Genomic DNA, 115901 nt, shown 5'->3' on the forward strand with positions numbered 1-115901 from the left:
TTCACTCCCCAAAAGCATTTAACAGAACTTCAGAACTCAATCCAGGCTTCCCACGTGGGTGACAGGGACCCAACTATCTGAGCCATAACCTGTAGCTTCAGAGGGTCTCCATGAGCAGGAAGCTAGAATCTGGAGTGGAGCTGGGATTGGAACTCAGGTACTCCAACATGCACACAGGCATCTCAATAGCATCTCAACCACTAGGAAGGCCAGATGCCTGCCTCAGTTATTTTTTGCTTTAACAATATTCTATCATACTTAGCTCACAGAAAAGTACACGCCTAGCAAAAACATATTTTAGATTTTCTTTTTCTCTTCTCCATGGCTCTTAGTTGCCAATATTTTTCATATCCTTGTCCCTTTGCAACATTCCATATAAAATCTTTTTGCCTCTAACTCTCTCTTAAACTCTGTTAACTATTACATAGATTAGTCACAGAGTTCAACATTTATATATTTTTATTTCAGGTATTCCATTTTCTATTAGTCAGAGAACTTAGTTGACTAGGGAATTTTTTTTTTTTCCTTCACAGGATTTGTGCTCAAAGTAGAAGCCCCAGGTAGAGCTTTCCATCATTCCTACCTTTAATCTTCCCCCCTGATGTTGCAGCCAGAAATTGTCCTCAGGGCTCCTTCTCTGCTCACCTGCATTCCTGGCTCCCAGCTTCTATATGTGAGCTCCCTGCCAGGCTGCTTCCTCCCTGCTCTGATCCAACTCCTGTTGTGCAGGCTTCTGTATGCCAAGAGGACATGTGACTGAGGGTACAGTTGCTGTGGCTCTGACTGGTTTTCTAGAGCTTCCAATCATTTGTAAAACCAAAAGCATAAATCGCATGTCAGTTATGTAGTCACAAAAAGTAATTCAAAATTTCTTTCTTTCTCAAGGCATATTTTATTTAATAAGGAGGTGGTGGCAGGATATTTTAAAGGCTTTTATTTTCATAATTTTTCAAGAATTCTGTTCTATTATTGTTTTGAGGTTCTCTCTTTGTTACTCATTTTTAGTTTCTGTAGTGTTTTTATTAAAATTTCACCAGTGATTTTTGCCTGATGCTTTTACTAGGGTAATCAACATTTAAAAAAATAAGGAACAACATTATAGTATATTGTGAACATTATATTAGTAATGGATTTGATATTTTCTGTAGAAACTGTTTCATATGTAATAAATGTGTTTATTTCTCTTAATTTAGAAAAATGTCTGATCAGGAGGAGGAACAGTTTGATGCTCAGAAAACGGTTGATTTGGCAGATGAAAGCAATGATACCCTTGACACTGTAGACATTCCAGTTCCCTCCGGAGAGCTTGCAGAGTCAGCACAAACTGAAGAGCATGAACCTGAACTGAACCAACTCAATGAGGGCCATGAAATACCTAATGAGGGGCAAACTGACCACAGCGTTTCAAGTGTGGAATCAAGTGATGAAGAACAACCCATGGAAGAGGATCAGTCACCTGGACCAGCTCTACTTACTTCAAGACAGAGTCACAAACCAAGTGCAAATGATAATCTGGCATTTTTGGATAGAATAAAGGCCATAAAGGAGGTTTTGCAAACATCGGTGGTAGATTCTTCAGCAACAGGTAATATTACCTAGGAGAGACAGAATATTTCATTTCCTCATTGTGATGGATGGTTCCTTTTTCTTGGTTATTTATTTTTATTGGAAGACTTGTTTTACATTTAATATTGCTTTCCCTTTTCCTTAAACATTAGATGTCTACAGTTGCACTTGAATCTCTTAACTATATATGAATACCTCATTATCCTGCATGGTCTGTTCTTCCTCAATAGATGAGCATCATTAACTTTAAAATTGATAAATTTTCAAATAAAGTAGGTGTTAAAAATGTTTAGGGACCTTCAGAAATGTGGACAAATTCTTGAGTTTAATTGAAACTTCTTTGCATTCCAATTTAGAATTAATTGTGCATACCTAATAAGAGGTCGGATGAGAGAGCCTGACTCCAGATTTCCTGGTTTTGTATCCAGTGTTCATTCTATATATCATGTTGCTTTTACATATTTCTACAGTCTGCTTAGTGTGAACTTTTTTTTAGCTTCAGAAGAATTGCTGTCTCTCATTGTAGGCTAATTTTAAATTGATAGACAAAAGAATATTGATGTCATGTAGGAATTACCACATTCTTGGGGACAAAGCAGTGGGTGAAGAGCAATAATGCGGTTACAAAGAGACCTGTTCTACTTGGGCATTTTTAACTGCTGTTTTTCCCTCCATATTGGTGTGTTTTGAGAGAGATTCTATCCAAAGGGTGGAGTGTGTGGTCCATAATTTGATGATTATAACAACAACAGCTTAGTTTGGCTGGCAACATGTAGCTTTTGAATCCAGTGGGATACTTTCCCATAGTGTGGAGCGTCCACACACAAGGGAAGAATAAGAAGGAGGAAAGCAAAAAGACAAATTAAGATCAATCTCTCAATTTTATTATTCATTGGAAATTTGGCTTCCAATTTGGATGTTTCTGTCATTGCCTGAAAATATAACTTATAAGAAACACATGGTGATTTTTTAAAAAGTTGTTTGAGTACTGTACTTACTGAGCTTCAAAAATTCCTTAACATAGCTCCCCTTCCCAAAGTTTAAGAAGTCACTGCTATGAAAGTTTTAAAAATACTTTAATCTCGTGGCTTTGTGTAGCTTTCTGATAATATAGCATGTGTTTAAGCTGTGAAAGTATTCTCTTTGTGGTAGATAACTGGAGAAACAAACTTTAACATACTCAAAGAATCTTAACAATGCTGATGTCTGGTTAAGTTTTGTTATGGGATTATTGGTAAGTGTCTCATTTAGTTTTATGTTAAGTACATAAGTTGTCTAGAAATACATAAAAGTTTTTGGCCCACAGTGTGCATTCTCCACTTTATCTTACTTTATTTTCTCCGTTAAAATATAAATTCTATAGATATTAATAAAAAGTATACATTATTTTTAAAATGCTTTATTTCCTTCCTATATTCTATGAATAGGTAAACATTTTGCAATAATAGTTTTTATTTTTAAGATGGAAACCTCTTCATTTCCTGTTTTATAGAGTGGGGTATGAACTGTATAATGTCCATTTTTGTGAAAAGTAGTTGTAGCACCTTTCCAAGTTTTGGGACACCATTTCTGTCTCACTTTCCTGTAGTCACTACACAATAATGCTTAATTTTCTGAAATATTTCCTATGCTTATAGCTGAATACTATATACCAGGCATTGAAAAATGGATGCTAATTCTTGAGATTTTTGGGTTAATTTTCAAAGCAGAAGCTTGCAACTGAATGTTGGTGACTTCTTAAAAGTCATTGCACTGTGGTGGGGAAGCATGCAGAGGCAGGCTGCATTCTATATGATTAAAAATTGAATGTTAGTTTTGTATTTGTTTGGGGAACTCCAGGTTGCTGAATCTTTTTATGCTTGACTTCAATCCTTTCTTTTGTCTTTTTATCTACAGTAAAAGTTATTCTTAGCCCTGTGGGCCAGGAAGTTATAATTCCTTTTAAACTTGACAGCGTTTTTAAAAAACTCAAGGATCATTTTTCACGCTTATTAGATGTCCCACCTTACTTGCTGCAAGTAAAATATGCAGGTAAGTTTGGAGGCTAGTAAGTTGATCAAGGTTTCCTTAGTTTTAACATATAAGCAATCAAAATCTTTGATTTCTTATACTAAATATTTTGCTGTTTACTCTTTGGATATTGTGGTTATGCAATTATCTACTAAACACATTTTTTCAACTTTTATTTAATAAATACAAATTTCCAAAGTACAACTTTTGAATTATAGTGGCTTTTCCCCCCATAACCTCCCTCCCACCCACAACCATCCCATCTCTCACTCCCTCTCCCACCCCATTCTTCATCAAGATTCATTTTCAATTATCTTTATATACAGAAGATCATCTTAGTATATACTAAGTAGGGATTTCAACATATGGTACAGCAGTCTTGATGTGAGAAAGCAAAGGCTTTTTTTTTATCCTTTTTGTTTTGAAGAGGTACATAAGGCCTCTGACTTACAGGAATAATCTGGAATGTCTTTTGAGTTCACCTGTGAAGACTTAATAGGTAGAGATTTAATCTATACTAAGTAAAGATTTCAACAGACTGCACCCACACAGACACACAAAGTATAGAGTACTGTTTGAGTAGTAGTTTTACCGTTAATTCGCATAGTACAACACATTAAGGACAGAGATCCTACATGAGGAGCAGGTGCACAGTGACACCCATTGTTGATTTAACAGTTGACACTCTTATTTATGATGTCAGTAATCATCTGAGGCTCTTGTTATGAGCTGCCAAGGCTATGGATGCCTCTTAAATTCACCAACTCTGATCTTATTTAGACAAGGCCATAGTCAAACTGGAAGTTTTCTCCTCCCTTCAGAGAAAGATACCTCCTTCTTTGATAGCCCGTTCTTTCCTCTGGGATCTCACTCACAGAGATCTTTCATTTAGGTCTTTTTTTTTTTTTCCCTGCCAGAGTGTCTTGGCTTTCCATGCCTGAGAAACTCTCATGAGCTTTTTAGCTGGATCCGAATGCCTTAAGGGCTGATTCTGAGGACAGAGTGCTGTTTAGGGCTTTTGCCATTCTATGAGTTTGCTGTGTATCCTGCTTCCTATGTTAGATAATTCTCTCCTTTTTAATTCTATCAATTATTATTTACAGACACTAGTCTTATTTCTGTAATCCCTTTGACACTTAATCCTATCTTTTTGACCGATTATGAACTTAAACTGATCACATTAACAAGTAAGATGGCATTGGTACATGCCACCTTGATGGGATTGAATTGGAATCCCCTGGCACGTTTCTAGCTCTACCATTAGGAGTAAGTCCAAGTGAGCATGTGCCGAACTGTACATCTCCTCCCTCTCTTATTCCCAGTCTTATATTTAACAGAGATGACTTTTAAATTTAAATGACTAAGAATAATTGTGTGTTAATTAAAGAGTTCAACCAATGGTATTAAGTAGAACTAAAGAATACTAAAAGGAATAAAATAGTAAATTGTTCCTTGACAAGACAATGGCTAAACACATTTTTAATGAGGACATATGCTTTTCTACATACTTTGCTAAGAACTGAAGATAAAAAGAAGCATGAGACAAAATTACCAATCTCAATTTGTTTACAAACTAGTAAGGAAGAAGAAGTATGCAATTTTACCACATGACACAATGGAAATAGGCATGAAAAACTGTGGGAACAGGAGCAATGAAACTAGGAGATTCTAAACAGTTTAGATTAATGAAGTGATAACACTATGCCAGGTCCCAAAGAGAAGAGAATACCTGGAACTTGTGGAAAATTGTAAGAAGTTTTGAATGATTGGAAGTAGATTAAATATGGAGAATGGGCAGAGTAGAGATTGGAAAAATTTATAGTAATAGAGACTGTATAGGAAAAGATTGTACTATATAGTAAGGTCATTTCCATGAAGTCAAGAATATTTATATTTTGCGGACAATATTGAACTGCCCCCTGGAGTTATATTCCTTTGATTCATAATAGGAAGAGCTCTTTGAAATTAATGAGGCCAACATAACAAATATATGTTTGCATAGAATATGTCTGAAGCAGATTCTAGTATTTCATTTTCAAAGTTTAGTGCTGGGGTGGGCTTTTGGTGTTATAGTTAAAATGCTTCTTGGGAAGCCCACATCTCATTTGGAGTGCCAGAGTTCCAGTCCTGGCTCTTTTCCTGACTCCAGCTTCTTGCTAATGCAGACCCTGGGAGGCAGTAGGTGATGGCTCAAGTACTTGAGTTCCTGCCCCAACATGGGAAACCTGGACTGAATTCACATCTCCTGGCTTAAACTAGTTCACCCCCAGCTGCTGTGGATATTTGAGGAGTGAACCAGTGAATGGGAGGTCTCCGTCTTTCTGTCTCATTCTCTGCCTTTCAAATAAAGAAGAAAAGAAAAGCTTATGCTTAAAAAACTTTTTGGTTCTGACTTATAAAATACCACAAAAAGTTTCCAGAGAAAACCACTCAATTAAATTTCTTTTTTTTTTTTGGTAAACCATGAGGGTACTTTAAAACTTTGGTGGAAAATTGGAATTTTGGCATAAAAACTTTTGAAACCCATGTATAATTTTTTCATAATATGTATTCAGTGAACTTTTTTTTTTTTTTTTTTTTTTTGACAAGCAGAGTGGACAGTGAGAGAGAGACAGAGAGAAAGGTCTTCCTTTTGCCGTTGGTTCACCCTCCAATGGCAGCCGCGGTAGGCGCGCTGCGGCTGGCGCACTGCGCTGATCCGATGGCAGGAGCCAGGAGCTTATCCTGGTCTCCCATGGGATGCAGGGCCCAAGGACTTGGGCCATCCTCCACTGCACTCCCTGGCCACAGCAGAGAGCTGGCCTGGAAGAGGGGCAACCGGGACAGGATCGGTGCCCCGACCGGGACTAGAACCCGGTGTGCCGGCGCCGCAAGGCGGAGGATTAGCCTAGTGAGCCGCAGCGCCAGCCTTCAGTGAACTTTTAAAGTCTCATGTATGCATGGATTTCAAATTTTTTTTGCACCAGAATAAATAATCTTTTGAATCCATTTTCCATGAATGTTTTAAAGTACCCACATATTATAGGGAATGTACTCTGAAAGTAAAATGCTTGTATATTCAAACAACTAATTATTAAAGTCTGATTGGAGAAACAAGACTAAAATATAAATAATTATTAGTGATAATAGTGATAATGATAATGTTCATAATGGTTAATTTATTGAGCACTTGCTGTGTGTGAATATATCTAGAAGGTGTTTTGCCTGCATTATCATTTAATCCACACAACGATCCTTTGAAGTTTAGGCTTTTTTTTTTTTTTTTTTAAAATGAGAGGAGGAAACTAAAGCTGTATGAACTTGTGCAAAGTCACATGGCTGAAAAGTGACAATCTGAACTTGTTATGACTCCAAACATGAAATTTTAAATTGCTGAACATAAAGTTCAAAATTGAGGGAGAGAGAGCACTTTGAGACTGGGTAGCTGGCCAGTGGTACCTAAAGATCTCTCTGTTCTTTGTACTCCATGACTTTCCTTTTATTATATGTAAGTACCAGCTATCATCACTGAGTCAGATTTATGTCAGCAGCAATTGCAAGCAGCCTTGTTGTACTCCAACTGCTCTCTAAAACATGTGCTTTATTTGAAAGAGAGAGAGAGGGAGAGAGAGAAAGAGATCGAGAGGAAGAGAGAGATCTTCCAAATGCTGGTTCACTCTTCAAATGTCCACAACAATGTACCATGGGTCAGGCTGAAGCCAGGAGCCAGGAATTCCATTCATGTCTCCCATTTTGTGTGGCAGGAATCCAAGTACTTGGGCCATCATCAGCTGCCTCCTAGATACATTAGCAGGAAGCTGGATCAGAACCTTGGAATATCTGGGACTTGAACCAGGTACTCTGATATCAGATGCAGGCATCCCGAGGGGTTGTTTAACCCAATGTGCCACAATGCCTGCCCCAACAGGTGCTTTCATTTACTACTAAAACTGAAGCTCAAGTTTGGTGGGTGTATGCCCACTGTGGAAATGAATAGAGGAATGAAGAGCTCTGTGGGAACCTGTATTAGTTTTCTATGGCTTAAGGCAACACATACACTCTTCTTGCAGTTCTAGACGCCAGAAGTCCTAAATCATTTTCACTGAGATACAGTCAAGGTATTAGCAGGGTGAGAATCCACTTCCTGTCTTTCTAGTTTCTAGAGCTGCATTCCTTGCATTCATTAGCTCACTGGTCCCTTCTTCCATTTTCAAAGCAAATGTAGCGTGTTCAAGTCTCTTTTCAGTTCTGTCATGTAACTCACTCTGTAGTCAAATCCTTTTCTTTCCTTTTACAGGAGCACATGTGATTACATTTAGGAAATAACCAGATATCCAGGATAGTTTCTCCATCTCAAAATTCTTAATCTGATCTACAAAGTCACTTGTGCTATATAAAGTAACATTCATAGGTCCTGGAGATTAGGATCTAGACATATTTGGGGCCCTTATTCAACTTGTTATGAAGCCCAAACAACCATGTTAATTTTTTTCATGTTAACTTTTAAAAGAGTTAAATTCTTATTTATTTATTTATTCATTTATTTGAGACACACACACACACACTCACACTCACACTCACACACATGGAACTATCTAGCATCCACTGGTTCAATCCCCAGATGCTTACCTATACCACAATGGCTGGGGCTGGGCCAGGCTGAAGCTGAGAGCCAAAACTCTGTCGAGGTCTTCTACATGGGAGGAAGAGACCCAATTATTTGAGCCATTATCTGCTGTCTCCCAGGTTCTGCATTAGCAGGAAGCTGGAGTTGGGAACCAGACATGGAATTCAGGCATCCTAATTGCTAGACTAAACACCACCTCCTGAATATAGATTCTATTAATAAACTTTTTCTGACACAAAATGGCAGCCTTTAGCATTATTATAGATTTTGTACATCTTAAAATAGAGGAAGAAAATTAGTCAATTTAGTCAAAGCACCAAAGGCAAGGTGCATGAAAGATGGAGAAGGGAGGAAAAGTTGAAGTGATAAAAAATAACAGCATATCTACTTTTTAAACCCAAAACTGAATTTTAGCTCTACCTTGACATGAATTAATTTCTGTGAGCTTATTATTTTAGAAAGAAAGTAAAGAACGGATTCTTCGGAATTCTAAGTGTCTACCTTTCGGTACTAGGAGACTGGGATATTGAAATACTCATGATTTCCCTGCTATGGCTCGTGGTTGCATGTAACACATTGTGTTTTTTTCTTATAGCGTCGATGTTTAGAATATGATTCTGCTGCTATTGTAGAATGATTTGTTTTTAAATGTTAAGAATTTCATGGTTATTATGCACTTATTGCTGATGATTGAGAGTTGTAGTTTTATTTACAATGCTGAATTCCTGCTCAAGAAAGCCACTATAAGTTTTCCTAGTTTGGAGTTTTCTATACTAACGTTATAGCAAGAGGTGGAAATCATTATACTACATTTGATAACTAAATATGTGTTGCTACAAGTATGTTTGATGGTTTCCTTCCACTTAACATGAGTACATATAATTAACCATTTCCAGAAATCTATTGTATATCATGGTGTCTATAGTTAATACTTGAAAGTTACTAAGAGAGTAGATTTTAAGTGTTTTTATCACAAAAAATGATAAGGATGCAAGGTAATAGGTATACCAGTTAGCTTGGTTTAACTGTTTCACAATGTATATGTATATCAAAAGATTTTATTGTACACCATAAATATATATAATTTTTGTCATTTAAAAAGCAGCCAAAAGAAGATAGCCATTTTTACTGTTATAAAATATCTTAAAATTTTTCATTTTTTAGGACAAATTGTTAAAAATAATGAGACCCTAGTTCAATATGGAGTCAAGCCACAGGAAATTATACAAATGGAAATCTTTTCTACAAATCCAGATCTATATCCAATCAAAAGAGTAGATGGACTAAACAAAATCTCTCACATCATAACTGTCACCATAGAAACTGGTTAGTTATTTGATGTCCTGGATAAAGTATTTTACAGTCCCTTTGTAGTTGAAGTTTCATTTAATTTTGGTTTTATCTCTTCAGGCATTGATCAATACCAGGAGGTAGCTGTTGAGATTATCAAATGTGACTTTCACAAACCATTTCTTGGTGGATTCAGACACAAAATAACAGGAGTAGAATTTCATAATGCTGGAACACAAACTGTTCCTAAGAAGATTTCTGGAAAATCTAATGTATTTTGTAGGGATACACAGGTAGTATTTTTATTTTTCCATTTAGGTCTCTGAAGTTATAGGATGCATAATATATGATTCTCAATTCTTCTAAATAATTTTACAGAAATTAGAGTAATAAAAGTTAGTACATGGAAACATAATTCTCTTTGCACACTTATGTATGTATATATAGAGAAGATACTTACTTAAATTTCCCTTGTTTTTATTTTAGACAGTTTTTCAGAGAAAAAAGTTTCAACAAACTACAAATACAACATCTACACAAATGACTAAAATTGGTGTGTATGTTTCAAATATAACTGATAAATTGGTAAAACCAAGAGAATACTTTTCAGCTGAAGAATACCATGATCGAATATTACAGGCGGTAAGATAACTTGGTAGATGAATATTAAATATTAAAATTAGAGTGTTTAAGCTAATTACTTATTCTGTGTGTGTGTGTGCCTGTGTAAGTTTTTCTAAGCCATACCAGCTTTAGAAACAATCCACATGAATATGGGTCATATTTCATTGGTAATAAAAACAATCTTTATATCTAATATCCCTCCATGTGAAGGACCAAAATCTTAAATACTTCTAATTCCTCTCTTTTGCTTAGGGAAATTCGAGTGTCTTTTGTTGTTGTTGCCTTGGTCATTATTAGCCTTTTCAACACTTCTGTCCCAGGACCTTAACTCTTGTCACAGAAAAATCACGTAGGGCGCTTTCCAGACTAATTGAGACTGAATGTAATATTAATATCCACTTTCCCTGATATTATTATAACCGCTATAACCCTCTCATCTTATTGTTTGATGGCCTATCTTTTGTCATCCTTTTGCTTTCAACCAATATGTTCTTTCATGGAGCATATAGTTGGATCCATCTCCTACCATTATTTTAGCAATGTGTAAAACTGACCCGGAAGCAGTGATTTAAATGGCAGATTTTGGTTTTCTATTAACAAGAAATCTGGAGATTGTTGTTCTAGTTCGATTGACACTAAATCTTGAGAGATAAACTTGTGGTACCAAAACAATGAAGTCCACTGATTCATTGTCCCGAAGGAGACTACTCACCAGAGGATGCATAGGGCTAACATTGTAGCTGGGTGCCAGTTATTATACCAACCTGATGGATTTTCACTTTTTCAGTTTAAACTAATTTTTTACCAAGCAAAAGAAAGGATGAAGTTATTATTGAATTTTGAAGAAGAGTGAAGTTTAGGTAAAATTTAAGTGAAGTGGGATCTTGATAATGTTAATGCAAAGGAAGGCTGTGTATGAATGGATCAACATCAGATTTGGACTGTGAAGCAGGCCAAGGTCCTATTTATTCTCTTAGGAATGAAAAGATGTAGAATATTGTTTTTTTGAGCTTCTCAGAAATTCAATACCTTATTATAAACCGAAGCTGCTTCTCTTTGTCATTTACATCCTGTGGGCCAGAATGTGATATTTCATTCTTACTAGTCTAATAATTTCAACCAGCAAAGTCAATTTGTGCTTTTAGGGAACAGTTTCTCAGCTAGCAAGAAAATAGTATTCACTCAGAGACAGTTGTGACATTTTGTAACTGTGGTGTGTCCTTGGGAGAAACATTGTTTGCTATTAATTTTGTTGCTGACTGTTATTGGAACATGATGATCTTTAACTTTCTAACTAATACAATCTTACCTATTATAACTAATTTTTTACCTAACTAACTAATTTTTACTTTCTTACTGTGCTAGGCTTGGATGGGTCTCTGTGATGTTATTAGGAACTTTAGCTCCTTTTGTCTTTGCACTCCATTAATCTCATTGTGAGCTTGTTACTGTGCAATGATAAAATGGTTCACTCACCTTTACCATCTTATCTTCATTCTATGAAAGAAGAAAGGAAAGGCCAAGGCAGCATTTCTCATGTGTGCTGTCTTTAAGGCTTTCCCCGGAAAGCCTCACCTAAAGACCTCCACTTACATATCATTGGCCTGAACTGTGTCATGTGAACTCCCTCATGGCAGCAGTGATTAGTGCATTCTAAAAAACAGCATATTGTTCCTCAAGAAGCTTGAAGTTTTCTTAGTGTGAGGAAATAGATGAGACTGGAAATGAGGCAGGAAAATGGAATTGCTTATGCCATATTCCAAACTCCAAAAAAAAAAAATTAAATTTAGAGGAATAAAAACACAGGGACCAAGATTACATGAAAATAAAGGGTAAATTTCAGTTGATATTTTTGAAGGCATAAAACAGATTGAGAAGTGTTGACGTATTAGAATGGAGAAAGTGAAATCTAAATGTGTAACAATGAGGATGGCATCAGGACTCATTGATTTTGCCCCATGGAAACTTAGAAAGTGAACTGGAGGTTCTGTGTGGAGTGGAAATGAAGTGTGTGCTGTGAACAAAGGCATTAGATAAAAGCCAGCATAAGAAGTAAATTTATAATTTCTTCTTGTATCTTCATCTATTCCTTTCTGCCAGGTCATGTTTATTTTATTCTTTATAAATTAATTGCTTAGTATTTATTTTTGTCTTATATTAGGTAAGATTGTATTAGTAACTGTTGATGTTTTTGTCTTCATTCTATCTTTATTTACTAATTGTTTGTCTTTCCATTAATCTTTTCTTCAGTTTGTTGCTTTGATCAAAGGTGTTTATTTTTTGTCCTTTTATAATTTGGAAATAGGTACTTTACTTTTTTTTTTTAATAGTTCCTTGCAGCTCCTTTTTTAACATTCCTAAAATTTTTATACCAAATATATCTGTAATCAGGCTGTATTATATTCTGAAAAAATAAACAATCTTAATTAGTTCTTCTTTTCTTCATTTCTTCTACCTCATCTTTCATTCCTCGTATCCAGTGAGGATTTGATAGACAATTGGAATAAATTGAAGAAATTTATATCATTAGAGAGGCAAGCTAGAAAATGCAGAAGTGGTTCCAGAATTGTAAATCATATTCTCAAATGCATTCTTCAAAATTTCTTTTCCTTTGGCAGACCCCTTTAGTATGATCTGGTGCAGTGTCTTTATTGACCTCTGCTTTATGTAATCTTTCTGTAATTACTAATCATTAGGATGGGGAGAAGGGGTATGACAGTAAATATTATTTCCTCAGTCTTGATCCAGCCTCGCCACATTTTATTGATGAGTTTAGTAAATAAAATTATAAACTCCCCCAGTTATATTATTAAGTTTTTGAGAATCTTAGTAATATACCATATCTTCACATATATTTACATTTTATATATATTTAATAAATATTTGATTGCTTAAGTCTTTTATCCAACCTGCCCTTGGTGCTTTCCACACATACCTACCTGCTATATGTTTAGGGAATAAAAGTTTGCTTAAAAATGAATCTAAAGTAATAGAAATTAAGATAAACTAGAGATAATTCAAATTCACCACAGTAATAGTGTTTACTGAGGACTTGCGATATACAGATTGGGCTAAGCAATCTATATGTCACTATTTTACGTATGAGGGTACCAAAGCAGAGATGACACATAGCTTACCCTAAATCAAACAACTAGTGAGTAGCTAAGCAAGTTTCAGACTAAGGTTTACTCCTGAATCTGTGCTCTTAAGCATTGTATTGACAACCTACTATGAAAGTATATTTGCTAGATTTAGAGTCCAATAACAATGACAAACATTAGCTATGATTTTTATGCTAGTCTACATGAGAATGTCTTACAGAGAGCTACAACTGGACTCTCAAGTTTTTCTATTGTTTGAATTGGGATTTTATTATCTGATCAATAAGTTAATGATAGACACCTTTTAAATTTCTTTTTAATGTGAGTATAGGTGATCAGGATTCAGACATACTACAGGCAATGGCATGCTAAAGTCTTGGTGAAGAACTTAAACATGCAGAGAAAATTGAGACTGGAGTGGGAAGCAGAGGAAGAATTAAGGAAGAAGAAAGAAAAAGAAGAATGGATGCAACTGGACTATTACCGGAGGCATAATCCTAGAACAAATGAAGACTTTGAACTTCTTTATAATGCACTAGAATGTAAGTTTGACATTGACGATGCTTAAAATATCATTTGTTAAATTTTTCATTAGCAGAGAAAACAGTTTTGCTGAAGACAAAAAGAAGACCATTACTATTATGTAGATTTCTTGGGAATCTGGACTAGAGAATTTATAAAGATGAATCATATCTTACATTTGGGACACGAATTAAAGCTGGAATAAAATTGGAATTGCTTTTATATTAATAGTTAATTGATAAAATATGTATACTGCTTTGTAAATTTTTAAATTTTAGTATATTATTTAATAAGGCATTTCTGCCTGCAAGATAAAGAGAGAAGTTGTTGTCTCATCAGGTTTTATGTTGATTTGGGAGATTTGTGAACTTAGAGTTGAGCTGTTTTTAATCCCTCAATCTAGCATCCTATTTGATGTTGGTCTTTAGAGGAAGAGCTTGGCAATAGCTTTTTAATCCCAATCTATTTATAATAATATATAAATATAACCACATATTCTCTAAATACTGACTTTTTTCCAAATATGAAACTTTATTTTGAAGGTGATTTATGAAAATTCAACATGAGCAATAAATCTGCTCACATGTTATAGTTTAATACAAAACAATAGAAGTAAGCAAGTAAGCAAACATATAAACATAAAACCCAGGACTTAATAGGAAATTAACACCAGTGGTAATTGTGCAAAATGCTAAATCATTCTGTTTCATGGCCTGAATCCCTACAGTGTTGCCCATTTTTTTTTATTAATTCATTTATTTTTAAGGTGAACCTACTTCATGTATTTCACATATACAGATTTAGGAACATAGTGAAACTTTCCACCCTATCTTCTCTCCCATCCATACTCCCACCCTTCTTCCTTCCTCTTTTATTGTTTCTTTTACTAATTTTTACAATGATCTAATTTCAGCTTATATGATACTCAAAGATTAACCCTATACTAACTAAAGAATACAACAAATAGTAAGTAGAAAATAACACCATTCTTTAACAATAGAGACAAGGGCTGTAAACAGTCATTGAATCCCAAAATGTCAATTTTGCAATACACATTGCATTTCTTTTGTACTCTGTTAGTTACCACAAATCAGGGAAAACCTATGCTGTTGTCTTTTTGGGACTAGCTTATTTCACTAAGTATAATGGTTTCCACTTGCATCTATTTTGTTGCAAAAGACAGGATTTCTTTCTTTTTTATGGCTAAGGAGTATTCTATACTAAATATATAAGTTGTGATAGGTTGATTCCATATCTTAGCTATTGTGAATTGAGCTATAACAAACATGCAGGTACAGACAACGCTTTCATATGCTGATTTCATTTTGTTTGTATAAATTCTCAGGAGTGGGATGGCTGAGTCATATAGTAGATCAATTTTCAGCTTTCTGAGGTATCTCCATACTCTCTTCCTCAATGGCTGTACTAGTTTACATTTCCACCAATGGTGGATTAGGGCACCTTTTCCCTGCAATTAGGGCACCTTTTCCCCGCATCCTCACCAGCTTATACTGTGACTTTTATACCTTATTTTTCACACGTGCTAGTCATTAATAAATTGAAACTTCATTTGCTTGAATAAGCCAAAGCACTTTCTACTCAGAGTGGTAGGTACACTATTCCCTTTCTTGGAGCCCTTTCCCCACTGCCCATTTCTCAATCTCAAGTTAAATGTCACCTAGGAGAAGATTTTTTGGTGACTGACAATGTAACTTGTGTATCCTATCATCACATCATGGTCCTTCTGCACCCCCAAATTTTAATTCATATGACCACATCTTTTGCTAATATCTGTTCTACCACTGGGCTGCAGGTTCCATGAGGGAACTTATATTTTGAATTTGGCACTCTCTCTTTTTCTGGGCTTAGCTCACATACCCTACAAATGTTGTTAAAGTGAATGAATGAACACATGAATGAAGGGATATGGTCCTGCAACTCTCTTTAGCTTCTGCTCTGTTAGCTACAGTTGATGAAGTGAGATCACTGGAGCAGAAGAGTTATTACACTAAATGTTTGAGAGTCAAGAAATTGGGCTCTTATGAAAACACAGAAGAATTTTAAAAATTAAAAATCATCTTAAAAGATTTATTTATTTATTTGAAAGTGAGAGTTACAGAGAGAGAGGGAGAGAGAGAGAGAGATCGATCTTCCATCTACTGGTTCACTCTCCAGATGGTCACAATAGCAAGGGTTGGTGCAGGCACAAACCAGGATCCAGGAGCTTCATCCAGGTCTGCCACATGGGTAGCAGAGGCTCAAACACTTGGAGTCATCTTCCACTGCTTTTCTCAGGTGTTTTAGCAGGGAGCTGGATCTGAAGTGGAGCAGCTGGGACATCCATGAACTGGTGCCCACAAGGGATGTTGGCATTGTAGGTGGCAGCTTTACCTGCCATGCCACAATGCAGGACCCTCATTCTTTATAATTAAAAATGGTCCTTTTAGTTCAGGAATTGAGTCTGACTTCTCCATGATTTTCTTAACATAATTTTAAGCAAGCCTCCTTATATCGCTTTGTTTCTGTAAACAAACTACTTTTTGGTGACTATTATGTGTGGATACATTTTTAGGTTTTGGATTAGGGTCTGTTAAAATAACTATAAGGTAATATGCTGTAAACTTAAGATGATGCAGTTAAACACCAGATCTAACAGTACGTCTCTTTGCTAACATGAAATTGAGTGTCTTCAGTAATGTTTACAACTTCATGTTACAATGTTTGAGATGACTTTTAGCCTGCTTCCTAGATGTGTGCATACCTTTCCTCCTCTTTCAATTGTTGACCTCTGGAAATACTATTTGTTTTACTTTAAACCTCACTTGTATTTCCATTATTCTCTGTGACATGATAGAAGAGATTATTTCTAAGCGACAAGTAGTTCAATATAGAGCATTGTTAGCCAAGGATCTATGAATAAAACTGAAGTTATATTATAGCAGAGAACTATTTAAAATAATATCCAGCATTTATATATAAGCAAATTTACAAGTATAATTATAATTTTTGTTTGGTTGACAGGCAACTATAATATAGTAAAAAATATATTGAAGAAAGTTTTTCCTTTTTAAACTTATTAATGATTTTAACTAGGGAAAGTTACTAATTTTTTAAGATTCAGTTTCTGCATCTATGAAAAGGATTTAATAATTTATGGAACATCTACTTCAAAGAACTTAAAGTGAAAAATGCAAAATATTACATTTATAACATTACTTAAAAAGCATCATGTTCTAAACAGATGTAAGTTATTGTTACAAGGAAACAATTTTATGCAGAGCTTTCATGTTAAAGTTAGCAAGTATATTTTATATAAGTCCACACATGATTTGTGTGTAGGAAAAAGAAAATGAGATGACTGAAATTTCTTACATAAAAGAGACATCTCTGTTTTTGTCAGTGCTAAATTAAAACCTTTTGAATAACAATTTTTAAGTTTTTTTTGTTGTGGTTAAAATTTCTAGTTTCATAAGCTTAATAATTTATATTGCTCTCTTATTTAATAGTTTTCTTCATTCCTTATTTAAAACTCCAGTCTTTGTAATTGCTGCCCTCTTGTGGCTCATAGTGATAATCGTGCTTGAACTATAATTCATAATACAAAGTTAAGTTAACCTATCAATCAGTAATAAAAGAAAATGATATCAATTTATGAAAAATAATTTAAATACATTTTGAAATTTATATATATGTATATATATACAGGCAACAATGTTTTATTGCTATGTTTTGTTTCTTACAACAATATTTTGGTGTTGACTTTTATTGATCTGAGTTGACACTGGTGCTGAAAGTTGAAAAAAAAAAAAAACAAGTATTAAGCATTCCATATCCTAAAGAAAACCTGAATTATTGAGCTTGTTTTTCCTATTTTGAAATTTTATATTTATTGAATTATAAAGAATGATTTTTTAAAAATTTGGATTTTAGCCGGCGCCGTGGCTCAACAGGCTAATCCTCCGCCTTGCGGCGCCGGCACACCGGGTTCTAGTCCCGGTCAGGGCACCGATCCTGTCCCGGTTGCCCCTCTTCCAGGCCAGCTCTCTGCTGTGGCCAGGGAGTGCAGTGGAGGATGGCCCAAGTGCTTGGGCCCTGCACCCCATGGGAGACCAGGAGAAGCACCTGGCTCCTGCCACCGGAACAGCGCGGTGCGCCGGCCGCAGCGCGCTACCGCGGCGGCCATTGGAGGGTGAACCAACGGCAAAAGGAAGACCTTTCTCTCTGTCTCTCTCTCTCACTGTCCACTGTGCCTGTCAAAAAAAAAAATTTGGATTTTAAAATTCAATAGAGTCATAAGACTCATCCATTCTATTGCAAGTACTTGTGTTTATCTTCCTTTTTATATAGTGTGCCATTGCATGAATGTACCACAATTTATTTATTCGTTTCCTTGTTGGATTTGTTTTTTCTTCAGTCTTTGGTAAATATAAGGAATACTGTTACAACCATATTTTGGTGAATACACATAATGTATATGTGAACATATTTATATATCTTGTGTATAAACTTAGGAGTGGAATTTGAGGTTCATAATATATGCATATGTTCAATTTTAGAGGATCCTTTTAATTTTTCAGAGGTCCTCCTAGTTTATCCTCCTGCAGGACAGTGGGAGAGCTTTAACTTCTCCATCAGCCTTTCCAGCATTGGTCACCTCTGTCTTTCTTGTTTTAGCATTCTGCAGAGTGTACTTTACTATCATCCTGCCTCATTTTGATTGAGGCTCCAATGGGTGAGATATCAGGATGCTATAGTTTAGTGTGACAGCTTTACTTCCTCCTAAAGATTGTAGGTGAAATGAGGAAGGACCTGTTCCTTGGCTGACAGAGTACTCCGCAAGATCAAAGATATAAAAAAACAATAGGAAAGAGGATCTGAAGGGATAGAGAAAAGAGTTTTTGGAGGGAGTCATAGTGCTTTGGGGAGACAGTCAGGAGGTTGTGCTATTTCTAACTTCATGTCTGGTGAGGGGAACTTTATGAGACCTTTTTGGAGAGCTTTGAAATATGTTCCCTGTGATTGGTGGACACTGGTGCCTGTATTTTGCCCAGGTTGGAAGATTGGAGATGGACTCCAACCCAGAAAATTTAGACAGCTGGAGAAGAGCTGGCAAACCTTTTTTTTTTTTTTTAAGATTTAAAAAAATTATTTTCAATGCAGAATGACAGAGAAGGGAGAGACCTTCCACACATTCATTCACTCCTTAAGTAGCTGCAGCTGTCAAGTTTGGCTAGGCTGAAACCAGGAGCCAAGAATCCCAACTGAGTCACTCATGTGGGTGACAGGGGGCCAAATACTTGACTCATCATTAGTTACCTTCTCAGGTGCATTAGCAGGGATCTGGATTGGAAGTGGAGCAGCTGGGACTCAAATCAGCACTCTGATAAGGGATGCTGGTGTCACAAGCAGTGGTTCAACCCACTGTGTCAAACTTCGGGACTCTGACAAACTTCTTTGACACTAGATAGTGCTGCTGCATTGAGAGATATAGCATTCCAGGATTTAAAATTTTCTCATATTTATTTTAAACACAGAGAGATAATACAGAAGCAGAGAGAAATCTTCCAGTAACTGCTTCATTTCCCAAATACCTGCAACGGGCTGGGGTAGGCCAGGCTGAAGCCAGGAGCTCAGAATGCAGTCTGATTATCTCATGCAGGTGGCAGAAACCCAAGTGCTTGAGCCATCATCTTCTGGCCTCAGGTTATGCATCAGAGGGAGAAGGAGATTCAAACCCAGTCACTGCAAAATGGAATGTGTCAACCACTGTGCTAAATGTGCACCCTTCAGGATTTTTTTAAGCAGAGATATGTTTATTTTCTATCAAAGAAGAGAGTGTAAGTGAGCAACAAGGTGATTCAAAATCCTCCTAGGTTTTGTGAATTGGGATAAACTGGAGAAATGAGGAGATTTTGTCCTCCATAAATAGCTGTGTGGAATATAGGTGCATCTCTCTGGCTTCACAAAAGAGACAAGGAGAGAGATTCAGCTCCACGGCTCTGGATAGTGAATTTAAATCGTCTGTCAGGCCTGGAGAATAGGAATGTACCCAGTTAAGTAAGGACAGCACCTTCCTACTCACTTGTCTCTCAGACTGAATGGGGAGGAGAAACAGCAGCTAAGGATTAAAAGAGAACCTGAGATGTGAGAGTGAGTTCACAAGGATTTATCCTTTCCCTGCAACCTCTGTGGAAGGTTTCCATCCTTGCAATTTTCAGCTTGATTTTTCATTTTTTCAGTTTTCTCTTCTCAGAGCAAAACATTTTTATTTTGATGAAGTCCAGCGTATCATTTCATTCTTGTGTGGATCATGCTTTTGATGTTATATTTAAAAATCTATTGGCTGGCGCCGCAGCTCAATAGGTTAATCCTCTGCCTTGCGGTGCCGGCACACCGGGTTCTAGTCCCGGTTGGGGCACCAGATTCTGTCCTGGTTGCCCCTCTTCCAGGCCAGCTCTCTGCTGTGGCCTGGGAGTGCAGTGGAGGATGGCCCAAGTGCCTGGGCCCTGCACCCCATGGGAGAACAGGATAAGCACCTGGCTCCTGGCTTCGGATCAGCGCACTGGCCGTAGTGGCCATTGGAGGGTGAACCAATGGAAAAGGAAGACCTTTCTCTCTGTCTCTCTCTCTCTCACTGTCCACTCTGCCTGTCCAAAAAAAAAAAAAAAATCTATCACCAAATATAAGCCCTCCTCTCCCCATGTTTTCTTCTGGAAGTTTTATAGTTTTATGTTTTACATTTAGGTCTATAAATACAGTTTGAAATAATTTTGTATGGTGTGAGGTGTATTTTGAGGTGAGTTTTCATTTTTTTCTTATGTTCTATGGAACATTAATTGTTTCTTATGTTCTATGGAACATTAATTGTTCCATATCATTCCTTGAAAATACTGTGTTTTCTCCATTGAGTTGTCTTTGTATTTGTGTTAGTATTATAGTTGACTTGGTCTGCTCTAACAAAATACCCCAAACTGGGTAGTCTATAAACAACATAAATTTATTTCATAGAGTTTTGGTGTCTGCTGAGGGCTTTTTTTCCTGGTTCATAGTTTTGCCTTCTCTCCCTGGTTCATAGTTGAAACTCCCATCATGGAAGGGAGTAAAGAGCTCCCTTGGGCCTTTTTTTTTTTTTTTTTTTTTTTTTTTTACTTATTTGACAGGTATGGTCAGACAGTGAGAGAGAGAGAGAGAGACAGAGAGAAAGGTCTTCCTTCCATTGGTTCACCCCCCAAATGGCTGCCACAGCTGGCGCTGTTTGAAATCTTTTTTTTTTTTTTTTAAGCTTCAAATTCCATTGATCTGTTCTTACTATGTAGAAATACAGTTGATATCTCTATCAATGTTTACCTTGCATTCTCAGACTTGGCTAAACTCATTTTGTAGTTTCAGAACTAACTAAATTTTGGGAACTAATTAGGACTTTAATACAGTGCTTGATAGGAATGGTAAGAGAGCGTATCTTTCTTTACCTTGTTTCAATCATAGGAAGTCTAGATTTTCTTCTCATTTTTTTGAATATGAGTATTAAATTCTTTCAACACTTTTTGCTTTAGACATCAATTCTTCACTGAATTATTTTTTACTTCTATGGGAAATAAATTGCCAACATATTTGTGGGTCTATTTCTAGACTCTATATTCTGTCCCATTCTTCTATTTATCTTTACGTCAAAACCACACTGTCTTGGCTACAGTAGCTTTATAAATTTAAAATCAGGAAGTATTAGTCCCCTTACTTTGTTTTCCTGTCTCAGAATAGTTTTTGCTATACCAGATCTTTTGTATTTCCATTTTAAAAAATTTTAGAATGAATTTGTAGATTTTTACCAAAACACCTGTTGTGACTGAGTTGAATCTTGTTCAATTTAGGGAAAATTTATTTCTTATCAATACTGAGTCAACCAACTAATTTTAGGGTGAATGCATTCTGTTTTTCACCATAAATATCATGTTACCCATAGATTTCTTTGTTTCTTTTTTTTTTTTTTTTTGCTCATGTCCTTTATCAGACTGAGGAAATTTACTTTTTTTTTTTTTTTGACAGGCAGAGTGGATAGTGAGAGAGAGAGAGAGAGACAGAAAGGTCTTCCTTTTTGCCTTTGGTTCACCCTCCAATGGCCGCTGCGGCCGGTGCATCACGCTGATCCGAAGCCAGGAGCCAGGTTATTCTCCTGGTCTCCCATGTGGGTGCAGGGCCCAAAGACTTGGGCCATCCTCCACTGCCTTCCCGGGCCATAGCAGAGAGCTGGACTGGAAGAGGGGCAACCAGGACAGAATCCGGTGCCCCAACCAGGACTAGAACCCGGTGTGCCAGTGCCGCAAGGTGGAGGATTAGCCTAGTGAGCAGCGGCGCTGGCCAACCTGCAGATTTTTTTTTTTTAAGTTTGTGTTGGCTTATTTAGGTCTTTTGTTCTTCCATACGAATTTTTTAGCATTAGATTTTCTAGTTCTGTAAAGAATGTCATTGTTGGGGCTGGTGCTGTGGTGCATTGGGTTAAAGCCCTGGCCTGTGGCACTGGCATCCCCTATGGGTGCCGGTTTGAGTCCCCGCTGTTCCACTTCCAATCCAGCTCCCTACTGTTGTACCTGGGAAAGCAGTGGAAGATGGGCCAAGTGCTTGGGCTTCTGAACTTACATGGGAGATGCAGAGGAGGCTCCTGGCTCTTGGCTTTGAATCTGCTCAGCTCTGGCTTTGCGGCCATTTGGGGAGTGAACCAGCAGATAGAAGACCTCTCTCTCTCTCTCTCTTTCTCTGTAAGTTTGTCTTTCAAATAAATAAAATAAATTTTTACAAAAAAATAATGTCATTGTTATTTTGATGGAGATTGTGTTGAATCTATAAATTGTTTTGTGTAATATATATATTTTGCTGTAATACTAATCCTTCCCATCTATGAATATAGAAAGTCTTTCCATTTTTAAATATCTTCTTCAATTTATTCACGTGTTTTATAATTTTCTATGCAGAAATCTTTCATATCCTTGTTTAAATTTATCGCAAGTTTTTTTGATTTTTTTTAGTAGCTATTATGAGATAATTGATGCAAAACAAGTTACTAATTTTTGTGTGTTGAATTTTGAGCCTGCAACTTTACTGATTTTTTAATCAGTTCTAGTAGTTCTTTTTATTTCTTTCTTTCTTTTTTAAAAGATTTAATTATGTATTTGAAAGGTAGAGTCACAGACAGTGGAAAAGACACAGAGATAGGTCTTCCATCCACTTGTTCACTCCCCAAATGGCTGCAATGGCTAGAGCTGGTCTTCTTGGTCTCCCATGTAGGTGCAGGGGCCCACAGCATCAGGGCCATCTTCCACTGCTTTCCCAGGAACATTAGCAAAGAGCTGGATCAGAAGTGGAGCAGCAGCTAGGACCTGAACCAGCACCCACACGAAATGCCAGCATTGCAGACATTAGCTTTACTAGCTGTGCCACAGCAGCGTCCCCTATAGTTATCCATTTTTTTAAGTAGGATTTATTTATTTACTTGAAAAGGAGACAGAGAGGGAGAGGGAGAGGGGGAGAGGGAGAAGAGGGAGAGAGTGAGAGAGGGAGAGAGATCTTCTATCTGCTGATTTATTTCCCAAATGCCTGTAATAGCTGGGACTATACCAAGCTGAAGCCATGAGCAAGGAATTCCATCTGGGTCTTGGCCCACTATTCTCTCCCTCTTAGGTGCATTATCAAGAAGGTGTACTGGAACTGCGTAATATCTGGGACTCAAACCAAGCACTTGGACATGGGATGTGGGTGTCCTAAGCAGCTGGTTAACCCATTGTGCCACACTATTCTGCCTGCTATTTCTTTTAAAATGTAGATATCTACTGCTATAAAATTGCCTCTTAGTACTACATTTTCTGTAATCTCATAAATCTTGGTAAGTTGTAGGTCTATTTTTATTTGTTTTGAGAAATTTCTAAACTTGATTTTGGTATTTTCAGTGATCCATTGTTCGTTCAGTCCTGGGTTGTTTGGTGTACAAATTCTAAAGTTTCTTTTGTTTATGTTTTATTACATTGTGAAAGAAACATGGTATAATTTCTTTGAATTGATTGAGACTTGTTTTATGGCCTAATTTATGGTCTGTACTAAAGTGTTCTATGTGTTGCTGAAAAGATTGAATATTCTGCAATTGTTGGATGAAATGTTCTGTAAATGTCTTTTAGGTCCATTTGGTCATAATATAATTTCACTGTGATTTCTCTGTGTGTTTTCTTGTCTGATGATCTGTCCATTGATGTAAGTGAGGTATTTAATTTCCCCACTATTACTGTGTTGGATTTGATCTCTTCAGTTAGAACATAAACTTAAGTGCACTAGAATTAGGGGCACACATATTTCAATTGTTATGTCTTGTTGAAATTATCCCTTGATGATTTTATAGCAACCTGATTTTGTCTCTTTTCATATGTTTAGCTTTAAGTCTGTTTCGCCTTATGTAGGGATAGCTACACTTGCTCACTGTTAGTTTCTATTATTTGGAATACCTTCCTCTAGCTGTTCACTTGCAGTTTATGTCTGTCTTTGCTGGTAACCTGAGTTTCTTGTACACAGCATATCACTGAGTTTTGTTTTTCTATCAATTGAGCCATTCTGTAAGTTTTAATTTTGGAATTTAGTCCATTTCCATTCATGGTTATTATTGATAAGTAAAAGCTTACACCTGTCATTTTGTTAACTGTTTAGTTTTTAATTATCTGTTCTCTTGTTTCTCTCTTTTGATTCTTCTTGGTGGTTTGATAGATTAATGTATCAACATGATTTGATTTTTTTAAAATTTCTCTTTTGTGTGTCTGCTCTTCTAGTGGCTTTTATACTCTTAGGTGTGTCCATGATGATAGTTATCTCTCTTTTGCTTCTGGATGTAGGACTTCATTTACCATCTTTTGTAAGGCTGGTCTGGTGGTGATGAATTCCCTCAGTCTTTACTTGTCCTGCAAAGTCTTTTATTTCTTCTTCATTTCTGAAAGAAAGCTTTTTTGGGTATAGCATTTGTAGTTGGCATTTTTCTTTTTTCTTTTAGAACTTAGAATATGTCCTTCCATTCCCTCCTGGCATTTTAGAGTTCTGCTGAAATATCTGCTGTTAGTATAATCAGAGTTCCCTTAAAAGTGCTTTTCATTTTGCAGTTTTTAGAATTTTCTTTGTTTTATCCTTTTGCTAGATTGACTATAATATGACATGTAATGAATCATTTCTGGTCATGTGTGTTTGGAACTTTATTGGCTTCCTGTATCTGTATATCTATATCTTCCCCTGGATTGATGAGTTTTTAAGCTATTGTTTAATTGAATAAGTTTTCTATGCCTTTTTCTTTCTCTTTGCCTTCAGGGATACCCCCTCATTTTAATATTTGTTCACTTAATGAATTCACAAATGTCCTGGAAGCTAGCCTCATTTTAAAATTATTATTATTTTATTTTTGTCTCCTTGATATGTTTCAAAAGACCTTTCTTTAAGTTACTTTTTTCTGCTTATTCTATTCTGGTCTTTTAAATTTCTATATAGTATTTCATTGAATAATTATATGAAAATTTATCTATTTTCCAATTGGTAAATGTTATATGTGTTTTTTTGCTTTTATGAATGAAGTTGTGATTAATATTATTTGTATATGTCTTTTAGTGACTATGTGCACTCCATTAGATATTTTTACATATTAAATTTCAGGCTTATTAGCTGAAACTTTTGAAGTTTTTTAAAGATTTATTTATGCATTTGAAAGGCAGAGTGAGAGAGAAAGAGAGAGAGAAAGAAAGAGAAAAGAGATAATCTTCCATCCCCTGCTTTACTCCATGGCCAGGGCTGTTACAGGCTGAAGCCAGGAGCCAAGAACTCTTATCTAGGTCATCTGCCTGGATCCAGGGACCTAAGCATTTGGGCTATTCTCCACTATCTTCCAGACACATTAGCAGGGAGCTGGATCAGAAGCAGAGCAACAGGAACTCAAACTGCTGCTGCAATATGGGTTGCCAGCCTCACAAGTACCAGGTTCACCCACAGCACTGTAATGCTAGCCCCTTGTTTAGAATTCTTTTAAGGCTTGGGGTGAAGTTATTTTTCTCAGATAAGCCTCCAGCTGATCAAACCCCTTGGCCTGAGGATACTTTTTGGTACTGAAAGTAAACTCTTGAGTTCCTGAATCTGTGTGCATGGCTGAAGTGTGAGGGTCTCAGCTTCATTTTTTTTTTTTTTTTTTTTTTTTTTTACTTTTCTTAGTTCAAAGTCCTTTTTATCTCTTCATCTCTTCCATGAACTTCCTGGGTGCAGAGACTAATATATGTGCTGAGAGCTCTTGAAATTGTTAATACCCACTTACCACCACGGATTCTATTTTCACGACTTTTTCTTCTGACCCACAGAATTTTTCTACACCTTTTTTTTTGAGGGAAATTCTTCTTTTTTAAAGTGTTTATCATTTTTTAAGGTGGTTTATTCTACTGTTTAGTGATAGAGTTACTGGTGGTCATTGGCTTTCAATGTATTCCATACTATCTCTACAAAAAAATAACCTAGAAGGGCCTTCTAGTGAGTCCCGTGTGAAAAAAATCCCTAGATTCCTTAATCCAGGGATAAGTCCTGGAATGAAGCCCTTTACTGTGGAAGAAAGCAGTATACACTTGTAGAAGTATGTATAAATTTCATACCATCAGCATATAGTTATCTCAGCTTTACTGAAATTCAGCAAGATACTATAACTGAATGGGCATTTCTGCTGTTAACCTGATGACTTACTTTACTCTATCCACCACTTAGTAGAGCACATGGAAATGGTGGTTAAAAAAATACTAAATGCAAACAAATCTTATTTTGCCAGATATGAAAAATTCTTCGATAGTATGCTAATATCCTGTTAAGAGCAAGAAAAATTAATTACAACATATTTAAGACAAAATTGTCTTCTAAGTTTTTTATTAATTCTGGACTTTAGCTTTAAATAAAAACTTGCATATCACTTTGTAGAGTTCAAAATGTTCTGGTTTGAAGAGTAGAGCTCTCTGTTATGCCATTGTTTGACTTATGTAATTAGTCTTTGTAATTGGCCTTGTAATACTTTTGTCATCCTTGGGCAAGGTGACTCAGATCTTTTTAACTCACACTCTTAATCTTCTAATAACTCTTGATCAGGCTGAATGCAATAAATTGTAAGTTTGTTACCTGCTTGCAACTTTGAAACATCCTCAGAACAATATCAAATGCCAGGAGTGCTGATAGAGTAGATGTTTTTATGTATTCTTTATTTTCTACCTCCTGAAGAGTACAGTATAGTCTGAGGAGAATATAGAGCTAATTAAATGAGAGAATATACTAATGAATAGCAGTCTGGACAGTGATTATACTAATAAGTAATCAACATGGTTGTGCTAATTGTAAAATGGTCCGTGTTAAGTTTTACACAGTCTCTTCAGAGGTGGTTATCTTTGTCATTATGTTTCTCATTTAGTACATTTTTATTAACTCTATTACTATGTGCAAATTAACTGTGCTAGAAGGATCTGGGAAGGAAAGGAAAGTCATATTGGCAATGATTTTAAAACAATGTATAATGTGATAATTGCTTCATTAGAGAAATAAATATAGGCTAAATATGTAACAGAGTTAGGTACATGACTTCCATTTCAGAATATTATATTGTTAGTTAAAGCTTCAAGGAATTTGTAGGATTTTTGATTTGACTGAGAAGTCTTCCTAAAGACGGACCCACATTTAAGTTCCAGTGTATATGAAATCACAGAAAGGATTATTATTACTGTTGGAGATCTAGATCTGTATTTCATAGTCTACATGTAAATCTACCCTTGTTTCTGGTCTCAGGTGATTATTGGTGGGCCATTCTCTGACCAGAGGGATTTATCAAAAATGAAGATCTGATTTAAAATGCTTTAGTGGTTTTCTTCTCCTAAATGATCAGTGGTTTTCTTGACCTACATGGTCAAGTCCATGACTCTTTAGGAGATGGCTTCCTGTGACTTACTCACCTTCACTCAACAGCCTGTATGAGCCTCTGGTATACATCCTTGTATTTATCACACATGCTGTCTCCTTCAGATGGAAAGTCCTACCTTTCATCAAACAATGACTCTTATCTCAGACTTAGCACAGGGGCAATCATCTTCTAAAAATATCTCTTGATTGTATGAATTGAGCTCAGAGACTCTTTTTTTCCCTTAAAATTTTAAAAATTTATATAAGTTTCATGTGTTTCATACATATAGATTTAAGAGCACAATGATACTCCCCCCCATCCCTTCCTTTCACCCATGGTCCCACACTCGCTCCTCCTTTCTTCCTGTCTTATTTTTTCTTTTAATTTTTATAATAGCATACTTTCAGTTTATTTGATAATTGTAAGCTTAACCCCCCACTGAATAAAAAATTCGACAAATAAAAAAAAAAAACTGTCCCTCAAGGGTATAGACAAGGGCTGTAAACAATAATCAAATCTCAAACTGTCAGTATTACTCATATATATTGCACTTTTTAAAAATACTATATATACACTAATTACCAGAAATCAGAGAAAACGTATTATATTTGTCCTTCTGGGACTGGCTTATTGTCACTAAGCATAATGGTTTTCAGTTGCATCCATTTTGTTGCAAAAGGCAGGATTTCATTCTTTTTTTATATACACACTATTCCATAGTGTGTATATACCACATTTTCTTTATCTATTGATCAGTTGATGAACATTTTGGTTGATTCTATATCTTGGTTATTGTGAATTGAGCTGCAGTAAACATTGGGGTAAAGATAATTCTCTTACATGCTGATTTAAATTCCCAGTAGTGGGATGGCTGGGTCATATGGTCCATCTGCTTTCAGATTTCTGAGGAATCTCCGTACTGTCTTCCATAATGGTTGTACTAGTTTACATTCCCACCAACAGTGTGTTAGGGTACCTTTTCCCCTACATCCTCACCGTATTTATTGTTTTTATATTTTTGGATGATAACCTTTCTTACTGGAGTGAGGTGAAACTTCGTTGTGGTGTTTATTTGCATTTCCCTGATGGGTAGTGATCCTAAGCATTTTCCCATATGTCTGTTGGCCATTTGGATTCATCCTTTTTTTTTTTTTTTTGACAGGCAGAGTGGACAGTGAGAGAGAGACAGAGAGAAAGGTCTTCCTTTGCCGTTGGTTCACCCTCCAATGGCCGCCGCGGTAGCGCGCTGCGGCCGGCGCACCACGCTGTTCCGATGGCGGGAGCCAGGTGCTTCTCCTGGTCTCCCATGGGGTGCAGGGCCCAAGCACTTGGGCCATCCTCCACTGCACTCCCTGGCCACAGCAGAGAGCTGGCCTGGAAGAGGGGCAACCGGGACAGGATCGGTGCCCCGACCGGGACTAGAACCCGGTGTGCGGGCGCCGCAAGGTGGAGGATTAGCCTGTTGAGCCACGGCGCCGGCCTGGATTCATCCTTTGAAAAATGTTTGTTAATGTCCTTTTCCCATTTCTTTACTAGTTTATTTTGTTGTTGAGTTTCTTGAGTTCCTTTTATATTCTAGATATCAATCATTTGCCATTTGTATAGTTTGCAAATATTTTCTCTCATTATGTCAGTTGCCTCTTCACTTTGCTGAGTGTTTCCTTTACAGTGCAGAAGCTTCTCAGCTTGATGTAATCTCATTTGCCTATTTTTTGCTTTTTATTGCCTGGGTTTTTCTGGGGTCTTTTCCAAGAGGTCTTCACCTATGCCAATGTCTTACAGAGTTTCCCTGATGTTTTCCTCTAGTAATTTGATGATATCAGGTTTTAGATTTAGATCCTATCCATGGTGAGTTGAATTTTGTATAACGTATATAAGAGGTCTTGTTTCATATATCTGAATGCATAGGTCCAGTTTTCCCATCACCATTTGTCGAAGAGACTTTCCTTCCTTCAGGGATTAATTTTAACTCATTTGTCATAGATTAGTTGGTTGTAGATATGTGGATTGATTTCTGGAGTTTCTATTCTGTTCCATTGGTCAATATGTAATTTTGTACACTTATGTTATTGATTTTTTTTTGGTGTTGATTTTATATCCTGCAACTTTACCAAGCTCTCTTATGAGTTCCAATAGTTTCTTAGTGGAGTCTTTTGGTTCTCCTATATATAAAATCATGTCATTTGCAAACAGGAATAAATTGATTTTCTCTATTCCAATTTATATCCATTTGATTTCTTTGTCTTGCTTAATGGCTCTGGTTAAAACTTACAGAACTATATTGAATATAGTGGTGAAAGTGGGCATCTTGGTCTGGTTCTGGTTGTTAGTGGAAATGTTTCCTACTTTCCCCCATTAAATATGATGCTTAATATGGTAATGTAATGTATTGCCTTGATTGTGTTGAGGAATATTCCTTCTATACCCAGTATGTTTAAGATTTTTATACTGATGGATGTGTATTTTATCAAGTGAGTTCTCAATGTCTATTGAGATAAACATATGTTTTTATACTACAGTTTGTTAATGTGATGTATTACATTTATTGATTTGCCTATGTTGAATCATGTTTGTATACTAGGGATTAACCCCATTTGGTCTGGGTGAATGATCTTTTTGATTTGTTCTTGGATTTGATTAGCTAGTCCTTTGTTGAGGATTTTTCCATCTATGTTCATCAAGGATATTGGTCAGTAGTTCTTTTTCTTTGTTGTATCTTTTTCTGGTTTTGGAATTAAGGTGATGCTGCCCTCATAAAGACTTTTGGGAGGATTTTCTCCCTTTCAATTATTTGGAATATTTTGGGAAGAATTGGAATTAATTCTTTAAAAGTTTGGTAGAATTCAGAAATGAATCCATTTGTTGTGAGAGTTTATGTTATTGATTGATCTCTGTCTTGGTTATTGGTCTATTTAGGTTTTCTATGTCTTCATGACTCAACTTTGGTAGATTTTGTCCAGAAATCTACACATTTCTTCTAGATTTTCCAATTTGCTGGCATATGACAGTTTGCAGTTTACCAGTGTCATAGTTTGCAAATATTTTTTCCCATTTTGTTGGTTGTGTCTTCACTTTGTTGAATGTTTCCTTTGCAGTTCAAAAGCTTCTCAGCTTGGTGTAATGCCATTTTTCTATTTTAGCTTTGATTGCTTGTGTTTTTGGGGTCTTTCCCAAGAAGTCTTTGGCTATGTAAATATCTTGCAGAGTTTCCCCAATGTTCTTCTCTAGTAATTTGATGGTGTCAGGACATAAATTCATATCCTTGATCCACTTCTACTTGATTTTTATAGGGGTCTTGTTTCAAACTTCTACATGTCTACTTCCAGTTTTCCAAACAACATTTGTTGAAGAGACTGTCTTTTACTAGCGATTGATTTTAGCTCCCTAGTCAAAGTTTAATTGGTTGTAGATGTGTGAATTGATTTCTGGACCTTCTATTCTGTTTCATTGGTCAACATATCTATTTTAGTGCCAGTGGCTGTTTTGATTTTAACTGCCCTGTAGTATTTTTTAAAATCTGGTATTGTGATACCTCAGACTTTTTTTGGGGGGAGCAGTATAAGATTTCTTTAGCTATTTGGAGTCCCTTTTGGTTCTATATCAACTTTAACATCAGTTTTTCTATATCTGAGAAGAATATCCTTAGTATTTTGACTGAGATCATATTGAATCTGTAAATTGCTTTTGATAGTATGGACATTTTGATGATAATTCTTATAATCTACAATCATGGAAGATTTTATTTTTTTTGTGTCTTTCTCTATGTTTTCTTGCATGTTTTCTAATAGTCATTGTAGACATCTTTCCCACTTTTATTTAAATTGTTCCCTAGATGTAGGGTCTGATCTCGGAAGCTAAATTGATCCCTAGATGTTTAATTTTTTTTTCTGTAGCTAAAGTGAATGAGATTGATCTTTGTTCTTTCTCAGCTATAAGATTGTGTATACAAAGGCTCTTTTTAATTTTAACTTTTATTTAATGTATATAAATTTTCAAAGTACAACTTTTGGATTATAGTGGCTCTTTTTCCCCATAACCATCCTTCCACCCACAAACATCCCATCTCCTACTCCCTTTCCCTTTCCATTCTTCATCAAGATTCATTTTCAATTATCTTTATATACAGAAGATCAATTTAGTATATATTAAGTAAAGATTTCAACAGTTTGCACCCACACAGAAACACAATGTATAAAGTACTGTTTGAGTGCTAGTTATAGCATTAATTCACATTGTACAACACATTAAGGGCAGAGATCCTACATGGGGAATAAGTGCACAGTGACTCTTGTTGTTGATTTAACAATTGACACTCTTGTTTATGGTGTCAGTAATCACCTGAGGCTCTTTTCATGAGTTGCCAAGGCTATGGAAGCCTCTTGAGTTTGCCAACTCCATTCTTATTTAGACATGGCCATAGTCAAAGTGGAAGTTCTCTCCTCCCTTCAGAGAAAGGTGCCTCCTTCTTTGATGGCCCGCTCACAAAGGCTCTTGATTTTTGCCCGTTAATTTTATGTCCTGCCACTTTACCAAACTCTTATGAGTTCCAATACTCTCTTTTTTTTTTATTTTCCCCAAGAAACCTTTTATTTAAGCTATACAACTTCACACATTTCATAAGTGCAACTTTAGGAACATAGTGATAGTGATTCTTCCCATTGCACCCACCCTCCCACCCTACTTCCTCCTCCTTCTCCTATTCCCATTCTTATTTTTTAATAGGACCTATATTCAATTAACTTTATACACAGCAGATTAACTCTATACTAAGTAAAGAGTTCAGCAAACAGTATGATAAAAAAAACTCTTCCTCTACAGTTTTTTTATTTATCTTTTGATTTCTTTTATGACCCACTGTTCATTCAGGAGCATGTTATTCAGGCTCCATGTGTTTGTATATATTCTAGAGATTCTTGAGTTGTTAATTTCCAGCTCCATTCCACTGTGGTTAGAGAAGATGCATGGTATGATTTCAATTTTTTTTTGAATTTGGTGAGATTTGCTTTATGGCCTGGCCTGTGGTCTATGCTAGAGAAAGTTCCATGTACTGGTGAGAAGAATGTGTATTCTGCAACTGTAGGATGAAAAGTTCTGTAGATATCCATTAGGTCCATTTTGTCTATAGTGTTGATTAGCTCTGCTGTTTCCTTGCTGACTTTCTGTCTAGTTGATCTGTCCATTGCTGAAAGTGAAGTATTAAAGTCCCCCACTACTATTGTATGGGAATCTATGTCTTCCTTTAAATCCATTAACATTTCCTTTAGGTAGCCAGGTGCCCTTGGTTCCCCTACATATGAAATTATGTCATCTGCAGATACGGATAATTTGACTTCCTCCTTTCCAATTTGTATCTCTTTCTTTTTATTTATTTATTTTTGACAGGCAGAGTTAGATGGTGAGAGAGAGAGAGAGAGAAAGAGAGAGAAAGGTCTTCCTTTTCTGTTGGTTCACCCCCAAAATGGCCGCTACAGCCGGTGCGCTGTGCTGCTCTGAAGCCAGGAGCCAGATGCTTTTTCCTGGTCTCCCATGTGGGTGCAGGGCCCAAGGACTTGGGCCATCCTCCACTGCACTCCTGGGCCACAGCAGAGAGCTGGACTGGAAGAGGAGCAAGTGGGACTAGAACCTGGTGTGCTGGTGCTGCAGGTGGAGGATTAGCCAAGTGAGCCATGGTGCTGGCCTGTATCTCTTATTTCTTTCCAATTAATTTTTGTTTGTTTTTTTCTTATTTTTCTAGGTCCTTGAGATGCGTTGTTAGACTATTTATTTGATGCCTTTCCAATTTCTTGATGTAGGTGCTAATTGCTATAAACCTTCCTCTGAACACTACTTTTGGTGTATCCCATAAGTTTTGATACATTGTGTTTTCATCTTCATTCATTTCTAGGAATTTTTTAAATTTCTGACCCACTCTTCGTTCAGGAGCTGCTGTTGAGTTTCTGTGTGTTTTCATGTTTTCTAGAGTTTCTTAAGTTGTTAATTTCCTGCTTCATTTCACTATGGTCAGAAAATACATATGGTATGATTTCAATTTTTTTTTTAATTTTTTGAGACTTGCTTTATGGCCTAGCATATTCTCTACCCTAGAGAAAGTACCATGCACTAATGAAAGAATGTATATTCTGGAGTGAGTGCTGTGGCATAGTGGGTGAAGCTCCTGCCTGCGGTGCTGGCATCCCATATGGGTGCTGGTTCACGTCCTGGCTACTGCACTTCTGATCCAGCTCTCTGCTTTGGCCTGGGAAAGTGATAGAAGATGGGACAAATCCTTGGGCTCCTTCGCCTGAGTGGGAGACCAGGAACAAGCTCCTGGCTCCTTGCTTTGGATCAGTGCAGCTCTGGCAGTTGCGGATGGAAGACCTCTCTCTCTCTCTCTCTCTCTCTCTCTGCCTCTGCCTTTCTGTAACTCTGCCTTTCAAGTGAATAAATAATCTTTTAAAAAAAGAATGTATATTCTTCAGCTGTAGGATGAAATGTTCTGCAGATATCAATTAGGTCCATTTGGTCTGTAATGTAGATTAGCTGTGCTGCTTCTTTGTAAGCTTTTTTATATTGTTGATCTGTCCATTGATGAAGTGGGGTGTTGCAGCCCCCCCATTAATATTGTATTGGAATCTTTTTCTCTATTAATATTCATTAACATTTGTTTTAAATAGCCAGGAACTCTGGCATTGGGTGAATATACGTGTACTATAGTTGCATCTTCCTTTAGAACTGATCCCATCCCTTACTCATTACATAATCCCATTCTTTGTCTGTTTTAACAGTTTTTTTGTGTGTGTGAAAGTGTATTTGTTTGATATTAGGATGGCTGTTCTTGTTCTTTTTTTCTTTCTGTTAGAATGGAAAATCTTTATCCATCATTTTACTTTCATTCTGTGTATATCTTTGTTGGTACGATGTGTTACTTGTAGGCATCAAGTATATGAGCCTAGTTTTTTAATCCATTTGGCACATCTGTGTCTTCTTTTTTTTAAAATTTTTTATTAAACTTTTATTTAATGAATATAAATTTCCAAAGTACAGCTTATGGGTTACAATGGCTTCCCCCTCCCAAAATTTCCCTCCCACCCACAACCCTCCCCTTTCCCGCTCCCTCTCCCCTTCCAATCACATCATGATTCATTTTCAATTCTCTTTATATACAGAAGATTAGTTTAGTATATATTAGGTAACGATTTCAACAGTTTGCCCCCATATAGTAACACAAAGTGAAAAAAAAATACTATTGGAGTACTAGTTGTAGCATTAAATAAGAGTGTACAGCACATTAAAGACAGAGATCTTACATAATATATATTTTTTTAAAAATTAATTAATTTTCTATGCCATTTCCAATTTAACACCAGGTTTTTCCTTTTTTTCATTTCCAATTATCTTTATATACAGAAGATCGATTCAGTATATAATTAGTAAAGATCTCATCAGTTTGTACCCATGCAGAAACACAAAGTGTAAAAATACTGTTTCAGTACTAGTTATAGCATCACTGCACATTAGACAACACATTAGGGACAGATCCCACATGGGATGTAAGTACACAGTGACTCCTGTTGCTGACTTAACAATTTGACACTCCTGTTCATGGCGTCAGTAATCTCCCTAGGCTCTAGTCATGAGTTGCCAGGGCTATGGAAGCCTTTAGAGTTCGCTGACTTTGATCTTATTCCGATAGGGTCATAGTCAAAGTGGAAGTTCTCTCTTCCATTCAGAGAAAGGTACCTCCTTCTTTGATGGCCCTGTTCTTTCCACTGGGATCTCACTCGGAGAGATCTTTCATTTAGGTCTTCTTCTTTTTTTCTTTTCCATGGTTTCTTGGCTTTCCATGCCTACAATACACTCATGGGCTATTCAGCCAGATCCAAATGCCTTAAGGGCTGATTCTGAGGCCAGAGTGTTGTTTAGGACGTCTGCCATTCTATGAGTCTGCTGTGTATCCCACTTCCCATGTTGGATCTTTCTCTCCCTTTTTGATTCTATCAGTTAGTATTAGCAGATCTTGTCTTGTTTGTGTGATCCCTTTGACTCTTAGACCTATTAGAGCCATCGAATGTGAACTGAAATTGATCACTTGGACTAGTGAGATGGCATTGGTACATGCCACCTTGATGGGATTGTATTGGAATCCCCTGGCATTTTTAACTCCACCATTTGCAGCAAGTCTGATTGTGCATGTCCCAAATCGTACATCTCCTCCCTCTCTTTTTCCACTCTTAAATTTAACAGGGATCACCTTTCAGTTAAAATTTAAATACCTAAGAGTAATTGTGTGTTAATTACAGAGTTCAACCACTAGTACTAGAACAACAACAACAACAACAAATACTAAAAAGGATAAAGTATTACATTGTACATCTAGAGTCAGGACAAGAGCTGATCAGGTCATTGTTTCTTATAGTGTCCATTTCACTTCAACAGGTTTTCCCTTTGGTGCTCAGTTGTTGCCGATCAGGGAAAACAAATGATATTTGTCTCTTTGGGACTGGCTTAATTCACTCAGCATGATGTTTTCCAGATTCCTCCATCTTGTTGCAAATGACTGGGTTTCATTGTTTCTTACTGCTGTATAGTCTTCTATGGAGTACATGTCCCATAATTTCTTTATCCAGTCTACTGTTGATGGGCATTTGGGTTGGTTCCAGGTCTTAGCTATTGTGAATTGAGCTGCAATAAACATTAATGTGCAGATGGCTTTTTTATTAGCCAAATTAATTTCCTTTGGGTAAATTCCAAGGAGTGGGATGGCTGGGTTGTATGGTAGGGTTATGTTCAGGTTTCTGAGGAATCTCCAGACTGACTTCCATAGTGGCTTAACCAGTTTGCATTCCCACCAACAGTGGGTTAGTGTCCCTTTTTTCCACATCCTCTCCAGCATCTATTGTTGGTAGATTTCTGAATGTGAGCCATTCTAACCAGGTGAGGTGAAACCTCACTGTGGTTTTGATTTGCATTTCCCTGATTGCTAGAGATCCTGAACATTTTTTTCATGTGCCTGTCGTCCATTTGGATTTCCTCTTTTGAAAAATGTCTGTTGAAGTCCTTGGCCCATGTCTTAAATGGGTTGCTTGTTTTGTTGTTGTGGAGTTTCTTAATCTCTTTGTAGATTCTGGTTATTAATCCTTTATCTGTTGCATGGTTTGCAAATATTTTTTCCCATTCTGTCGATTGCCTTTTCACTTTCCTGACTGTTTCTTTTGAAGTACAGAAACTTCTCAATTTGATGCAATCCCAAATGTGAATTTTGGCTCTGACTGCCTGTGCCTCCGGGGTCTTTTCTAAGAAGTCTTTGCCTGTGCCTATATCTTGCAGGGTTTCTCTAATGCTCTCTAATAATTTGATGGTTTCGGGTCGTAGAATTAAGTCTTTAATCCATGTTGAGTGAATTTTTGTGTAAGGTTTAAGGTAGGGGTCTTGCTTCATGCTTCTGCACGTGGAAATCCAGTTTTCCCAGCACCATTTATTGAATAGACTGTCCTCACTTCAGGAATTGGTTTTAGATCCTTGATCAAATGTAAGTTGGCTGTAGATGTTTGGATTGATTTCTGGTGTTTCTATTCTGTTCCATTGGTCTATCCATCTGTTTCTGTACCAGTACCATGCTGGTTTGATTATAACTGCCCTGTAGTATGTCCTGAAATCTGGTATTGTGATGCCTCCGGCGTTGTTTTTGTTGCAAAAGATTGCTTTAGCTATTCGAGGTCTTCTGTGTCTCCATATGAATTTCAGCATCATTTTTTTTCCAGATCTCAGAAGAATGTCTTTAGTATTTTGATTGGTATCGCATTGAATGTATAAATTGCTTTTGGGAGGATAGACATTTTGATGATATTATTCTTCCAATCCATGAGAATGGAAGATTTTTCCCTTTTTTGGTATCCTCTTCTATTTCTTTCTTTAAGATTTTGTAATTTTCATCGTAGAGAACTTTAACGTTCTTGGTCAAGTTTATGCCAAGGTATTTGATTGTTTTTGTGGCTATTGTGAATGGGATTGATATTAGAAGTTTTTTCTCAGCTGTGGCATTGCCTGTGTATACAAAGGCTGTTGATTTTTGTGCATTGATTTTATATCCTGCTACTTTGCCAAAGTCTTCTGTGAGTTCCAATAGTCTCTTAGTAGACTTCTTTGGATCCCCTAAATAAAGAATCATATCATCTGCACAGAGGGATAGTTTGAGTTCTTCCTTCCCAATTTGTATCCCTTTAATTTCTTTTTCTTGCCTAATAGCTCTGGCTAAAACTTCCAGAACTATATTGAATAGCAGTGGTGAGAGAGGGCATCCCTGTCTGGTACCAGATCTCAGTGGAAATGCTTCCAACTTTTCCCCATTCAATAGGATGTTGGCCGTGGGTTTTTCATAAATTGCTTTGATTGTATTGAGGAATGTTCCTGCTATACCCAATTTCTTCAGGCACTCCGTGAGTTCTCCCACACACCCTCAGTTTTTTTTCACAGTCCCAGTTCATAAGCTCCACTCATTCACTAGCCCTGCAAGCCTGCTCCATCCATGGAGAGAGCCTTGGCATTCCCTGAGCCAGCTGCCTGTTGCTGTTGATCTAGACATTTTGATTACAGGCATCCATGACAGAGTGAGGGGATTGGAGTGCCTTACAAGCTTAAGTGGGTGCCCTGCATCCTATCAATGCTCTGGGCTATACTTAAAGTCAATGTGGACAGCAGGTTTATCACAGAGATAAAATCTGCTAGTTGCATGCATGTGTGCTGTGGCACTCTGTATTCATCTTTCTAAGATGGTGCTTCATTCCTACTAGTCACCCAGAGCCCTTGTTGAGGGGATGGGAAGCAGGCAGTGTGCTCTCCCTTCATGGGGTTAGGTGGCACCCTACCCACTGCTAGCATTCCAGGCTGAACTCAAAGTCAGTGTGTTTCGCGAGGTTCTCCCTTAAGCAATATCAGCAGTGGCATGGGTTGCTGCAGACTCTCCTCACTTCTCTCCATGGAGATGTTGTCTCCTCTTGGCCCTAATTCCGATGCTAGTAGGAGTTGAGCAGAGGCACACTGCCTGACTTTTCACTGCCATGTTTGGTGCTCTGCAGGAATTGTGGGGTGAAAAGGCAGTGTAACTTCCCTGCTCCAAGCCTGGAAGTTCCTCAGAGCCATCAGCTCCCCAGACTGAATTATAAGTAAGTGGGTGACTGTGGAATGCCCTCTAAGCTAAAACTGCGAGCAGCAGGGCAGGCAGCAGTTTCTACCTTGACGTGGTATGTGGCGGCTCATAGCCAGCAGATTACTCTGTCACATGGCTGGCTGGAATGGTGTCTTTGTCTTCTCTCTCCTTGTCTCGTGGTGTCCTTGTGTTATTTTCACGTCACTGAAAATTTCTGTCAGTCAGACCCATGGAAATGTGGTCCTTCCTTTATTCTTTTCACGTCCCAGAGCAGCCAAAGTTAATGTGGCTATACCCTATTCAACCATCTTGGATCTCCCAGAGACTCTTTCTCCATGACTTTTCTAAGTTCCTATCAACTGTTCAATTTTGAACCTAGTAGGTCCCTGATTATTAAGTCTGAAAAATATTTGTTGAATTGAATCTTCTAGTCCTTTGTCTTACTTTGACTTGTATAAATTATACTTACTTTGACCTGTATAAATTATATTTTCAAAATTTTCTCTTGTTACTACCTTTTGATCTCAGTGTACCTTAACTTCTAACTTCAGTAGATTTTCTGGGCTCAGTCATTGATGTACCCAACTGTAGGTCTTTAGTGCAAATCTTAGTTCTCTTCACCCAGGTGTTGAGTTTATGAGGAAAATTTTAAAATACAGGTAAACTTAATTTGCTAGTGGTAAAAAACATTGTATGTTTTCTAATTTCTTGTTTTGAAATTGTCAGTTTAGATTTCAGATATTTTAGAATGAGTATGGACTTTAGATACTAGTCCTATCCCTTACTTGATAGTTGAACTTAAGACACTGGAAATTATGATATTTGTCTAAGAAGATTAGGACACAAAATAAATTTATTCTTTCAAAGAACCAATTTGATATCTTTTGCTTAAAAATATTTGTGGTCGATAACATCTGGTATGGACTGAGATTGTGTCCAACTCTCCCACCCCCATATTCATGTTAAATTGTAACCCTCAGTAATTTACAGTGTGACTCTATTGGATATAGGACTTTTAACGAGAGAATTAAGAAAAAAAAAACTCATATGGCTGGTCCTTAATACAGCACAATTGTTTTACTTAGTTGAAGAAGAGATTAGGACATAGATATGTATAGAGGGAAAAACATATAAAGGTAAATGATATGGCCAGCTGAAGAGACAGGACCTCAGTGGAGAATAACCCTACCAACACCTTGATCTTGGGTTTCTAGCCTCCAGAACTGTTTGGAAATGCACTTGTGTTATTTAAGCTACCCAATCTATGCAACTTCCCTTTGGCAGCCATAGAAAACCAACATAGCATATAAATTTTTTTTAAAATTTGTTATTGTCATTACTAGGGAGCATATATTTTTATGAAAGGGAGAGAACTTTCTCTTGTTATCTTCATGCAAGGGCTTCTCTGTATGGTTCTGGAAACTGTGAGGTCAGATATAAAATCAGATTTGTTTGACTTTTTCTGTGTCTTGTGTTTTTCTATGTCTTGTTAGTAGTTAGGACATTCTATTTTACTGTCGACTGGTTCCATCCCTTACAATAGACTTATAGGGAGGCTATTTATCTAATGGAGAATTTTCTTAGAATTAAGTTCAATTAGCTTCACTTCTAATAAGCTAGGTTGAGTTGCTTCCTTTTAAAAAGTCACACTAATATTTTAAACAAAGAGGAAAGTCTGAATGTTTATGGATGTAAGTGAATTAGAATATACACTTAAATCTATATCTACTTAAGTATTAATATGGGTGAAAAGTATGTTGCTCTTTGAGGTTTCCAGAATAATTTCGATAATAACATGGTGTCCTAAGCATTTTACAGCTTCTAAAGATGTCTAATGTAAAACCAAAAAGTAAAATAGGTTTACTAATATCACTCAATTTTTATTTGCTTTTTGGGAACATCCAAATAATTATATGACATAAATATTCTCAAATAGTATTTTTACAAGCAAAGTTTTTCTCTTCATTCATACACTACTTTTTGGTATATGGATTCTGTCATATTTTTAAAAATTCCTTTGGTTGAGAAAGCTGTTCTTAAATAATAAACTCATCAATCATAGATTTCCTGGACTTTCATAATGTAATTTAGCTTTTAAATTTACAATCCTTTTGCTGAGCATAATTCATCTTTTAAATTTACTAATCTTCTTGCTGGACAGTCCAAGCTGCCAAGCTGTGCAGTGTCTGAATAATGTATTCCTATTAAAGGACACAGTGGATTCTTATGAAGAACATGACTGGCAAGTCTTTGACCTGATCAAGATGATTTCAAATTGAAATTTGAGGGGAGAAAGAGTATTCTGATCAAACTGCAAAATAAGATATCATGAAAGATAATGGTTATAACAAGAAGGTCAGAAAAAATACTTATGGCTTCAGATATTTATTTTCCAATTCACAGATACTAATGTTAAAGTAAACCAGAAATTTTAAATAGAAGGCTAATATAGTTTCTAATTATAAAATTACATATAAATGTAATGTATTCTGAAATAGTCCTGCAAGTTTATGAAGAAGTAAACATTTCTGGAATATAACAATATGAAGTCCATTTAACTTGATTGAATCATATCTAATAGAATTCAAGAGGAAGTAATCTTTTGTCAAGCAGATATCTACCTAAAGGAAGTCTTTAAATCTTGTGGTGAAAATGTTGGACTTTAGGATGATGAGCACTGGAAAGAAAAAACAGAAACTTTGGTTTTGTTGAGGGATTTTACAGTCCATCCAGCTACGAAGTGTCAAGGAAACATGGTGGTTCATTCAAGTGAGACTGTCTTTTCTCAATTTTGAGTACATTGTAGAACTATGCACAGTTCCTTCCACATAAGAAGTGACTAGAGCTCAAGAAATTCAGCAACAATGAAACAAGTAATCCAGTTAAGTGAGTAAAGGGTCTAAACAGAAATTTTTTCCTTAAGAAAAAGTTTATTTATTTATTTGAAAGGCACAGTGACAGAGGGAAAGGTAGAAACAAAAAGAGAAAGAGATCTTCCATTTGCTTTTTTACTTCCCAAATGGCTGCAATGGCCAGGGCTGTGTTAGGCTGAAGCCAGGAGCTTGGAACTCCATCCAGGTCTCATATATGAATGGCAGGGGCCTAAATACTTGGACAATCTTCCTTTGCTTTCTCAGGTGCATTAGTAGTGAGCTGGATAGGAAGTGGAGCAGCCAGAATTCAAGTCAACACTCAGATATTGGATGTTGGCATCATTGATTTTTTTCTGAACCCACTGCACCACAATGCCAGCCCCTAAATAGACATTTATTTTTTAGATTTTAAAAACTGTTTATTTAATAAAAGTTAAACATATAAAATTAAAATTAACATACTACCTAAAAATCATCTATTAGTTAGAAGATCTTTTTTATACATGTTTTTAGCTTAAATTCAACTCAAGATTAATGGTGATTTTCACTTACACCAACAAATGCTAGCAACTTAATCTAGTTAACAAAAATTACAAAGTCAGCTACAGAACATAATATACAGGGAAATTATGGCCAGATTAATGCAGTAGAAACACATAAAATTTTTAATGATGAAACATTCAGTATTCTTGTTCATTAATATAGCCTCAATTTTTTTAACAAAAAATAGTATCCATGCTATGTACAGAGCTATACATCAGCTTTTTGTTTTCCCATATAAACATTACACATCCAAAAAATGGTACTACCATCATAAGTGAAAAATCAACACAAGAAAAAAAGCCAACATACGAAAAAAAAAAAAAAAAGCCAAACAGCAAACCTTACAGCAGCTCATCCTAAACATGTTTGGTTTCTCCCATAAAATCAAAACTCCATGAATGAACATAAAATAGATCAGTTTTAGAGATGGCTTTACAGGCTTAGAAAAAGGTTATTGATGGAAAAACTCTAAACAAATGGCTATTTACAAATTAACTCATATTTAAGCTTAACTGGACAATAGCTAGGTTTTAAAATTGAAGACTTATATATATATATTTATATATTTTATACATTTATATACATTATTTATATTTTTATATATATTTTATATATATATAAAGATCTCTTTAGCAGGTTGGTGTTTTGCCCTGATACTTCTAAGAACTGCTAGGATATGTTAAGTTCAAAGCATATGAAAATTCCATTATGACTCATAATAAAAAGGATGTACTATCAGTTTAGTGGGGGCATGATATTAAGATCTTAGTAATTCATTTAGTGCTGTACTAACAGCACCTATCTAAAAAAGTTGCTTTATTCAACAAACTTTGAGGGAACTGTGATAGTAGTAATGAAAAAAGTTAAACAAATAGCAGTTCTCAAATGCAGTTTCTTCAAGTCTCATTACTGAAGCAAACAATGACATTGATATCTTCCTTACTCATCTAACAAATAATTTACCTTTAGAAAAATATAAGGATAAAAAGGTAAATGTAAAGCCCTGCAGAGATGAAATCCAACAGTTTTTCTGATTATTGAGGCATCAAATGCCTGACATTGTGTTTAGAGATATCTTGATATTGTGTCATGGGTTTATCAGCAATTTCATAAGTTCCTGCTTCATCTTTGCCAGTTGTACTCTCTGGTGAAGCAAAAATGCTCCACTTTACCAGGCTCTGTTGTTGAATTGTTGCATTTCACCTTCTGGTCCTCTGTTTCCTGTTCAAACTCTTATTCTCTGTGCTTTTTTTCCAAACCAATCTTCTTTTTATACTCATGTTACTGGACAATCATTTCTTTTTTTGACATGGATTTGTTGCCACTGTCCTCCTTTGCCTTCCTCCCTTCAACAGTGGTGTTACTTCAGCATTGCCATAACCAGCAAAGGTGATTGCAGCAATGCCGTTTTTTTAATGTATCTCCTCAATTTCTGGTTCGTAACTCTGTCCACCTTCACTCCAGATTGCCATACATTTGTCTCCTACTTTCTATAAAGGAGTGGGCTGAGTAGAAGCAAAACTCTCTGAAGGTTTCAGAGGGTTGAGTTGACAGAAGGTCTTTGGTTAGTTCTATGACTTCCATTAATTACTTTTCCTCCCCGCTGGGTCTGAGTTCTGAAACTGTTCCTTCAGTGACAGACAGATGGGCAGTGGTTACAGAATCAGCAATTCCAGGAAGCATCAGGTGTTGTGATCTACATATCAGCAGGTCAAAGTGGGTGTACTCAAGTACTCTACTGAAGGAAGGCATTTCAAGGATATGGAGAGCCACTTAATTATGCTCAGATAAACTATTTCAGAATACCAAATCTGGAACCCTTCTCAGATAAGTTAAATTTGTTTGAGTCCTAATATTCTTGTAAATTTTTCTACAATTTTAGCAAATCTTCATTTTCTCCATTTCCGAATAATGGAGCTTCAGCTTGCTGGAGTTGAGCTTTGTAGCTTGCCAGTTGCTTTGCTAGATCCTTGGACATCTTGTGTGGTGTGGTGGTGGGGCAGTGGGAAGGGAAAGGGGCAAATTAGCCCAGTGATGGTGGCAGTGGCAACAGGGGCAGCAGCAATAGGAAAAATATCCATGACGACAACAAGGCCAATAGGTGTGAAAAAGAAAAAACTCGGTCTGCAGAGCTAGACATTTTTCAAAAGGAGAACTACAAATAGCTAATGCATGAAAAATGCTCAGTATCACTATCCATAAAGGAAATGCAAATAAAATCACAATGAGTTATTATCTTACTCTAGTTAGAATGGCTTTAACCATAAGTTAAAAAAATTGCTGGCAAATATGTGTATAAAAGGGAATCCCGATATACTGTTGATCAGAATGCCAGTTAGTACAGTTATTATGGGAAGCAGTATGGTGATTACTGAAAAAACTAAATATAGATCTACCACAGGACCCAGCTCTCCCACTTTGGGAATATATCAAAAGGAAATGAAGTCAAGGTATAAAAGAGATACTTGCACTGTTGTATTTAAGGCATCTGAGTTCTTAAAATAGCAAATATATTGGATCAACCTAGAAGTTCATCAGTGGATGTCTGCGTAAAGAAAAGGTGGTATGTATACATGATGGAACATTACTTAGCCATATAAAGAATTAAAACCTGACATTTGCAACAAAATGGATGAAACTGGGGAACATTATTCCAAGTGAATTCAGACACAGAAAGACAAATTGCATATGGTTTCTTTCATATGTGGAAGTTTATATATAGGATATATAAAAATAAAAATATCTAAATTATAAAAGTGTGTGGATGCCATATTATTTAACATATAGATGTTTTCAGATTTGGTCTTCTTTGAATTATATCCCTTATATGATACTATACCCTTCTTTCTTCACTTTATGATCTTTGTCGTGAATCTGATGCTATATTATTTCCTAATTTTTAGAAAAATGATATGCATTTGAATAAACAATATATAAACTATAATTACTATCAGTATAATATTTACATATGAAGTGTACATGGCAAATGTTAAAAATTATTAAATCTTCTTGTGACCCTTGAATATTTTTATAATTTTCTGTATTTTTAAAATTTTTAAAAAATAGGCATAGTTTTAAAAGTATTTAAAACATTTATTTATTTATTTATTTGAAAGGTAAGGAGAGGGAGAAGCACAGAGATATATTTCTTCCTTCTGCTAGTTCACTATACAAATATCCACAATGGCTGGGGCTGGGCCAGGCTGGAGTCAGGAGCTTGAAACTTGATCTGGTCTCCCAAATGAGTGTCAAAGACCTATGGATTTGGGTCATCTGCTGCCTTCCCAGCAACATTAGTAGGTAGCTGGATCCGAAATGGAGCAGCTTGGACTCATACCAGCACTCATATGGGATATTGGCATTGCAGGTGGTAGCTTAACCTGCTTTGCCACAATGCCAGCCTCTGTTTGGAACATTTTAAAATAAAATAATAATAATAATAGAGATAGGGTTTTGGTAGTTATAGTAACCATATCAGAGAAAGAAGCCTTAATTCCTTTCATGAGACATTAAAACTTTATCATTTTGACAATATAATGATGAATTATCTCCATGTAAAAGAAAGGATTTACGTGGCTATTATTAATGATTAATTAAGTAAATGTCTGAGGCCAGTGCTGTGGTGCAGGGGGTTAACTTCCTGGTCTAAAGCACTGGCATCCCATGTGTCATTATCTTCCTCAGTAAGTTGAAATGTTCGGCATTCTTAAAGTGTTTCAAAGCCTCTCTTATAGCATGGTGAACTATCATGTGAAATGGAGCCATCGCCTAAAGTTTTCTCTAGCTCTGAGTCACTTAAACTGATATTTGCCATCTTCTGCTACAATGTCCATCTTCTGAGACCCAACAACAGTCTGGACTCAGTATTTGTGTACCTTTTTGGCCATGTCTTTCATTTATTCAATACTATCTGTACTATATTTTTTAGAACTTACTCAAGACTTTTACCATATGGACCCAATGCTCTTGAATTTCTTGTACTGATTCAAGACTTTCTTCTCCCTCCTTTCATATTTCTTGTATCATTTCAGTAGAGACCTGGGAGAAGGGAGGTAGCTGCTTGTGTAGGAGGCTTTGCCTTGATAGGAATTTTGTGTGCCATATTTTACAAGATACTGTGATTAAACTAGAGGAACTTTGGTTGTAAAGGAAGTGACATCAAATGGTCTGAAGTTTAAGAAATGGAAGTGTTTACATCTGCGGAAGAGAAGTGGGATGTAACAGCTATATTCAGATACTCAAAGAAATGTTATATAGTCAGAAAAAAATTAACTCTGTTGCCTCCCACACAATTACTAAGACTACAGTAGGCAAATAGAACCTGTCCAAACTGCTGGGAGGTTAAACAAGGGGCTGGATTTAATTTCTAAGAGTATTTGTGACCCCGTGCTTCAGATAGTGTGGATAAGATTGTTACATTTGAAATGTGGGCTAAAAAATAATTTTCTTCCCAAAATTGTTTATAAGAACTGAATGGAACACATGTTAAAATGCATATATCTGAGCTCAAAAAGTTTTATTCACTTAAGTTTGGAGTAAAATGTAGCAATCCATATTTTATGATACAGGTTAATTTTGAGAATATGATATGATGTTCTTTATATAGGGTGAATCTAATAAAAGTTTTTGACATTTTATGTTTTGTCTTCTGTATTGATAGCAATCAATACCTAAACATGTCAGAAACATTATAACAATTGAGCAAAGGTAAATATAGGGGCCAGAGACGGGGCATAGGGGGTTAAGCTGCTGCATGTGACACTGGCAACCCATATGAGCACCGGTTTGTGTCCTGGCTGCTCCACTTCCGATCCAGTTCCCTACTAATATGCCTGAGACAGCAGCAGATATGGCCCAAGTCCTTGGGCCCCTGCATCCATATGGGAGACCTAGATGAAGCTCCTGGTTCTTGGCTTTGGCCTGGCCCAGCCAGCTGCTATAGATGTTTGAGGAGTGAACCAGTGGATAGATCTCTTTTTGTCTGTCTGTCTGTCTCTCTTTCTGTAACTCTGCCTTTAAAATAAATAAATGTTTCTTTTTTAAAAAGAGAGTAAATGTAATTATATGTTTACTGCTTTAATGTAGGACTTTGTGAAGAAATGGAAAATGGTACATAATTGAAGGAAGGAAACAAAGTCAACAGTTCTATACAAAACTGTATCATTTGGGGTACACAAGGAAGGAGACAGCAAGGTAGAGTTAGACATGAAAGACAAGGGGTGAGGTAGCAGGTCTTCAGATTGGAAATATGTTTAAAACCTGTAGACCCTGAGAGAGGAAAGGAAAAAAGAATGGGGTCTGGCGAATCTCAAACTAATACAGCCTGATGAAATCTAAGCCATCTCATCAATCAGCACTTATGTGATTGATCACAGAAAACTATTTTGGGGCAGACACAAGGCAGGCCCTGATTCCCTCCTGGTTTGCTGTAATTGATTGAGAGCTTTGTGGGCAGAGTGTGGCCTTTGTTCTAACACTGCAGCAGATCCAAAGTATTGGAATTGTCAACTACAAGTACTCCTTGTGGCAGGTCCTCTCTTGAAGGGGAATCTGAGTACTACATGTTTATGGCTACCACAAAACCCAAGCCATATTTTTTTTTCAGTGCTGGTGAGTGTACATGTTGACTGGATGGCATAATTTGATGCTATCTGAACAGATTTCTTTTTGCTCATCTGCTTGACTTTATTTTTACTGCTTGCTTCATGTCTTTTAGCTTCTGTTTCATCCTATCTTGTCTCCACATATCAGGTATAGAGTATGGATGATTCTATCAATGTATATTGTTTGAAATGGTACAAAAATAAACTGTGATGGTAAAAATGCTCTGTAAAGATTTGGGATTTTTGAAACTCAAGAGTCTTTCATGTTATTCCTTTAGTGTGGAAGCAAAAAGAACTTAAACGCATTAACCAGTCTTTCATTGGAGCTGAAAGGAAAGCTGCTTTATGTGAACTGCTGGAAAAAGAGACCCAGTTAATTGCTTCCATTGGGAGACATAGATACGATGCTTCTATGACGAGCCAGGAAGCAGCAATACAAGCTTTTTTGGATAAGGTCAGTGAAATAAATACTATTTAAATATGAATGTGTCCTTAGTTTAAAAAGGTGGAACAATCATTAATCATAAGAATTTCCATGAATTTTGTTGCACATTTTGACAAACATTTCTTTAAATTCTCTTTCTTATTTTTTCATGTGAATACAATATGCTTTAGATTTTAACTGCAGCCTAGAATACAGATTGACAACTAACATAATTTGACATGTTCTTCACTAAAGAGATTTGACCATGAAGGAAAAGATGGAAACATTTTCGTGTGACTCAGTTCATTTTAGATTTAGGCTAGCAAAATAAATTAATTAGTTGCACCCTGATAGAAGTATGGAGTGTTAAAGTCACAAAATGTCCTGATGGTAAGCAACCTGGGGAAGTTAGCTGGAGACTAGTGTGTTTGCTTCGGCTTACTGCATCATAACCTGGCAGGAAATTTCTGCACAAAAGGATACATGATTATTGAAGACCACAAAAACAGGCAATTAAGGTAAAAAATAAAGTAATTACCCTTTTGTGGTCAACATGCCTATTTGATATTGAATAGCCTGTTTCCATAGTGACCAATTTCCTTTTATAAACCTGATCTTTCCAAGCAATTAGTAGTCAATCCAGCCATAAGAAGAAGAGGAATACAGTTCTTCAAGATATTAGCCAATATTGTTTCTTCTTTTTCTTCTTTTTAAAAGATTTCTTTTAATTTATTTGAAAGGCAGAGTTACAGGGAGGCAGGAGAGAGAGAGATTGGTTGAGAGAGAGAGAGAGATTGAGAGAGAGAAGTCTTTCATCTGCTGGTACACTCCCTAAGTGGCCACAGTGGCTGAAGCTGAGCTGATCTGAAGCCAGGAGCTAGGAGTTTCTTCCAGGTCTCCCACACACGTTCAGGGGCTCAAGGATTTTGGCCATATTCTACTGTTTTCTCAGGCCATAGCTCTCTCTGGATCAGAAGTGGAGCATCCAGGACTCAAACCAGTGCATGTATGGGATGCCACAACTGCAGACTGCTTTACCTGCCACTCTTCAGTGCTAGCCCCAGCCAGTATTGTTTCTAATCCATGATGATTATTAATTAACAACTGTTTATTTTTAATTTTCTAAATGCCTTTCTCCTAATTTGAATATTCTCCTAGTTGATGTATGTTTACTGGTGGTGTTAACGGCTACCTGTATCCTGTAACTCTTTACAGTTCCAGAGCTAGACTCTTTTAGGAGTTTCCAAATCATGTGTCCAATTGCCTACTGTCATTGCTCTACAAATATCTTAAAGAGTACACATTGACATGGATACCCTAAGTCTTCTCACCTTCCCTTGCCCCACTCACTCACAAGCTGATCCTATCCTGCAGCATACACGCAATCTATCTCTATGGATGCTTCCCCATCAACTATTTGCTTTAGACTGTATGTTATTTTTGATTTCCCCATCTACCAACAAACTATTCTATTACTGCTTTTTTTTTTTGGACTGGCAGAGTTAGTGACAGAGAGAGAGAGAGACAGAGAGAAAGGTTCACCCTGCGAGTGGCCACTGTGCCAATCCGAAGCCAGGAGCCAGGTGCTTCCTCCTAGTCTCCCATGCGGGTGCAGGGCCCAAGGGCTTGGGCCATCCTCCACTGCTCTCCTGGGCCACAGCAGAGAGCTGGACTGGAAGAGGAGCAACTGGGACAGAATCTGGTGCCCCAACTGGGACTAGAACCCAGGGTGTCAGCGCCACAGGCGGAGGATTAACCTAGTGAGCCGCGGTGCTGGCCTGTTCTATTACTGTTTACAGCTCCTTGAATCTTTACTGGAAATAGCTCTGCTATTGTGCCTTTGTGCCCTTGCATAGGGTTATTTAGGCAAAGACCAGCTAACGTGAGGCCTGTTGGAATGCCTTGTGATTTTCCTGGAGCATGAAAGGATGTGACTTCTGGGGAACTGCTTTGGGACAATTCCTCTCTGTCTCGCCTGGCATCCTCTTTGCCTTGCCTTGGCTTGTGTGTGTGTGAACTTGACACTGATTTAATTGAATCTGATTTTCCTTCTCATCTGGATTACTTTATATTTCCAAATTAGGTTATTGCTTATAGAGTCACTTAATTCACTTCTCTCACATCCATAAACAAAATTCTGATCCTTTTTTTTCCCTGTTGCCCTCAGAGAACAAGTATTTTTGTGATGTTGCCTCTGCACACCAAGCACATGACACTGTTGTCGCACTGTCATCTCTCAGTGCACATTCATACCCACACTTCACCAGCCATGATCAATTATCTGCTTGTGCCCAGAAATACTGTGTACCCTTGATGCTTTTGCAACTGATTTTCCCTCTACATGGAATCTTCTCTCCTTCCTTTCTCACCCTTTCAAACAAGCATAGATGGCTTCTTCCAGAAAGGAACTGATGTTCTGTCGTTAGCCTGTATTATACGCCCTCATTAGACTCTATCTCAACTCTGTCTTTGTTTTTAGTGGTCAACCCTTATTATATCTGTTTGAATGTCTGAATAATTCCTAGATTCTGAATTTCTTATGACTGAAGCTGACTTTTGTCTGCACCTCCTATTTTAGCACATTGCTTTTGACAGAATATCAATGAATGCTTGTGAAGGAAGGTACAGAAATAGAAGTGGTATAATTTTATATTCCAATTATCATCAATAAATTATATAATCTAGATACTATCATTTTAGATTATTGGATATCTTAACTCTAGGAAAGATGGGTCTACTTTATAGAAGCCATAACATTCATATTTCCCCAGTGTTATATTTCAAATTAAACATATTCTCTTAGCAAGTTGCTTTGTCTTGCTTCCAGCTTTGTCACTGGGAACAGTTACTTATATATCTGATTGTTAATGACATCAGATAGGATAGCCTTTTTCCAGAGTAACACACATGTTTGAAGGAACTGGGGAGACGATGGGGGGAACTTCTCTTTATTTGTGGCTTGACCTTCTGTAGATTTCTAACTTGTGCTGTCATTGCCACTTTCTGTTTCATGTAAGCTATTTTAAATTTAATCATTGCAAATACTTATATAATGTTTATTTTTTTTAAGCTCAGAACACCTCCCCGCCTAGTGCTGCTTGTCTAGCAATGTCTGTAAGCTTTTTTCCTCCTAAACTCTTATGGAGACAGCTCCTAAGTAGATCAAACCCCAACATATAAAAGTAACCCAAAAGTCTACTCTTGATTGTTACCCTTTCTCATGAAGTATTAGCACCCTCAGTGGACTTTATGTGAATCTTGCTCAAAGAAGGTTAGATAAAGAAATCTTGTTCACAAGAATTCCAGTGAGGAAGTTTTTGTTTTCATTGTTTGGAAAATACTTTGGTAAGTTGGTGGAGGTAGAACAGAGATGCAGAAGGATCTTGTGTACAGAAAGAGTTGTTCTGTGCTAGGAAGATGGTTTTTGGGTATTGCTTGTATTAATGTTTTACATTGCTATAATAAAATTCCTAAGGCTGGGTAACTTATAAGAAATAGGTTTGTTTAATTCATAATTTTGATGGCTGAAAGTCCAAAATTGCATGGGTGAGCAGTTTGGCCTCTAGGTAAAGTCCTATGGCAGATGACATCATAAAGGGAAACACATGCAAGAGTGGTAACATGGTAAATCAGAAGCCAGGAGAACTGAAGGCCAGTCTTTCCCTTTTATAAGAAATAATCTGAGTCCCATGAGAACCGTATAAATTTCTTCACATGGCAGTGTCCTTAATGATCCAATCACCTCCCCCCTGGGCTCTTCCACCTAAAAGTCTCACCAGCTCTTAGCATCACTAGACCAAGGCTAGTGATCCTGAGCATTTTTTCATGTGACTGTTGGCCATTTATATTTTGATCTTTGAAAAATGTGTGCTCGTGTCCTTAGCCCGTTTCTTATCTAGATTATTCTTTTGTTATTGTTGAGTTTCTTGAACTCATTATAGATTCTGGATATTGATCCTTTATCATTTACATAGTCTGCAAATATTTTCTCCCATTGTGTCTGTTGCCTCTTCACTTCGCTGAGTGTTTCCTTTGCGGTGCAGAAGCTTCTCAAAGCTTGATGTAATCCCATTTGTCTATTTTTGTTTTCATTGCTTGGGCTTCTAGAGTCTTTTACAAGAAGTCTTTTGCAATATCAACATCTTAGAGAGTTTCCCTGACATTTTCCTATAGTCATTTGATGGTACTGGGTTGTAGATTTATATCCCTATCCATTGTGAGTTGGTTTTTTGTATAATGTATGTGTAGATCCAATTTTCCCATCACCATTTGTTGAAGAGATTGTCCTTTCTTCAGGGATTGAGTTTAGCTGCTTTGTCAAAGTTTAGTTAGTTGTAGCTCCATGGATTAATTTCTGGGCTATCTATTCTGTTCCGTTAGTCAACATGTGTATTTTTGCGCAGGTACCAAACTGTTTTGTTTGTAACTACTCTGTAGTGTGTTTTAAAATTTGATATTGTGATGCTTCTGGCTTTGTTTTTGTTATTTAAGATTGTTTTAGCTATTTGGGATATCCTATGTTTCCATATGAATTTTAGCATTTTTTTCTTAATCTGAGAAGAATATCATTGGTATTTTGATAGGAATCAATTTAATCTGAAAATTGCTTTGAGTAGTATGAACATTTGATGATACTAATTCTTCTAATCAATGAAATAGAAATTTTTCCATTTTTTGTGTTTTCTTTTATTTCCTTCTTTTGTAATTTTCATTGTAGAGGTCTTTCACATCATTGATTAAATTTATTGCAAGGTATTTAAGCTTTTTTGGTAACTATTGTGAATGATATTGATCTTATAAGTTCTATCTCAGCCATGGCATTGTCTGTCTATAAATGGTTATTTTTTGTGTGTTGATTTTATATCCTGCAACTTTACCAAACTCTCTTATGAGTTCCAATAGTCTCTTAGTGGAGTCTTTTGGCTCCCCTGTATATAGGATCATGTCATCTACACACTGTGATAATTTGACTTCCTCCATCCAATTTGTATCCATTTGATTTCTTTGTCTTAGTTTGTGGCTCCGGCTAAAACTTGCAGTACTATATTGAACAGCAGTTATAAAGTGGGTATCCTTGTCTAGTTGGAAATACTTCCAGGTTTTCTCCACTCAATATGATGTTGTTTTATGGTTGCCATATTGCTTTCATTGTTTTGAGGAATATTCTTGTATACTGAATTTTCTTAATATTTTATTATTAAAGGATGTTGTATTTTATCAATCGAGTTCTCTGTGTCTATTGAGATAAGCATATGTACTTTATTCTTCAATGTGATGTATCACATTTATTGATTTGCATATATTGAACCATCCTGGCATGCCATGGGTGAATCCCACTTGGTCCTGGTGAATGATCTTTCTGATATGTTGGATTTGATTAGCTAATATTTTGTTGAGATTTTTGCATTCATGTTCATCAGGAATATCAGTCTATAGTTCTTTTTCTTTGTTGTATCTTTTCTGGTTTTGGAATTAAGGTGATGCTTCCCCTGAAGGAGTTTGGGAGGATCCCCCTCCATTTCAATTGTTTTTAATAATTTGAGAAGAATTTGAATTAGTTCTTTAAAAGACTGGTAGAAATCAGCAGTGAAGCCATCCGGCCCTAGCTTTTCTTTGCTGGGAGAGTCTTTATTACTGATTCAATCTCTGTCTCAGTTTTTGGTCTAATTAGAGTTCTGAGATATTAATGACTTGTTTTTAGCTGATTGTATATGTTGAGAAATCTACCCATTGCTTCTAGATTTTCTAATTTGTTGGCATATATCTGTTTGTTGTAATTCTTGATTGTTTTTTTATTTGTGTGGTATCCATTGTAACATCTCCCTTTTCATCTTTGGTTTTATTAATTTGTATATTCTCCCTTTTTTTAGTTAGTTGGGCCAATAGTGTATCAATTTTGTTTATTTTTTCAAAGAACAGCTCTTCATTCCACTGATCTTTTGTAATGTTTTGGTTTCAATTTTGTTTATTTTCTCTCTAATTTTTATTATTTCTTTCCTCCTATTAATTTTGGGTTGCTTTATTCTTATTTTTCCAGGTTCTTGAGATGCATTGTTGGATCATTTATTTGATGTTTTTCAAATTTCTTGATGTAGGTGCTAATTGCTATAAATTTCCTCTTAACACTGCTTTTGCTGTATCCCATAACTTTTGGTATGTGTTTTGTCATTTTCATTCATTTCTAGGATTTTTTTTTATTTCTTTGACCCACTGTTCATTCAGGAGCTGTTGTTCAGTATCCACGTGTTTGCATGTTTTCTAGAATTTCTTAAGTTGTTAATTTCCAGCTTCATTCTACTGTAGTCAGAAAAGACAATGGTATGATTTCACTGTTTTGGAATTTGTTGACACTTGCTTTATGGCCTAGCATATTCAGTATCCTAGAGAAAGTTCCATTCACTGATGAAAAGAATGTGTATTCTGCAGCTGTGGGATGAAATGTCCTGTAGATATCAATCAGGTTCATTTGAAAGGTCCATGATGTTGATTAGATCTATTATTTGTTAATATTTTTTTGTTTAGTTGAGCTGTCCATTGATGAAAGTGTTGGAGTCCCTCATTGTTTTTGTGTTGAGTCTAGGTCTTCTTAGATCCATTAATATTTCTTTTAAATAGCCAGGTGCCCTGTCACTGGGTGCATATATTTTACCACAGTCACTTCTTACTGTTGAATTGATCATTTAATCATTACATAATGCCCTTCTTTGTCTCTTTTAATATTTTTGTGTTAAAGTCTACTTGTCTGCTATTAGGAAGGCTACTCTTGCTCTTTTTTCTTTCTGTTAGCATGGAATATCTTTTTCTATCCTTTAACTTTCAGTCTGTTTCTTTTTTGGTGAGGTGTGTTTCTTGTAGCCAGCAAGTGTATGGGTCTTATTTTTTTAAATCTGTTCAGACAGTCTGTATCTTCTAATTGCAGAATTTAAGCCACTTACATTCAAAGTTATTATTGATAAGTAACAGCTTGGTCCTTCCATTTTTCAAAAAATATTCCTATTTGGTTTGTATTTCTTTTTTCCTCTTACTATGAGATTTTCTACCTTCACATTTTTTCATGATGATGACTATCTTTTTATGTTTCTGTGTGTAGCACATCCTTAAGTATCATTTGTAAGGCTGGATGAGTAGTGACAAATTCTTTCAATTTGGAAGGTCTTTATTTCACCTCTCTTTATAAATGAGAGATTTGCATATACAGTATTCTGGATTGGCAGTTTTTTTCCTTTGGGGAAAAACTATGTTTCCATTGTCTCCTAGCCTATGGAATTCTGATGAGAAATCTGGTGTCAGTCTAATTGGAGATCCTTTGAATGTAATCTGGCATTTCTCTTGTGCACATTTTAGAATCTTTCTTTTACTGTTGAAAGCTCGAGTATAATGTGTCATGGTGAGGATCTTTGCTGATAATTTCTATTGTGAGTTCTATGTGCTTCCTATACTTAGATGTCCCTATCTTGTCCATAGTAGGGGAATTTTTTGCTATTGTTTTACTAAATTGGTCTTCTAATCTATCCTGTCTTTCCACACCTTCAGGAACTCCTATTACATGTATATTAGATCATTTGATTGTATCTCATAAATCCTGAGCACTATTTTAGATTTTTCTAATTTTTTTTTCTTTTTTGTCTACTGAGATATTTCAAAAGATTTGTCTTGTAGCTCAGTTATTACTTGTTCTACCTCACTGAATTTTGTTATTAGTACTTTCCACTGTATTTTTATTTGACATATTGAATTATTAATTTCTAATATTTCAGTTTGATTTTTCTTCAGTATCTCTATTTCTTGGCAAACATTTTCATCCATGTTGTGTATAGATTTCTGTAACTTGTGTATTTGCTTCTCTGTTGTTTTGAGTGCTCTTAGAATCATTCTTTTGATGTCCTTTTCAGGTATTCCTTCAATCTCTTCATATTCACTTTCTAATATTAAAGTCTTGTTGTGTTCCTTTTGGGGAATCATATTGTCTTCCATGTTCATGTTTCTTGTATCTCTACATTTATTTTTAGGAATTTGTGAAAACACTTGTTGATTTTTTCCTGTGATGGCTTTTATTTTTGAACTATGCTTCTGTGGCTTAATGTAATATCTGCTTCTTTAGTGGATATCCAGTGGTATGTCCTGGTTGGGGCTAGGGAGAGTGTTCAGTGCTGAAGGGTGGGGCAAGAGTCTAGAGTCACACCCCAGTTGGGCAGAGTTGATCTCTTTCATTAGTATGGGGGAGGGTATGATCACTTTGGCTGGCATGATCATGGCCTCACCTCTTCTTTGCCTAGGGACCAATACCCACAGTGGCTACACACCCCACCCACACAGGTGCACAGATCACACAAAGTATCCTCATGGTCCTCAGTGTTGGCACAGAACCCTCTGCAATGGCCCATCCCAGTTAAACTCTGAGTCTCTGAAGCCAGATATGGCAACTGCCTAGAGACCCTACCGTACCCCAAGGCCTGTAGTGCAGTCATAGAAGTCCCAGTGACACAGAGCTCAGGGCTGTTGCAATCACAGAGAGCAGGTGCTCCATTGTCAGCCCAGTGAGTCTTCCTTGTCCATGGAGAGAACAAAGACTTTTCCCAAGCTAGCTGCCTGTCAATTTTTCTTCCTGGAAACTAGAAGTCCAGGCATCTGTGGTATAGCAAGGAGTTAGGAGCACTTTGCAAAACTAAATGTGCCCCTTGCTCCCTGCCAACCCTTCAAGCCAGACTCAACATCAGTGGGGACGACAAATGTATCCCTCTGAAAAAATCCCCAGTTGTGTGTGTTCTCATCAGCTTCTACTTGCCTTATTAACATGGCTCTGCCTTCCTGCTGGTTATCAGGTGAACTTGTTGGGGGGTAGGGAGATAGCAATGTGCTCTCCCTTCATGGGGTTAGCTGGGCACTGTGCTGCCTATTAGCACTCTAGGCCAGACTCAAAATCACTGGGATCTGCAAGGTTCTCCCTCAAGAAATATCACCAGTGGCACTGGCTATCGCAGACTCTCCTCACCTTGCTTCAAGTAGATGGCATCCCCCCAGAAGCCGTGGCTGTGGAGTTGCCAGTGGTGTCCAGGCTCACTGCTGTATGTTTGTTCTATCCACAGCCTTCCACGGTGTTTCTCTTCTTTCTTAGATCTTCCACTGCAAACTTGTCAACAACTCCCCCAGTGTCTGCACTTTCTCAGCTTTCCTTTCTTCCTGGGGTCAGAAATCAGCATTTATTTTCCCTATTCAGCCATCCTGGATCCATCAGAAAAAAGCATATTATAATTAATCCCTGAAATTAGAGTGTTTTCTGATGTCAAAGCAAACAACCAGAGCCATGATGCAAGCTATAAGTTCTTTTTTTTTTTTTTTTAAATTTTTTTGCCAGGCAAAGTTAGACAGTGAGAGAGAGAGAGAGAGAGACAGAGAGAGAGTTATAGACAGTGAGAGAGAGACAGAGAGAGAGAGGTCTTCCTTCCGTTGGTTCACTCCCCTAATGGCTGCCATGGCTGGCGCTGCGCCGATCCGAAGCCAGGAGCTGGGTACTTCCTCCTGGTCTCCCATGCGGGTGCAGGGACCCAAGCACTTGGGCCATCCTCCGCTGCCTCCTTGGGCCACAGCAGAGAGCTGGACTAGAAGAGGAGCTACCAGGACTAGTACCTGGCGTTCCAACTGGGACTAGAACCCGGGTTGCTGGCGCCACAGGCGGAGGATTAGCCTAGTGAGCCACAGTGCCGGCTGCAAATTATAAGTTCTAAATTGATCACTATAACGTTGACAGGGACCCAAGCACTGGGGCCATTCTCTGCTACCCTCCCAGTCACATTAGCAGGGAGCTGAATCAGAAGAGGAGCAACTGTGTCCATATGGGATGCCAGTTCTGTAGGTGGCGGCTTAATTTACTACACCACAACACTGGCCCCAAAATAGATATTTAAAGAGAAATAATTACTTTCCTATAATTTGGAAACAACTTTGTAGAATAAAATTTTATGTTTTGGCTTTAGCTTAATTTCATTCATTTTAAATACTATATAGCTTATTGAACAGGTATTTTGTTTATTTAAATGTTTAAAAGTTATTTAAAGAGCATCACAGGGAGAGGGTAGGAACACACACACACACACACACAAAGAGAGAGAGAGATAGAAAATGGAGATAAATAGAGAGAGTCTTTCATCCATTTGTTCACTCCCCAGGTGACTACAATAGCCAGGGCTGGGCCAGGCTGAAGTCAGGATCCAGGGAAACCATCCATATCTCCCACATGTGTGGCAGGGCCCCAAGCATTTGGGCCACCATTAGCTTCCTTTTCAGGAACGTTAGTGGGAAGCTGGAGTGGAAGCAAAGCAACTGGGACTGGAATTGTCTTTCTAATATTAGATGCAGTGGTCACAAATCCTGGCTTAATCTGCTGTGCCACAATGCTGGCCCCCAATACTTTATTTTTTGTTTTATTCTGAATTTATCTGAATAATTAATATGATTTTAAATTAGTCCAGTTAAGGAACTGAACTAATAAGTCATAATCGATTTTATGCTAAGTTCTTACTCTTAATAAAAGGTCTAATAAAAACTGACTCCAAAGATTTTTTGAATTATTAAATAATTTGTAATTTTAACACTTCAGGAAGTGACTTCCACAGATTATGACATGTTTAAAACTTGTAGAGATGTCAGAATCAGCCCTTAAGGCTTTCGGATCTGGCTAAAAGGCCTATGAGAGTTTCGCAAGCATGGAAAGCCAAGACACTGTGGCAAAAATGACCTGAATGAAAGATCTCTGTGAGTGAGATCCCAGAGGAAAGAATGGGCCATCAAAGAAGGAGGTACCTTTCTCTGAAGGGAGGAAGGAACTTGCACTTTGACTATGGCCTTGTCTAAATAAGACCAGAGTTGGTGAACTCAAGAGGCTTACATTGCCTTGGCAGCTCACGACGAGAGCCTCGGGTGATTACTGACACCATAAATAAAAGAGTGTCAATTGTTAAATCAGCAGCGGGAGTCACTGTGCACCTACTCCCCATGTAGGATCTCTGTCCTTAATGTGTTGTACTATGAGAATTAATGGTAAAACTACTACTTGAACAGTACTTTATACTTTGTGTGGCTATGTGGGTGCAGTCTGTTGAAATCTTTACTTAGTATATACTAAGTTGATCTTCTGTATATAAAGATAATTGAAAATGAATCTTGATGAAGAATGGAATGGGAGAGGGAGTGGGAGATGGGATGGTTGCAGGTGGGAGGGAGGTTATGGGGGGAAAAGCCGCAACAATTCAAAAGTTGTACTTTGTAAATTTATATTTATTAAATGAATTAAAAAAAACTTGTAGAGGTGTGTAGAAATTCAGGCAAAAATTTGAATGAAAGGTCATTAGCTGGTTTCTAATATATATATAGATAGATATATAGATATAGTAGATATAGATGTATATATAGATTTATTTGAAAGGCAGAGTTACAGATAGGGAGAAGGAGAGAGAGAGAGAGAAAGAGAGAGAGAGAGAGAGAGAGAGAGAGAGAGAGAGATCTTCCACCCGTTGGTTCACTTCCCTAGTGGCTGCAATGGCCAGAGCTGGGCCCATCCGATGCCAGGAGCCAGGAGCTTCTTCTAGGTGTCCCATATGGGAGCAGGGGCCCAAGTACTTGTGCCATCTTCCACTGCTTTCCCAGGTGCATTAATAGGAAGCTAAATCGGAAGTAGAGCAGCCAGGCCTCAAACCGGTGCCCATATGGGATGTATACATTGAAAGCAGTGGCTTTAACCCACTGCACCACAGTGCTTGCCCCTCTAATATATCTTCTGGGTGCTCTTTACCCAACTTGTGTGTTGTGAGACAATTTGAATTTCTGTAAGCTATTTTCCCCATAGTCAAGACCATTTCTTTCTTTTTTTTTTTTTTTACTTGAACATCAGTTCTGAATTGCAATTAAAACTTAAAGCTTAAAAAACTGCAATTTTTGTTAGCTGTGTAATTTAATGCTTTTTCTCCATACTCAGCTGGCCAACAGCTAATGGGATACAAAAATACAACCATCTTTTTCTGAGCACTACAGTAAAGAAGGGTATCACTATGGATGAACAAAAGGCCCTTTGCAGTGGAAACAGTGATCACTACCCAATAGCTTTAGAGGGGTTAAGGTTTCTCTTAATTTGTGCCCTTAGGGACTTGAAGACTAATTTAGTAGGAAGAAAAGACATATTTTCACAGTGCAGTCATTTCTTTTCTTTGTGGAAGGCTGCTCCTCTCGAGGTTTTTGTTATCCCTCCACCTTACCCTCACTGAAATGTGTCTTCCTGCTGTTCTTCTGTTTTTCTCCTTCAGAGTCTGTACTGTCTCATTTGTTGTCAGCTAAATGGAATTTATTATGCTGCTATTTTTTAAAGCTATTTGAAAACATGATTGTTGTACATCTCTTATTACAGCCAGTTCATTCAAAGAAATAAGGAAATGGAAAGAGAAATAAGCAAAGTTGACATTTTCCTGTCAGAATAAAAAAACACCTGAAAGCCTAAAATCAAAGAAGCTTAGACTTGAAGACTAAGTTATCACTGTTTGCAGAAATACATCCAAGTATAAAAATGGTTTTACTAAACAGATTTTGTCTATCTTCTTGGTATCAACTCTAGTGAACTTGAATTTCAAATCTAGGATTTTTTGATTATACCTCTCAATTCCCTTTAATCTGGCTATCTTTCGGTTATTCTTTAGGTTAAATTTTTTTTCTTTTTAGCAGTTAGGTGCTTCATAGCAACCTCTAGTTATCTATTTATCTGCAGTCATTACTCGTATCACCCCTTATTTTCCCATAGAGACTTCTTTATGGAAAATGAAGGATTTTAATTCAGAATTGAAGGACAGGAAGGATTTGTGGTAGAGTGTATTTAGAAAAGCCTAAGCTATTTCCATGGAATACTGTATTCCACAGGGCTTTAAAAACTTGGAAGGAATATAGAGTTATGTCAGTCCACCAACTGGAAAAAATACAGTGAAGTAGATAAAGTAGACATTTCATTAAAAGGTTATTACACTTGGATTACTACTAATAAAGTAAGTTACTGACCTGTAGAGCAAAAGGTACTGTTGGTATCTCTGGTTAAAACAAAATTATATATACATATATTTGTAAATGATTTATTTATTTGAAAGGCAGAGTGAGAGAGAGAGAGAGAGAGAGAGAGAGAGAGAGAGAGAGAAATCGAGAGAGAGATCTTCTATCTACTGGTTCACTCCCCAAATGTCTGCAATGGCCAGGTCTGGGCCAGGATGAAGTCAGGAGCCAGGAGCTTCTTCTGAATTTCTCATTGGATAGAAGGGCCCAAGCACTTGGGCCACCTTAAGCTGCTTTCCTAGGTGTATCAACAGGGATCTGAATCAAAGATGAGCAACTGGGGCAAGAACTGGGGCCTATACTGGGATGCTCCCATTGCAGGTGGAGGATTAATTAATGCCTCAATGCCAGCTCCAAAAGAAAATTATATTTAATAGAGCCAATCTGAGGAAAATTATGTGCAAAAGGATTAAGATGTTAGATAGACTTTAGAATACTGCAATATGACCGCCTTGCGGCGCCGGCACACCGGGTTCTAGTCCCGGTCGGGGCGCCGGTTCTGTCCCGCTGCCCCTCTTCCAGGCCAGCTCTCTGCTGTGGCCAGGGAATGCAGTGGAGGATGGCCCGAGTCCTTGGGCCCTGCACCCCATGGGAGACCAGGAGAAGCACCTGGCTCCTGCCATCTGATCAGCGCGGTGCACCGGCCACAGCGCGCCAACCGCGGCGGCCATCGGAGGGTGAACCAACGGCAAAGGAAGACCTTTCTCTCTGTCTCTCTCTCTCACTGTCCACTCTGCCTGTCAAAAAAAAAAAAAAAAGAATACTGCAATATGAGACTTAGCTTAAGATTACTTTCTAACCACTTTCTAAAGAAGCTTTGAAATAAGTATTAAAATTAATTATGAGGTCTGTCCAAAACAAGGCTATATTCATTTAAAATTTCTGTATTTCTAAGTACTCAAAATTAAGTGATAAACTACTTTATTATTAATGTTTTATTTAATATATTTATCAAATAACAAAATAAATTAATTATAGGACTGCAGCTTTGCCTTTACTGGATCAAAACTGAGAATTTAAATTTTTGGGTGAAATTTCCTAACTCTAAACAACACTCATTTTGGTTCTCATCAGGATATAATACCATTACTCTGAAAACATATCAGATATAGTTGTTTTTAAGAATTAGCCTTATGGTTACCAATGCAATCTTGCTAGTATAAAATGTAAAAATTGAAAGTAAATTGAAGTTAGAACTAAAAAAATTACTTATTATATTGTTATTTAAAATACAGCATTATATTATACCTGTATTTGGTTAGTCAACATTCCTGCTGTTTTATTCCAATACATAGAGCTTCTATTTAAGGTTCAAAATTATATCACATTTAAAGATTAAATAATTCAAAATAGGCATAAAGCAAGCTACATGGACTCTAAAGTGAACATCAAGTAATTTACAAAAGCATTTGACACTTGAACAGTTAAGAATTGGGATTAACAGAACTTTGTTTCTGAAAAATTATAATTAGGGAAAGAAATCTAGCAGCTCTATACTGGAAAGTGAAGAGAAACTATAGATAAGGTTTAACTGAAATAGCTGGTGATTATATTTTCTCTTAAAATCTCAGTAAGACGGAACTGAATTAGTGGTAGTCAGAAGTAACATGATTATAGATTATTCTTGTGTTGCTGAGTCTGTAGACTCATTCCATCAACAACTGCCTCTGATCTCTGAATTCTTAATGTGGGAGTCCTTAGATGAGCTTCAAAGAGAGTAAACTCCATCTGTTGCCCTCAATTCAGGAGGTGAGCGAGGTTGGGAGGTACCAATGCATATTGGGAAATAGGAAATGAGAATCTTAGGGAATATCAGAGAGGTAGGGACCACAGGACTCGTAAGGTAGCATAGCAAAATGATTTAGTCTTTCATATCCATGGAGGATAGGTTCCAGGACCATGGAGGATACCAAAGTCCATGGATTCTTAAGTACCTTACATAAAATGATGTAGTATTTGCCTATAACCTTTGCACACCCTCCTGTTTGCTTTAAATAATCTGTAGTTTACTTACTACCTAATACAATATAAATGCTATGTAAATAGGTGTTAATACTGTATTGTTTTGGAAATAATGACAAAAAGAAAAGGTCTATACATGTTCAGCACAGATGAAACCTTTTTTCCAAAATATTTTCCTTCTTTGGTTGATTGAATTCCAAGATGTGAAATACAAGGATACAGAGGATACAGAAGGCCAACTGTATAGCTGTTTCACTATGGATTTCTGCTTTGTGAAGGATTTTGAATTTGTTTAGGTTTATTTTTATGGGACACCAAAAAATAAACCTAAACACAATGCACAAAGTCCCCTTTTTAGTATGTTTTTAAATATAAATATATTGAAGATTGTCACAGTTGCTCCACAAAAAGTTGTCTTCAATTGGAAAGGCGTGATGAAGACACACTTACACAACCAATATAATTGAACCAAGCATATTTTTTTTGGTAACATTCTAAATAGCATGCTCCTCTACTCCCCCATGTGGTTAATGAATAATTTTATATACTTATCAAGCCATTCAACATACTAGTTAGTACAATTAGTAGCAAATCCTAATTCCTGTAGAAATGTTTTCATTTCTTCAGACTCAAGCTCTTTACTATCTTTAAAAAACTTTCACTTTTGCCTGGTTTATAAATTCTTCAATTCATTTTCTTAAGTTTTAATGATACTTTTATTCATAAATGATATTAAACTTTTAGTAGAAGGAAAGAATGGTTAGTTTTAGCCTTTAATTAACTGATAGTTGTAAGTATAATATTATTTTTAAGTGTTCAGCTCCAAAGACATGGAGAACACCTAATGGCTACATAATCAAGATGGATACACAGTTCACTATCAGAGCCAGAGAACTTCAAAACATCTACAAATGCATATTGCTGAAAAATCTCTCTCAAGATGAGAGGCTGGATGTACTCCTAACACTTAAGCACACTGTGAAGGTATGTTAACTTTCTGTTAGCTTCAGGGTGTGGGGGTCACGATCAATCAATCAAAAGTTGAATACTAAAAGAAGCAAATTATTTTTGCATTAAATAATTATAAAGATTATTAATATTTGTATATGAAATTTTATTATTTTATCAACAAATATATTGTTTAGGTATAATTTGGGGATGGGAAAGAAGGATGCACTTTTCTGTGAAGGGAGGAGAGAACTTGCACTTTGCTTATGGTCTTGTCAAAATATTGGAGGAGTTTGTGGATTCAAAAGGCTTCCATATGGCCGGCGCCGCGGCTCACTAGGCTAATCCTCTGCCTTGTGGCGCCGGCACACCAGGTTCTAGTCCCGGTCGGGGCGCTGGATTCTGTCCCGGTTGCCCCTCTTCCAGGCCAGCTCTCTGCTATGGCCCGGGAAGGCAGTGGAGGATGGCCCAAGTGCTTGGGCCCTGCACCCCATGGGAGACCAGGATAAACCCCTGGCTCCTGCCATCGGATCAGCGCGGTGCGCTGGCTGCAGTGCGCCGGCCGCGGCAGCCATTGGAGGGTGAACCAACGGCAGAGGAAGACCTTTCTCTCTGTCTCTCTCTCTCTCACTGTCCACTCTGCCTGTCAAAAAAAAAAAAAAGGCTTCCATAGCCTAGGCAGCTCATGTCAAGTGCCTCGGATAATCACTGACATCATACATAAGAGTGTTAATTGTTAAATTAACAACAGGAGTCACTGTGCATTAACTTCCCATGCAGGATCTCTGTCCTCAAAGACTTGTATTATGAGAGTTAATAGTAAAACTTGTTCTCAAAGATTTACTTCATTTTGGTGTATTAAGCGGAGGATAGTCTTATGTCTCAAAAGTTATATTTATGTCTGAGTGTTTGCAAAAGATGTATCATTCTTGGGTTCTTCTTTAAAGAAAATTAAGTTTCTCAAATAAATAATGCTAAAAAAAGTGAAATTAACTTTGAGATGCAATAACTTTGAAAAGCCCTTGTCTGGACTGTTGAAGAACAATTTTTTTTTCATTTTCTTTTTCTTTCTCACATGAAATGTTGAACTCTTTACCTAGAATAATCTTCTGTGTATAAAATTAATTGAAAATACATCTTAGTAAAAATAAGACTGGGAATATGAGAGAGAGGAGGAAGAGGAATGGGAGAGCATGTACAGTGGGAATAATTACTATGTCCCTAAAGTTGAATTTATGAAATGCATGCAAATAGATAAATAAATAAATTTTAAAAATAATTTGGGGATGGTTATGATTGATATATTAATATTTACCTAAGAATTCTCAAAAACATATTGTGGTACATTATGAATATAGAGTATGAGTATTCTAAATATAAATATACATTTATTCAATGGGTGCAAATATAGAGCATAAGATTAATACTTAGTTCAATAAAGCAATGTGTACATTTTTTTAGGCAGAAATACAAAGAGAATGAAATTATATATTATAATGAAATTAGAACCTATGTATTATTTTGTGCCTTGTTTATTGTACTCAAAATTAACGTAGAAGATTTGAGCTTGTTATTATTGATAATGACAGTGCATCCATTTCCATATATTATGTAATGCTCCATTGTATGATTAAGCTATAATTTTATTAAGCATTTACATTGGGATATTTGGTTCTAACTTTTAGCTACAGTGAACAATAGATCTATATGCATATTTCTCTGAAGCACTTAAAAATAGAATTTTTGAGTCATAGATTACGCAGCTCTTCAAATTTTATTATTAGATAATGCCATTTTTTAAAAAATTAGTTGTATCAGTTCATACTCTTGTCAGTAATATTTTATTTCTTCTGGAATGTGGAATTAGTTTGCTGGATATAAATTTTGAAAACAAACTCAGTGGTTTTTAAAATTTTGTACTGATATTTTTGTATTTTGTATAGGAACATGCATGTAAACTGACCCAGGAAATCCTAGAATTGATTGACAGAGAAGTTGACCTTATGATGAGAGGAGTCAAACCTCATAACCTTGAAGGGCTCAGAAAAAGAATTGCAACACTCTTTTTTCATTATATCAAAACACCTCTGTTTAATCCTGAAGTTGCAAGACACCTTAAGGTACTCCACTTTAGTCTCTGCATTCCTTTTTTAAAGTTTAGGATGTAATATAGCAAATTGAAGGATATTCAAATTTTGCCTACTGCTTTATTTGGAAATCATATGGAAGACCATCTTATTGGTGAGATTTTCTTTAAGTGATTTTCATCTTTATATTAATAAATTAAGCTTACTATTTTAACTTCTATGTCTGCATTTCTAGCCTTAAATTCTTGCCTAATTTTTGAACCAACTTTCAACTTAGTATTGCATTACATTGAATGTATTGTGATCTTTCACACCTGCATGCTTTTGCACACACAGTTGCTTATGCCTGGAATGCCATCCTCTAGCTCATCTTGCCAAACTCCTCCTCATTTTTAAACTCAGACTTCATGTCTTCTTAATGGGGGCTCTGAGGTAGTAAAACTATTCCTAGCTGAAATCCTACCTTCTAATTTGTTGGATTTTTTACTTTGGCAAACACATTATAAATAAATTATAAATCTATAAATATAGAATACATTGAATGTATAATATAATTATACATATAATTAATGAACATATAATCTATGTTTTGGCTACTGTGAATAGTGCTGCTATAAACATGGTGATGCAAGTATCTCTTTGATACAATGAATTAATGTCTTTTGGGTATATACCCTATAGCGAGATTGTGGGCTCATATGTGAAGTCTATTTCTAGTTTTTAAAGAAATCTCCATACTGTTTTCCACAGTGGCTACACTAATTTGTATACCTCAATAGTGTATAAGAGTTTCCTTTTCTCCACATCATCCATCTTCACCAGCATTTGTTGATCACTGTCTTTTGGATTTTAGCTATTCTGACAAAAGTGAAGTAATATTTTATTGTTCCTTTGATTTGGCTTTCCCTGATGGCTAGTAATTTGAGCATTTTTTCATATATTTGTTGGCCATTTGTATTGCACCCTTTGAGTATGGTCTGTTGAGGGTCTTTGCCCAATTTTTAACTGCATTGGTTGCTTTTATGTTTTTGAGTATTTAATTTAAAATGTATTTTTAAAAATTTCCCTTTTAATTGTTAGCTATTTTTTTTTTGACAGGCAGAGTTAGACAGTGAGAGAGAGTGAGAAAGAGAGAAAGGTCTTTCTTTTCCGTTGGTTCACCCCACAATGGTTGCTGCAGCTGGTGTGCTGTGGCTGGCGCACTGTGCTGATCTGAAGCCATGAGACAGGTGCTTCTCCTGGTCTCCCATGCAGGTGCATGGCCCAAGGACCTGGGCCATCCTCCACTGCACTCCCGGGCCACAGTAGAGAGCTGGACTGGAAGAGGAGCAACTGGGACAGAATCTGGTGCCCCAACCTGGACTAGAACCCAGCGTGCCAGCGCCACAGGCAGAGGATTAGCCTATTGAGCCAAGTGCTAAAAACAACAATCACACACCGGGTTCTAGTCCCGGTTGGGGCACCAGATTCTGTCCCGGTTGCCCCTCTTCCAGGCAAGCTCTCTGCTGTGGCCCGGGAGTGCAGTGGAGGATGACCCAAGTTCTTGGGCCCTGCACCCCATGGGAGACCAGGAGAAGCACCTGGCTCCTGCCATCGGATCAGCGCAGTGCGCCGGCCACAGTGCGCCAGCCGCGGCGGCCATTGGAGGGTGAACCAACGGCAAAAGGAAGACCTTTCTCTCTTTCTCTCTCTCTCAATCATCAACTGATGATTCCATCAATTAGCTATTGTGAATTGAGCAGAAATAATTAACTCTTTCATGTGCTGATTTAGGTTTGTTTGGGTAAATTCTCAGAAGTGGGAAGGCTGGGTCATATAGCAGATCTATTTTTAGATTTCTGAGGAATCCCCATACTGTCTGTAATGGGTTGTACTAGTTTATATTTCCACTGTCAGTGTGTTAGGATACCTTTTCCTCTACATCCTTGCCAACATTCATTGTTTTTTTGATTTTTGGATGACAGTCATTTTAACTGGGGTGAGGGGAAACCTCATTGTGGTTTTGATTTGCATTTCTCATTTGGCTATAGATTCTGAACATTTTTTCATATATCTGTTGACCACTTAAATTTCATCCTTTGAAAAACACCCATTCATGTCCTTTGTCCATTACTTAATTGTATTGTATGTTTTGTTGTTGAGTTTCTTGAGCTCTTTATAGACCCTGGATATTAATCCTTATTTTCTGTAGTTTGCTAATACACTCTCCCATTCTGTCAGTTACCTCTTCACTTTATTGAGTGCTTCCTTTGCTATGCAGAAGCTTCATAGCTTAATGTAATTTCATTTGTCTATTTTTGCTTTTATTGCTCGTGCTTTTAAAATCTTTTCCAAGAAGTCTTTGGCTATACCATTGTCTCACAGAGTCTCACCAATGTTTTCCTCTAGTAATTTGATGATACTGAAATATAGATTTGAATCCTTAGCTACTGTGAGTTGATTTTTCTAAAAGGAATGCTAAGGGTCTTATTTCATACTTTTTCAGTCATAGATCGGATTTTCTCAACACTATTTGTTGAAGAGACTGTCTGTTCTCCAGGAATGTTGCTAATATATTGTTTATCAATCCTTCGTTGAATAGGTAGCCCACAAATATTTTTTTCCATTCTATTGGATGTCAATAACTCTACTGATTGTTACTTTTGCTGTGCTAAAGTTTCTGAGCTTGATATAATTCATTTTTTTAGTTTTTCTTTTGTTGCCTATGCTTTGTAGGTCTTGTGCAAGAAGTCATCCACAATTCCAATGTGTAGAAGTCTTTTCCTTACGTTTTGTTACAGCAGCTTCATAGTCTCAGGTCTTAAATATAGGTCTTTGATCCATTTTGAATTAATCTTTGTATATGATGAAAGGAATGAATCTAATTTCATTCTACATATATACATTCAGTTTTGACAGCATCATTTGTTGAAGAGATTATCCTTACTCCACTGTTTGGTCTGACCAGTTTTATCAAAAATCAATTGGCTGTATGTATGTGGATTAATTTCTGGGCTTTCTATTCTGTTCCCTTGATCTATGTGTTGATGTTTATGCCAGTACCATGCTGTTTTAATTAATATAGCTTTGTAGCCTCCAGCTTGATTTTTCCCCTTTAGGATTATTTTGGCTATTCTTGCTCTTATGTGATTCTATATAAATTTTACGGTTACTTTTTCTAATCCTGTAAGGAATGTCATTAATATTTTGATAAGGGGTACATTGAACCTATAGATTGTTGTGTTAGTATAGATGTGTTAATGTTATTGATTCTTCCAATCCATGATCAAGGAATATCTTTCTACTTTCTTGTGTCCTTTATGATTTCTTTCATCAGTGTTTGATAATTTTCCTTGTAGAGATCTTTCACTTTATTGGTTAAATTTATTGTTAAATATTTGACTTTTTTGTGGCTGTTATGAATGGTATTTCCTTCTTGGTTTCTCTTTCAGTGACTTAATCAAAAGGGCTCCTGTTTTTTGTGTGTTTATTTTGTAGCATGCAACTTTACTGAATTAGTTTATTAATTCTAACAGCTTTTTGGTGGTGGATGTTTAGGTTTTTCATAAACAACATCTTGCCATCTGCAATCATGGGTATTTTGATTTCCAGTTTTCTAATTTTGATGTCCTTTATTTCTTTCTCTGCGCTAATTGTTCTTGCTAAAACTTCCTGTAGTGTATTGACTAGGAGTGGTGAAAACGGACATCCTTGTCTTGTTCCATATATTTGGAGAAATTATTTCAGCTTTTCCCCATTGAGAAAGATATTGACTATTGTTTTGTCATGTATAGCCTTTCTATTTTTGAGACATGTTCCTCTATATCTAATTTGTGAATTGTTTTTATCATGAAAGGGTATTGAATCTTATAAAATGTTTTCTCTGCGTCTTTTGAGATGACCATATGGCTTTTGTTCCTCATTCTGTTGATGTGATTTATGACATTTATTGATTTGCAAATGTTGAACCACCATTGTATTTCTTAAATAAATCCCACTTGGTCATGGTGTATGATCTTTTTGATGTGTCTTTGGATTCTATTTGCTAATATTTTGTTGAGATTCTTTGCATCTATGTTCCTTAAGAATATAAAGTCTGTAGTTCTTTTTATAAAAAAATATTTATTTTACTTGAAAGAGCTGCATAGAGACAGAGGCAGAGAGAGAGAAGTTTTCTATCAACTGATTTACTCCCCAAATGGCCACAATGACCAGAGCTACACTAATCCAAAGCCAGGAGCCAGGAGCTTCTTCCCAGTCTCTCAGACTGGTGCAGGGACCCAAGCACTTGGGCCATCTTATGCTGCTTTTCCATGCCATAGCAGAGAGCTGGACTGGAAGTGGAGCAGCCGGGACTCGAACTGGTGCCCATAGGTAGGCTGGCACTGCAGGTGGAGGCTTTACCTGCTATGCCTCAGCGTTAGCCCTCTGTAGTTTTATTTTTATATTGTATCTTTATTTGCTTTTGTTGTCATAGTGATGCAGGCCTCATAAAAAGAGCTTGGCAGAGTTTCATCCTGTTCATTAGTTTGGAATAGTTTGAAAAGTATTGGAATTAGTTGCTCTTTAAATGTTTCATATAATTCAGTAGTAAGCCATGAGATCTTGGATTTTTTGATGTTTTTGATGGAAAATTTTTGAATACTGTTTCAATCTCATTGCTTATGGGTCTGTTTTATATGGTCTATAGTTTTCTTGATTTAATCTTGATAGGTTTTATGTAATCAGAAGCTTATCCATTTCCTCAAGGCTTTCAAGTTTGTTAGCATGTAGTTTTTTATTTTTTATTTATTTATTTTTGACAGGCAGAGTGGACAGTGAGAGAGAGAGACAGAGAGAAAGGTCTTCCTTTGCCGTTGGTTCACCCTCCAATGGCCACTGCACCTGGTGCGCTGCGGCCAGCGCACCGCGCTGATCAGATGGCAGGAGCCAGGTGCTTCTCCTGGTCTCCCATGGGGTGCAGGGCCCAAGGACTTGGGCCATCCTCCACTGCACTCCCGGGCCATAGCAGAGAGCTGGCCTGGAAGAGGGGTAACCGGGACAGAATCCGGTGTCCTGACCGGGACTAGAACCTGGTGTGCCAGCGTCGCTAGGTGGAGGATTAGCCTGTTGAGCCACGGCTCCGGCCCAGCATGTAGTTTTTCATAGTAGTTTCTTATGATCATTTGTATTTTAGTGATGTCCATTGTTATGTCTAGTTTTTCATCTCTAATTGTATTTGAGTTTTTTCTCTTTTTTTCTTTGTCATTTTGTCTTGTGGTTAATCTATATTGTTTATCTTCACAAATACCAGCTTTTCTTTTGATTGAACATTTTTGTTTGTTTGTTTTTAGTTTCAATTTCATTTATTTATGCTCTGATCCTTGTTAAATTTTGCCTTCTGCTGATTTGGGGTTTGGTTTGTTATTGTTTTTCTAAGTCGATGAAATGTATCTTTAGATATTTTATTTCAGACATTTCTTTTTTTTTTAAATATAAATACTTAATACTACAAACGTCCCTCAATACTTCTTTTGCTGTACCTCACAGATTTTGATGTGTTGTGTTTTCATTTTCATTTATTTCAAGTAAGTTTTTAATTTCATTCTTAATTCTTCTATGACCCATTTATCATTCAGCAGCATGTGTCTAACTTCCATGTGTTTATGAATATTCTATTGTTCTTGTTAATTTCTAGTTTTATTCTTTTGTGTTCTGAGAAGATACATGTTATGATTTCAGTCTTTATAAATTTACTAAGACTTGATTTGTGGCCTAATATATGTTCTGCGTTTTAGAAAATATTTCACGCACTGATGAGAAGAATGTGTTTTCTGTAGCTGTTGGATGAATTGTCCTGTAAGTGTCTGTTAGGTCCGTTTGCTTGATAGTATGTTTCTACTCCAATGTATATTTATTGATTTTCTGTCTGGATGATGTGTCCATTGATGAGGGAGATTTTGAAGTGGCCCACTATTATTGTATTGGAGTCTATCTTTCCCTAATAGTCTAATAAGTCTAATAGTATTTTCTGTACATATCTGCTTAGTCTTGTGTTGTGTGCTTATATATTTATGGTTCTTCCAACTTCTTATTGAATCAAACATTTTGTCAAAATGTAATATCATTTTGTCAAAATGTAATATCATTTCCTGTCTCTTTTTGCAATTTTTAAAAGTATTTATTTGTTTATTTGAAAGGAAGAGTTAGAGAAAGAGATGGAGAGAGAGATCCTCCATCCACTGGTCCACTCCCCAAATGGCTGCAACGGCTAGAGCTGAGCCAATATAAAACCAGGAGCCAAGAACTTCATTTGGGTCTCCCATGAGGTTGCAGGTGCCCCAGGACTTGGGCCATCTTCTGCTGCCTCTCAAGGCACCTTAGAAGGGAGCTGGATCAGAAGAGGTACAGCTAGGACCCAAGTTGTTGCCCATATGGGATGCCAGCACTGCAGGAAGCACCTGAACAAGCTGTACCATAGTGCCAGCCCCTACAGTTTTTGTTTTAAAGTCTGTTTTATTTGTTATGAGGTTAGATATTGCTGCTAATTTTTAGTGTCCATTTGCCTGATATATCTTTTTGGATCCCTTCACTTTCAGTCGATGTGTGTCTTTCTTTTAGGCAGCATAAAGTGGGTCTTTAAGATTTAAGTCAAAAGACCTAAGTCTTTTGGCTGGAGAATTTAACCTGTTTACATTCAAGAACAGTATTGATGGATAAGAAATAACACCTTTCATTTTGTTGATTATTCATTATAACTTTTCAGTTGATGAATTTGGTGGTGTCATGTGTTTCATGATATTTCTTCTCAATGCAGAACTCCCTTCAGAATTTCTTGTAAGGCTGGTCTGGTAGTGGTAAATTCTGTTAGTTTTAACTTGTCTGGAAAATACCTTATTTTACTTTTGAAGGATAGCTTTGTGGGTTATCATGTTCTTGCGTTGGAAGATTTTTATATTTTACTTTTTACATTTTTTATTTTATTTCTATTTTTTGAAAGATTTATTTATTTGAAAGTCAGAGTTATAGAGTGGGAGGGAGAAACAGAGAGGTCATCTGCTGATTCACTCTCTTGATAGCCACAACAACCAGGGCTGGGCCAGGCTGAAGGCAAGAGCCAGGTGTTTCCTCCAGGTCTCTCACATGGATGGCAGATGCCTAAACACTTGGGTAATCTTTAGCTGTTTTTCCCAGACAATTAGAAGGAAGCTCAATTAAAAATGGAGCAGCTAGGTTTCGGGACCAGCACCTGTATGATATGCTGGATTTGCAGGCAGCAGATTTAACCAGTTTGCTACAGTGCCAGCCCTGGAAGTTTTTTTCTTTCTTTTTTTAAAGATTTATTTATTTATTTTAAAGAGTTACACAGAGAGAGTGAAAGCTAAGAAAGGGAGAGAGAGATATCAGAGAGATCTTCAGTCCTCTGATTCACTCCCCATGGCTAGGGCTGGGCCAGGCCAAAGCCAGAAGCCAGGTCCTACCTCTGGGTCTCCCAAATGGGTGGCATAGGCCCAAACACTTGGGCCATTCTTTGCTTCTTTTCCCAGGCCATTAGCAGGAAGTTGGATTGAAAGCAGAGTAGCTAGGACTTGAAGCAGCACCTACATGGGATGCCGGCATTGCAGACAGTGGCATAACCTGCTGACCCCAACTTTATTTATTTTTTTTTATTTTATTTTTTGACAGGCAGAGTGGACAGTGAGAGAGAGAGAGAGAGACAGAGAGAAAGGTCTTCCTTTGCCGTTGGTTCACCCTCCAATGGCTGCCGCACCTGGTGCGCTGCGGCCAGCGCACCGTGCTGATCCAAAGCCAGGAGCCAGGTTCTTCTCCTGGTCTCCCATGGGGTGCAGGGCCCAAGGACTTAGGCCATCCTCCACTGCACTCCTGGGCCACAGCAGAGAGCTGGCCTGGAAGAGGGCCAACCGGGACAGGATCCAGCACCCCGACCGGGACTAGAACCCGGTGTGCCGGCGCTGCTAGGTAGAGGATTAGCCTATTGAGCCACGGCGCTGGCCTATTATTATTATTATTATTTTATTTTTTATTTATTTATTTTTTTTGACAGGCAGAGTGGATAGTGAGAGAGAGAGACAGAGAGAAAGGTCTTCCTTTTTGCCGCTGGTTCACCCTCCAATGGCCGCTGCGACTGGCGCATCTCGCTGATCTGAAGCCAGGAGCCAGGTTCTTCCCCTGGTCTCCCATGCAGGTACAGGGCCCAACGACTTTGGCCATCCTCCACTGCCTTCCTGGGCCATAGCAGAGAGCTGGCCTGGAAGAGGGGCAACTGGGATAGAATCCGGCGCCCCGACCGGGACTAGTACCCGGTGTGCTGGCGCCGCAAGGCGGAGGATTAGCCTGTTAAGCCATGGCGCTGGCCATTATTATTTTTTAAGACCTTGAATATATCATCTCACTCTTTTATGGCTTGTTGTAGGGTTTCCACTAAGAAGTCTGCTGTTAGTCTAATTGGTTTTCCTTTAAATGTAACTTGATACTTTTCTCTTACCATTTTAGGATTTTCTCCTTTCCTTAACTTTTGACAGTTTGACTACAATATGTCTTGGAGCAGATCTACTTGGGAATTCTTTGAGTTTCTTATATCAGGATGTGCATGTCTTTTTCAAAACCTGGGAAATTTTGAAGTATAATTTCATTTATCCTCTTCTCAATGCATTTTCCTTCTCTTCTACTTCAGGAATAACTATACAAATAAATGAGCATTTAAAGGTATCCCATATTTTGCATAGACTTTCCTTATTTTCTTAAATTTATTTTTTTCTTTGTTGCCTGGGAGGGTTTTTTGAAAAGTCTTGTCCTTGAAATCAGAAAGTATTTCTGCCACTTAGTTTATTCTGCTGAGTTGAATCTCTCAATTGTATTTGTTTATTTCACTGTTGGAAATTTAATCTTCAAAATTTCTATTTGGTTCTTCTTTTCTCCTAATTGGCTTAATATAATTTAATTAGGACTTTACTTTTGGTGAGAGTCTTTTTTAAAAATTATTTGGTTCTTCTTACTGAGTTCTGTCTCCTTAGTAGTATTTTCATGTCACTCATTGATTTCCTCATTTCTTTTATAAATTTCCTCCTTTCTTTAATCTGTCTGTATTCTCTTGCATCTCATTTTGTTACCTTACAATCAATATTTGAATTCTATTTCTGCCATTTAATAGATTTCCATCAGTTCAGGATGTAATTCTTGAGGACTATTATTTCTTTTGTTAGAGTCATGCTACCTTCTTCTTCATGTCTCCTCTGTCCCTAAATTGATATCTATGTCTCTGGTGTAATTGTCCCTTCTTTATTTAGTAAGTTATATTGGAAAAGAGTTTATGGTTTAGCAGGAATGCTGGTATCACTTGGCTTATTGTTTTGGCTTTGGTTCTAGGTGAGCCCAGGGGTGTCATCCCTGGTGATTTCCTTTGTTTTAATCAACGTCAGTTGTATCTATAAGTGACACAGTGGTCTAGGCTGCTACAGTTCATAGAGATGGAAGTGTGGCTTTGAGATGAATGTGGGTTTCCTGGGGTGTGTATCTTCAGTCCACAGAGAGTTTAATGTCAGTCTCCTTGGTGACTGAGGGAGATAAAAATAACTGTCCCCTAGATCCACAGGCAAACATGAATGATGCTAGGGTTTGTGACACCAATTACTGTGGCTCTAGGATGTGTGATGTGGGTGGGCCTTATTTTAGGTCTTTCTTAGAAAGCCCAACTGGTACAGTGATTTATAACATCAACATCCCTGGGTTTGTGACTAGGGGATATGAACTGAACCCCTGCTATAGCCCTATAGGATGACTATAAGGTATTTAGGAGATTTTGCTCTGAGAGATAAGACTCAAAAGAGGTAGAATGCAGTTAGGTTGGTTCTTTCCTAGTTCCACCAGGTATATTCCAATGGGACTGAGGAAATTAGAACTAAGTGTTACAGTCCTGGTGTTTCAGGGTACAGTGAGATCATTACCCAGATCACCCATAATGGGAACCAGGTTTTTATGGGCTATTGCTGCCAGCCTCTAGAAGCTTAGGGGAACCACATGGCTCACATAAAGTCAGTGGGTGTAGCTCTGGGGCTAATGGTCCCAAACTCTCACAATTGCAAGATGCAGGGGATCTCCACAAGTTGTACTGACTCTGACTTCTATTCCTTCTAGTATTAGGGGATCAGAAGTCTGCTGTATGATTTTCACAGCCTAGTCTAACACTTTTTGTAGCTTAGGGAGTGGAGGAAGATAATGTGGCTCTCTTTCTCAGAACTTAGCAGTTGTTGAGACCCCTTGCAGCTCCCCAGGCTGGAGTAAAAGTCAGTGAGTGACTATAGAATTTTCTCTCAGCTAAGTTTGTGGGCGGCAGGGTATGCAGCAATTTCTTCCTACCTTGACTTGATAAGATGGCGGCTCAAAGCTGGCAGTTGGCTGCACAGGGTGCCAAATGTAGCAGTGTTTCTGTTCTCCCCCTTCTTGTCCCACAGAGTCTTTGCTGTTTTGTCTTTTCTCCAGTAAAAATTTCTGTCAGACTCATGGAAACGTGGTCCTTTCTGTATTTTTTTGATATCCCAGCATGGCTACACTCTATCCAGCCACCTTGGATCCTGTGTCTGTGTTCTTTATAATACCTATCACATGGCTGTAATTATTACTGAACATATCTGTAGAGATAATTTGAGAGAACTACAAATTTAACATGTATTTGAATTAATGTTCTCCAACTCCTGGATGCTCAGTATCTGTGGAGATTTTGTTCTTGGCCACCAAGATAAGTGCTTCCTTGCCTTTTATTGTTGCAGAACCGTCTAAAACACAGGAAGTAAATTTAGGGGCAGGAGGAGGGAAACTGATACGAAAGGATTATAAATAGTGTTTTATTTCAATTATTAGTTTTAGGGTTATACAATCATCCATTGGTATCCGCAAGGAATTGGTTTCTAGAACCCCTCTCAGATATAACAAGTTCCTTATATACATGCTGTAGTATTACATGTAACCTATACACATTTTCCCATATACTTTAAATCATCTGTAGATTGCTTACCTTACCTAATACAATGTAAATGCTATACAAATAGCAAATTATTTCTATACTATATTTTTTCAATTAATAATGATAAGAAAAGTTTGCACATGTTTAGTGTAAACACAATTAAAATATTTTAAAAATATCTGCAATTGACGCCGGCGCCGTGTCTCAATAGGCTAATTCTCCGCCTTGCGGCGCCGGCACACCGGGTTCTAGTCCCAGTCGGGGCACCGGATTCTGTCCCAGTTGCCCCTCTTCCAGGCCAGCTCTCTGCTGTAGCCCGGGAGTGCAGTGGAGGATGGCCCAAGTGCTTGGGCCCTGCACCCCGTGGGAGACCAGGAGAAGCACCTGGCTCCTGCCATCGGATCAGCGCGGTGCGCCGGCTGCAGCGCGCCAGCCGCGGTGGCCATTGGAGGGTGAACCAATGGCAAAGGAAGACCTTTCTCTCTGTCTCTCTCTCTCACTGTCCACTCTGCCTGTCAAAAAAAAATATCTGCAATTGATTGACTATGGATGTGAATGGTTTGGGTCTTTTAATTAAAAGGCTGAATAAACATTTTTGACTTTTTCAACAAAACAAAATTTCAATATTTAGTCAAAACTTTTAGAAGAATATAAGTTACTTAATTTCTATATTCTTTTTAATTGATTTTTTAAAAAAAATTACATTCCAAAAAGAATATTAAAATATATAACAAAAGTCCAAAAAATTTGTCCATTATTTAATTTCAGTTAGTGTTTTATTTATCCAATTAAAGACCAGTTCAATTCCTAGTTTTTTTTTTTTTTATAAATTTTACTTAAGTATATTTATTTGAAAGGCAGAGTGACAGAGAAGGGTGGGAGAGAGACAGAGAAAGAGAGAGAGATCTTTTATCCACTGGTTCACTCTTCAAATACATGCAAGTGCCAGAGCTGGGCCAGGTCAAAGCCAGGCCTGGAATTCATTCTTGATCTTCCACAAGGGTGGTACAGACTTAAGTACTTGGTTCATCATCTGCTACCTCCCATGGTAAACATTAGCAAGAAGCTGGATCAGAAATAGATACAGAGGCAGAGCACTTAACCCTGGGCACTCTGATAGGGGGTGTTGTCACCCCAAGTGCCAAATAGTGGCTTAATCCACTGTGCCCACCTGACCCTGCTTTCTTATGTTAAAGGTAAGTTTTATTTGAGAGAGAGATGGAGTTGGAGCCAGGAGCCAATCTAGCTTTCTCATGTTATACTTGCTATGAGTCTGCCTCCTGCTTTAGAATGACAATGTCATTGATACCTATGTATCATCTTTGTGTTTTCTGTGTCTTACATATTATAAGGCACACAGGAAATGTTGAAAAATGTTTGTGATTGAATAAGATTAAATAAAAGTAATATATTGGTAATGAAATAAGATATACATATTTTAATGGGAGTGTTAAGCAGTTGCTCACACAGACAGCAACTGTAGGGGGGATTAATTCAGTAACCTAGAAAACAAGCTAAATAATCTCTGAACTCCTTAGAATATCTGCTTAGATATTTAAATTATTTAGAATACTTAGAATATTTGCTTACAACAAAGTGCTGTAGAATCACCAAAGAGGAAGGTCAGATTCCCCAAAGAACATGCTGTGAAGAGTTTCTAGTGTAATGGGAAATAAACATTTCTTTTGTTTATTTCTGTTCCTGCGGAGAGGTCGACTTGGTAATGGACTTAAGGGTACTGACAATTTGGATGACATTTGAAGCTACTAGAGTACAAGAAAGTGTAATAAACTGTGGGACTTGATTTTTTATCTGCAAAAAGGATATAAAAAAATTTAAAAGATGTAAGAGCTTTCATATACAGGCAAAATTACAACAGTGGAAAATGACGGCTGATAGCAGAAAGAGGCAGATACATTGTACAATAATCAAAGAACTGTATTATATTAGCACAATATCATAGTATTTGCTTATAAAAATGTCCTGACATTAATAATTTTTAAATTATATTATATATGTTATATTTATAAGGCAAGGAATATTATACTATTTTAGAAAGAATTCTATTAATCATAATTGAATTAGGTTAAAGAGGAGGTAATTTTTAGTTATTTGGAAATTATGCTTATAAGGAATTTATTTCTCAAAGTAAATTAATGTGCTATTATTTAAGGAACATACACTTCTAACATAAAATAATCAAGTAAATTAAGTACCTTTTGCTTTTTTTTAAAGATTATTTGTTTTTATTGACAAAATAATTGTACATATATATGGAGTACACTATAATATTTCGATACATGTATAGATTTCAATGATTAAATTAGGATAATTTGAATACATTGCTTCATATATTCAAGATTTCTTTGTAGTGTGAACATTCAGAAGTCTTTCTTCTAGCTATTTAGAAAAATACAGTATGTTATTGTTAACTATTGTTACCCCACTGTGAAATAGGACACCAGAATGATTATTTTTACAATAAGGAAAAAAAGTACTTTTTAATTCAATAAAAGTAAACCTCTATGAGGTTTAATTTATAATATATATAAATATATATATACATATATAAACTTAATTAACCTTGAAGAACATATTATATATGTTACATATAACATATATGTTAGGTTTGTATATACATATATATATATATATATATAAACTTAATTAACTTTGAAGAAGAACCCAAAATGATAGCACTTAGACATAATTATAACTTATGATACATAAGGATATCTTCCACTTAATGAGGTAAATATTTGGGAACAGATTTTACTATTAACTTTCATAATACAACTCTTTGAGGACAGAAGTCCTGCATGGGAAGTTAGTACACAGTGACTCCTGTTGTTAATTTAATAATTAACACTCTTATGTGTGATGTCAGTGATTACCTGAGGCTCATGATATGAGCTGCCTAGGCTTTTGAAGCCTTTTGAATCCACAAACTCCTTCCATATTTAGACAAGACCATAAACAAAGTGGAAGTTCTCTCCTCCCTTTAGAGAAAAGTAAATCCTTCTTTGATGAACATTTCTTTCCATTGGGGTCTCACCCACAGAGGTCCTGCGTGTAGGTCAATTTTTGCCACAGTGTCTTGGCTTTCCAGCCTGAAAAGCTTTCGTGGGCTTTTCAGCCAAATCAAAATGTCTTAAAGGCTGATTCTGAGGGCAAAGAGCTACTTAAAGCAACTGTCATTCTATGAGTCAGCTGTGTGGACTGCTTCCCATATTGGAGCATTAACTCCTTTTTAATTCTATTATTATTACCAAACACTTAATCCTCTTTATATGATCACTTTAATACTTAGTGCTATATATATATATATATATATATATATATATATATAATCACTTTAAACTTAATCCTATTCATATGCTCACTTTAACACTTAAAATACTATTTTTACTACCTAGTTTAAGGGGATTTGGGATCCCATGGGAAGTTCTTAACTGTACTCATAGAAGTTAGTTCGTAGGAATGTATGCAGAACTATACATTTTATGGTTACAAACTCATATATTTCATAATTACAACTTTAGGAACATGATTATTCTTTCCACCATGCCCACTTCCCAGACTCTCACCCCCATTCCTCCTCCCTCTCTGATTCCCAATCTTATTTTTACTAAGATCTATTTTTTAAAAAAACGATTCATTCATTTATTTATTTGAAAAGCATAGTTACAGAGAGGCAGAGGCAGAGAGAGAGAGAGATCCTCTATCCACTGGTTCAATCCCCAAATGGCTGTAATGGCTGGAGCTGGGGCAATCTGAAGCCAGGAGCCAGGATCTTCCTCTGGGTCCCCACATGGGTGTTTTCCTAGGCCATAGCAGATAGCTGGATTGGGAGTAGAGCAGCTGGACATGAAGACACATTCCACATGGGATTCTGACACTGCAGGCAGTGGCTTAACCCACTATGCCGTGGCACTGGCCCCTACTAATATCTATTTTCAATTTACTTTATACAAATATGATTATCTCTTTGTTGAGTAAAGAGTTCAACAGTTAGTATGGGAAAAAAAAATGTTTCCTCAATAGTTAAGACAAGGGCTGTTCAAGATACCTGGATTGATTTCTGGCATTTATATTCTGTTCCAGTGGTCTATCCATCTGTTTTTTGTATCAGTATGAGGCTTTTTTGATTTTGACTACCCTGTAGTATGTCTTGAAATTTGGATCTGGTATTGTTATGCATCCAGCTTTGTTTTCGTTGTATAAGATTGATTTAGCTATTCAGGGTCTCCTGTGTTTCCATATGAATTTCAGAATCATCTTTTCTATATTTGAGAAGAATGTTCTTGGTATTTTGATTGATACCACATTGAATCTTTAAATTGATTTTGGTAGCATGGACATTTGATGATATTGATTCTTCCAGTCCATGAGTATGGGAGATTATTCCATTTTTTTGTTTCTTCTATTTCTTTCTTTAATGTTTTATAATTCCCATTGTATAGATCTTTGACATCCTTGGTTAAATTTATTTCAAGGTATTTGATTTTTTTGGAAGTCATTGTGAATGGGATTGATTTTAGAAGTTCTTTCTTAGCCATGTCATTGTCTGTGTATACAAAGCTGTTGATTTTTGTGTGATGATTTCATACCCTGCTACTTTACCAAAAACTTTTATAAGTTCCAATAGTCTCTTGGTGGAGTCTTTTGGATCCCCTATATGTAGAATAATGTCATCTGCATGTAGGGATAGTTTGACTTCCTCCTTCCCAATTTGTATCCCTTTGATTTCTTTTTCTTGCCTAATGGCTCTGGCTAAAACTTGAATAGCAATCGTGAGAGTGGGCATTCTTGTCTGTTTCCAGATCTCACTGTGAATGCTTCCAACTTTTTCCCATTTAAAAGGATGCTGGCTGTGGGTTTGCAATAATTTGCCCTGATTGTGTTGAGGAATGTTCCTTCTATACCCAGTTTTCTTAAGAGTTTTCATCATGAAATGGTGTTGTATTTTGTCAATTGCTTTCTCTCTGTCTATTGAGGTAATATGGTTTCTGTTCTTCAATTTGTTAATGTAATGTACCACATATATTGATTTGTGAATATTGAACCTGCATACCTGGGATATACATATCCCTGTACACCTGACATAAATCCCACTTGGTCTGTTTAAATGATCTTTCTGATATTTTGTTGGATTCAATTGGCCATAATTTTGTTGAGGATTTTTGCGTCTATGTTCATCAGAGAAATTGGTCTGTAATTTTCTTTTTCTGTTGTGTCATTTTCAGGTTTAGAAATTAAGGTGATGCTGGCTTCATAGAAAAAATTTGGGAGGATTCCCTCCTTTTCAGTTGTTTTGAATAGCTTGTTTGAGTTAGTTTTTCTTTAAATATTTGGTAGAATTCAGCAGTGAAGCCATCCGTTCCTGGGCTTTTTTTGTTGGGCTGGTCTTATGAATCAATTTCTGTCTTGGTTATGGGTCTATTTAGGTTTTCTATGTCTTCATGACTCAATTTAGTTAGGTTGTATGTGTTCAGGAATCTATCCATTTCTTCTGGGTTTCCCAGTTTGTTGGCATACAGCTCTTTGGAGTAATTTCTGAAGATTCTTCTTGTTTTTGATCTGACTGTAAAATTTCCAGACATTTGTCTTTTGGCTTGGATATTCCTTCTTCTGCCTCACTCTATTGTTAAGACTTTCCACTGCATTTTAAAATTTGATTTATTGAATTCTGCCTTTCCAATATTTCCCCTTGCTTTCTCTTTAAGTTCTCAATTTCATGAGAAAAAATTTCATTCATATCATATAATTTTTTTTAGTTTGTGAATTTGCTTATGATTGCTTCTGATTTATCCAATGATTAGTTTCCTACATTCTGTCTCTGGCATTTCTTCAATATCTTCTTCTTCACATTCTAATATTGAAAGGTTGTAGTGTTCCTTTGGGGGTCACATAGTATCTTCCTTTTTCTTGTTTTTTGAAGTTTTGCTTTTATTTGTCATCATTTATAGAATTTTTTAAACTTTTATTTAATGAATATAAATTTCCAAAGTACAGCTTATGGATTACAATGGCTACCCCCCCCCCCCAATAACTTCTCTCCCACCCGCAACCCTCCTCTCTGCCACTCTCATTTATAGAATTTTTTTTCCCCTTTGGTTATATCTGTGGTTTAGAGGCACACAAAGTACTTGTCTGCTGCAGCCCCATTGCCTTCTTAATTGTACTGGGAGGGATGGAGAGTTCCACAGGTGACACTTCCCCTTGTAAGGGTGGCTCTTCTTCCTCCCCAGTTGCTGGGCAACTGATACATGCAACTGGCACAGCAGCTGCCCCCGCCTGTGTCCACAAATGGCATTTGCTACCCTCCCCCAACTGGCCGTAGGTCTCTGCTGTAGCCAGGTAGAGGGGGAGGGAGAGAGACATGCCATCCTTTTTCCCCCACCTCTGGGCAATTGGTCATCTACTGTTCAGTGTGCAACTCCAAAAGCAGTTCCACAAGCTGTCCCTCCCATTGTATCAGCAGCACCATGGACCTGTGGAGTCTCCTCTCACCTGGCTTGCTAGGGCAGATGTCCTCCTCCCTGGATCCAAGTTGGCAGGTCTTCTGTTGTGTTTTTGCTCTTTCTGCATGGGTCTGGATCACCTCCATTGCTCTGGTAGGATCTCCCACCATAGCTCTCCTGCAGCTTTATCCTGAGAGTGTACTCTCTCTCGTTTTTTAAATATTAATTTCACCCTGCATAAATCAGACCACACTGTCACTATTCTGCCATCTTGGAATGCTCAGTAGCTTTTTCAATCAGTGATAATATTCAACATACTCCTCATTTTGTTCTAATTTGATTATATTACTCTTCTGTTTGCAAAGAAATACCAAATATTTAGCTCATGTCTTTGTGAAAGCATTAAGTGCAACAAAATTTAATATTTTTCTTGTATTTAGGACAAGTCTGTGGATTATCTTTTGTTACTTTCATTTTGAAGGAAATATATCTCTTAATATCTTAAGCTATATGCTAGAATTTTTAAAATACTGATTTTTTTTCTTCAAAAAGGAGTGATTCATTTGCAGTTTTTTGGATTTCACATTGGAAAAAGAACTTGAAACAATACCACCGAGCTGACCACAACTTTCTAGGAGAGAACAGATGATGAAGAGGATGCACTTAGTCAACCTCAAGGAATTAAAGGGCCAAAGTTTTTAGCTTAGTTTAAATAGAATCCTATACTCAGAATGGGGAGTTCCTTATATGTTCTGGATATTAATCCTTTTACTAATTGGGATCTTTCATAAAACCTCTCTTCAAATTCAGTAGTATTCTGCTTGATCTAGGCTGTTTAGCATTTCAACTATAATTTTACCTGATTTCTTGAGTCTTACATTTCTAAGATTTCTGTTTTATTCTTTTTCATGATATTCATCTCTTTGCTAAACTCTTCCATCATATCTTGAATTTTTCCAAGCTTTGTTGTCTTTCTACATTCTATTGAATCTCATTAAATTTCATTATAATCAGTCTTTTGAATTTTTTTCTGAGGCATTATGTTAATAACTTTTGCTTTGGAATATGTTGCTAAAAAGTTATTGTAGTCCTTTGGAGGTGGTGGGATGTTGCCGTCTTTTCACACTTCTTGTACCCCTACATTGAGGCTTACACATCGAGTGGATCAGTTTTCTCTAGCACTTTCGTTAAGCTGGCTTTCATAGTAAATGACTTTGTCCTAAACATGTCCTTTAGTTTGGTATGCTACATTGGCTGTGCTTTTCAGTCAGTCCTTATGTTCTAGTCTCCCTAAATCTTCAGAACTAATGTTAGGCATTTGGGTACAGTGCCTTTGGCAACAGGGCTAGAGGCACATGGGAGAGAGAGTACTATAGCCACTCAGGTGAGTGTGGGGCACACGGCAGTGGGTAGAGTGTTCACTGTGTGACTAATCTGGCAAGGGGAGTGAGAGCCATGTGCACCAGGGGCTTTGGCAATGATGGTGAGGGGCCAAGTGGAAGAATAGGAAACCCCATTGCTTTAGATTGAGAGTTTCAAATTTTTAACATTGATAATGAACTAAACCAATTTTTAAAGATAAATAAAATTAGAAAAACAATTGGTATAGTGAACTTTTATTTATATGTGAATCTAGCTATTGCTTGTAAGAAAAGTTAATGAAGCATAGCACTAAAATCTAAATTATTCTTAAAAATAAGTGCTAAAAGCTTCTTACAGTATTTCTTTAGTCAACTAATTTTCTAGGTGATTTACTATCAGATGATGATGGATAATATAGATTTTAATATTTCAGCATGGTAAATGAATATGGCTTGAAGTTTACATTTTGTATAGAACAGAAAAACTTTAAAAAGCAACCAATTTTAAAAAATCTAATTCTAATATAATTTAGCCATCAATGCATCTTTTGGTTAGTACTTGGCTTAGATTTTATACTTTCTATTTTTTTTTTTTAAATTTAGGTCCCTCAAGACCCATTGAAGTTTTATAAGAAGATTTATTTTTGCCACAGTTGCCAGCTCTATTTGCCTTCTACAGAATTTCCTGTATCATCTACCACACACCGCATATACCGATGTCGTCATTGTATTAACCTTGAGAATGAGACACGACAGCGAGAATCATTTTTGAAGTACAAGTGTTTACTTCAGCGGCTCTACCATTCAGAAACTGAGTATGAAGATGATTCTAAAATTGCTTTCTTGATGCAGGTATGATCAATAAGTGAAGCCAATCATGGCATAAATTTGTTTCTGACAAGGAGGCTGTCTTCAAAATTGTTAGAGTGCCATAAAGTGAAGAGCAATTGAACATTTTCTTGTATGAGAAATAGTGCCCTTGATTTTTTAACGTGGGCAATGATTCCATTCCTATGATATAGGTGTCAATTTATTTATGATATTTAAGTACTATGTTATGCTCTGGAAATGTAGTGGTAACCAGATCTTTCAAACTACATAAGAAGATAGAAATTAAAAAAAAAAAATTACAAGTTCCTGAGGAAAAAAAAAAACAACCCAAAAACAAATAGTAGGGGTTAGAAGGGCTAGTGTTGAGCACTATTTAAGCATTAGAAAGGTTAAGTAATGTGAACTGATTACCAAAAAATGCTTGCCTGAGGATGTGTTCTATATGATGGAATGCACACAAGTGGGGATTAATCTGGTGACCTTGAAGAGAAAAGTATTTTAGGCAGTGGGAATAGTGTGCATGGAGATCTGAGGCAAAAATGTCACCATGCTGTTACAGCAGAGAAGTTACATAGTTTGGGCATCTGATTTTTGCATTGAGGAAATAAACACAGTTAGTGCTGATGCAAAAGGTTAAGATAGAGGTTCAAACACAGGTACAGAATGTTGGAAGCTGCATAACAAATTTCCTCTCTGGCATTCAACAGCTATGTCTTTGGACACATGAATTAACCTGTATGTACCACAATCTACTTAGCTATAAAATGGTGATATTATTAGAAACTACACCTAGGATTTTGATTGGGACCACATTGAATCTGTAAGTTGCTTTGGGTGGTATGATCATTCTTATGATATTAATTCTTCCAATCCATAAACATGGAAGATTTTTCCATTTTTAATATATTTTTCTATTTCTTTCCTTAATGTTGTGTAATTTTCATTGTAGAGATCTTTCACGTTCTTGGTTAAATTTACCCCAAGATGTTTAAATTTTTTTGTAGCTATTGTGAATGGGACTGATCTTACAAGTTCTTTCTCAGCCATGGCATTGTTTGTGAATACATATGTTATTAGTTTTTGTGTATTGATTTTATATCCTGCAACTTTGCCAAACTCTATTATGAGTTCCAGTACTCTCTCAGTGGGTCCTTTTGTTTTCCCCATGTAAAGGATCATGTCAACTGTAAATAGGAATAATTTGACTTCCTCCTTTCCCATTGTTAACTTTTGATTTTTTTTTCTAATGGCTCTGGCTAACACTTCCAGAACCATATTTAATAGCAGTGGGAAATTGGGCATCCTTGTCTGGTCACAGATGTTAGTGGAAATGCTTCTAGCTTTTCCCCATTCAATATTATGCTTACTGTGGGGTTTGCCATATATTGCCTTGATTGTACTAAGGTATGTTCCTTTTATACCCAATTTGTTTAAGATTTTTGTCATGAAAGGATGTTGTGTATTATCAGATGCTTTCACTGCATCTACTGAGATAATCTTACAGTTTTTATTCACTTTGTTAACATGATGTATCATGTTTATTGATTTGTGTATGTTAAACCATTCTTGCATACCAGGGATAAATCCCAGTTGGTTTGGGTGAATAATCTTTCTGATGTGTTGTTGGATTCAACTAGCTAGGATTTTGTTGAGGATTTTTGCCTCTATGTTCATCAGGAATATTGGTATATAGGTCTCTTTTTTTGTTGTATCTTTTTCTGTATTTGGAATTATGGAGATTTTGACCTCATAGAATGAGTTTGGGTGGATTCCCTCTCTTTCAATTATTTCAAACAGTTTAAGAACTGGGATTAGTTCCTCTTTAAAAGTTGGTATAATTTAGCATTGAAGCCATCCAGCCCTAAGCTTTTCTTTGTTGGGCGGAATCTTAATTATTGATTCAATCTCCATCTTAGTTATTGGTCTATTTAGGTTTTCTATGTTGTGACAACTCAGTTCTGGTAAATTTTGTCTAGAAATTTATCCATTTATTACATATTTTTCCAATTTGTTAGCATATGGCTCTTTGTAGTAATTCTTGATGATTCTGTTTCTGTGATATCCATGGTAACATCTCCTTTATCATCCCTGATTTTATTAATTTGGATCTTCTCCCTTTTTTTGTTAGTTTAACCAATGGTTCATCAGTTTTTTTTTTCCAAAACCGGCTCTTTTTCATAATAAATATATGAATGTTTTATGTACGATGTTTACAGTATTCAAAATACTGAATTTGATTGTGTAGCTACTCTTCACAGAGCATTTTATGACATCATATTTTCTGCTTATTCTCTAGTGTCTCAGTTTGAAGAACTCCCTTTAGCATTTATTGTAAGACAGGTATAGGGTGATAAATTCTCTCAGTTTTGTTGTTCTGGAAGATCTAGATTTTTATCTTTCATAAATAAATTATGATTTTGCTGGGTTTCTTGGTAGATAGTTTTACTTAATAAAACTTAGTAGGGCCGGCACCGCGGCTCAATAGGCTAATCCTCCACCTGCGGTGCCGGCACACTGGGTTCTAGGCCCGGTCGGGGCTCTGGATTCTGTCCCGGTTGCCCCTCTTCCAGGCCAGCTCTCTGCTATGGCCCGGGAGTGCAGTGGAGGATGGCCCAAGTGCTTGGGCCCTGCACCCCATGGGAGACCAGGATAAGCACCTGGCTCCTGCCTTCGGATCAGCGCAGTGCGCAGGTCGCACGCGCCGGCCGCAGCGGCCATTGGAGGGTGAACCAACGGCAAAGGAAGACCTTTCTCTCTGTCTCTCTCTCACTGTCCACTCTGCCTGTCAAAAAAATAAAAAATAAAAAAAAAATAAAACTTGGTAGATAGTTTTACTCTTTTAATATTGTGAAAGTCTCATTCTAGAGTCTCTGTAAGGACTGGACTGGGGATAGAAGCCATTGAATACTATCTGATGCTAATTCTCATGACAATACGCCCAGGACAAAGCTCTTGGATAAAACCCAGTATTGTCTTTCCTACCATATTTCCTAATGGCCAAAGATTTTCTCTACTGGTTGCCCAAGTTGAGGGAGATGATAGTGGTGGCAGTGTCTTTGCCATCTTTCTAAGGAGAGTCTGGAGGCTCAGGTTGCAGATATTGGTCTAGGAGTAGGGATTTGTGAGACCAGGTCCAGCACAGCATTTTACCATGGCAGGACCAGGTTTCAAATCTATGTTATGGACTTAATTCCATCTCCCTTGCCCACTTGGGTGGTGATACCTCTCTCTATGCCATGCTTTCTGGAGCTAAGGGGTGGGGGGGTGAGGCAGGCCACTGTACTTCCTGCATTATTCAATGTGTCTTTTCTTATTATACTCAAACCAGGCACCATAGTCTCTCTTCTGACTTCCTTTGCTCTTGTAAAATTGGCTTTATGTTTGAATAGGTGTTCAAATTGGTTTCTCTATGAGGAGACCAGTGCTGGAGCATCTTATTCAACTGCATGCTTACTCCACCTCACTATACATCTTATAAGAACTTTGCATAGTACTCTCTTCTTGTACTGCTATATATATATTATTGTTTGAGATGAATGTTAGTACTCTTCAAGTATTATTTATTTTATTTTCTTCCCAAGAGAAACAAAAATGATCACATATGCAATATTCAGAAGCCTCTGAAAAATCTGATTATCTGGGGTTTTTCTGAAAAAGTACACTTATATAACTTGTTTTTGGGTATTGATGAGACTGGAGCAGAATGTAAAGAGCCACTGATTCTGGAATCTGGATTCAGGGTTTCTGGATCTGAGCAGAACACTGGGGTGCAAGATATTGGGTACAGTTAGGGCTTGCAGCACATTCCTGGTTCTTAGGGTGATGTTTATAGGGGCAGAAACACAATACAAGGGCTGTTCGTCATATTAGCATTGTGCTAATTGAGAAAAAGGATGCTATTGTTGGAAAATATATATGCAAGATATTTTTGACACAAACCATCTTGAATCCTTTATAAGGCTATTTCAGAGAGAACTTAAAATAAATGAAAATTTGAAAATTTTTGTTTTACACATGAACCTCACATTCTTACTTTTTTTCCCTTTTTCACTTCCAATTTACTTGTGAGTGCCATACTTGTATGAGCTCAAGACTGAATTTATTGATAATAATCATTGACTAGGAAAGGAGAGAAGTCATGTGAAGAATTAGTTATTGAGAGTCTAAAATTTGTTCTACAGTTTTTAAATCTTATTAAAGGTTTGGACATTAAAATTGGTAACTTCTGGCCGGCGCCGTGGCTTAACAGGCTAATCCTCTGCCTTGCGGTGCCGGCACACCGGGTTCTAGTCCCGGTCAGGGTGCCGGATTCTGTCCCGGTTGTCCTCTTCCAGACCAGCTCTCTGATATGGCCTGGGAAGGCAGTGGAGGATGGCCCAAGTCCTTGGGCCCTGCACCCACATGGGAGACCAGGAGAAGCACGTGGCTCCTGGCTTCAGATCAGCATGATGCGCTGGCCGCAGCGGCCATTAGAGGGTGAACCAATGGCAAAAAGGAAGACCTTTCTCTCTGTCTCTCTTTTACTATCCACTCTGCCTGAAATTAAAAAAAAAATTACTAACTTCTAAGTACCCCAATACAATGATATATTGTATCATTATAAAATAATTTCTATTATATATAATTAAAATTCCTTCATACTTTCTTAAAAAGTCACTGTATGAGTTTATAGTGTAATTTATTTCCCATAAAGATACACTTTCATTCACTCATGTAAAAAGAGTCATTGAGAACCTATTGTGTACCCCAGCAGTCTCCTAAGAGGTGAGGATACGGCAGAGCTGAAAGATGAGACTCTTACTGTACTACACAGATAGGGGAAGAGAGAGCAGGAAGCAGAAATAAACAAGTAAACAAATAGACAAAGTCATCTCTCTTTCAGCTATAGTAAATTTCTTTGGAGAAGCTAATGGGTTAATACAAAAGAGTTACTGTGGGGGGTGTTTCAGATTGTGTGATCAGAGAAACAACATTAAAAATTAAAAATAAAGATCTAGCCATACACAGGGAAAAATTTAAAATATTAAAATGTGAATTTCTTTTTTTCATGATTTTTAAAATTTTTTTTTTTTTGACAGGCAGAATGGACAGTGAGAGAGAGAGACAGAGAGAAAGGTCTTCCTTTGCCATTGGTTCACCCTCCAATGGCCGCCGCGGTTGGCGCGCTGCGGCCGGCGCACCGCGCTGATCCAATGGCAGGAGCCAGGTGCTTCTCCTGGTCTCCCATGGGGTGCAGGACCCAAGCACTTGGGCCATCCTCCACTGCACTCCCTGGCCACAGCAGAGAGCTGGCCTGGAAGAGGGGCAACCGGGACAGGATCGGTGCCCCGACTGGGACTAGAACCCGGTGTGCCAGCGCCGCAAGGCGGAGGATTAGCCTAGTGAGCCGCGGCGCCGGCTAAATTTTCATTTATTGTTTTTATTTATATGACAGGTAGAGTTATAGACAATGAGATAGAGAGACAGAGAGAAAGGTCTTCCTTCCGTTGGTTCACTCCCTAAATGGCCGCTATGGCCGGCACTGTGCCTATCCAAAGCTAGGAGCCTGGTGCTTCTTCCTGGTCTCCCATGTGGGTGCAGGGACCTAAGCACTTGGGCCATCTTCCACTGCCCTCCCGGGGCACAGCAGAGAGCTAGACTGGAAGAGGAGCAACTGAGACTAGAACCCAGCGCCCATATGGGATGCTGGCACAGCAGGTGGAGGATTAGCCAAGTGAGTCACAACGCCGCCCCAAAATGTGAATTTCTAATTAATGTATATTTCTTCTTTGCATACGTGTCATTGTAACAGTCTTATATATATTTTTGTGCATGAGGATTTGTTTTGACTGTTTATTCTACTAGACTGTAATTCGATTTTTCCAATCCACAAGCATAAATTTTTTTAAATTTTAAAATAGCTTATTCTGTTTCTTTTTTTAGTGTTTGATAATTTTAATTATAGAGATCTTTGACATCCTTGATTCAATTTATTCCAAGGTAGTTAATTCTTTTTGGAGCTATTGTGAATGGAATTGATCTTAAAAGTTCTTTCTCAGCCATGGCATTGCTGTGTATACAAAGGCTGTTGATTTTTGTGTGTTGATATTATGTCCTGCCACTTTCCCAAACTCTTCTATGAGTTCTAATAGTCTCTTAGATTCTTTTGAATCCCTTATATATAGAATCATGTCATCTGGAAATAGGGATAGTTTGACTTCTTCCTTCCAAATTTATATCCCTTTGATTTCTTTTTCTTGCCTGATGGCTCTGGCTAAAACTTCCAGGACTATATTAAATAGCAATGGTGAGAGTGGACATTCTTTTCTGGTTCTGGATCTTAAGGGGAATGCTTCCATCTTTTCCCCCATTGAATAGGATGTTTGCCATGGTTTTGCCATAAATTGCCTTGATTGTGTTTAGGAATGTTCCTTCTGTATCAATTTGCTTAAGGTTTTCATCATGAAAGGCTGCTATATTTAAACAATGCTTTCTCTGCATCTACTGAGATAACCATATGATTTTTTCACATGTAAAAATGCAGAATTTATTTTCTTAAACACTATATTCATATCTATACAAATAATTATTATAACCATTAAAATGTTACATTTAACAATGAAAATACCAAAACTTTAGATAAGAGCACAATTTGGAGTATTCATACCCTAGTATAATGTATTTGTAAAAAGATGTCAAAATAAAAGACTTATTCTTATATATATCTGTAGGCCAATCCTGATAATATTTATACATATCTGCCTTCGATTCCATTACAAAACAAATTAGCTTTAGATTTATAAACCAGATGACTTATAGTAATAGGACACGGTGCACAGCAGACATTGCTGGCATAGATAGATACAAATATTACACTACTGGAAGCACTAAAGTTGGTTTTCTTCTGGTCACAACCATGTGGTTTTTGTTCTTCAGTTTGTTAATGCGATGTATCACATTTGTTGACTTGTGAATGTTGGACCATCCCTGCATACCAGGCATAAATCACTCGTGGTCCAGGTGAATGATCTTCTGATGCTGTTGGATTCAATTAGCTAATATTTTGTTGAGGCTTTTTGCATATATGCATCTATGTTCATCAGGGATATTGGTCTATAGTTCTCTTTCTCTGTTGTATCTTTTTCTGGTTTAGGAATTAAGGTAATGCAGGCTTCATACAATAAGTTTGGAAAGATTCTCTCCCTTTCAATTGTTTTGAGTAGCTTGAAAATAATTTGAATTAGTTTCTCTTTAAATGTCTGATAGAATTCAGCAGTAAACCTATGTGGTTCTGGGCTTTATTTTGTTGCAAGGGTCTTTTTTAATGATTCAATTTGTGTATTCATTATTGTTTAATTTTTCTTTGTCTTCATGACTCAATTTTAGTAGATTGTATGTGTCTAGGACTCTATCAATTTCTTCTAGGTTTCCTAATTTGTTGGCATATAGCTCTTCATAATAGTTACTGATTAGTTTTCATTTCTGTGGTATCTGTTACATTTCATTTTTTATCTCCAATTTTATTGATCTGGATCTTATTTTTTCCTTCTTCTAGTTAGTTGGGCCAATGGTATATCAATTTTGTTTATTTTCTCAAAAAAACAGATCTTCATTTCACTGATCTTTTTTTTGTCTCAATTTTGTTTATTCTCTAGTTTTAATTATTTCTTTCTCCCTACTATTTTGAGGTTCAGTTTGTTGTTGTTTTTCGAGATTCTTGAGATACATGGATAGCTCATGTATTTGGTACCTTTACAGTTTCTTCATGTAAGCACTGATTTTTATAAACTTCCTGCTTAAAACTGTTTTTGCTGTATCCCCTACATTTTGTTATGATATATTGTCATCTTCATTCATTTACAGAAATTTTTTTTATTTCTGTTTTGATTTCTTCTGTGACCCACTGTTCATTCAGGAACATGTTATTCAGTCTTCATATGTTTGCATATGGTCTAGAGATCCTTTAGTTGTTGATTTCCAGCTTCATTTCATTGTGGTCAGAGAAGAAGCATGGTATGATTTAGATTTTTTTTTTATTGGCTGAGACTTGCTTTATGGCCTAGCATATGGTGTATCCTAGAGAAAGTTCCATGCACTGGTGAGAAGAACATGTATTCTGCCATGGTGGGGTAAAAAGTTCTGTAGATATCACTTAAGTCCATTTGGTCCATAGTGTCAATTAGCTATGTTGTTTCTTTGTTGATTCTGTCTAGTTGATCTGTCCAGTAATGAAAGTGGGTGTTGAAGTCTCTGTTACTATTGTATTAGAGTCTGTGTCTCCCTTTAGATCCCTTAACATTTCTTTTAAATAGCCAGGTGCCCTGTAATCGTGTGCATATACATATATTATAGTCACATCTTGTTGAATTTGCTCTTTAATCATTACATAGTACCCTTATTTGAAGGTTTTTAACAGTTTTTGTGTTAAATCTGTTTTGTCTGCTATTAGGATGGCTACTCTTGCTCTTTTTTTTTTTTCTTTCCATTGGCATGGAATGTCTTTTGCTATCATTTCACTTTCAGTCTGTGTGTATTTTTGTTGCTGAGGTGTGTTTCTTATAGTCAGCAAATAGATAGGTCTTCTCGCTGACAAGATGGCAATTGGCCCCATCAGCTGCTAGGTATTTATGTCCAAAAAGGTGCCTACCCTCTCTCAGCTGGTTGCTGATTGCTGTTGTGGGGAGGATGAGGGGGGAGAAAAGTGCCCACTTTTTTTTTTTTTTTCAGTTGAGCAGGTACTTGTTCCCCTCAAGTCTCTGGGCCAGACTCAGAGACTGTGTAGTCTGCTAGGCTCTCCTTCCGGCTATATCACCTGTGTCACGGGCTGCTGCAGTCTGATCTCACCTTGTTCTCCAAAGCTGGTGCATTCCCCAGCTCAGTGCTGCTGGGGTCCTGTGTTGTGTCTATGTTTGTTGTTGTGCATCTGCACCTTCTACGTGGATCTGTAGCTTCTCTCCTGCTTCCTCAGAATCTCCATTGCAGTTTTCCTTCCAACTCTCCCTGAGAATGTACTTTCTCTACATTTTTTCTTTCATTTTTTTTCTTTTTATGTATTTATTTATTTATTTATTTTACTATTTTCTCCTAGCCTAGATCAGTCCACCTTGTCTCTGTTCTCCCATCTTAGAATCTCCCCTGATGAATATAGATGTAAAAATCCTCATCAAAATTCTAGCTAGTTGAATCCAGCAACAGATCAGAAAGATTATTCACCTGGACCAAGTAGAATTTGTCATTGGTATGTAGGGATGTTTCGACATTCATTTCAATAAATGTGATACATCACATTAAGAAACTGAAGAACAAAAATCATATGGTTATCACAATAGATGCAGAGAAAGCATTTGATAAAATACAGCATCCTTTCATGATAAAATTTTTAAGCAAATGGGGTATAGAAGGAACATTCTTCAACACAATCAAGGCAATTCATGACAAACCCACAGCCAGCATCTTATTGTATGGAGAAAAGTTGCAAGCATTCCCACTAAGAGGTGGAACTAGACAAGGATGCCCACTCTCACCATTGCTATTTAATATAGTCCTGGAAGTTTTAACCAAAGCCATTAGGCAAGAGAAAGATCTGAAAGGGATACAAATTCAGAAGGAGGAAGTCAAATTATCCCTATTTGCAGATGGTATGATAACTATATAGAGATGAACTGAAAGACTCCACTAAGAGACTATTGGAATTCATAAAGAGTTTGGTAAAATGGCAGGATATAAAACTAACCCATAAAAATAAATAGACTTGTATACACATAATTCTATGACTGAGAAAGAAGTTCTTTTTAAAGAATTTATTTATTTGTTTGAAAGAGTTACAGAGAGGCAGAGGCAAGGCACACACACACACAGAGAGAAAGAGAGAGAGAGAGAGAGAGAGGTCTTCCATCTACTGATTCACTCCCCACACATCCACAATTGCCAGAACTGGGCCTTTCTGCCTTTCTGAAGCTAAGAGCCTTGAGCTTCTTCCAGGTGTTCCATGTAGGTGCAGAGGCCCAACGACTTGCCATCTTGTACTGCTTTCCCAGGTCATAGTAGAGAGCTGGATTGGAAGAGAAGCAGCCAGAACTCGAACTAGCACCCATATAGGATGCTGGTATTGCAGGCAGTGGCATTATCTGCCACGCTACAGCACTGGGCCCAAGAAAGAACTTCTAAGATCAATCTCATTCACAATAGATAAAAAAATTAAATAACTTGGAATAAATTTAACCAAGGAAATCAAATATCTCTATGATGAAAATTATAAAACATTAAAGAAAGAAATACAAGAAGACAGAAAAAAATGGAAAAAGTGTTCCATGTTCATGGATTGGAAAAATCAGTATCATCAAAATGTCCATACTACCGAAAGCAATATACAGGTGCAACTTGAACTCAATCAAAATTCCAATGATCTAGAAAAACCAATGCTAAAATTCATAGGGAAATATAAGAGACCCCAAGTAGCTGAAGCAATCTTATACAACAGAAACAAAGCCAGAGGCATCACAATACTAAATTTCAAGACATACTACAGGGCAGTTATAATTAAAACTGCCTGTTGCGGGTGGGAGGGAAGTTATGGGAGGGGAAAGCCATTGTAATCCATAAGCTGTACATTGGAAATTTATATTCATTAAATAAAAGTTAAAAAAAAACAAAAAAAAAAACTGCCTGGTCTTGGCACAAAAATTGACGTGTAAACCAAGGGAACAGAATTGAAACTTCAATACTCAATCCATGCATATAAAATCAACTTTATAAAGGAACTAAAATCAATCCTTGGAGCAAGGACCATCTCTTCAATAAATGTTGCTGGGAAAACTGAATTCTCAAGTGCGGAAGTATAAAACAAGACCCCTCCCCTACACTTACACAAAAATCCACTCAAAATGGATCAAGGACCTAAATCTATGACCTGATACCATCAGATTAGTAGAGAACACTGGGGAAACTCTGCAAGACGTAGTAGGCATTGGAAAAGAACCCAGAAGCACAGGCCATGAAAGCCAAAAGGAGACAAATGGGATTACATCAATCTGAGAAGCTATTGCACTGCAAGAGAAACACTTAGCAAATGAAGAGGCAACCAACCCAATGGGAGAAAATATTTGCAAATTGCACAGCTGATAATGGTTTAACATCTAGAATCCATAAAGAGACCAAGATACCTACAACAACAAAACAATCCTACAAAGAAAGGGCAAAGACTTGAAGAGATATTTTTAAAGAAAGGAAATTCAGATGGCCAACAGATATATGAAAAGATGCTCAGGATCAATAGGCATCAGGGAAATGAAAATGAAAACTTCAATGAGATTTAACCTCACCCCAGTTAGAGTGGCTCTCATACAGAAATCAACAAAGGACAAATGCTGGTGAGGATGTGGGGAAAAAGGTACCATAATCCACTGTTGGTGAGAATGTAAAACTGGTACAGTCACTGTGGAATACAGTATGGTGATACTTTAGAAATCTGTATATAGACCTACCATGTGATCCAACTATCCTATTCCCAAATGAAATGAAATCAGCATATGAAAGAGTTGTATGTACTCCCATGTTTATTGCATCTTGATTCCCAATAGCTAAGATATGGAATCAACCCATATGTCCATCAACTGAAGACTGGATAAAGAACTCATGATATATATACACTTTGGCATACTACACAGCAGTAAAAAAAAAAAAGAAAGAAAAATAAATCCTGTCATTTTCAATAAAATGGGTGAAACTGGAGACCATTGTAGTTGGTGAAATAAGCCAGTTCCAAAAAGGTAGATACCATATGTTTTCCCTGATCTGCGATAACTAATAGAGTACCTAAAAGGTAATCTATTGAAGTGCAATGGATATTTTGAGATTTAATGATTGCTTACAGCCCCTGTCTCAGCTGCGGAAGACAAGTGTTTTTTTCTCTTCATTCTATTTGTTGAACTCTTTACTTAGTGTAGGGTTAATCTTATGAGCATAAAGTTAACTGAACATAAATCATTGTAAAAAATAAGAATGGGAATAAGAGAGGGAGGAGGAAGAAGGCTGGGAGCATGGGCAGGAAAGAGGGCAGGATGGGAAGTTTCACTATGCTTTTGAATCTATATATAGGAAATACATGAAATTTGAATACTTTAAATAAAATTTAAAATAACATATTCAATATAATTTAAATATTCCCTCAATTAACATAGTAATTTTAAAAAGTATTTCTGGAAGAAAACTAATATTTTCAAACTTATTTTGACATGCAGCTACAGGATATTCAGTACCTGACAGAGAACATTTGGGCATCGCAGTCAGTACTCAGTGACTGGGATGATCTCAATGACCTGGTCATGGTCAGATGGGATAAGTCCTTGGAGTGGTCCCCCTGGAACTGCATTCTTCTTACCAAAGATGAAGCGGCCGCTCATCTCAAGCTAAATAGTGTTATAGAGGTAAGAAAGGCAAACTGTCTGTGAGAATTTAATTCAATCAATATGGTGATTAGAGATAATTTGACTGTTTTAAAGTGCATTCCATGCATAATTGAAATATTTCCATATGATTAAGAAACAGAACTCATGGATAAACAGCTACAAAATATGTTAATGGTATGCATGGTATGCATTAAAAGGGAGCTAAGACAAATAAAAGGTAAAGATTCTCTTAGGATCCCTCTCCCTCCTGATAGCAAGTTCAAGTACAATTAATTCTATAGAAATTTCCATGAAAGCAGGGATTATGTTTTTTTTTTAAAGATTTATTTATTTATTTGAAAGTCCGAGTTACACAGACAGAGAAGGAGAGGCAGAGAGAGGTCTTCCATCCGTTGGTTCACTCCCCAATTGGCCGCAACTGCCGGAGCTGCGCCGATCCGAAGACAGGAGTCAGAAACTTCTGGGACTCCCACGCAGGTGCAGGGCCCCAAGGACTTGGGCCATCCTCCACCGTTCTCCCAGGGCATAACAGAGAGCTGGATGGGAAGTGGAGTAGCCAGGTTTCAGACCAGCACCCATATGGGATGCCAACGCTTCAGGCCAGAGCGTTAACCCGCTGTGCCACAGCGCCAGCCCTAGGGATTCTGTTTAATTTATTTGCATCTATATTTTTAATACTACAGTAGTGCCAGTCACGGTGTAGGGGTTTAGTAAGTATTTTTGTAATGAATATGTGAGTAGTAGCGTGAGGTAGGTTTTATAGAACCCAACATCTTTCCTTCTTGGCGTAATCATCACAAATTTGCCTAAAGGCACACTCAATTCTCAAGTAAATCTGGTTCATAATTTTGAATTCTATTTGGCAACCATATTGATGAGACTGCCTTTTTTTGTTTTTGTCCAACTAAGTAGGAGTGGAGAAAGGACTGAAAAAATTAAATACCATTTAATTTCAGTAACTTACAAGATGCAGTCTATAAAACACTTTGATGAACACAATTGAGGGGCCCTTAGTGAGTTCTTAGCTCCATTTACACTAAGTCAGCCCAAGATTCCAAGAACTGTTACTAATTCTCTCCTTCTATTAATTAAATTGATTTACCTTTAATTCTATGCAGGATGTTAGCTAAGGGAAAATAAAGAAATGACATCAAATGTAATAGCCATTTTATTAGTGCTATTCCTTGCCTGTTTTTTTCTTCTGTGAGGGAGGTGTTGGGAGATATGAAGAGAAAAAGCTAAGAATTGAATTTTTAGCTATTTTTCCCAGTAGTTTTTTGGTTTTAAGAAGCCAGGCTAGGAAATGATTCTCTCTACAGATTGAAAGAAAGGGCAGCAAGAATTTGAAGTTGTGTTAAATGTTATATTTAGTAAACTAAGCTGCCTTATAAATATTTAATTACTGAAAGCAAAGCCAATACTGGCAATATCATTTCATCTAAGACCCACATTGAGATTGCAGTTCATTCCCAAAGCTGATATTCCAGTGCTGTTCCAATTAAATCCACACAATTCCCTTTGTGTATTTAATCAAATTACTTCAGTATCAAATTAAATGTTCTATTCACATGCATTTCTAATTTCAGAACTTCTGTTTTAAATGGATCTAAGTTCTCAACCAGATGAACTCAAAAAACATTTGCCATTCTTATGGTCTGGGGCTGGTCTAACCTTTTATGTATTAATATTCAGTCTAGTTAAAAAATAGTTTATATTTTGCAAGAGGTTAAAACAGTTTTAGAATTTCCTTAGTGCACAGAGATACATACTTTCTCAGTGAGTAAAAAGTAATCAAATACAAAAAAAACTCAAAAATGCTTAAAATAATCTGACTTCCTTAATCCTGATGCAGTGTATAGGAAGGCCATGAGAACGGATTTCTGCTCTGGGAATCTTAAGACAGATGCACCTCTTACAGAGTGCACATTGGAATAATAGGAACAGCCATGGACTCAAAATCTGCCGTCTTGACTCAGTTCTTCCATGTCTCTGTCATTAACCACCTGCAGGACATTACCACTTGATTTGTTTGCTTCATAAATTTTTAGAGGGATTATCTAAAAATATGGAATCAGTAAAGGGAGTAAAAGGAGCCCTAGCTTTGAATACGCTCTTTCACTTATGATGGGGAAATTGGGCAAGTTTGTTAATGTCTCAATGCTCCAGTTTTCTAATCTATGAAAAGGAGATAATGATTTCTCATAACAGAGAAACTTGGAGGATTAAACAGAGCGTTGCTTAAACCTCTTGGCATAGTGCTTGGATTGAATTAGTTTAGGCAATGACTGCATATATGAAAGTACTTTAAAATTTTTGGTGCATTTTATTTTTTAATTAAGAAACTATTTTAGACACACACACATACACACACATACACACACACACGCACGCCCAGGGAGACGTGCTCCCATTGCTGATTCCCTCCTCATACACTTCTAATGGCCTGTAATGGGCTGGGCCAAAGCTGGCAGCCTAAACTCAATCCAGGTGTGTGTGGAGAGAGTGGAAGGAACCCAATTACTTGAGGCGTCACCAATGCTTCCCAGGGTCTGAATTATCAAGAAAGTGATCAGGAAGCAGAGCCAAGTATCAAACCCAGCTACTTGGATATGGGATGTAGGCATCTTAACTGCTTGGCTAAATGCTCATCCCAGGGCATTTTATTTTCAATTGTAACAAAAGCAATGATTATTGATTTAAAAATTCTTAATAGAATAAAATCATATAATACAGAAAATAAAAATCTCATATCCTTCTATCCCTATCTTTATATTCCAGGGATAACAGATGTTTGTCATGCACAATTTATTAAAGTCATTCTAGAAGATTGTTTATATGTATGCAGGTGTTTCTACTTTGTAGCACTGATTTTATGTTACATTGTTTTGCAAGTTGATTTATTTGCTTTACTTAACAGAAGATATTAGATCTTTCCATATTGCATTATTCTTTAGTAGTTACTTAGTTTTCCTTTTCATGCATGTACCATATTTATTTCACTTTAATAGATTATTTTTAGCTTTTTTCTTTAAAGCCACTTTGAAAACCTATAAGGTTCTGTAATATAAAAATTAACATGCCTTAACAGAAGTGTGTTCATCTTCCTTGAATGAAATATGGACTAAGTAGTGGTGGGACAAAGCTAAATTAATGTAAAGGGTGAATATTACAGTGTAGTAAATTTTCTTGTAAAGATGAAAATTCAAAATAAACCAGGATACTCCAACTTAGCACTTTCTGATCTTTAGTGAGGGAATGTCTTACTCTCAGAAAATAAATTTTAGGAAGGTGGTATTTATGACTGAAAAGAGGGCCAGTTAAGATTAAGAAGGAGAATAGGTTGTATTTGTTAATTTAATAAGAATTTACTTTTGAATGTGTCAAATACATGTTGTAAGTGTCTGGGGGAAATGAAGAATATTTAAAAAACATGTTTTCATTGTTTAAGCTGCATTTGAGTTCAATTGCAAATACATAATAGGCAATTTATAACGATTTAGTCAAATATGGTTTATGAAATAATCCCAGAGGTTGGCAGTTGTGGCTATATGGCAGCCCCCACAATGCTCTCAGAAACTCAGGCCTCTAACTTTTCCTTCAGCTGTGTTTAACCTTTGGCTTTCACTCTAATGTTTGTGGACTCTTGGTGATAAGATAGCTGCTTCCTCTCCTGCCTTATATCTATGAAGGCTAAAGTACTTCCTACTTGAATCTTCCTACTCTTAAAAAAAAAAAAAAAAAAAAAAAAACCTTTTAAAAAGCTTTCTTGTGCATGTGAATACACACACACACACACACACCAGAAACTTGTCACGTGGCCACTCCTAGCCAGAATAAAGGTTAGGAAAGCTATAGGAAATCAAGCCTGTAAATACACATGAAAAGGGCAATGACTATTAGGAGTAATTAGCATTAGTATAGGCTTAAAAGTTCAAAAGGGGAGTCAGGGAAGGCTAAAACTTCCTAAGAGCTAGACTTTGAAAGACAATAGAGAAAGTGAGAACAAAATGTATTCTGGTCAGAAAGAACTAATAAGCAGAGGCACTGAGATCTGACAAAATATATCTGTAAAACTTAGATACCTAGCACAATCTGTGATACATTCAATAGAACTTGATCTTTTTTTTTTTTTTTTTTTTTTTTTCTTTTCAGGGATATGGACACTTGTTCATTCACATGATCAAACACAAACATATCCTGGCTAAGAACCATTTTTCTCAGATTCCAGCACTCGCTTCGTTTATTCTTGATGATGCTGAAATAGATGAGATCAGAAAGAAATATCACCCAGATACTGCACCCAAGATTATAGAAATCCAAAGGCCTTATATTTAGAAGACCATGAATATTTGTCTGATGATCAGCATTTTTGTCCATTGCAAATACAGTAATAATACAATATGAAAATGGAACTTTATCTTTTTATTGATTTTAATTATTTGTTCTTCAAAAATTGTAAGTTTGTATGAAGAGGAAATAACAGTGTGTAAATGTTTTGTTGTTAGGCAATTAGTGTTAAACTGGAATGCAACTTTGTTCTTAAAATTCATGTTTAAAAGTAAAGAGAACATTGTATTATTACATATTTTCACATTAAATTTTTAGTAACATTCAAGTATATTATAGTTAAAATGCAACAGCTAAACATAATCTTAATTATTTTTTTTATTATTTTTATTTTTTTTTATTTTTGACAGGCAGAGTGGACAGTGAGAGAGAGACAGAGAGAAAGGTCTTCCTTTTGCCGTTGGTTCACCCTCCAATGGCCGCCGTGGTAGCGCGCTGCGGCCGGCGCACCGCGCTGTTCCGATGGCAGGAGCCAGGTGCTTCTCCTGGTCTCCCATGGGGTGCAGGGCCCAAGCACTTGGGCCATCCTCCACTGCACTCCCTGGCCACAGCAGAGAGCTGGCCTGGAAGAGGGGCAACCGGGACAGGATCGGTGCCCCGACCGGGACTAGAACCCGGTGTGCCGGCGCCGCAAGGCGGAGGATTAGCCTGTTGAGCCACGGCGCCAGCCCATAATCTTAATTTTTAATCAAAGTGTAATCTATTTTAGATAAAATGAAGTTATAGGAGAGTAGTTAGTATATGGGTGAGAGAAAACATTACAGAATCCTCTTTTTAAAAAAATTTTTGTAAGTAGGATAAGAGATTTAATATTTCAGTATTAATAATTGAATCTTTGCCTTTTATTTTCCACTTTCAACTTCCATCCTTCTCAGAATCCCAATAAAAGAATCACCAAACAAGGGCCGGCGCCGTGGCTCACTTGGCTAATCATCTGCCTGAGGCGCTGGCATCCCATATGGGTGCGGGGTTCTAGTCCCGGTTGCTCCTCTTCTAGTCCAGCTCTCTGCTGTGGCCCGGGAAGGCAGTGGAGGATGGCCCAAGTGCTTGGGCCCTGCACCCGCGTGGGAGACCAGGAGGAAGCACCTGGCTCCTGGCTTCAGATTGGCACAGCGCTCCAGCTGTAACAGCCATTTGGGGAGTGAACTAATGGAAGAAAGACCTTTCTCTCTGTCTCTCTCTATCTCACTGTCTAACTCTGCCTGTCAAAAAAAAAAAAAAAAAGAATCACCAAACAAACAAAAATTTGCATTTTTGTTAAGTACCATTTTTCTGCTCCATACAATTTTTCTGTAGTTAGCAACTCCCATATGATGAAATTTAGTGAAACGCCAATAGTAAAACAGTGTAGGAAGAATGAATGAGTCAAGTAAACTATAATAACTGCCTCTTCCAATAAATTTTGACCACACAAGGGAACTTCAAAAAGTTAATGGAAAATGGAATTTAAAATGTATATTTCTGTGAAAAATTGTTTTTGAAATTCAAAAATTTTTTCATAGAATGCATTTTTCCATAATCTTTTTGAAGACTCCTCATATACATGGATTTTAAGATATTTTTGCACTGCAGTAAATTTATCTTATAACTTTATTTTTCATGAACTTTTTGAAGTAACTCATGTGTTGTATATGTCAGAGACCTACGATGAGCAATGTAGTATCAGACTTAACAAAAAATAGATGGGACACTCAAAGTATCACAATTCAAGGAGAGTTTATTTATAAAAGATACTTTTATAAGGTATGGACAGCTAAAGCAATAATTGAGGAACATGGGCCTCTATCAGACAGACTCTACCCTTAAGGTTAAATCAACTTGGGGAGGGAGAAGTCTTAGAATCAGAAAAAGAATGTCACAAAGATGATTGAGGAGATCAGTTACCAGTTACCAAGGAACAGCCAGTCCTATGAGATCTCATGAAGCAGTGAAACCAAGACCTGGTTTTGCACTTCTCCCTCCTTCTATTCTCCTGCTTAGGTTTCCCATTGGCAGGTCCAATATGGGAAACTGGAACTGTAGGAATCAGATGACATAATACAAATGGCTGCATAGCAATAAACAGGGTAAATAAAGGGGAGAGAAGAGCTAGAGGGCTGCATAGAAAGTATGCAGACCTCCTCCCCCCCAAATAAGTGAAAATAACTCAAATAGCAATATTTCAGTAACACATCAAATGCAATTTTATATATAATTCTATATTATATTTAAATGGCAAATATATATATATCTATAAAATTATAACTTTACATATATATTTGAATGGCATATAAGTATAGAATTTTCCTGTTAATTCCAATCAGCAGTTAATGAGAATATTGTCTCAAAGTTTTTGAGATATCTAAGTATTTGTTCTCTATAAATATTTGACAACATTTTAGCTGCATATTTTCCAAGATGTCTACAGTTTTTCTGTATTTACAAAAGCATAGTATGTGACAACTGTTCTTAAGGAACCAAACATCAAGAAGGAAAGTACACTGAAGCTGCTATTTTCAAGGTTTCATAGACAAAGCAAAAGTTTTGGAAACTTTCAAAGCAACAAATTACAGATGAGACTAATCAATGTAAACAATCAACAATTTAATAAAGACAAATGAAGGTTTATACTGGAAAGAAAATGACCACGTTTTCACCAGAAGATTCAGGAGAATCCCTCAGAGAAAGGAGTGAAGACAATAGGGAGGGCTGGATAGTCAGACAGCAAGGGGGAAATAGCCAGAGACAAGCAAATAAAAGATTTAAGTTGTTTAAAGATTCTCTCATTGATGCATTAATGCTGACTCTAGCATTAATTCATAAGCATGGAAGCCTTGTGGAGTAGAGTTGAGTAGAGTTGACAAGGAAATTTGAGAGCTGAAAGAAAGAGGTTAGAATATTTATCCAGGTAGGTTGTTCCAACTGCTGTTTGGTCTATTATCAGTGGCTACACTGGGTGATCATTCCTCCTACACTACATCTTTCTGTTAATTATGGCACTATTCTTTTGTTTTCTTCCTTTAGCTTATGGATGATGACGACTTTCTTTTTTAGCTAGTTTTAAGATGCTTCACTTTTGCTAATCAGTGAGTATAAAATTTATACAAGATGAATGAGTTCCATTTTTCTGCTGTATAGCGCTGGGCCTGCAGATAATAATATGATACGGTACACTTGAAATAGGTTGAGAGTAGATCTCAAGTGTTCTTATCAAGATAAAATCTTTTAAAAAAGCACTGAAGGGCAGTGTGGTTTGACCCTGCAGAGACTTAAAACAATAGTTTATTGATCATCAGAACCACAGGAATGGAATGGACAGCTGTATTAATTTTGTGGGGCTATCATAACAAATTGCCACAAACTGTGTGACTTACATAACAGAAACACATGTTCTCATAAGACTAGAAGCAGGAAGTCTAAAATTCAGATGCTGGCAGAGCTGCACTGCTTCTGAATCATGGGAAAATCCTCTTGTAGCTTCTCATGACTTTCAGCATTCCTTGGCTTCTTTGGCTGCCTTGCCCCAACTGATCTCTGCTTCTGTGGTCATGTTACCTTCCCCTCCTCGGGTGTCTGTCTCTTTTCTTCTAAGGACACTTGTCATTAAATTTAGTGCTCATCTGGCTAATTTCGGGTGTTCTTATCTCAAGATCTTCAATTTAGCTACATATACAAAGACACTTTGTCTAGAATAAGATCATATTCCTAGGGTGAAGATATGACATGGACACATATGTTTACGGGCCACCACTCAAACCACTAAAGCAGCCCATTATTGTTCTAATTAACTTATATTAGCAGACAGATTCTATCTGTAACATGAACTTAAGGTGCTGTGGAGAAGAATCAAGTTTTTTCACAGAGTTCTGAGACCTAAACCACTTCACAGACACAGAGCCTAAATGGAGGAGGAAGTTGAGGGTTTTTTTTTTTTTAGATTTTATTTATTTATTTGAGAGGTAGAGTTACAGATAGACAGAGGGAGAGACAAAGAGAAAGATCTTCCATTTTCTGGGCATCTTCCTAAATAGCCCCATTGGCCAGAGCTGGACTGGTCTGAAGCCAGCAGCTTCCTGCAGGTTTTCCATGCAGGCACAGGGGCCCAAACACTTGGACTGTCTTTCACTGCTTTCCCAGGCCATACCAGAGAGCTGGATCAGAAAAGGAGCAGCCAGGGCACAAAGCAGTGCCCATATGGGATGCTGGCTCTACAGGCGGAAGCCTAACCTACTGCACTACAGCTCCTGCCCTGGAAGTTAACTCTTTTTAATGAATGACCCTTCCACACATGAGTTTACTGTGAGTGCTCCTCCAAGGCCTCTTACTAGTGGAACCTATGTCAATAACCAGTTAGGGACAAGATCCAGACATTTTAGAGGTTCTTAATTACTGTCTCCGAAATGATATTCAAAACAATGTAGCCCCATGGTCAGAGTGGAGTCTGACTATAGTATGATTTTTGGCATCAATCCAGTAATGGCTGCATTGCAACTGTAGACCCATACTATGCTAATTTCCCCCAATCAACTAATATCAAGAGGGGAAATATATATACTTAGTAATTGACAGCATTGCATAAGCTTCCTGAGCCAAGTGTGAAGGTTTTTATTAATATAGCTGGGAAGGCCAAATGAAAACCTCTGATACTGTACTCCAATCTCTTCTCCCACAGGAGGAGAAAACCAGAAACAATACTGCATCCATGAAGGAATGATATCATCAAATACCAGAAATGTGATGATTCCCATCATCTTCCCATTTGACTACATTTTAGGCTTGTATAAATCCTATTTAGGTCTAAAAATCTTTGGATTATCAGCCATCAATTGCAAACCACATCAAATTGTGGTTACAGTTGTAGTATCTCTATTTATTCAAAAGGCGCAGTTACAGAGAGAGGGAGAAACAGAGAGAGAGAGAGAGACTTCCATCTGCTGGTTCACTTCCACAGTGACCACAGTGGCCAGGGCTGAGCCAGACCAAAGCCAGAAACCAGGGGACTAAGTGCTTGGACCATCTTCCACTGCTTTTCTCAGGCCATTGGTAGGCAGTAGGATTGGAAGTGGAGCAACCGGTGCCTATATGGGATGTCAGTGTTACAAACAGCAGTTTTCTATCTTACACCATAATGGCAGCCCCTATTCTTTGGGGAAAAAAAAAGATTTGTTTTGTTTATTTGAAAGGCAGAGTTGCAGAGAGAGAGAGGGAGAGACAGAGAAAAATATAAAGATCTTGCATCTACTGATGGAATAAAGATGGCAGCATGGCAGGCGGCAGCTTAACCTGTTACAAGTTGTGGCATATTTATTGAAGCAAGCTTACACATCTCCACTACTTGGTATAAACCTATTGTTTTCAATTCCCATTAGCAGAAATATATGTGTTTATCTTTCAGGAGGCATAAACAATAGCAACTTTTCACTCCTTTACCCTCCATCTCTGTCAACTTTTCTTCCTGATCCCAGAGACACCTTGGTTTCTGGATATCTTGAAAAATATTGATCCACTACATGTACAATATTTGTAAATTGAACTGGATAAACCTAAAGTAGCAGGCACCCTTCATATTTTAGTAAGATATCTATATGCCTGAGGGTAAGAGATTATTCTTGTGAGAGTTCAGGATCCTGTCACACTGCTGAAAAAAATATATCCCAATTTCTAAGGAGAAATGGTGATGGTGCAAATATAGAACTGTGTATGGAGCCCAGGGGCACTTTTAGTACTTTTTGCCATATATCAAAGTTTATTAGAAAACTTCTGAATCTAAGTAAGGCAAGGAATTGAGAACTGAGACCCTTCAGCAATGAAGATTCTAGTTCCACCACCAAGTAAAGAATGGTGACCAGCTGGGGTTGGCTGAGAGCAAAGGAAGAATGGAATGGGATGTGAAATAAGGAAGAAACAGATATCTGAAGCCTGGTAACCAGTTATAGAAAGGAAGGCTTGTATATTTTCTCTTTGTTATGTGTATGTATTTGGATATGTTAATCATTTTCTTTTTTCTCCTTCCCATTACTATTTTATGTAAATATTTTTGAAGATTAAATTTACAATTTATTATTTAGGTAATGGAATCAGTCAGATTGTGACTGAATTTGAAAAGTAAATGGTATCGCCAATGATAGATTCAATAACTGTTGGAACATAAATTTCCTAATTTGGGAGAAATGGCAAGAAAGTCATCATTCACATAAAGGGTAGCTTATCTTACTAGATGAAAGTCTAGAAGATGCAAATATGGGTTGAAAGTTGTGGTAGGAGCTGAGAAGCAAAAGGGGTCAACAGAGTCAGTTGTCATTTTACTGCTTCTCAGCAGTAAATGCATCTTTCTTTGCTCTAATTGTGATACTGAAACTGGACCCTATAAATATCCCTTCTTTTCCAGCTGGGACCATGTTAAGTATTATAAGTGGAGGCCACTGGAGGGGCAATGTCTTGAGGGGATTATTTTCCTGGTTCTCATACACCACTTCCTGCCTGTACATAGAAGTGAGTGGAGGACATAAAGTGCAGGGGACAGTAAACAGAACACACAGGGCTGTATACCGTCAAGCACGTTTCCAGCACCTCTGATAATGACTAAAACACCCGGTGGTGGCATTCATTCTGCAGTGAGGCTTGTCAACATCCAATCAGTTGGCTTTCCTGTAAATTTTGCCAGTAACCAGATAGGCAGTTTCCGATTTGTCAATTCCGGCTTGTGTCACCACAGCAAACTTCTCTGCCATATCTACTCAGTCTTCAATATGCTCTAAATGTCAACCTTGCCAATGTCTACCACCACCTTTTGATTGCTCCCTACATCTACTGTTCTTCTATTCTTGTATCTATTGGTAGTAGCTAGTCCCTTGTTATTAGTGAAGAATTCTTTATGTTAAAATTTCCCTTTTCATATTACGGTGGTGTTTTGTCTGCTGCCTGAATATTGACTGATACAACAGGGAGTGTTCAAATTTCTACTCTAAAGTTAGAAGCCATTTGTCATACTTTGCATCAAAGTGTGAAGGAGGCACAGTTATGAATTGACTTCTTATATTCTGGAGACAACATATATCACATTTGGATATTCTTTTGTCACCTATTTATGAGTGAACCTTAACTCTCTTAGTTTTGAGTCAATAAGGTATTTCAGCCATATAAACTTTCCTTCCATTTGGGCCAATTGTCTCAGAAAATTTCATGGCATTGGAAATGTCTGTAGAAGACATAAATGCTACATGTATCCTGTGACAAGCCCTCTTAAAGAATAACAACATAGATACCTAGGCTGTTGGAGTAAGTCTTTGATTTTTTTCTGTCAAAAAATGTTCTCCCGACTTCTTTTTGGTCATGGTAGAAGTTGAACATATAATTACGATTCATTAAATAACAGTGGTCCTCAAAATGCACACAATAAAGTGCATTTTATGTCAAGTTAACCTAATCACAAAGCTGGCTAAGCATGAAATTGTTCCATTTCTAAGTGAAAAATGTGAATAATTATAAATATGCATATATATACATATATATTTCACACATACAAGGAAGTTACTTGTAAATTGCATGAAGTAGTGAGTTTAGATTCCCTTAGTATATGCTATTCTTTTCCCACTTTCCCATTTATCCACAAACACATAGAACCCCATAGGGAGTTCTCTCTGACAACTTAAATGGAATTTTCAGAATATTTACTTATTTGAAAGAGTTACAGAGAAAGGGAGAGAGAGAGAGAGAAAGAGAGAGAGAAAATAAGAGATGAGAGAGATGGCGAGAGCAAGAGAGAGAGAGAGATCTTTCATCAGTTGGTTCATTCCCCAAGTGACCTCAGTGTCCAGTGCTGGGCTGGATCAAAGCCAGAATTCATCTGGGTCTCACACACGGGTATCAGGGACATGAACACTTGGGCTCTCTGCTGCTGCTTTTTCCAGGCCAATAACAAGGAGCTGGATTGGAAGTGGAGCAGCCAGGACACAAACCAGCTCCCATATGGGATACTAGGATTGTAGGCAGCAGCTTTACCTGCTATGCCACAATGCTGGCCCCAATTTAAATGGAATTTTAAAGAATGAACTGGTTGATAGAAGGACCTATACATCTGGTGTCAACAAATGCTCTGGTTTAGAGCAAGGTCTGCACACATGCTGCTACTGTGCCATAGTTCCCATCAGACTGGCCAGGAAAGACAGAAATAAAGTTTCAGGTGGTACATCTGCTTACTTACGTTTTGTGGAATGGGAAATCATGGTTAGTATGGATCTACAGAACTGCATGGTGGTGACTGAAAGGTTGGTCAGTTGGCAAGAAATGTGGGAAAAATAATGTCAGAAATTTTTGTTGACAAGGAGTTCTGTGGAAATTGCATGTAGATGGACACACCCTATGTAAGTATACTCCAGTGGCATTCACTACAAAGGAGCCTATCAATAACTAAGTGGACAAGATGATTCTTCTTGTGGATATCAGTCACCTTCATGTTGGTCACTGGGCCCATTTACAAAATGACTGTAACAATATGGATGGAGCTTATCTATGGGCTTAATCACAAAGATTCTTCCTCACCATGGCTGATGGTCATCACCACAGCTGAGTCTCTCATCTACCATAGCACAGGCCAATAGTAAAACACATAATCACAATAGTCTTCAGGAAAACCAACTGGCCATCCACTGGCTGGTTGATTGTATTGGATCATTTCCATTATGAAGTGGGCAGAAATTTGTTGCAAAGAAGATTGATATTTAATATGCATATGGATTTGTCTTATCTGCTTATAGTATTTCTGGCCACAAAATCATTAATGGATCTACAGAAAGCCTTATTTATTACTATGATATCACAGATAACATTACCTTCTGAAGGAATTCATTTCACAGAGAAATGAGAAATGGATTCACATTCACAGAATTTACTACCCTTACTATTTCCTCTCCCCCAGAAATATCCAGCTTGATGAAATGAAATTCAATGGCCTACTAAAGGTTAAATTATAACACCATCTGTGTGACAACACCCTAAGAAGTTGGCGTGCTCTCCTATATAAGGCACATGCAGCATATGCCTCAAATGATTTCCCCCAAAGTGGTTCTCTTTCGTAGTAAAAATCTTTGGGTTATAAAAGAGTAGGTAAAGTTGTCTATTAGATGTGCTATCTATCCTGTCTTCATAAGGTACCAGGATGGGAAGAAAAAGCTGAGAGTAGCCTCTTAAACTATTCTATCACAACCTACGAAGAGAGTCATCACTTTCCTAAATCTTTGATTCACTAGATCTAGATGTTTAAATGCATAAGGGAGGAATTCTCTCAAGGAATATAATAATATTTCCATTGAATTGGAATTTGACACTCAAAAGCAATTTGTTAGAGCCCAGATGTCTAAGAAGTGATTAAATTTTTCTAAATGAACAAGCTGTAATTCTATTGTCCAATAGCTGGTTGAAAAAAATTTTTTTCATATTTTTTGTTAAAAGATTATTTTATTCTTTTAAATTTCATGTAAATCAGGATTTCTGACAATATCAAATGATATTCTAAATTTTTAAAAATATTTTTGAGAGGCACAGAGACACTCAGAGACAGAAATATAGATAGATAAGGATATAAACACAATTAGATATGATATGATATATGATATGATATGAAATGATATGATATAAATAGAGAAGGAGAGAGCTCCCATTCACTACTTCACTCCCCCAAATACCAACAAAAGCTGGGGTTTTTGGCCAGAGCAGAAGCTGGGAGCTGAGAACCCAATCAGGTCTCCCATGTGAGTGGTAGGAACCCAGTTACTTGACCATCACTGATGCCTCCCAGGATCCACACTGGCAGGAATCCAGAGTCAAGAGTGGAGCATGCACCTGAACCTAAACAGTCCTTTTTGTGATGCAGGCATCCAACCAGTGTGTGAACTGTGAGGCCAATGGTAATCTTTCATTATATGTTTTTAAAAGACTTTATTTGAGAGGTGCAGTTACAGAAAGAGAGAGAATCTTGGAGAAAGCTTTTCCATCCACTGGTTCACTTCCCAAATGGCCATCTTACACTGTTTTCTCAGGCCATCCTCTACTTCCAGGCCATCTTCCACTGTATTCCCAGGGAGCTGGATTGGAAGAGGAGCAGATGGACACAAACTGGTGCCCATGTGGGATAATGGCACCACAGGTGGAGGCTTAGCCCACTACACCATAGCAATGGCTCCTCCATTATCTTTCATAAAATTTAACAGACATATAAAATTTGTACATATATATGGGGTACAAAGTTACATTTTGTTACATGTATTAATGTTAATCAGTAAATATATTCTAGTGTTTTAAAATAGAGAAATATATAGTAAATTAACACATCATTCTGTGCAATAGAGTCCAGAACTACTTTTTTTAAAGATTTATTTGTTTATTTGGGAGGTAGAGTTACAGACAGAGAGAAAGTTCTTCCATCTGCTGGTTCACTCCCCAAATGGCTGCAACAGCTGGAGCCAGGGTGATGCAAAGTTAGAAGCCGGGAGTCTCTTTCGGGTCTCCCAAGCACATGTAGGACACCAAGCCTTAGGGCCACCTTCCCACTGCTTTCCCAAGCCATAGCAGAGAGCTGGCTCAGAAGGGGAGCCAGTGCCCATATGGGATGCTGGCACTGCAGGTGGAAGCTTAGCCCACTGCACAAGAGTGCCAGCCCCTGAATCCCACCCAGAACTTCTTTTTCTTATCTAGCTTTATGCCAATACCTCTCAATCAAACTTCCTCAACTGCTACATTTCTAGTTTCCTCCCAGCCTCTGGTAACCACAATTACACTTTTAGTTTTTAAGAGAGTACCTATTTTTTTTGACTCTACATATACATATTTGTCTTTCTGTGCTTGGCTTATTTCACCTAACATAATGACCTCCAGTTCCAGCCATATTATTATTAATGATAGAATTTCAGCCTTTTTCCTGGTTCATTAATAACCCATTGTTTATAGGAATTACATTTTCTTTATCAGTTTGTGGACACTTGGTTGTTTCCATTTCATGGCTGTTATAACCAATGCTACAGTAAATGTGGGAATATAGATGTCTCATATACAGATTTTATTTCCTTTGGATATTTAATCAGAACCGAGGTTGCTGGATTACAGTGTGTCCAGGTTCTTGGTGTCCCCACAAGAAAGAATTCTAGAACATATCAACATTGCATTAAACTAGCAAGCAAAGTTTACTGTAAGTGATAATACACTCTAAAGAGAGGGAGAGCAAGAGGGCTGGAAAGATAGCACATGCCCAGAGGTCTAGGGAGTTTTTTTTTGTTGTTGTTGTTTGTTTGTTTTTTTTAAATTTCCATCCTGTAGTGGTGAAGCAGAATCTTCAGCAGGGAGGATGGGGGAGTTCTGGTAATAAGATGGGTTTTCCAAGGTTGGGGGTGCCACCTACTTTATTCCCTAAGAAGGTTCTTTTGGATCTGTCATGATGATTTTGCAGTCTAGTTGTACTACAACTGCAGTGTTGATGATATTATAATGAACCACAGCCGGTTTAGAAGTATAAACGGCTGACAATACAGCTTCTTTTTGTGAGACATCTGCTAACCCTGTGATTTACTTGTCTTATGACATGGAAAGTTCTGTGATTACGTACCTCCATTCCTATCTAGTTATCTGCCTGTACTCATAATGTGGTGGTTCTATTTTTGGTATTTCTGAGGAATCTCCATACTGTTTCCCACAATGGCCATATTAATTTACATTCCTATCAACAGTGTGAAAGCATTCCCTTTTCTCTACATCCTTGCCACCAACACTTGTTTTATCTTGTGTCTTTTGGAAAATAGCCAATCTTACTAGAGTGAGATGATAGCTCATTGTGGTTTAGGTTTGCATCTCCTTGACAATGATTTGACTCTTTTTTTTCATGTCATTGGGATTTTGATAGGGATTGCACTGAATCTGTAAATCACTTTGGGTAGTGATTTACATTTCAGTGATACTGATTTTTCTAATCCATGAATGCAGGATGTCATTCCAATTTTTTGTGTTCTCTTCAATTTCTTTTATAAGTGATTTGTAGTTTTCACTGTAGAGTGAAAATATACTCCTATATATTTTACTTAACTTTTTGCTTTATTGATTCTTTTTGCTTTCTTGATTCTTTTTTCAGGTGATTCATTGTTGATGTATAAAAATGCTGCTGATTTTGGTACATTGACTTTGCATCCAGCAACTTTGATGAATTTATTAGTTTCCAATAGCTTCTTGGTAGAGTCTTTGGGTTTTCTATAAATAAGATCATGCAATCTGCAAACAGTGACAGTTTGACTTACTCCTTTCCAATTCAGATGCTCTTAATTCTTTCTCTTTCCTAATTGCTTTAGTTCAGATCTCCAGAACTATGTTTAATAATACTAAAAATGCACATCCATATTTCTCCTGTTATTAGAGAGCAAGCCTTCAGTTTTTCCCCATTCATTATAATGTTAACAATTGGGTTTCTATATCTGGCCTTTATTATGTTGAGGTATGTTCTTTCCATATCTTTTTTTTTTTTTTGGACAGGCAGAGTGGACAGTGAGAGAGAGAGACAGAGAGAAAGGTCTTCCTTTTCCATTGGTTCACCCCTCAATGGCCGCTGTGGTGGGTGCGCTGCGGCCAGTGTACCGCGCTGATCCGAAGCCAGGAGCCAAGTGCTTCTCCTGGTCTCCCATGGGGTGCAGGGCCCAAGCACTTGGGTCATCCTCCACTGTACTTCCGGGCCATAACAGAGAGCTGGACTAGAAGAGGAGCAACTGGGACAGAATCCGGCACCCCAACCGGGACTAGAACCTGGGGTGCCAGCGATGCAGGTGGAGGATTAGCCTATTGAGCCACGGCGCCGGCCAGTCTTTCCATATCTTAAAGGGATGTTGAATTCTATTCAAATACCTTTTCTGCATCTATTGAAATGACCATATAAGTTTTGTTCTTCATTATGTTGATGTAGAGTGTTATATTTATTGACTTGTGCATATAGTATCATCTTTTCTATATTTTTAAAACCTTTATTTTATATTTTAGATTAACATGTAATCCTTGCACATTTTTAAGAGGTGCAATGCAACTTTTTAAAAAAATTTTGTATGTATCTCATAAATACAATATTAGGAACATAGTAATTATTTCCACTGCACCCACCCGCCAACCCGCCAATCCACTCCCCCACCCCCTTCTCTGTCTCCTGTTTGGTCTGAGAAATAAAAATAAACAAAAAGAAAGCAAAAAAAAGAAAGAAGTTAAAAAAAAAAAACTAAGAGAACTGCTTCTCAACAGTCTAATCAAGGGCTGTTCTTTGTTATTGCTTCTGGAAGATGAT

The 115901-nt window shown here is 37.1% G+C and overlaps 1 protein-coding gene and 1 pseudogene across 1 annotated transcript; one reads left to right on the forward strand and one right to left on the reverse strand.

The window, feature by feature from the left end:
* Window positions 1-1197: 1197 nt before the first annotated feature.
* Window positions 1198-102607, forward strand: IQUB (IQ motif and ubiquitin domain containing). The gene is made up of 12 exons (XM_062195287.1): window positions 1198-1585; window positions 3463-3597; window positions 9347-9508; window positions 9593-9765; window positions 9959-10114; window positions 13529-13739; window positions 48066-48241; window positions 64070-64240; window positions 66148-66324; window positions 85659-85907; window positions 98105-98290; window positions 102425-102607. The coding sequence occupies exons 1-12, from the start codon at window positions 1198-1200 to the stop codon at window positions 102605-102607; spliced, it is 2367 nt and encodes a 788-aa protein (XP_062051271.1).
* Window positions 43125-44162, reverse strand: LOC133764856 (survival of motor neuron-related-splicing factor 30-like; annotated as a pseudogene).
* Window positions 102608-115901: the final 13294 nt, after the last annotated feature.

The sequence above is a fragment of the Lepus europaeus genome, chromosome 1 (assembly GCF_033115175.1).
Source record: "Lepus europaeus isolate LE1 chromosome 1, mLepTim1.pri, whole genome shotgun sequence".
NCBI classification, from domain to species: domain Eukaryota; kingdom Metazoa; phylum Chordata; class Mammalia; order Lagomorpha; family Leporidae; genus Lepus; species Lepus europaeus.

Excerpts from the sequence above, each read along its gene's own strand:
- IQUB (XM_062195287.1), top strand. The coding sequence starts at position 1,198 with ATGTCTGATCAGGAGGAGGAACAGTTTGATGCTCAGAAAACGGTTGAT. Across the intron at positions 9,766-9,958 it reads TATTTTGTAGGGATACACAG|ACAGTTTTTCAGAGAAAAAA; the intron begins GTAGTATTTTTA and ends TTTTTATTTTAG. Across the intron at positions 13,740-48,065 it reads TCTTTATAATGCACTAGAAT|TGTGGAAGCAAAAAGAACTT; the intron begins GTAAGTTTGACA and ends TTATTCCTTTAG.